At 40.4% G+C, this 119,738-nt stretch overlaps 4 protein-coding genes, 1 non-coding gene and 2 pseudogenes across 6 annotated transcripts; 4 read left to right on the top strand and 3 right to left on the bottom strand.

Annotated features, from left to right (window-relative positions):
• Window positions 1-19,007: 19,007 nt before the first annotated feature.
• LOC148092903 (small nucleolar RNA SNORD43) lies at window positions 19,008-19,071 on the top strand. The gene has a single exon (XR_015714753.1). It is a non-coding gene; the product is annotated as a small nucleolar RNA SNORD43 (small nucleolar RNA).
• Window positions 19,072-37,185: 18,114 nt separating this feature from the next.
• On the bottom strand, window positions 37,186-63,585 carry FBXO45 (F-box protein 45). Its single transcript, XM_016200124.2, has 3 exons — window positions 63,271-63,585; window positions 55,613-55,969; window positions 37,186-41,403 (listed from the first exon to the last, which is right to left on the bottom strand). The coding sequence occupies exons 1-3, from the start codon at window positions 63,583-63,585 to the stop codon at window positions 41,218-41,220; spliced, it is 858 nt and encodes a 285-aa protein (XP_016055610.2). The 3' UTR covers window positions 37,186-41,217.
• Window positions 63,586-64,068: 483 nt separating this feature from the next.
• Window positions 64,069-76,341, top strand: WDR53 (WD repeat domain 53). 2 transcript variants are annotated; one of them, XM_016200002.2, is made up of 3 exons: window positions 64,069-64,290; window positions 69,487-69,982; window positions 75,041-76,341. In XM_016200002.2, exons 2-3 carry the CDS (start codon window positions 69,503-69,505, stop codon window positions 75,632-75,634), a joined length of 1,074 nt encoding a protein of 357 aa, XP_016055488.1. In that variant the 5' UTR covers window positions 64,069-64,290; window positions 69,487-69,502; the 3' UTR covers window positions 75,635-76,341. The 2 variants fall into 2 exon arrangements, with proteins under 2 accessions (XP_016055488.1, XP_087674339.1); XM_087818213.1 differs by lacking the exon at window positions 64,069-64,290 and having other exon boundaries at window positions 69,896-70,948.
• Window positions 72,461-72,660, bottom strand: LOC148092902 (small nucleolar RNA U3; annotated as a pseudogene).
• An 11,230-nt stretch (window positions 76,342-87,571) lies between the features above and the next one.
• On the top strand, window positions 87,572-90,511 carry SMCO1 (single-pass membrane protein with coiled-coil domains 1). Its single transcript, XM_016200006.2, has 3 exons — window positions 87,572-87,576; window positions 88,882-89,085; window positions 89,526-90,511. The coding sequence occupies exons 1-3, from the start codon at window positions 87,572-87,574 to the stop codon at window positions 89,968-89,970; spliced, it is 654 nt and encodes a 217-aa protein (XP_016055492.2). The 3' UTR covers window positions 89,971-90,511.
• A 4,914-nt stretch (window positions 90,512-95,425) lies between these two features.
• RNF168 (ring finger protein 168) lies at window positions 95,426-119,117 on the top strand. The gene is made up of 7 exons (XM_016200001.2): window positions 95,426-95,681; window positions 96,063-96,372; window positions 101,700-101,776; window positions 104,894-105,073; window positions 107,197-107,318; window positions 114,239-114,320; window positions 116,753-119,117. Exons 1-7 carry the CDS (start codon window positions 95,565-95,567, stop codon window positions 117,704-117,706), a joined length of 1,842 nt encoding a protein of 613 aa, XP_016055487.2. The 5' UTR covers window positions 95,426-95,564; the 3' UTR covers window positions 117,707-119,117.
• Window positions 101,231-101,417, bottom strand: LOC148092901 (small ribosomal subunit protein eS28 pseudogene; annotated as a pseudogene).
• Window positions 119,118-119,738: the final 621 nt, after the last annotated feature.

Genomic DNA, 119,738 nt, shown 5'->3' with positions numbered 1-119,738 from the left:
TGGAGGCAGCAAGCGCCAGGCTTGGGGACAGCCCCCGCTGTGCGCCCCGGCCGCGCTGCCCGCCTCGGGCCGCCCCGGGAAGTACTCACGGCTCCCGCGGGCCCAGGCGGCTCCTCCGGGCGCATCCTCTCCCGGCTCCGGCCTCCTCGAGAGCGGGCGCGCAGGGCTGGGCCGCCTCCTCGCGGGAGCATCAGGCTATTTTAGCGCTTGCGGAAGGAACTGACGGAAACTGAAGTCACATGGAGAGCGAGCTGCGCTGCGACTCAGCACTCGCGGAGCGCGGGCTGCGGGGAAGGAACTGCCCCGGGGTGCGGGGGGAGGGGGCAGCGGCGGGGACCGTGCCCCAGGGTTACCCCTGGGCTAGTCACGAACCGGGCAGTGCGTTTAGGGCCCCAGCAGTGCTAACCAAGGCTCCCCGAGCGTTCTCGCCTTAGCGATTTCAAGGGGCAGTGAGCTGGGGGGCGGGGCGCTGCCTGTGAGCTCTGCTCACCTGAAAATCTCCTCCAAGGCTATGTCCGAGGGCCAAGCTGGGAGTGGGTGACTTTGGGAGTGGGTGAGAAACACGTTTTCCACTTGGCAGAAAGTCCACCTTCTGAAAGAGCCGTCCACTCAGCTAACCTTTATCGATAATCTCCTTTTATGTGCCCAGCACGTGAAAAAAGAAAAAGAAATGGAAATTGCTTTGTGGTGGACTGTCAGAGTGCCCTGAGCTTATTGTTCATGCCGCTTGGATAAATTTTTGTACCTAATGTGTTCAAAATTCCCTGCTAGCTCTTGCCAAGAATTCAAAATAATAATAATAATAATAATAATAATAATAATAATAATAGTAATCATCGAATTAATAATAGCCACCATCAAAGGTATGCCAGGCACTGTGCTAAGAGCTTTATGTGCATTATCTTAGGGCTCCTGCTCTCAAGGACCTTACCATCTAATGGAGAAGGTAAAATACGGACAGTCAGCTACATGCTGAATGAAGAATGCAGACAGCCCCACGGGGAGAGTCAGAGAAGGGATCTCCAGGTCCCCTCTTTCCCATCAGATCTGGAGAGTCAAAGTGTCCTGGAGGGTTGGCTCGAGTCTCTTGCTGCCTGTTGATCTGTGGCCCTGTATTGCAGTATTATCCTTGGCACGTCCATCCTAAGAAAATAGGAGTAAGTCGTTCCTGCTCCAAACATCCAGCAAATTGTCTACTCTATCCTTCCTTATCCCAAGTAATTCTACTTATATATGTTTTATACATTGAAGTTCTCTATGGAATTTCTTTTGAGAAAGGCAGCTGCTATCCTAAAAAAAAAACCCCACAACTTAGAAAACCAGTGGTCTTAATGGATGTGTGGGGACAAGCCAGTTTGTTGGCATAGCACCAACAGCTCCTCGGCTAGCAGCAAGCTGGCTCGGCAGGGAGGACCTAAGACTTAACAGCCAAAACCAAAACCAATGTTGATTTACAACTGAAAACAGGACATTTTTCATACCAACAAGGCTGTAACCCTGACCACACAGTTCAGGATTTTCCACCTTGGTTGGGTGCTGTGGTTCTTCTCCCAACCATGCTGCACGAGGCAACTTCCGCTGGAACACAACCCATGGTGTGTACAGGCCAAGCACATCCCTTCATGGGATAGTGAGAGTCTGGGGGACTGTGCGCCTCTCTTTTCGAACTTGCTCCAGGTATTGGGGAATTTGTACACATGCCCTGCTCATGCCAACTTTAGTGTCAGGCAGCACACCAGGATCTCTGAGATCTGAGGTGAGAGCAAGGAGCTGGGCAGTTCCCAGCTAGAGGAGAAAGTGCCTTATTCAGCCTGATCTCGCCTCCAGCCTCTTCGCATTTGGTTCACAAGTGGGTTTCTCCTAGTGTTATCTGCTCAAATGTCTAAACACAGAACAAGTGCTCCCCACTCTGTACTTCCTCTGTCAGAGGGTTCCCTTGCTTGGAATGGCCTCTTTTCTGCCTACCACAACCCTCCCCAGCTGAAGGCATGGCTTGGGCTCCTTTGCTTCTGTGAAGCCTTTACTTCGTTTTCTGAACACGTGTCTACAATATCCACTGGTTTCATGACATCTCCTGTATTGTGATTTAACTTTTAGGATTTCTGTCATGTTTCCCCAGCTACACTTAAAAACGTCTTGAGGGAAGGGGTCTTGTGTTACTCCAAAAAGTATACTGCCCAGTGCAAATAAAAGGGGCTCAGTAAACATTCCGTCGAAGAAGGAAGGAGGGAAGGGAAGAAAGGAAGGCAGTAACCTACCTTGTCTATGATTCTCTTGAGTATTACCTTCTGTGGTTGTTTTAGTTTTTTTTCTAAACTAAGCTTTACAATAATTTGTCACTGGTAGGAGGTCTCAGTCTCCCAAAGAGATAAAAGGAACTTGGACTTCTGTCTCCCCTCCCACTGCTTTTTCAGATGATAAGCAGACCTACTAATTGGAACTGAGGGGTGGGGACACCTACGGCAGAGACTGGGAAGGGAGACATTTATGGGGGTGGGGGGCAAAGTATGCAGAGACTCCAGAAGGAGAAATGAGTCCCGGTTACTTCCTCCAGACCGGTCTGTGAGAGAAGAGTACAATCCACTGTACCCAGTGTTGACGTAAGAATCGTCCAAAACTACAGAGAATTTTTATGAGTTTTTTAAACCAAACTGATGACAATTATTGGGAAGCAAAATCTCAATGGATTGAGAAAATGCTCCAGAGATTAACAGTTTTACATCTTATTTTATACATTAGAATTATTGGTGGCAGATTAAGGGGATAGGAGAAAGCAAATCAGGGAAATCTCTGAGGCTGGCTAAAGAGTAAACCAGAGACGTGCACTTTTTTTACATTGGTGGATATAGGATAGTTGACAATGAATACTTACAGCACATAAGATGATATTTGGGGAACAAGGTAACAATGAGGGGTTCTGTGGTCTCGTGCTCTAGTGTGAGGTTGTACCCTGAAGGGTCCAGAAAAAGGGGATTTCTTTGACATTTCAAAGGTATGTTATCTTAGATGCAAAAAGACAGTAGACAGTCTTACTTAAGGTAAAGATTAACCTTTGTCAAGGAAGCTACATGTCTAGGCTGGGACTACCTGTCATGACTCGTTTTCAGTTAGGAACTTTCATGTTCACACCATCCTATGTGGTTACTTTTGGTCTCTGAGTTCATAAAGCCCACCACGCAGGCCTCCCGAGCTTGTCAGGTTTAGTATGTGGCCCCTTTTTCTTCCACACTAGCAGCAGAGTGGCACAATCTACCTCTGGAACAGGCAGTTCACTCTAGGTCTAGGATCTTGTTCCTCTCGCTTTCACCTGTGATGTTCCCTACTCTGCCTTGGATTCTCCATTCCTGGCCACAGTCAGGACACTCCTTCCACCCTGGCCCTTCACCTTGGTGGCTGGGCTTGGCCAAGCAGTGAACTATTGCCTTGCTCATTTCTCTGGCCTCAGCACATGACAGGCAGGGGATTTCCTTTGGGGCCTTAACTGGGAATTGTTCGCTTGCCCCACGTCAGCTGGCTAATGGGGGAGAGTCTTTAGAGTCTTTAGTAGTTTCATTTCCCTCATTTGGGATGTAGTTTTTAAGAACCAAAAATCAAAAAACCGAAAGAGGAGAGGCTGCCGCCCACATTGATACCACTCAATCCCTCATGACGCCATTCCTGGAAAAGCTGAGGGGTAAATGCAAAGACTGAGTGCAAGTGAGGGTGGCTTGGCTAAAGATCCTTCCTGCCCTGTTTCCTCCTCTTCTTTAACCATCTGGGAGAAAGAGGTGTGCCTCAAATCCTGAGGGCAGCTCCTGTTGCTCCTTATTGCCCAGGCAGCTCACAAAGCTCACCCAGGATAAGCCCATGGTCTCCCTCAGCCGCTAGTTCCAGTGACTGACTCTGTGGAGACACTGGCTGTTCCTTTTCTGTAAACAATGACAGTAATCAACATGGGATCAAAGATTTCATGCTGTGAAAAGATAATAAGATGCTTACGGAAGTATCCTGTCAGTGCCAGGGCATGACTGACAGTGGGATATCCAGGGGAAGGGGCACATACAACTAACCATGGTTCAGTTCAGGGAAAAATGGAAGGGAATCATGGAAAAACAGGAAAGAGGTGCTGGGAGAGTCATGGGAAGAAGAGAGAACAACTGGTGGGACACTACAGGAAAGCTTTCTGGAAGAGGTGGCATCTGAACTGGATCTTCATGAGTTGGGACTGGATGTGAGGTTGAAGACTGAAGAAGAGATAAGAAAGATGATGAATTAAGATAAGAGCACATCAAAGGAGGAGAGGCTTAAGGAGAGATGATGGCATCTCTTTGTGTCCCCTTAGAACTTTGTTCATGGTTTTGCCCAGTGTCACCCAAAGGAGCAACATTGTTCACAGGTGACGTTCTGCCTTTCCTCAGGGGCAGTGAGTCTTGACAGGGACAGAATATGATTTGTTCACATTTGTATGTATACCCAGCAAATACCTAGTCTAGCACCTAGTGGGTGACCAGCAAAGGTTTCTTAAATGAATTAAAGCATCATTTGCTCTAGAGCAATTGAAGAGGTTAAGGACTTGGGAAAAGACAATGGTTGGCCATTGAGAAACCCTTTTTCATAACTGACAAATATAAACACAAATCCTTACCGTAGGCTCAAGGCCCTGCATGATCTGGCCCCCTCTCTGCCCCCTCTGATATCATGCCCTGTCACTTTTCTCCTCACTTATTCCATTCAAAGCATAAAGTCCTCATTTAAGCAGCAGCTCTTCATTTAAGTTAAGCAGGCTTTTGTCTCAGGGCTTTTGCCATTTGCTCTTTTCTAGGCCAAGAATGCTCTCCCATCTCCCAGATATCCAAACAGCTCACTCCCTAACTTCCTATAGGGAAAAGGATTTCTGAAACACTTCTGGCCCCAACATTTGAGGGTAAGGAATTTTGAGCATCTGCTCAGATGTTGCCTCCTCAAAGAGGCCTTCCCTGACCACACCATCTAAAATAGCGCCTCCCCCAGTACTTTCTTTTGACTTACTTGTCCTTCACAACACTTTTTATTCGTGTCACTGCTTGATATTCTGTTATATATTTACTTGCTAATTATCTGTCTCCCCAACTAGATTGTGTACCCTTATGGGAAAGAAATTGGGTTATTCACTGCTGTATCCCAGTGTCTAGAACAAAGCCTGACACATGCTGGGTGCTTATAAATTTATGTAGACGGTATGAATGAGTGAATGAATGATCTTACAAAGAGTAGTTTCAGGAGACAGGTTGCCAGGTGCTGGTTAATGGGTGACCTGGGATATAGAAATAAACACAGGAAGAGACAACTGCTCTTTCAAAAAATAAGGTCATGAGGTCATCAATATGTGATTATCTTTCATAAGATATGAAGTAGCATGTAAATATATCTATTTTCCTGGGCAGGGAGAGATGGGTAGAAATGGAATCAAGTGCACAAGCAGGGTTAGCCTTGACAAAGTGGCAAACTCTCTGTGTGTGGTGGAAGTCAAGGCAAGGTGATAGGGGGAGGGAAAGACAGATCCACGTGTAATACAGCAGTCCATGTGTCAGAGACTTGGTGTGCACTGTCGTGTAAGTCAGCAGGCAGCCAGGCCTGCTAGAGGAGAAAGCCCAAGTATATACATTATCCCTCAGCAACTCCATTAAGTAGGTACTAATAGTCTCAATTTACAGAAGAGAAAATCAGGCTCATATTGATTACGGGTTTTGCCCAGGGCCACACAGTAGAAAGTGCCAATACCAACTTGTTTTTAGTAACAACAGTTACTGGTTTAAAAAAATTTTTTTTTTCTCATTGTAAAAGTATTACATAGACACTGAAAGGGCTAAAAAGAAAATCAACGACAGACCCACAGTACAGAGACAACTCACTGTTAACATTATGGTGTATTGCCTTCCAACTTTTTCTATGCATATGTAATATATTTTTAAATAAAGTTGCGATTAGATTCCATATGCTCTTTTGTAAGTTTACAGAATTTATAACAATATTTGGAATTGTTTTTCTATGCCCTTAAATTTTCATGGACATGATTTTGATTAGTTTCCTATTATTCTGTCACTTGGATGTCTGTAGTTAATTATCCTGTCCTCTTTTGTGTGGCATTATAGTATAGGTCCAAAATTCCTTACCCTAAAATTTTAGGGCCAGAAGTGTTTCAAAAATCACAATTTTTCATGGTTTACAAAGGTAATATGGTACATATGCCACCACATGAATACATATGGTGTATCCATTACATAATTCCTCCAATGAAGTCTAAAACCAAGCCCCCAAATCAACACATAAATATTTTGGCAGCAAACATGGTTATTCACATTAAATGAACAAAAGAAAATGTGGACAAAACAGGCTTTTGTCAGTTCCGGTCAGGGTTTGCAACCAGTTGAGTTTGTTCCAAACTCACGGAAAAAAAACCTTTGTTTCTCAAAGCTTTTTGGATTTCAGAAATTTGGACTCCTATCAGGACTTGAAGCTGGCTCGGTCCACAGCCTGACCATGCTTCCCAACAGCTGGGACATTCTAGAATGGCAGCAGCGAGGCCCAGCCACGAGGCAAGGTCCTGGCTGCTCCGGGCGGTGAAAGCAGCAGCCAAGCGGTGGTGGGACTCTGAAGAGGGCAGGGCGCAGGCCCCGAGGTCAGCTGCAGCGCAAGGAGCGTTTCCTTAGACGTGAGGGGGCGCTGGGGGGAGGAAGCGCCGGTGCCTGAGCCCCCAGAGGCCTGGGCCGTGGGCCAAGCTGCAAGCTGCCACCAAGGAGAGGCTCCTGTGGTCATTTCACACCCACCTACCCCCAGGAGCTCCGCACGCCGAGGCTAAGGCCACCCGAGGGGCCCCTCCTGAGACCCCGGGAGGGAAGAAAGAAGGGTGGGCGACTCCGAAGCGGCCTGCAGAGCGAGAGGAGCGCGACCTTGTTGACTTAGCAGAGGCCCGGGCAGTGGGGCCCGTCCTCCTTCCTGTTCCTGTCGAGTGCGGTTTGCTGTCAAGTGGTAGCAGGTTCAGCCACAGTCAGGGGAGGGGGAGGGGCGAGGCCCCCAGAGAGCGAGGGGCCCCGCCGCGGGCGCCCTGAGGCTGGACGCTGATTCGCTGGCGCCGGTTTCAGCCGGGAGCTGGCTGAATGGCGGGGCGCGGGGCTTCCGGGCGGTGCAAGGCATGCTGGGAGCGCGGGCTTGATTGGCAGTTGGGCAGTTGAACCGCAGGCCGAGGGCAGGGTGGGGTCGGCGGGGGGGCTGGGGCGGTGGAAACGCGGTGGAGAGATCTCTCTCTGTTTCTTTAATCTTCTCATTCCAGGAAACCAAAAGAAGATTGACCTATCGGAACCGATTGTGAGCAGCCCAGCAGAGTCCCAAGGCTGAATTTGGACCGCTCACGGCTCCGAAGGAGACTTTCTCCGTTGCTCCTCCCCGTGGAACCCACGATGCGTTTCCCACGCGCGTCCTGCGAATTCCCTCCCACGCGAGCCTCCCGGCTGCCAGGCGATGGTCACTGGCCACCTGGGGATTTCAGTGGAAACTCACCTCCCCAAACCGCCCAGTTAATCCCATCCTGTTCTACTCCTTATCATTAGTTCTGTAAAATGCCGTCGAATCCTGTCAGAAATCAGACTCCCGGCAACTGTAATTTACCCTCAATGCCGCCGAAGCTGCCGCAAAGCCCGAGCACCTCGTTCGTGGGATAAGCTGAGTCACCTGCCTCTACCTAGGGTAATAAATGTTTAGAGCTGTGAGAACAGGAGTGAGAGCAGACAGAGTAAGAAAAAATATACATAAATATACGAGGATAGGGTCTTGCAACTGTTTTTGTTTCGTTTTGGTTTTTTTAAAGTTCTTCCTGACGGCACCGTGTTGTCTTTTAATGTAGGGCAGACAGCCCTGCGTGGGCCTGTAACCCATGAGCACTCCACTGCAGCACAGTGAGCCTCAGTCTCCCATGCTCAGAAGAAGCCGCCAGTCATCAAGAATTGACTAACATATAAAGAAGTCTTACAACTCAATAGTAAAAAGACAAATAACCCAATCAAAAATAGGCAGAGATGCTCAACATAATTTGTCATCAGGGAAATGCAAATCAAAACCACAGTGAGATACCGCTTCATACCCACAGAACGGCTACAATAAAAAAGACGTAACGTACTGATACACCACTGCAGGAATCTAAAACGGTGCAGAAACTTTGGGAAACAGTCTGGCGGTTTCTCAGAAGGTCATATGGAGGTATCATATGACCCAGACATTCTATTCCTAGGTACCCCAAAGAAATGAAAACATATAGCCACACAAAAACCTGTACGCAGATGTTCATAGCAGCATTATTCATGATAGCCAAAAGTGGAAACAACCCAAATACCCATTAAGCTCCAGGGGTGGGGATCGTCTGGCCTGTGAGGCGGTATACAGCTCTCGAAATCATGTGGTCTGGCCCTGCCAAGGAAACCACAGGCAGGACTCAAAATTCAATAAATCTAGGAGCTTTTCTCATAGCTAAATTTTAAGCTGATAATTTTGGATGGCCCTCGAATGATGTTATAAATATCCAAATGGCCCTTGGCAGGAAAAAGTTTCCCCATCCTGGCATTAAGGGATGAATGGATAAACAAAATACATATAATGGAATATTATTCAGCCATAAAAAGAATGAAGTACCAATACATGCTACAACACATAATTATTGAAAACATTATTCTAAGTGAAACCTTGAAAACATTATTCTACGTGAAAGAAGTCAGCTACAAAAGACCACACATGATTCTATTTATATGAAGAATCAGGCAAGTCAATAGAAACAAAAAGACTAGTGGTTACCTAGGTCTAGAGGTTTGGGGAAGGTTAGGGAAGTATTGCTAAGGGGTATGGAGTTTCCTTTTGAAGTGATGAAAAAGTTCTAAAATTGATCATGGTAATGGTTGCACAAGTCTGTGACTATACTTTTAAAAAGACATTGAATCATACACTTAATATGTGTTTGTAATGTGATTTATATCTCAACAAAGCTTCTATATAAAAATAAAATTAAACTAGAGAAAAAAAGAACAGGATCTGTAGACTCAGTTTTTTATATAAGAAAGGGAAGTATATAATTTGTGTAAGTATTTTTAAAAAGTCAAAATGAAAAAGTTGCTTAAATTGATACTCTCTGAAAAATACATTTATGTAAAACATCTCATTTCCTAACTGTTGCAGCCTAGAGCAGATAGAATATTAGAATAACTATCAAGGACTTAATGCTTGAAAACATTATACTAAGTGCCAGGATGACATAGCATTTTACCATTTTTACCATTGAATTTGTGCAGTTTCTCTTTGTAGCTGTTAACAGTTTCATGTATATATACTTAGCTTTTCGAAGTAAAAATATTTCACTGCTGTTGAATTTTTCACACCTATTTAAATTTTTTTTTAATGTTTTGAAGATTTTGAAGTTATAGGTTTCTTATTTAAAATATAATTATCCCTAATTCTATGTTGGAGATGGTTTCTAAGGAGATCATTAATATAAATTAAACTATATTCATATATTTTATTATCATGCAATATATTACTATGATAATATAAAGATAATAAATATTAATATAGTAAGTATAAATTTATATAATTTAAATTATAAATAAATTTATTCTATATCAATTAATTATATATTATTATATATCAGAAAACTTCAGGCAGCTGCTATTCCTTATTAAAGAGAAAAAGGTGCTCATGACTTTGAAAGCAGAAATTGGTCCCTTCATCTGTTTAGGGAAAAGAGGATTATGTACCTAGGGCTTGGATCTATAATAGTCAATATTTGCTGGGTTATTTTTGAAGGGTGCTCAGCATCCCAACCTCTCCTACTGTTCAGGGGAGTCTTTCCTTACATGGTTTTGGTAGGAAACAGAGCCTTATCCCTTGGAAATTAGGGTATGATTGCATGATCCAGCCTCAACCATCTGAATCTGTACAAAGAATCATGGGTCGGGAGCAAGTGATACAAAGAAGCTGACTGCTCCAGAGGTGGCAGCAGCAGCATCTGATGTCTGGGGCAGTGGTGGCAACAGTGCTAGGGACAGTGTTTAGCAGCCACAGTGACACAACCTTCCAACCAGGCTGTCCCCGTGGTGTGACCATGGCTGCGGTTATAGCTGCCCACCTCCCGATGGTTCTGCCCACTTATCTGGATCTCCAGCCTTCACACTGATATCTACTTACTATCCTTCCAAGAATTCCTTTCCTTTCCTGCTCAGGTGAGCCTGAAGCAGTTGCTGTTGCTTGCAGTCAAGAATTCTGACTCATTCTCCAAATGGGAAAAAGAAAAATACAAAAAAGCTCTTGAAGCTGAAAAGATGATGGGAGAAGGAGAGGCAGGGGAAGAAAGGAGGTATTGGGGTTTGGGAAGGTAAAATAAGTGTGTGCCCCCCCCCCCCCCGGAATTAGCAGGAAATAATGACAGCATGTCTTGTAAGACCCTGCAGCTATGAGCAAAGCTGCTAGACTCAGGGAAACCAGGATTGCAGTTCGACTGGCACAAGTCAAAAATTACAGTCCATCACCCTGGAGGGAACTGAGTCACAAGTGATAGAGTGAGAATTCTTTCAGAGACAGTAGTGTCTGATATTCTGAAGTGTTTCTTAGTGGAAATACTTAGGACAGGTTATGCCCGAAAACACTTAAAAGAACAGGAGTTAAATGATAGCCAAAGAACTTGGTAATAATGCAGGAAGAACTAAAATATTAGCCAAAAATATTAGGGGAAACATTAAATAAACTAAGTTTTTATAGGTTAAATAATCTCATATCATACTTAAAAATAATAATTGAGAGAATTCACTTATGATTATGTGATAGAAATACTTGCAGTTTGGGTTATAATTACTGTTAAAGCTATTCTGATATCACAATCCTATGTAATTAAAATAACAAATATTAGCCCTACCCGGTTGTTCAGTGGTTAGAGCATTGGTCTGAGGACTGAAGGGTCCCGGGGTTCAATTCCAGCCAAGGGCACATACCTCGGCTGTAGGCTGGATCCCCCGCCCCGATTGGGACACATGCAGGAAGCAACTAATCGATGTGTCTCACATCTCTCTCCCTCTCTGTCTCTCTTTTCCACTCTCTCTGAAAAGCAAGAAAAAAAATATCCTCAGGTGAGGATTAAATAAATAAATGAATAAATAAATAAAATAAAACAACAAATATTATAATTGGAATTATTGACAAGAAAATAATACTTTCTAAGTTTATAGTGGTTTATAGTTAAATTTGGTAATACTAATTTAAAATGATTTCAATGAAATGATACTTTCAATCTTAGGATCCCTTCACTCATATGGATTGTTCAATAATATTATAGCCCTGTCCGGGTAGCTCAGTTGGTTAGAGCATCATCCCAATACTCCAAGATTGTTAGTTCAATCCCGTGAGGGCACATACAAGAATCAACCAATAACTGCATAGATCAGTGTTTCTCTCTCTCTCTCTCTCTCTTTCTCTCTCCTCTCTCCTTCCTCTCTCTAAAATCAATCAATAAAAAAATATAGAAAGTTTGTAAAAGAAACAGATGCATATTTGTTCTTTTAAAAAATATATATATATCTTTTTATTTCAGAGAGAAGGAGAGGGAGAGAGAGAAACACTAATGATGAGAGTCATTGATTAGCTGCCTCCTGCATGCCCCCTACTGGAGATTGAGCACAAAACCTGGGAATCCAACTGTGATCTGCATCATAGGTCGATGCTCAACCACTGAGCCACACCAGCTGGGCTAGTATGTTCTATTTTAGGTGCAAACTAGATGATCATCAGCAGAAATGAGCTGTTCAGGAGTTGTGTGGCCTCTCTGTGCCTCAGTTTTCTCATTTGTAAAATGTTGATTATAATAGTACCTACTTCATAAAATTGTTCTGAGAAAATAAGTTAATAGTGTAAGCCCTTAAAATAGGGCCTGATGCACATTAAGAACCCAATTAAGTGTTGCTTTTATTGTAATGATTGGGCTATTTATCACTTGAGGTAAAGTCAGGTGTACTCCCAATGACTATGAAAAGGAAAGCAGGCTTGGGCAGCAATTGAACTTAAAACAAGTGAACTTAAAAAAAAAAGTGGCATTCCCAAAACTTATCTAACTTTAGGAGGAAAAAAGAGAGACAGAGCAGAACTGTTTAGAGGAGGATCTACAAGAAACAACCATTCTACCTGGGAACCCATCACTCACCTCAAACGGCCCCCAGAGGTGTGCCACGATTACCTTTCTGCCAGCCGTGTCTGAAATGAGAGCAGAACGGTCCACAGGCAGGAGGAAGCCAAGGTGCTAAAGAAAAGCTGCTTTCTGTGACTTGTCAGGGACGAAGACAGCCTGGGAGGTAACCACGGAAACCCTCTTAGGAGTGGAGAGGGTGTTGGGTTATAGGTCATGAGGATCGAAAGCTAAGGGTGGAAGGAGAGGAGAGATTCTGAAAGGATGTTGCAGCGGGGTAACCACAGCCCCCACAGTCAGATGCAGGAAATGCTCCACAGGCCGCCCATATCCCAAAAGCAGCCCAGAGGCTGGAGGCGCTGACGGAAGCTCTTGACATCCTCAGGCCTGCTAGAAGTCTATCCAGCTCAAACCACACTGTGCAACAAGATCCACTTTGTTATTTATTTATTTTTATTTTTTTTTAATTTTTAAAAAATATATATGTTTATTGATTTTAGAGAGAGGAAAGGAGAGGGGAGGAGAGAGAGAGAAACATCAATGATGAGAGAGTCATTGATCAAACCTGCAACCCGGCATGTGCCCTGACCGGAATCGAACCCCAATCGCCTGGATCCTAGGTTGACACTCAACCGCTGAGCCATGCCCGGCCGGGCAAGATCCACTTTTTAAAAACATTAAATGTATCAGGATAACATTGGTTAATAACATATAAGTTTCAGATGTACAGCTTTATAATACCACATCTGTGTGCTCACCACCGAAGCTTAGTCCCCTTCTGTCACCATATATTTGATGCCCTTTACCCTGTTTGTCCACTCCCCGCCCTTCTTCCCCTCTGGTAACCACCATTCTGTATGACAAGCTCTTTTTTTTCTTTTTTTTCTTTTTTAAATATATCTTTATTGATTTTAGAGAGAGGAAAGGAGAAGGAGAGAGAGAGATAGAAACATCAATGATGAGAGAGTCATTGATCGAGCCCACAACCCAGGCATGTGCCCTGACAGGGAATCGAACCCTGATCTCCTGGATCCTAGGTCGATGCTCAACCGCTGAGCCACGTCCGGCCGGGCTGTATGACAAGCTCTTTTAACGAGGGACAGAACTTGGCTCTGGAGTCAGGCTCTAGCTTTACTGTCTGTGCTCCGCAACCTTTCAGATGGCTGAACTTGAGCGAGATATTTAGCTTCTCTGGGCCTCAGCTTCCTCATAGGGAAGGTGCCTTTCGCACAACAGAACTCAATAGACCTTAGCTATTATTATTGCTTGCTGACAATTTCATCTTCCAGAGAGCAGAGGAAGTAATAAGGGGAACTGCCACTCTGAACCTAAATTTGGCCGAAAGGAGGAATTAGTTGGCAGAGTGGAAGTGGCAGAAACCTTGGGAGAAAGCAACTGTGTCTTCTTGAAGTTTATGATAGTGAGAGAAACAGTAGGGCACAGTCAGATGTAGTCCTTAGATTTTAACAATTAAAAGAATATTAATACCATGGCTTGAGACTTCAGAAAAATGCTCAAGAATTGAATAACTTCTTAAGAACATTCGCTTTACCTATAAAACCTTGTCACCGAAAAAGGGGAAGGACTTAAAAGATCATATAGTTACCTAAATGTTTATTTGATCATAAGAGAAAGTAAGCTAAGATGGACAGAGGAACACATAACCACTGATGACCATAAGAAGATGGAATAGATGCCTAATGTACTTTTGAGAAAGTGAAAGCCCCCAATGAACTGAGGCCCATAAAGGCATTCATAAAGTCATACTCAAAGCAAAAAAGGGATACAATCTTTGTGGTCAATGTTGTCATGGTGGTGGGTAACAAAGAGAAAGCAGAACTCCTCAATTTGTATTTTGCTTCTGTTTTCTCTGTCAAAGGGAATGTTCTTAGAACAGAAACACACATAGGAAACATTAACCCAAGATGGGAGAAAATATTACAAGAGACAACTCCAGGGTCTCTGTATGAATTCCAGGAATCTGACCTGAAAAAATTATTTTCCAGAGTGTGAGGATACTTGCAGATGAATTACCCTTAAGGCATTTAAATAATTTTTAAAACAGTGAGGAAATTCAATTCCATACACCACAGGCCATTGTATTTATTGTGAGTTCCAGGACCAAAATGGATTATTAATGAGATAGCTGGTGGGTGCCTCGAAGGGGCAGTAGTCACTAGGAATCAGTGTAGGAGGATAGGGAACATTTCCATCCCTGCCATTTTGTCCCCAAGCAGAGTTTCAGTACAAACATTTCAAGTAAATTACAGCAAGATCGATTCATTTTCATCAGGAATGTGTTTTCTGGAACAAACACCACTGAGTCAATTTAACTCCTTCATCGTCTTCCTATGACACAAACTTGAAACATTTCCATTTTTATCCATTTTAATTTTTTTAATGAAATATTTTTCACTAGGATCAATTATTTTTCATTTAAATGTTAAATTGAGTTTTATCTCACTGCTTGGTTTCTTTATCTGTATCAGATCGATATCAACTTTTACTAAAGTTTTTGCCACGTTAGGAGACACTGTGGTTGTCCCCCTCCCTCCAACAATATCCATTTCCTTACTCCTGGTGACTACCCCAACTTTCATCCAATAACCATATTTCCACCAGGCAATCCAGGGGCTTTAAGGAAAGCCAACTCCACCCCTGGCTAAAGCAGGGACCATGGCTCAGGCCTCGGCTCATCATAAAAAGCCCATCTGCAGTGAACTATTGCAGGGAGTAGGACATGACTTAATTCAGGCCAATGAGCTTGGAAAAGACTTTTGGAAAGGGCTTTTGGGAAAGCAGTTCCCTTCTCTCACTTGACTAGTGTGGTTTGAAGATGTGAAGCCTGGAAGCACTGCAACCATTTAGTTGCTATGAGGGAAGCTGAGCCACCACCCAGAGACCTAGAGGACTCCATGGAAACTGAACTGAAGCCCTGATCAAGCTACATCTGAAAGAGCTATTTACGGACTTTACAGTTATATGAGCCATTCAGTCCCCTCCCAGTCCTCTTTTTTTAAGCTAGTTTAGTTAAGCTTTCTGTTCCTTGCAACTGAAAATGCCTTAGTTGATACACCCACTGTGGACTTTTTTATGGTTATTATTCTTATCAAGTCCAAATTCTGATACATTTTTTCCAATTTTTAGCTAAAAACAATTCTTTAAAATGTTTCTGTATAAGCAGTTGTCAGTTTTGTTTTCTTTTGATTGTGTTTACCAGTGATATTCATTATGAATTAGATAAAAGATTAAAGACAGTTTATATTTATTTCTTGGCTAATCCATGAGGATATTGCAAGCAATGAGTCAGAAAGAAGGAGAGAGAGAAAGGAGAGAAGAGAAAGAAGAGGGGAGGAGGGGAGAGATTGCTGCAGGTATAATGTAAGAACCTCAATGTATGAAGGGAGGGTGAAGCTGGAGGTGCTCAAAATACCATGCTTTTTTCAGAAGGGGTTTGGACATAGTATTTGGGGTAGGGATAAACTAAGTAACTATTCAGAACTTCAGAACCCCCTCACCCTGAGACCGGGATTCTGCGAAGATTAAACTGCACAGTGGAATATCTGAAGAAGGATTCGTTACTAGGTAGGCAGCACCACCAGTGCTCTGGTCCAGGGCTTCTGCTGTGTCTTTGCGTGAGTTAGAAGAGATGCCCCTCCAGCCAGACACAGCCCACAGGTAAAACAGAGACTGGATTTCAGCCTCCACTCCTCTCTGCTCAGTGCTCTTTTGCAGTGATCCAGCCCAACTATATGGTGTGGTTCTCAGCTTGGCAGAGGCTTTGGCCCTTGGGCCACATGACTAGGAGCACTTTTGGATGAGGAATCCAAAGTCTCAGGATCATCGGTCTGGGTCATGAAGGGTTACACGCTGAGGACAAAGCAATGACTGGCCAAGTAGGCTGGCTCAGGGCTGTGCAGCTTTCAAAGATCAGGGCGAGGATGACAGGGTCCCAGCATTGGTGCAATGGTCTGAACGTGTGTCTAGTACTGCAGGATGAGATCAAGGAAGGAAGCCAAGGAGAGAGTCCTTGTTAGCAGCAGCCAAGGATTGGATGTGGCCGCTGCTGTTCTTCCAGGAAGGAAGATCGCTCCTGTCATCCCAGCGTCATCCTACCTAATCAGGCCCCTTATCTTCTGGTTCCCTACCAGTTTATGCCCCAACTCCATCTTCTATGCCCTCTACATCCAGGCCAAAGTGGAGAGGGTTGTCTGCCTCTCCAACGGAAGCGCCCTGGTAACCAGGATCCTTGCCAGAGTTGCGAAGCAAGATAATCCCCTCTCTGCTACATCCTGGGTAATCCAGGTGGCTGACTTGTGCCACAAGAACCTTAACTTCCTTATACTGTACCACATACTCCTCTGGTAGTCTGGAAAAACCTGTGGACTCCTCAGAGTCATGTATCTACATATAGAAAATAAAATGCATGGAATCATAAAGAAAATAAACCATATTGAAGTAGAATTTTATCCACAGGCCCCTTGGATCCATAGACCCCAGGTCAGGAAGTCCTGAAGGAGTAGTAGATAGTAGTTTGGAATTTTTTAAAAAAAGGTAAAAGTACTATGGACAGTATTTGTTTTCAGACGGATCAACTAAAGTAGAAAATAAAAAGCTAACACTAAGTTTTATTTATGTTCACATTTTATTTTATTATTAAGAACAAGAATTTCCTGGTCATTCTATTTCAGCCACCCCATTTCCCTCTCTCACATCTCAATATTAACCTCAAAATTCAAGTTTCCCTTAATGACTTAAAATTTCTTGATTTCTGTATTCAAACCACTTTTGCAATTGAATTTTACTCTCAAATTGTACCATCTCTTTGGGTAATGAATTTCATAAGTATACAATTCTCTGCATTTTATGTTTAAGGCATATCTCCAAGTTCAAGATGTGCCCTCAATACTACTATTTTATAATATAATCTATAAATTATTCACTTAAAGATTTTATCCTCATGCATCAGATTGTGATTTGTCCCAACGTGATTGTTCTCTCACTCCTACCCCTTCACTTCTGTTCCCCTCCTGTAGACTTTTCCTACTTTGCTTATATATTTTTTGAGGCTCAGCAATCACAACCAAATGTAATTCCCCATGTGCATGTTTTGTGTATCAAACAGGATCCCAGAAGCAAAGACTGGGTAGATGCAAATTAGGCAATTTCCGGAGGGTTTAATAAAGGGACTAGTACAAAGACATGGTCATGGTGCAGAAACCCAGGACTTGCCACAAAGGGCTGTTAATGTCCTTAGGCTTGAGGGGGGGCAATGATGATCAGAACCCAGAAGGTGACACAGAGAGGGCATTTGATATAGGGAAGCAGCCACTCCAAAGAAACCTTGAAAGAAGGGAGCCAGAAGAATAAATACCCCGACTGCTCTCTCCTCTGCCTCTAATCTCTAGAGATCCTACCTAGAAGCTAAAGGACAGAGGAACTGTTGATGTAGTCTAGTCAATACAGACAGGTCAGCTGCCTTGAGCAGAAAGCAGGGTGAGTGAGGGGAGAGAGGGGATCCAGAAAGTCAAATGGAATAAATCTGGCATTCTACACAGGGTGGAAGGAATCATGTTAACTATTAACTGGTGTGTTTTTTTCTATTATGCTTTTCCAATATATTGTGGCAACAGTAGCATCTTGGCAGTAGTCTTTTTTTGTCTTTTTTTTTAAAGTTCTTGGGGTGACAGTGATCAATAAAATTACATGGCTTTCAGTTGTACAATTCTATAATACATCATCTGTATATTGTATGGTGTGTTCACCACCCCACGTCAAGTCTCTTTCCATCACCATTTATCCCCCCCATACCCTCTTCTACCTCTCCCCACCTCTCTTGGCACAATAGTTCTCAAAGAGCCTTTAATGCCTCCATTTTTTTGCCTTGCAACTTGTTATACAATAAACAGAATTTATATTATTGTTTCCTATTTGTGTTACTGTAATAAAAAAACACAGGTTTGGCTACCTGCTACAACAAAAGCCATACTCATGAGGCAGGTGCTGGTGCAAAAGGAAAGAGGTTTCCTTCAGGCGGCCTGGGAGAATGGTGGACTCCCATCTCAAAGACCATCTCTCCTTCCTGCTCAAGCCTGAAATTCTTACAGGGGTAGAAAGGGGAGGGCTTTTTTTCTATCCAATTATCTTGCTAGCTTTTGGCTATGCTCTGTCCATTCATTTTTCTAGCTTTTGGTGAGCTCAGTGTAAGAAACTTGCCTTGCACCATCCTGGCCAGTGGGGGAGACTCCCCGGCACTGACTGACTGTAGCACTACAAGCCATTTGCTTATGCCAACACCTAAACTTAAGTCACTTTTCTTCTAACATAGCTTCACACAATTTCCCTACAGAATTATTCCCATCAGTTTAACTTTTTTTTTTTAATATGGTTTTATTAATTTTAGAGAGAGAGGAAGAGAGATAGAAACATTGACATCAACTTCAATCAACTGCCTCCTACACACACCTTGCTGGGGATCGAGCCCACAACCCGAGCATATGCCCTGACCAGGAATCAAACAGGATTTCCTGGTACATGGGTCAATGCTCAACCATTGAGCCACACCAGCCAGGTGAGTTTGATTTTTTATTCTCTAAGAGAATTCAATATTAGTCTCACTATTTGTCCATTATTTCCATACTCTCCTCCAGATCATTTACAAAAATATTTTAAAGTATAATCTGGAATAATCAGGATTCTTTTAATTATTAGTGATAGAAACCTGACTCAACCTGGCTTAAGCAAAAAGAGGAATTTATTGACTCATATACCTAAAAAGTCTGATTTAAGACAAGCCTGGACCCAGGTGCTCAAACAGTGCTTTCAAAAATCTGTCTCTCCACATAGATGATGAACTTACTGACGGGTAGACAGAGACTGTGCCCTGATTGTCATGTTCTGATTTGGAAAGGAAAAAAAAAATCTGTCTCTCCAGCTCTCAGCCCTGCCCACTTCTGTCTGGCTCCACCATCTGGCAGATTCTTTGCGGGTGGCATCTAGGATGGATACTGGCAGCTGCAGGCCAATATCCTACTAGTTTAGCAATTCCAGGGAAAGAGGGCCTCTTTTAAAATAGGCCAGCAAAAGTCTGTCTGTGTATGTTTATCTATGTATGTTGTAAATATATGTCACCTTGTTACTACCTGGGGTCAAATGCCTTTCCCTACACCAGTCACTGTGGCTGAGGATGGAAGGTACAGATGTTTGTCAACTGAGTCATATGCCTACCCCTGAAGTTCCATCCAGACTACATAAATTAAATGTGGAAGAGGAGTGGTACGCCAAAGAAAATGAGAGAGCTTTTATCAGAAGAGGGATGGAAGCTGGGCAGATAAAAAAGAATAGTCATCCTCTCTACAAGCTTAGTGCCGATTCCTTGCAAACCCTGTAAGTTGGACTTCATCCAGCCTACTGATCTCCACCCCTTACCCTGGTCCTAAGTCAGCTCCCAATCCACCCATCCCAGAATATGAGTAATTGTTTTTAGAATGTAAAAAGTTTTTTAAATATGTAAATATATTACATATAACAAACACATGCATATTTCCCCACAGTAAAGAGTCAATGGAAGAAAATTCCCTGTTAATAGATTGATTATATTTTCCTCTAATTTGTTATGTTTCCCGAGGAGTTCATTAAAATAATCAGTAAAGGAGCATTTGAGATCTTGCTCCCTAGCGTACAATATCAGTTCGGCACAAATAAACTCTTACAAAAACTCTCTATAGGTTTGGACATTTCTTATATCAACATTTACTTGGCGTCGTCAGCAGGATTTCAAAGAAGCCCACCCAGGATCATCCTGTGGACTCGGACCCGGTGCTAGGTACAAGCGAGGCCCACCTTGCTCTACCAGCTCCCAGCTTCATATCAGGTGAACTTGGGTGAGTTTCTCTTCGAATTCCGGGCCTCCTTGCTTTAAGTAGCAGGTCATGACTTTATTTGTGCTCTTCTTAAGAAATTCTAGGGGTGGATAAAAGTTGACAAAATCCACAAAAAGGAAGGAAAAAAAGGGATTGCTGCTTTAAAATTCGGCTTTTTAAAATTGGGCTGCTTACTGAGAGTCTGAACAAAATCTTTGCTGGTTAAATGAGAGACTGAACTCTCTATAGTTCTAAAAGAAAAAGGACACTTGCTTCCCCAACTCAAATAACCAATGGGGTGATGATAGCTGTTCAGAACCCCAAATCTGGAAGGGTAGAGATGGGCGCTTGGAGTCATGCAGTGTGGTAGCACAGCCTAATTTGGAGAAGCCCCTGGCAGAAGGGCAGGGTGCCCAGGAATGGGTTTGTTACCGGCCAGGGACCAGGCCTAGAGGAGGTCTGCCTCGGCCCCCTGGTAGTGTGTGGACACTTAACTTCATGTAGGAAAGATTTTGCAATATGAGTCCAGGTGATTTTGAGAGTATGTTTATTAAAGCTGGAGATAGTGAAACAAAGAAAGGGCTTAAGGTAGAAGCAGTAACAGGAAAGATCTAGGCAAGGCTGCTTTGGTTCTCTGAGAAATAAAAGTCACAGTGAAAGAAGTGAGCCAAGCCGGGGCTGCTGTTGGCTCACTGGAAAGTCAGAGAAAAGGGGGGCCTTGGAGACAGTTTCAGGGGGTAAGCTGGAGTCAGGCTGCCATGTCTCCCCATGTGAGGCAATGAAGTCCCAACATCACTGAGAATATATCCTTGCTAAAAATGTTTAACTTGAATTGAATCAAACCCTAAAATCTAACTTCCTATTTATAGAAAATAAAGGGCATAGAAGAACCAGTTGGAAGAACACTACCAGGAAGTAGTCAGAAAAATCCAGAAGATGGGACGCTCCCTTCCACTTATCAGCATCATAATTAAAAGAGCCTTAGGTACCATGAACACTAGATGTAATGAGTAGTCCTGGATTCGATCCTGGTTTGGACAAAATAGCAATGAAAGACATTTTGGGAACAATTGAGAAATTATCATTAATTTTGTTGAGTATTATATTTTGATTTCAACTCTGTAGAAAATATTCTTATGGTTTTAAAGATATATACTGAAGTACTTAGGAGTGGAATGTCGTTATTTCTTTAGATATACTTTTAAATATTTTAGCAAAAATTAATAAAGTGAAACAACTGGGGGAAAAACTCTCTTTGAAAGACACTGGGCACACAGGAGGGGAAAAGGCAGCATTCAAGGTCGTAGTAAACATCAGGGTGAACCACGTGCTTCTCCTTGGCAAGGAAAGGGCCCACTAACAGCCCTTTGTTCTTAGCATTTCCTTCCCGCTGAGGTTCCAGTCCTGACTTCCTTTGGGTTTGTGAGTTTCTGAGAAACTCATGCCTTTATCAGGACCTCCCGGAGATGGGGGAGTGGGAGGGTGGGGTTGGGGGGTGGGGGTTGTCAGCCTGGAGACTAAGGCACCTGAAGGGTTGTCCCACGGAGGAGGTAGCCCCCAGTAGGCCAGAGGGGATGGCTGGATAAAAGGCAAAACGGAGCTGACTTCTTGGGGAAGCAGGAAAATTCCCATCTCTGGAAGTATTAGGTGCTGGAAGACGTGGGAGTGCTGGTCTTGATGGCTTCTACTGTCCCTTTCAGCCTCACATGCCAGGACCAGGAAAAGGGTAGAGGCTGGAGGTGGTGAGAACAAGACCGAGCTGTAGGAAAGGAGGCCCAGAGGCAGGCGCTGACTGGGCTGGGCGCTGAGCTAATTCTCTAGTTTCCCTTCCTGGCCCCTGATTCTCAGTGCTGCTTCCTGTTTCTCTCAATCTGGAGAAGCCAATTTCCTTCAACGGCAGATTTCATCTGATAAAGAAAGTGAGGGAACCCAAGCCAAGCCATCACCGGGGGCCTGGCCTTGACCAGAAACAGGGAGCTCAGTCATTACAGCTCCTATCCCCATCCAGACGAGTCCCCAAAAAATGGAGAGTAAGGAGAGAAGCTGCAGGCCAAATTACTGCAAAGTTTGCTTTTGTTTGTTTCTTTCTTAATTCTCACCCGAGGATATTTTTTCCATTGCTTTTCAGAGAGAGTGGAGGGGCGGGGGGAGAGAGAGAAACATCGATATGAGGGAGACACATTGACTGGTTGCCTATGCACGAGCCCCGGCCAGGGTCAGGGATCAAGCCTGCAACCGAGGTATGTGCCCTTGGTGGAAATAGAACCCAGGACCCTTCAGTCCGAAGGCAGATGCTCTAACCACTGAGCAAACCCAGCCAGGGCTGCCGTTTGTTTTGAACTTTGCAAATACTGTACTTAAAACTGGCAAAGGCCCTGGCCAGTGTGGCTCAGTAGGAGTGTTGTCCTGTAAACCAAAAGGTCTCTGGTTCAATCCCTGGTCAGGGTATGTGCGGGAGGTGACCAGTTGATGTTTTTCTCACACGGATGTTTCTCTCTCACTCTCTCTCCCTTCCTCTCTCTTTGGAGTCAATGAACATATCCTCGGGTGGGATTTTTTAAAAAACTGGCAAAGAATAGTGACCAGCATATTTCCTAACTCTGGTGAGGACAGAACAGTATAGTTCAGGCCAACAAATGGGAACCCAGGGTCGCTTTGTCCTGGGCTTAGATGAGATACCAAGATGAATAGATGCTTTCCCTGATCTCAAAGCATTCCAAATCTCTGAATGCAGCCAAAAGGTGAAAAATTAAATATAAAGAAGAACTCATTGTAAAGGATACTTAGTTCTGAATTGTCAGGAGAAGATATGGAATTTCCCTGAAAACACTTAACAGACTATTCTTTTTTACCCATGTGGGGTAGTTTAGGTGCAGCCTTAAGTAAGAGGCAAGGAAATGGCCTAAGACCAATGACTCTTCAGTGGCCTTCTCCAGACCCAGAATTCTGGAGGTAGATTTCCGTATTAACCTCTTTCGGCCCTGGGGAAAGAAGGAAACCCCCTCCTCACACAGAGGGCTAGCAGCCAAGTCCCTAGAAACAGTCCCACTCTGTAATGTCTTGTGCTGCTTCTCAATAGCCCTGGAACCCTCAAGAACCCAGTTTGTCTCAATTCCTAATTCTGTGCCCATGAAACAGGAGCCATAAAGTACTCTTTAAAAAAGAACTAGTCATGAGAAATGATGTTTTGAAAACATTCTATTGTTTATAAAACCTTTTCATATCATTACCTTATTTGAATACCTTAATTCTGTGAAGTAGTTATGGAGGGCATTATTAATATCCATTTGAAGATGGAAAAACTGAGGCTCAAAAGCAAGTGATTAAAACCACACAGCAGTACAAAATCAGGCATACTGGTCTTGGCCGAGTCCCATTAGGCCTGGGGTGACAAACTGCCACCTGCCTTCTCCTACACCACACTGCCTCTAAGGGCACATGACAGAGTGGAGAGAGTGTAGAAGGGCACGGTAATAGCGGGTTTAGGGGGAAAGCAGTGAGAAGGCACTAGGGCCACATTCTTTTGGGATCCTTGCAAAATATTCCCACCACTGTGTCCTGATCCCCAACCGCACATGTTCTGTCCCCAGGATTACTTGCCCACATGGCACGCAGGGGCGGACCAAGTTAGAGCCAGCCTGCAGGTGAGTGCCAGTGTTCTCATATGGCCTGGGCAGAGGATCCAGAGAGCGGGAACGTGCAGATGCGTAAGAGGTCTCCAGAGGCTTTGATTAGAGGGGTGAGAGTCTGTAAGATGAATGCGATGCCTCTGGGGATGGAGGGGGGCAGCCAGCTTTGCCCCTCCCTCATGCTTCATCCCCTGTTCCCCAGTGACCGGGTGCCAATGAGGCGACTTCAGATTGGCCCACGACCACATCACAGTGGTGGGAAAATGGAGGAAATGGAAGAACAGGAAGAAGAAAGCTGGAGGAACTAGAACTTTCAAGGGTAAAAGCAGAGGATAAAGAATTAGAACCTGGCCTGTGTGGCCCAGGGGTTGAGCAGTGACCTAGGATCCAGGAGATCTAGGTTCGATTCCCGGTCAGGGCACATGCCCGGGTTGCGGGCTCGATCCCCAATGCCTCTCTCATCACTGATGTTTCTGTCTCTCTCTCCCTCTCCTTTCCTCTCTCTGAAATCAATAAAGATCTATTTTTTTTAAAAAAGGAATTAGAAAAAAGCAAAGAACACAAAGCCAGGTCCTCAAAAGTCATCCTCCTTCCTCCTCTCTTGTCAGCTTTACAGGAAACATGGTGTTTGTGGCTCAACTCACCACAGGGTGTGGGTTTGGCTCTGAAGTGGGACTGAGGAACTAGTTAACTTTCCACGCTACGGGTTTCCTCCTGCAAGCTCCTCCCCGGGGGCACCCCCGGCACCCCCCCCCAACACCTGAAGTGTGCCGCTGCTGCCCTCTGCCGCATGGGCCTGGGAGAGGGTGCCTGTCCACGCCAGGGCCAGGAGAGGAGGGCACTCTGAGGAAGAGGCAATAAAACGAAGTATTTTAAATAGAGTCTGACACAAAAATTAATCTTTGCAGGAAGTGTCTGAAGCATCTGGCTTATCGTCAGAACACAGGCCTATTAAAAGAGGTCAAGGCAGGCAGGGCGGAGCGCACCCCCTGAGGCAGGAGGCTGTTAAGGAGACCGGCTGGCCCTCTCCTCCCTGTGGCCTCTCTGAGGCCCCCCTGGGGCGGGGGGCGGGTGTAAAATCGTCTAAGGCCACATAGATAAAAGAGTAATATTCAACATCTTCAACTATCTTTTTCTCACCTCTTATTCCTAAATCCTCAGATTGATCCCAACCTCCCTTTTCAGCCTGGCCTTCTACTAGTCTTCCTATCACAGGCTGCGCTCCCATCAGACTGAACTGTTTACGTTCCCAAGCTCTCCCTTTCCTTCCCACTGTCATTTCAGTGTCAACGCTTCTCTCCCCCCGACCCTCACCCTTCTAGCTCTATGAATAATATACATTATACAGACACAAAATTATGAAACAAAAATTGACAAAACTGAAATAAGAGATAGGTATTTTTAAAAACCCAATAATCTCTTTTGAATGTTGTACAATGTGCCTATATTGCACATTAAAAAATAAGAAATTAATTAAATAATTTATTTCTTTTTTCTTTTTCTTTTTAATATTGTGTGGCTACAACTGTATTTTTAATGATTTGTATACTTTTTAAAAATTAAATTTATTGGGGTGACATTGGTTAATAAGATCATATAGGCTTCAAGTGTACAATTCTATGCCACATCATCTGTATATTGCATTGTGTGCCCACTGCCCAAAATCAAATCTTCTTGGTTTATTTCTTTTTTTTCTTTCTTTTTTTTTTTTTTAAATATATCTTTATTGATTTCAGAGAGAGGAAAGGAGAGGGAGAGAGAGAGAGAGAAACATCAATGATGAGAGAGTCATTGATCGAGCCCGCAACCTGGGCATGTGCCCTGACTGGGAATCGAACCCTGATCGCCTGGATCCCAGGTTGACGCTCAACCACTGAGCCACGCCCAGCCGGGCTGGTTTATTTCTTAATCAAAAGAAAATTGAGTTAGAAATCTTGGAAATATAATATTTATTCAATAATTTTAAAAACTCATCAGATAGAAGCACAAAAAGAAAATTTATGAATTAAAACATGACAGAGAAGTAAATACTATCAAAAATTTTTAAGTAAAAAATGTAAGAGCAGCCAAGTGACTTGAAGAATAGATTGAGTTGCTAATCTAATCTCATTTAAAAGTCTCGGAAGAAAACAATGGAGAGAATGGTAGAGAAAAGCTTTTTGAAAATTAATAGTTCATATGTGTATCTACATGCAAAAGAATGAAGTTGGACCCCTACCTCACGCAACAAACAAAAATTAACTCCAAATAACGATAGACCTAAATCTAAGAGCGAAAACTATAAAACCCTTAGAAGAAAACAAGACTGTGGACTAGGCAATTGTTTCTTAGATATGACACTAAATGTCCAACTGACAAAAGAAATAGAAAAATTGGATTTCATCAAATTAAAGTTTTTTTGTACTTCAAAGAACACCATCATTCTAGGGCATATTAAAAAAAACAACAACAAAAAAAACTCCTACAATTCAACAGTAAAAAGACCAATTTTCCACTTAAAAATGAATAGAGATTTTTCAAAAAACATATAAATGCCAATAAGGACATAAAAAGATGTTCAACATCATTTAAAACCACGAGATACCACTTCACATCCACTAGGATGGCTAGAATTAAAAATCAAACAAGTGTCGGTGAGGATATGGAGAAACTGGAACCCTCGGTACACTGCTGGTAGGAATGTAAAATAGTACAGATGCTGTAGAAAACAGCTCGGCCATGTTTGAGAAAAGAGCAAAGGGCCAAGAATAAACAAAATACCTTTTAAAAATCATAACATTGAGGGATTTGCTCTTTCACAAACGAAGGCTGATTATAAGTAAGGATAACTAAGAACGTATGGTGTAAGCCTATGTGCAGAGAAATAGACCAAAGGAATAGAACAGGGAGCCCAGAAACCGATCCATGTACATGCAAACTTCATAAGTGCCGGACGGACATGCAAATCAGTGGAGGAAAGCATAAACTATTCAATAAATAGGACTAGGATAACATGTTCATCATATTTTTTTAATAATAAAATTTCTACTTCATGACAAAAATACATTCTAAATAGATTAAAGACCAATATTTTAAAAAAAATTTAAACAGCCTTTCTCCCTTTGTATTATAGATATGGACAAGAAATTCCCAAATACCTTTTCTGTCCTTCATAGCCCACGAGGCAACTCACCACAGTGTTGTCAACGAATGCGGGCCCTGGGTGGGAAGGCCGATGCTTAACAATCCCCAGGGGCAGAGTGTAATGCAGAGAGAAGCCAGTTTGTCAATCGGATGACTGTTGTGAGCCGCTTCCAGGCAGCCTCCAAATGAGCTGGCTCTTCGGGGAGGGCTGCGAAGACTCTGGCCTATAAATTCGGTTAGTGGGCTGTTTCTAACACATCTCTCATGCTAGGAAGGCTGAAAGCTTACTCTCAAAGCCATCTTTCAATGATGCCGATTCCTCCAGCCTCCTCTATAACTGCGGGAGGCGACAGGAAGTTTGTCGTCCCTCTCCTGTGCGCGGTGCACGGTGTGCCCGGCTGTGCCAGGCCTCTGCACACTTCCCCCCAAAAAGACTAGAATCTGGGGCACCACATGCAACCCGCGTACCTGCAGGTTGGAACATGCCTGTACCATGTATTATCTGTGGGGTTTGCCCTTTACCTCTTGCTTGATAAACAGAAATATTGCTGGTAAGAGTAAATTGGTCCAAACATGTTGACAATCAGTTAGGAAATCCCTAACGAAGATGAGGATAACCTGTACACCAAGAATGCCATTTTTAATAATGTATTCCAGAGAGACTGCAGCAAATGTACAGAGTGCGTTCCAGCTTTGTTTGTAGTAACAAGAAATTGGAAATCACCTAAATGGCCATCAACAGAAGATCAGATAGATTGTTTATTTGTAAAATGGAATCCTGTACAGGAATTTAAAATGAATTAACAGCTCTTTGTTTAAGTATGGCTAAATCACAAGGACATAATGTAACAGAAGGACACAAATAGTATTATGGTATATATTATAGTCTTTAAGTATGCAAAACAGTGCCAAACCTGTTTTATGAATCGTGCATATGTAAAAAAAAAGTTAAAAACCAAGCATGGGAATGAGAAGTGTCATATCTGGAGAGAAAGAGAAAGTAAGGAATCAAATCACAGGTGAGGGTATAGAGAGGTTTCAACTATATCTGTAATATTTTGTTTCTGGGGGGGGGGGGGGATGATATGAAGCAGCCCTGGCCGGTCGCTCAGTGGTTAGAGCGTCAGCCCTCGGACTGAAGGGTCTCAGGTTCCATTCCTGGTCAAGGGCATGTACCTCGGTTGCAGGTTCACCACCCTGATCTGGGCACGTACAGGAGGCAAGCAATTGATGTGTCATGTCTCTCGCATCGATGTTTCTCTCTCTCTCTCTCTCCCCCTCCCTCCCTTCCACTCTCTCTAGAAATCAATGGAGAAAATGTTATCGGGTGAGGATTTTTAAAAAGTGATACGAAGCAAATATGGCAAAATGTTAAGATTTGTCAAAGCTGAACAGTGGGTGTTTGTTGTTACTCTCTTTACTTTCCTGCTTATTTCAAAAATGTCAAAATTACAAAGGAATAGTCACAAGACAGAGAAAGCTTCAAGCTTGTGTTTGCAGAAGGGGTACCTGTGGGAATCAAGCCAGTGGAGTCACAGAAGCCCATGGAGGCAGCAAGATGGATTTAAAATTGGGTGGAAGAGAGGAGTCAACCTTATAATATGTTTGACATTTGAGACATGAACATCACCTGAGATTTTTAAAAATAATAATAAACTGAATATTTGGAAGCCTTGGTAAAAAAAAAACCAAATTGCTATAAATTCTATAAATAGTTAAAAGAAACAAGGTTTTAGCAAGCTGGTCATTTGACAGATTGGTACAATTGCTATTAATGAATTGGTGTTCAACAATTATTATTTAGAAAATTGAGAGATGTTTAAATACTATTTATCTTTTGAGGGTCTATTCAAAAGACACTGTCCTCCTCCATGAAGTTGCTTTGAATGAACTCCTCCCTCACCCCAATATGCCCTCTTCCTCCTCTGAAGTCCCATCGCACCCTCTCTTCACATCCCTCGTGTGTTATCATTTTCTATCATATGTTACACTCTGTGTCAGGTCTTGATTCCTTGCTGGGCCATGAGATCCTTGAGGGCAAGGTTTAGGCATCTCTGCCTGCCTGATGGTGTGGTGCTCGAGGCCGATGCTCAGGAAGTGTCTGAACAGAGGAGAGGAGAAAGGACCAGGCACCCTGAGGAAGGGATCAGACAAAAACCTCTGCTTCTCCCAGCTGCAAAGTGAAGGATATTTATAACAGTCTGTGCTTTCAATTTAAACCACAGACTTTTGCTGTTTCAACATTTTCCCCTCTTGGGCCATTTCCTTTGAGATGCTGTTCTGCCAATTTCTACCTTCAGGTTCTGCTTACGGTGCCAGCCTACCAGTGTGGTGCCAGGGAGGTGCTCTCAGAGGAAGCAAAGCAAGAAAATATGATGAAAGCTTTTCTCTGCAGCAGCAGTAGCCCCAGCTCTCACGCTGGGCACATACAGCAGCAGATGAGGGGAGCTTAGGTGGGACCAGGAGCCCAGGAAACAGCTGCTATCAGGATGCTACATGGAAAAAAATAAAAAGCCGAGGGTTAAGAAGAGTAAGGCTAGACAAGAGGCCTCTGGGTAGGTTTAGAGTTGCCAGATTTAGCCAAAAAATTACAGGACACCCAATGAAATTTGAATTTCAGATAAACTCTAATTCTTTAGCATAAGTATATCTCATGCAACATTGGGGTATACTTATAACTAAAAGAAATGATTTATCTGAAATTCACATTTCATTGGATATTCTGTATTTTGTCTGGAAATCCAGATATAGGTCTGGGTTGTATAGTTATTGCCTATCATAAGTAATAGGCAGGCTAAGAGGGCACAGTTCACAGAGGTGAGAAGGGAGCAGAGAGGAGCTGGCCCAGGCCCTGAATGTGCCTTGAGGGTAGGGACAGGTGTTGTTCCCATTCTCTCCCTAGTCCTGATGAAAAAAACAGTTGGCAGTGTCCCCAGTAACTCTCCAGGCAAGTTAGCACCCACCACCACTCTTGTCTACCCCTTCAAGAGCACTTATCTTGTTACAGGATATCTATTGTTGACACATCTGTCTCCCCCTTGAGTGGAAAGTGACCAAGCTTTTGAGTTAGAGATCTAGGTTCAAATGCAGACTCTGAAACTAAAGCTGTGTGACTTTAGCAAGTAACTTATCCTCTGAGAGTCTGTTTTCTCTTCTACAGAACATGGACCATCAAGAGTTGTGCTAAGTAAATGAGATAGTTAGGTAATGCATGTAGTGGGTGCTCAGAAATACTAAGTACAACATTTATGAAGACCTGAGTGCAAGGACCTAACCCTAACACCGCACTGTGCATGCTATGCCAGGCTTAGTAGATGGAGGGGTAAATGAACAATAGAAGAGAGGAGTGTGAGCTCTATATTGATTCTCGGGACTAGAGGCTCTTAATATTTTATTCTTGCTGCTAGTCATGATTCTGATGGAAAAAGAGACAAGAAGGCCTCAATCATAATTTTCTACCAGCCACCTCTGATAAGGCTTTGAAAGAGAGATGCACAGAGGACAAGCCCTTGTAATACCCTTGTCCTTGACCACATCCTGTGCTTCCTCGTGGAAGGGATTCCTGCAGGGAAGAGCCTTTAACTCCTCGTGGAAGTCCCCAAGTCAGGGACAGGGGTGTGAGGGTGGCAGGCCACAACAGGCCATGAAATCAGGGGACACATACAGGCTTTGGCAGGGAGGTATGCTGAGAGCATAGTAGGTCCTCCTAAGCCCCTGTGGGCAGATGACTGGCTCCATCTTCCTTCAAGAGCTCCTTTTCTGCCTCAAAACCTGTAGGTCTAAGTTTCACTCTGTGAAAAGCAGGAAGCTTTTTATTTGGTTGAAGCAGTAGAAGATTTGAACATATAATTCCTTTGCTGTCTGTCATGGACTGAATGTTTGTGCCAACACAAAATTCATATTTAGAAACCCTACATACTCCTGGAAGTGATGGTATTAGAAGGTGAGCCTTTGGGAGGTAATTAGGGTTATATGAAGTCATAAGGGTAGAGCTCTCATGATTGGGGTTAGTGCCCTTAAAAGAATCATGAGAGCTTGCTTGCTCTGCTCTGTAAGGATGCAATGAAAAGTTGGAAGTCTGCAACCTGGAAGAGGGTTCTCACCAGCAACTGAACATGCTGACACCCTCACCTTGGACTTCCAGCCCCCAGAACTTTGAGAAATAAATTTCTGTTGTTTATAAGCCACCTGGTTTATGGTATTTTGTTACAGCAGCCTGAACTAAGACACTTTTTCCCTAAAATATTTCCTTAGTTCACCTCATCGCCAAACTCCCCTCCAGGCTGTGACCTTCTCAATTCACTCCAGTACCCCAAAAGCAAACATAACTAAACTCTGGGGTCTACAGGAAAGGAATCCAGTGAAATATGTAAGCATCATGCCCAGAGAGAGCGAGCAACTTATGAACAATGCAACTACCCTTGTTTCTATTTTGTTTTTTTAACTTTTTAAAAATTGATTGATTTCCTGGGGGGCAGGGGGAGGTCTATTAGTTGTTCCACTTGTTCATGCATTCACTGGTTGATTCCTGTATGTGCCCTGACTGGGGATCAAACCCACAACCTTGGCACATGGGGACAATGCTCTAACCAACTGAGCTACCCAGCCAGGGTGAAACTACCCGTGTTTTTAGTGCTCAAAATGAGCAGCCAGTGAGCAGCTGGGTGCCAACGATTCAAGATCAGCCAAACTAAAAGCAAATCACTGAGCTAGCTTTCCTTTGAATTTCGAACCTCACCATCCTTCAGTCTCTTAAACACAGGGACAAGAAACTTGAGGCAAGAAGCATTCTTTATTTTTTTAAGATCCCAAAACCCTGAGATTCTTATTCTTGCCTTTTAATTTAGCAAACGACCCTCCCTCCAGGTAGTGTCCGTTGCCTCCCAGAGCTGAGTCTGGCACTGACACAGGTCCTGTCCCTTGGGTGCTGTCCTGCTGTGAGCCTCCCTTCCTCCATGGCGTTGCCTGGCTCTCCCCTCTGCATCTTTTCCTCCTCACTTTGAGCCTCTTTGTCTTTCTTCCCTCAGATTCCCTAAAAGTACTGCTCTTGGTATGGCCACGCTTTGAAATAAAAACACATTTGTTAGTGTCTTTGTGCAGCATCCTGCCTTTCTTCTGACTGCCTCCCACCTATCCCACGCCCCAGCCAAAGAGTCACAGAGCTGGAACCCTGGTGACTTCAGAGGTACTCGTGGACCCAGTCCTCACCCCGTGACATGGCCACAGCTGGTAAGACCGGTAGGGGACGTGTGGTCCCTATCTCTGAAATTTGGTACTGGGATTAAAGTCCAGTGTCATCCTGGCTTGACCTCTTGAAAGGAGAGGTGTGGGCAGCCTGCAGCGGGACTGTGTAGAAGACAATGTCTAGGGAAAGAGGGAAGACGCATGCCAGGGACAAGACGTGCTCCTCCCAGGCTCCTGATGACTTCCCGTTGCTTTGTCCAAGTCCCCCACGAAATCCAACTGCATTCTTGCATTGACGTCTGTGAGACACCCCTGTACCTCCACAATCAACTCCTTTTGCTTAAACTACCTCAAGTTTCCATTGTTTCATGTATTTTTTTCCCTTTAATCCTCAACTGAGGACCTGTTTTTCATCCATTCTAGAGAGAGAGGAAGGGAGAGAAGCATGAATTGGTTGCCTCCTGCACATACCCCGACTGGGGATCAAACCTGCACCCCGGGTATGTGCCCTGACTAGGAATCGAACCAGTGACCCTTCGGTGCACTGGACAGTGCTCCAACTGAGCCACACCGGCCAGGGCTGTTTCGAATATTTTTTTAAATGTTTCCTACTCTGAATTTTAGGACCAAGCGACTTAAATTGTATCTCTCACACACAAAAGAACTCCCCCTGCCCCTAAAACACAATGCTTTCCTCTCACGGTTGGTTCCTAATGATACTTACTTATTGCAGAGCAGTTCAGTAGTAACAATGAGAAATGCGCTGAATGCTTACTATGTTCCTGGCACTGTTCTAAGGAGCTCAACGTGCTTTTTATTTAATCTTCGCAACACCCTTTATGGTAGATAGCACTATTCACCCATTTTACAGACAAAGGAACCAAGGCACATAGAAACCACTTTCCCAAAGTTACAGAGTTAATAAGTGGTAGAGCTAGGGTTTGAATCCAGGCAGTTTTGACTTCAGAATCCATACCGTTATGCACTATACTATGTACTTCACAAACACTGGGTTACAAATACAACCTGACAAAAGACCTTCCATCAAGTTTGTGACACCCTGAAATGGTTTCTGGCCTTACCCCTGTTCCAGTGAACAACTAAGCACAGTGTTGAAGTTGCCTTCAGAGAGAAAGAGGAGAATTTGTAGAAAGAAAACTTACCAGGTGTATTAGTTTCCCACGGCTGCCATAGCAAAATACCACACACTGGGAGATTTAACAAAACTTGATTGTCTCACTGTTCTGGAGGCCAGAAGTCAGAGACCAAAGAGTTGCATCCTTCTGGGAGCTGTGAGGAAGGAATTTGACCCATGCCCCTTTCCCAGCATCTGGTTTGCTGGCACTCTTTGGCAGGAAGGGGTTTGGGGGTAGGGGATACAATTCAACCCATAACACCAGATTTTCTTTCCTGCAGCAATTTTCAATGATTATGTCCCCTCCCCCCCAAAGACATAAAAGATTTGATTCTAAAATGTGGCAAACCACAGATGCATCTTCCCAGCTTTGGCTTAGCACTCAAATTTCATTGCCTTCCTGATCCAGGAAGGATTTCAAATCCATTGCTAAGGACACTGCTAAGGATATCAAGTCCTGATAAGGACACTTCTCTCTTTTAAATGACTGCAGAAATTTAGCTCACCTAATAGGAGATATGAGGTGTTGCAGGTTCTAGCTCTGGTTCTGTCATTGACTTGTTCTTGGTCTAGTGCTAGAGGTTTTTTTCTATATATATTCTCCTGGTCATAAAAAAGAGACTTTGCCTCCACTCTCAGGCTCCTCAAAAGTCAATTCTGATCTCCTACTTCAGGGGAGAATTACCTGGGAACTTTAAAAAAATTAACTGATATGTACTGATGCCTGAGTCCATTCCCCTATCCTATTGAATTTGTATGGGCATCTTATCTTTTAAAAGCTTCCCATGTAACCCGGCCAGTGTGGTTCAGCAGTTGAGCATCGACCTATGATCCAGGAGGTGGAGGTTCGATTCCAGTCAGGGCACATGCCCGGGTTGCAGACTCAGTCCCCAGTAGGGGGCGTACAGGAGGCAGTCAATCAATGACTCTCTCATCACTGATGTTTCTCTCTCTCTTCCTTCCTCTCTCTGAAATCAATAAAAATATATTAAAAAAATAAAAGCTTCCCATGTATATATTGTCTTGATTGTGATAGATGTAGATGTATATCAAAACATATAAAATTGTACACTTTAAATATGTGTAGCTTATTGTATGTAATTTATATCTCAAGCTGTTGAAAAAATTAAAAACTTCTCAGGTGATTCTAGTGGGCATCTCAAAATGAGAACCATTAAGCTGGGTCAACCTCCTTATTTAAGCAAATAAGGCAACAGCCCTAGAAGGGAAGAAATCTGCTGAGGAATCGTTTCATGCTAGCAACACTGCTAGGATTTAGAACCTGTGACTCCTGAACTACTACTCTACTGTTCTTGCCTTCACTTAGACACAGAATGATAGGAAATTACTGCGTTCCCCCAGAAATTTTCAAGGAGGCGCTTGAAAATCTTGAGGTGTTAGGATTGTTACTCAGAGGTAGGGCATGAGAACTGAAACAAAAAACAAAAGCCCCACAAGTCACCATGTAGAGGGGCAGTCACTGTCCTTTCAGTGTACTCCAGGCACCCCCTCCCTCCACCCCCTGGGTTGTAGTCTAGTGGAGGGGGCAGAGCAAGTGAGGCAAGCAACACGCCAGCAGCTCTCACTCGCTGTTCCGTGGCCTGTTGGCTAAATCCTTCCTTAACCCCTTAGTTCCAACACTTTTGAGTGTTTCCACCTGATTCAACACGGACAAAACTGAACTCATCACCTCCTACTCCAGTTCACTCCTCCTTTTCAATTCCCTATACTAGAGCACCACTACTCTCCCAAATGTCCACACCAAAAAAAGGGCCCCATCTTCTACATACACACGGCGCCCATTTATCTTCCTGAGTATCTCACAGACATCCTCTACATCCTTACGGTGACCTCAGTTTCAGTCCTTGTCATTTCCTGCCTAGACCCCCTGACTCATCCTCCATCTTTCTGTTACTGTCCTGTGCAGCTGGAGTAATCATTGAAAAATACCATTGATCACGTGGTACCCTCACTAAAATCCTTTGGCTTCCCCATGAAAAATAGATAGGATGAAACCCAAATTCCTTAGTGTGACAATTATAATCTAGCCCCAATCCCCTTGCTCCATATCCTCTCCCGTCACTCTCCAGGGTGCCCCGTTTCCATACATACTGGATATACTTACGCCTCTGTGTCACTGTACATACTATTCTATCTGCCTAGATGGTGGCTCTATCCTAACTCCTATTCATCTTCTAAGGCTCAAGGTTAAATCTCACTCCAGATCAAGTTAAATACTTCCTCTGTCTATGCCACACTGGACCTGACATCACTCCATTAAAGCAATTATTCCACTGTTTCATGGTAGTCTATTTCCACATTTGCTCTCTCACCAGCTTGTGAACAAGTTTAGAATAGACTATCTTGTTTTCTCTCATCTCTACATCCCTAGCACCTGTCAAAAGCCTGGTAGATATAGGTGAATAAAAATAGTGAGCCCAGCTGGCGTGGCTCAGCAGTTGAGCATCGACCTAGGATCCAGGAGATATTGGTTCGATTGCAGGTCAGGGCACATGCCCGGGTTGTGGGCTCAATTCCCAGCAGGCGGCATGTGGGAGGCAGCCAATCAATGACTCTCACCATTTTTCTCTCTCTCTCTTCCTCTCTCTGAAATCAATAAAAAAAAATGTTTAATGTTTAAAAAAATATTTAGTGAATTATGAATTATCTTGTCTGCTTTTTCATTCTTTTTAAACTACTAAGTGGGTGACTAGCAGCTGGGTGGGTAGGGAGATCCTCACAATTTCAGACACTATGGCTCAGCTATGGCCACCTAAAATCCAGAGTGCTGTAGGAAGTCACTATCCATTCCATGTGGCTCCATCCATAGGGGCTTACGTTCACTATTCCCATAGATTGTGCTTGGAAAAGTGGATGCATTTGGCTGCTCCCCAAAACTAAATGTAGCCAGTGTCCCTTAACAATGTGCCTTTCAGCAAGTAACCATCCATCCATGCTCTTTACTACTCTGAGAGATTTGGTCATGAGTTCTATTGCTCTTTGGCTTGCTGAAGCAGGGAGAGAAATCATTGACTTGTCTCATTCCAACCTTAAGCATTCTTTCCTTCAAAGGTAAAGGTGATCAATAAAAGGGCATAGATGAATAAAAGACCTTTTAAACATTGGTTGGGGAATGTGACAAGTTACTTACATCAAAATAAACAAAGATATTGGACCTATTCCCATCACAATATGCCTCTAATTAATCTAACTTTGGAAATTAGCATTTTAATAAATTATTTCAGAAGGACTTTCTCAAGGGAGATGGAACCTCAATGTCATCCCTCATTTTATTTGTGGAGGAAAAGAGGGAGCAGAAATACAACATGACTCACTAAATATCATACAATAGGATAGGCAGGACTTCTCTTTTTTCTTAAGTATTTTCTTGTTTAAAAAGAAACAAATTAAGGACTATCCTTAAGGATGACCTAAGGAAAACTCCCTAAGTGATTCTTACTCTTGAGCCTCTCATTATGAAATTCATACAAACTGAATAATGAAAACCTTAAATCCTGAGGGGCTGCTTCTATTAACAATTTTAAAGAGTAGAGAACACATTGCTCTCAACAATATTTTAATGAATACATTAAATAAAAAGCAAACTGTTCGGGGGAGGATCCAAAAAAGAAATTAGGACAACAGACTGGTAAAGCTGTCCCTGAATAAAAAGATAAATACAGAAATTTATACCTACTGTTCTTGTAGAAAATTAAAACCCTTTGCATAAATTTTAACATATTAACACATCAACTTTTAGCAACATGATCAACTGATTCTCTCTTAAGGTTTTGGACCATAGGAGCCGTTTGTTCAGCCATGCCACCTCTTATTACACTTGGCAAACTACCACATTATCAAACAACTGTTAGCTGGGGTGGAGACAACAGGGAACAGGATCCCAGTGAATTACTATTTCCTGTCTACGATCCACTTTAAACATGGGAAATGTAGATTCCAGTATTAAAAGCCATGGAATTTGTAGAATTTACCTACAAATTAGGTTTGGCTACTAAGGTACCCGTTTTTCTTTTTGACCAATGTATAAAGAAGTTCTTCGTTTTAAATGTAAGCACTCACAGGTGGTTAATGTTTTTAACTTTTTATTATGAAACCAAAGCAAAAGAACAGAATTTCAAAACTTAAAATACAGAATTCTAATTTTAATTCTAAACAAATAAGAAATCTACACCAAGAACTAAAAATCAGAGTTTACCAATATTTAAGAATAAAAGGAAACGGCTAAAATGCATTCACAGTCACTTCCTAGCCTCGGGTGTGCGGGTGTGCGTCCCTTTCCTTTGTGCTTCACTCGGACAGGATTCAGAGAGGATTTCTTTCTCATCTACCTTCCGCTACTGCAGCCTGTAACTTCAGAGAAGCGCTTGTTTTCCTACATGGTTCTTTATCTGTTCCTTCAGCAAACATGTGAGCACCTGCCTATGGGGCTGAGATGATGTGGACATAAAGATGAGCCCACCAAAGACCTGTCCTAAGATGTTCAGGGGAGATAAGACACCAACAAATAATAAATATAAATAAATTTATACGAGGTATAAAGTAATAAAGCATGAGTAAAGTATAGATAAAATATAAAAATAGGGGAATTTCAAGGAAGGAGAGATAACATTCAGCCACAGCAACTGAGGAATGCTTTGTGAGGACAGTATTTGGGTGCGGTATGGACTGGTCCTTCAAAGGCGGCTTCAAACTGGTCCCAAATGTGGGGTGGCCTTGATTTCTGGAGAGTAATCTTCTCAATGCTAATCTTTAAAACTCCTTAAGTTCCCATATCTTCAAACTGTTCATTTTTAAAAATGATCAAAAAATATTAATATTGCAGTCTATATAAACAGCAGTTTGGGGACTTTAAAAGTTAATTGTAATACCTACTATATGGGCTCTGTTACTTTCTAAACTCTTTCCCAGGTAAAATCATATCTGAATTGCAGAGGATGCCTAATCATTGAGCCATGACTTTTAAGTATTCAATTGGGCAAAACCTACTTGCTTTAGGTGCTTTCTCAAGTCTAAACCTAAACTTACATGAATAAAAATTAAGGAGATGAAACAAATGGCTTAACATTCAAAAATCAGATGATGAAAAAAATGGCAACTGTGAAATGATATATATTAGCCACAGATTTCTTTGTATGAAATGTTTTAATGAATTATGAGCCATTCACCATTACAGACTTTAAACCCTAATATTTCTTCTTTCCTATGTAAAATCAGATAATGAAAATTGTCTGTCTCGAGTATGAATACCAATGAGAGTACTAGTAATGTCTGCTTACACATCTGCATGCTTCACTAAAGTTAAGAACTAGAAAATGCTCCTGGTTTCTTGTCAACAAAGCGAATTCAGTTATACATTTTTCCTGCTTATAGTTTCAGTTGAAATACAACAAATACTACTTTGCCTTTCAATAGCACTTTTGCATTATTTTATTTTCTCTACCCTCAATATTCTTGTAAGGTAGTGAAGGGAGGGAGCAAGGATTTTTTTGGGGGGGGGCAAATGAGAAAACTTAAGGTGAATTTTGAACTCAACCTTGGCAACATACTGGAAAATCATCTAGGAAGTTTTCTTTAAAAATCCTTATGGTCATGTCATATCCCAGACCAACATCAAAATCATAGAGTATGGGACCCAAGTATCAATATTTTTCAAAATACACATGACTTCAAAGTACAGCTGAGGTTGAGAGCTACTGATTTAGATAATTTATATTCAATCTTCAGTGCAACTGTATTCTACCTAAATGCTCTCTCAGCACCAATGAAAAAGCGATTCCATTCCCTTAAACACTGTAGTAGTTTGCTTTACTATTCTGTACAGCTACTATTGGTCTCCAGTAACAAATTCATTTATGTTATAAAAGAAGGCTCTTCATTCCCCCAATGCTTGTGCTAAATATGAATCTCCATTTTATAAAATTTGCAAACGGGATATTAGTGAATTGAAATCTTTGAGATAAGAATAGCTTGTTGTTAAATATTTAGGCAATTATTTGATTCTAGGTTCAATATGCAATAACCATGTGTTTCTGTTTTCCATTCAGCACCTTCAAAACTTTGTTACAAAATGAATGTTTACTAAAATGACAAAACAGAAGTTATAAACAAAACTCTCGGCAAAAGCTCTTGGAATTGGCTGTACCACAATCTGAAAAAGAAACAAGTACTTAAAGGACTTTTTAATTTTCTAACTAGTTCAACCTTCATCCTGACCAGTTCTCTTCTTTAAAAAATTTTAAACTTTGCCAAATTGAATCATTCCACAGCAAGAAAAATCAATTTCTGTAGCAGCTATATTCTCTAATATATGTTAACATATAATTTCACTCAGTACTATTAAATATGGTTTCCAAGTTTCTTCTTGAAATGGATATCTAGAAGAATCTTTAACAGATTTCACCTTTAAGCAACATACCAAACACACAACAAATATTTGGAAGTCTGTCACGTGACAAAAATAAATCTTTGTTCATGACTGAAATCTCCTGCTTCATAGGAATATTGGTAACCTTAACTCTCAAGCAGCAACCTAAGAACCCCAGCCAGCTGTTTGCTGTCCCTAATTTTATTTAAGACAAAATATACATATAACCATAACCTTCAAAAATACAAAGATTCCACTTGCCTTAGTCAGTTCTTATCACAAAGATGTACCTGAAATCATACAATTTATACTTTCATACAGAAAGATGACGTTTCTCTTCTAACAAAAGAAAATCTCAACTCATGTATGTTAGATTATTAATTCGAAAGAGTATTAGTGAAATCAGATTAGTCAAAAATTCAGAATGGGAATTAATGTTAAGTTCTTCTACAAGAAAACCTTCAAAATATTGCCAACCTGAAGTTTTCAGCACAAGGTGTTTTATTTCAAGTCCCATGGGGGCAATTATCTATAATAAGATTAAGAACATTCTTAACCTGGGTTCAGGTTGGCACTGTTCCAGGTGGGTGAGTAAACATTTTCTTGATAACCCAATAAAGAGTTTGAGGCTTGGATTGTTGCATGTTGTAAACAATATGAAATTTAAAAAAAAAAAAAAAAAAAGATAATATCTACAGCATTATAAAGTTACAAAATAAAAGGACCATTAATCAATTCTTTTTCTAAGGTCTGTGACTAAGAGCTTTCATATTTGAGGCCTGTAAGAGCAAATGGCAATATTCTGTGTTTTTATGAGACACTTTCTCAGAAGGTCAAAAAATAAAACCAGACACTTTAAGATGCACCATTATTATTATTACATGTGTGATTAGAAAGAAATTTGCCTTCACTCAATCTTTATCCAGTATATTAGAGGATTTTTATAATAATTTTGATCATTAAAACCAAAAGACTATAATAGCTATGGAAACTGTAAACCAAATCTAATACAAAATGAGCCAATACAACACATCTCCTCTTACAATCCTCTTCTTTGTAGTTACCTAATCATCCCTAAATGTTATTTTAATTTTGTACCATGTAGTGGTTTTTAAGAAATTGAACTAGAACAAAGCAACCCCTTTGTCCTGTTTTGTTTTTACACACATATTGTATATACAACTTTTAAAATAGCTGCACAATTTTACATCTTACTGTTAGAGAAGTGCAGTCCAAGCAGACCATGCTTCTCAATATATTAAAAATATTAAATAAAATCCAACCAGTTTCATACTTTTCTAATAGTCAAGCTGGCTGGGGGCAAAAAAGGATCTGAAGAAAAAACAGGCAGTTGTAAAACAGGATGTCTTTCTTCAAAAACACACTACTTTAAAATCTTGCTATTTCCTTATCTTATCCCTTTTATAGCATCTCTAAGATCTCACCTTAAAAGCTGGAAATAACACATTGCTAGCTTAGAGACAAAAATCTGTTGCAACATGCATATGTCAACTGCCCACTCAACCAACTGCAACCCTGAGGATTTTTCTGGCCCAGTAGAAAGAGGAAACACTAAGATAATCTTTGCTGTAGAGTTGCTTCTCCAGTTAACAATTTTGTGTGTTTTTCAGGATGTTTCTTGGACATGCATGTATGACACTGTCACTTCATGATTCTACTTTCCACAAGCAGATATCTCCTCTACTCTGTCTTTCATCCCAAGAAAGCCACTGTCATCCATCCAAAGGTTTTCCAAGGTAAACCAAAGTCACTTCTGTGTTGCCATACACAGCAGAAACTGCTGGATATAAGCAGGCCTTTGGAAGTCCTCTAAAGGCAACCCCCAGGAACTCATATCCACGTTCAAAAGCTAAAGTCTTATCTTCCATGTCCAAGATGACTCGAATTCTTTCTCCTATCTGCAAACAGATATCAAAAGAAAGTTAGAGGAAAACCCACCAAGGGCATAGCTAGAAGAAACATGACACAAGTGAGCAGGTTGAAAATATTATTAAGAATATATACTCCTGCCCAGCCGGGCGTGGCTCAGCGGTTGAGCATCGACCTAGGATCCAGGAGATCAGGGTTCGATTCCCGGTCAGGGCACATGCCTGGGTTGCAGGCTAGGCAGCCGATCAATGACTCATCATTGATGTTTCTATCTCTCTCTCTCACCCTCCTTTCCTCTCTCTGAAATCAATAAAGATATGTTTTGGGGGGGAAAAAAAAAAGAAAAGAATATATACCCTAAAAGTTTCTAGAAAAATCAAAACAGAAAATTTCTGGTCAGGGAGAAACACCTATAAGAAAGAACATATATTAATTTCATAGTAACTGCTTGATTTGTTTTCAGTTTAAGACTTGCATGGGATCTATATTTAACACTGAAAATTTAAATGTTCTCCTGAACAGTCCTCAGATCTTATTTACTCCTTGTTTCAAGGCTTTTCTTAAGAAGGATATCATTAAAATCTATAACTTGGTACCATATTTTACCAAAAAAAGGGATAAGTAACCATTTCAAATTACAATAGCATGCACATGCATGCATGAGCACACACACACACAGGAATATTATTCACCCATAAAAAGAAAGGCACTTTTGCTATATGCTACATGGACACACCTGGAAAACATTATGCTAAGTGAAATAAGCCAGACACAAAAAGACAAATATTGTATGACTCCACTTATAACAGGTACCCAGAATGTTCATACTCATAGTCAGAAAATAGAACAGAGGTTACCAGAGGCTGGGGGGTGGGAGGCACAAAATGGGCATCATGTTTTAATGAGTAGAGTTTATGTTGGAGATGATGAAAAAGTTTTGGGTAAAGATAATGGATGGTTATACAACACTGTGAATGTATTTAATGCCACTGCATTACACACACTTACAAATGGTTAAAATTATAAATACTGTTGTATTTATTTTACCACAATAAAAATTACAGATATACTATAATAAAATACTTACATAGCCTTTAAAGTTAAAGCAGTTCTATATACAATGTAGAACTTACATAGTCATGAATAGCCAAATCTGACTACTGATTCTAAAGATGAGAATAGGCTTTTTAATAGTCACTTTGTGGGCCACTGCTCTGAAACACTTGTTCATTATAAAAACAGCAGCACTGCCTGGCCAGTGTGGCTCAGCGGTTGAGCATCGACCTATGATCCAGGAGATCGCGGTTTGACTGCTGGTTGGGGCACGTGCCTGGGTTTCGGGCTCGATCCCCAGTGGGGGGCATGCGAGAGGCAGCCAATCAATGATTCTCTCACCATTGATGTTTCTCTCTCTCCCCCTCTCCTTTCCTCTCTCTGAAATCAATAAAAACATATTATAAAAAAAAGAACACAGACACAAAAAAACCCTAGCAGCACTGATTATTAAACTGAACTGGAAGCACAATATATTCAGCTATTTTCCCATTTGGAAAAGTAAGCAAAGAAATGAGGATGTTTTTGTCTTTATAATTTGCATCTATTAAAGGTTGTTGCATCTGTATGGTTGGAGGCAGAAAGTCCTAGCATTTCCAATGAAAAATAGTAATTTAATACTTCCTAATTATGATAACTCCTGCTATTGTTGTTGTTACTTTCCTTCATTTTATTTCCTATCACAAATAACTACCAACATCTGCTTTTTTCCTCCTTTTGCCCATCACACAGATTAACCCACACTCCATTTATGGAACTAAGAACATCCTAATTATCATCACCACTACTTCCACCAACAAAACATGAATAACAACAGAGAAATGAAAAGTTAATATTTGTTGGGTATTCGTTGTGTGCTTTATTTGCACTATCTCCTTTGATCCTCGTATCAATCCTAGATGTTATCCCTATATTACAGAAGATGAAACTAAAAAGACAGTATCGCTCCTGGTGAAATTTGCAACTTTGCTTCACCTTTGAGCATACAGTATGCACACAGCAAGGGGAGCAGAAAGCAGAAGTCCTACTAGCTTCAGGTGTCAGAGAGCAAAACTTGGAGATAGAATAACTGGAAACAGAGTAGGAGCTCTAGAAGCAACAGAACCACAAAAAGAATGAGCTCCACAATCTGGAAATAAACTGCACAATTCTTGTGTGATCACTCCAATTACACAGACACAGAGGAAACCTCTAAGGAACCAGGCTGAAAGGAGTGGCTAGAAGCCAAAAGAGTAAAATAAAATTGAACAAAGACATTAACTGCTGCACACCATGGAGAGTTTACAATTTGAGTCGAGACAAGTTAACTGCCTGCTAGAACAAGAAAACCTACACTCTTCAGGAAAACAAAGCAATTTCTAGGAGAACAAAGAATTCCAGATAACTCCTGCTATTGTTGTTACTTTCCTTCATTTTATTTCCTATCACAAATAACTACCAACACAAATAACCAGATAACTGGTTATACTGCATATAACCTAAAATGTCCAGTTTTCAATTTAAAAATTACTGGATATGAAAAGAAACAGTAAAGTGTAACTTGCACTCGGGGGGGGGGGGGGGGGGGGGAGCAGTTAATAGAAGAAACTAACTCCAAGCAGGCCTTGATGCTGGATTGGCAGACAAAAACTTCAAAGCAATTATTATAAGTATGTGCAAAGAATTAAAAGAAAAAACCCCCTAGTATTAATAAATGCACAGGTAGAGAATCTCAACAGAAAAATAGAAACTGTAAAAAAAGAACCAAGTAAAAATTCTAAAGCTGAAGAGCACAATAACTAAAATTCACTAGCCTGGCTTAATAGCAGAGTTGAAACGACAAAAAGAAAGAAACTATGAACTTGAAGATAGAGTAAGAGAAAGTATCCAATCCAAAAAAATAAAAAAGATTTCTTTAAAAAAGAACATAACTTCAGAGGCAGAGACAAGGACAATATCAAGCAACGCAACAATCACACTTAATGTAAATGAATTAAATATTCAAATCAAAAGATAGAGATTATGAGATTAGGTTTGATATAAAGCAAGACCCAATTATATGCTGTCTAGTACAAAGACAAATTTAAAGTAAAAGGATGGGATACAGGAGGGAGAAGATAGCAGCCGAATAGGCAGGCCTTTCTTGCACCTCCTCCCAGGGCCAGAGTGGAAATAAAACTAAATTGGACAACGTTCAACCAGATTTACCAACTGAGGTCCAGTTTAGGAGGAGTCATATCAAAGAAAGACAGAAAACACCTGGAGACTGGTAGGAAGGGCAAGGTTGTGAGAGGGGCTGACCTAGCTTTCACGGGCAGCAGGCAAAGAGTGAAGAGGGATCTCTCAGCTACGGGAGGATCTTTTCCTGAGAAGCTCAAGGCCCAGGATGGGCTCCACAGCCCGGAGCAACAGAACCGAGAACAGTGGGCCACGTAACATACAGCCATGAAAGGCAGCAAGGCTGCTGGCTGCCAGAGGGCCCAGACCCGGTAGAAAAGAGCCGGTCAGAGATAGATTTTTTAAACCCAGAGCACAGTCTTTTCATTTTCAGCTACTCACCCAAGGCTTCGGTGTGGATTTGAGGTGCCTAAGAAGCTGGGGTAGGAGGCACTTGGTGGAAAAGCAGCAGCCAGAGACATGCATGTGGTTGTACTACCCCAAACTGAAATGGCCATTTCTCCTGAGGCACTGGCCCCTCCCAGAAGCCACAGCTCAGGGAAGGGAAAAACCCTGCCCTCGGTGATACAGCCTGACCCACCCTCAGGAGCTCTGTCTGCCACAACCTGTGTCTTGACCTTTGCAGAGGAGACAGCAGCAAGGGCCAAGCCTACGCATTTGAACAGTCTTGACTGGGGGTGGGCTATCCACCCCACTATCCTGACTGGTGCTTCCCCTGCATGAGACAGCAGACAGAAACTCCCAGTATCCAGCTGATCCCACTGGTCTGCACACGAGGATCTCCATCTAGCTGAGGGCAGAGTAATATTCTGGGACACTCTCAGGAGAAGCTCTGGGACAGGGAAACACACCTACCACTTTCCCTAATATCTGAACAGCACCTCTTCTTTGCAGGAGACTCAGAGGTCTATACTCCTAAAGCCCTTTCAGAAATAGACTTTTGAATAAGTTTGACAGATGGCTGGCAGGTGAAGGTGGGCTGAGGAGGTGCCTGGGGAACCTGGGGAAGTTTGCTGACCCATCCCTGGGCCCCTTGCTGCTAACAAACCGGCTTTAGAGTGCAGTTGGCACCTCCCACATGCAACCAAGTCCTATGGAGACTGATACACACACAGTGGATCACTTGGAACTTCAAACAGGTTGCTGAAAGCCAAAGGATGACAGTTTCTGACAGTGGTTAGCACCTAAGTACCTCCCAGGAAACTCAGAATTGGAAGACAAAACAGTCAGCCAATAACCAGAAGAGCAGGATCCAAAGGGAGCTCCCAGGAGGCACTAAACTCGGCTGAGATGAACATCACTTCACTTTTTTCCCCCTCTTTTCTTTATCTTCTTTATCTTTCTGCTTTATTGATTTACTATTTATTTTAGTCTCTATTTTCTCTTTCATATATCTAATTTTTCTCTTTCCTTTTCTTATTCTGCTTTTTTCCCCTTCTTTCTCCACTTTCTCATCTTTTTTTCCTTTTCTTATTTTTGGTCTATTTGCTTTCTCTTCTATTTTCCTTTTCAAATTTTTTCTTCCTATTTTCCTTTATACCATTTTCTTCCCCCTATTCTTTATTCTGATTTTATTTCATTTCTGCCCTTTCATGTTCCCTTTTCTTACTCCCTTTTCTCCTCATATTTGTTTTTCTTTTCATCTATCATTCTTGCTCTTTTTTTTTTTTTTTAAACATATCTTTATTGATTTCAGAGAAAGGAAAGGAGGGGGGGAGAGAGAGAGAGAGAGAAACATCAATGATGAGATCAGCTGCCTAGCCCACAACCCAGGCATGTGCCCTGACCGGAAATCAAACCCTGATCTCCTGGATCCTAGGTCAATACTCAACCGCCGAGCCATGCCCGGCCAGGCTCTCTTTCTTAATTCTCTCTTCTTTTGTGGTTGCTTTTGTTGTTGTAGCAGTCTTGTGTATGTTTTTGTTTTGTTTCTTTTGTTTCCTGTTTTCTTAATCTATCAGCACCACCACAATAGCTTGCACGACATGGTCCGGGGTAAGCCTCACAGTCAGTCAGCCTGAGAGCAGATTCCATCCATGAACAGGACAACAACATTCAAGACCCAATTACAAAAGGAGAACCAAAATAACTCAAACAAGGGGCATTCCTAGAGCACCCAGCTCAGGAGATCTAAGAGATTATACCACTGGGTTGCACAAAACACTTGCTACATAAGACCACACCACAAAGACTGGGAGCACAGCAGTTTGATCTAATACACAGAAACAAATACAAAGGGACAGAAAAAATGGGGAGACAAACAACACCCAAATGAAAGAAAAGGAGGAATTGCCAGGAAAGGAACTAAATGAAATGGAGAAAAGCAGTTTTTCAGAAAAAGAATTCAAAGTAATGGTTATAAAGGTGCTCAAGTGACTCAGTGAGAACTACAAGCAACTTAATGAGAACTATACGGAACTTTTCTTTTTTCATTTTTTTTAAAATATATATTTATTGATTTCAGAGAGAAGAAGGGAGAGAGAGATAGAAACATCAACGATGAGAGAGTGATTGATCGGCTGCTTCCTGCAAGCTCCTGACGGGGGATCAAACTTGCAACCCCGGGCATGTGCCCTGACTAGGAATCGAACCGCGATCTCCTGGATCCTAGGTTGATGCTCAACCGCTGAGCCACGCCCAGCTGGGCTATATGGAACTTAATGAGAACTACATTAGCATGAAAAAACAGATAGAAACCATGAATAAAAATCAATTAGAAATGAAGAATGACAGCTGAAATAAATAATACTCTGGAAGGAATCAACAGTAGACTAAAAGAAGGAGAGGACCAAATCAGCGCATTAGAAGACAGAGCCCTAGCCAGTTTGGCTCAGTGGTTAAAGCATCGGCCTGGAGACTGAAGGGTTCTGGGTTCAATTCCGGCCAAGGGCATGTACCTTGGCTGCAGACAAGATCCCTAGCCTTCATTGAGGTGTGTGCAGGAGGCAACCAATTGATGTGTCTCTTTCACATTGATGTTACTCTCTCTCTTTCGCCCTCCCACTCTCTCTGAAAAAGGAATGGAAAAGATATCCTCGGGTGGGGATAAAGGAAAATAAAAAGAAGACAAGGCAGAAAAAAACAACCATTTAGAGCAGCAATTGGGAAAAAAAATTAAAAAGCAGGAGAGTTTAAGGGAGCTTTTGTACAACATGAAATGTAACAACATCTGCATCATAGGGATACCACAAGGAGAAGAATCTGAGCAAGGAATAGAGAATCTGTTTGAAGAAATAGAGAAAATTTCCCTAACCTGGTGAAGGAAAAAGTCACTCAAATTCAGGTAACACAGAGTGTCCCAATCAAGATGAACCCCAAAAGACCTGCACCTAGACATATCATAATTAAAATGGCAAACGTTAAAGACAAGGAAAGAATCTTAAAGGCTGCAGGAAAGAGATAGAAAGTTATCTACAAGGGAGCTCCCATTAGACTGTCAGCTGATTTCTAAATAGAAACACTTCAGGCCAGAAGGAAGTAGCATGAAGTATAGAAAGTAATGAAAAGCAAGGGACTGGATCCAAGACTATTCTACCCAGTAAGGCTATCATTCAAAATTGAAGGTGAAATAAAGAGCTTTGCAGACCAAAAAAGGCTAAAAGAGTTTATTACCACCAAACCAGCATTGCAAGAAATACTAAAGGGACTGTTGTAAGAAGAAATAGAGAGAGAGGGGAACACAGGCATAAAGAATAAAAATGGCAACAAGTAAGTACCTATCAATAATAACATTAAATGTAAATGGCTTAAATGCTCAAATCAAAAGACATAGGGTAGCTGAATGGATAAGAAAACATTACCTATATATAGTCTGTCTACAAGAGGCCCACCTCACAACAAAAGACTCACACAGGATATAAGTGAAGGGATGGGGAAAAATTTCCCATGGAAATGAAAAACAAAAAACAAAAAAAAAACAAGCTGGGGCAGCAATACTCATATCTGACAAAACAGACTTCAAAATGAAGGCTACAACAAGAGACAATGAAGGCCACGTCATAATACTAAAGGGATCAATAGAACTAGAGGATATAACCCTGGTAAAGATATATGCACCCAATATAAGGATCACCCAAATTTATAAAAAATCTTCTAGAAGACTTTAAGGGAGAGTGACAGCAATACAATCATAGTAGGGAACTTCAACACCCCACTGACATCACTGGACAGATCTTCTGGACAAAAAATCAACAAGGAAACAGCGACCCTAAATGATACACTAGATAAAATGGATTTAACTAAAATTTACAGAACATTTCACCTCAAAGTTGCAGAATACACATTCTTCTCAAGTACACATGGGACATTCTCAAAGATAAACAACACGTTAGGACACAAACTACATCTCTATAAATTCAAGGAGTCTGAAATCATAACAAGCATCTTCTCAGATCAAAATGGCATGAAACTAGAAATTAACTACAATAAAAACACCCCAAAACATGCAAGCACATGGAGGCTAAATAGCATATTACCAAACAAAGAATGAGTTACCAATGAGATCAAGGAAGAAGTCAAAAATTTCCTGTAAACAAATGAAAATGAACACACAACCCAAAATCTAGGGGACACAGTGAAAGCAGTCCTGGGAGGGAAGTGCATAGCACCACAGGCCTACTTCAAGAAACAAGGAAAATTTCTAAAAAACTATCAAATCTACAACTTAAAGAATTAAAAAGAGAACAAGAAAATCCCAGAGTAAGCAGGAGGAAGGCAATAATAAAGCTCAGAGTGGAACTAAATGACATAGAGACTAAAAAAATAATAATAATACAAAAGATTAATGAAGAGCTGGTTCTTTGAAAAGATAAACAAGACTGATGAACCTTTAGTCAGACTCACCAAGAAACAAAGAGAGAACTCTAATTCAATTAATTGTCTTCAAAGTTTTATTTTCCACCTACAAATTCAACTGAATCTTGAATTTATCTAGTTTTCTTAAATATTTGGTTACGACCCTCCAAGCTAATGTTTCAATTTTCTTCCATCCTTTGACTTGGAATTTTTAAGAACTAAAAACGTTTTTTTCCTTCCACTGGACCATTTGTCATAATTTCTGCAGTTCTAACTTCTGCCCCAATAATACTAAAATTTATAACACAGTCTCTCTCCACCAGGTTTTATAAGCACTACTTGCACTCAAGGAATACCACCTCTAGACATCATCACGACCTCCTTCTCTGCCCAGGCCTCATCATGCCTCTGACAGAGAGCAAGGATCTCTTGGCTCTGAAGGAAAACACAGCCCCCTTTCAGCAGGAAGTAGTTACAGAAGAAACCCTATGCCCCTTTTCTATAGAAGAATTCAGAGCCAAGATTCTTGAGGGGGGGATGTGGTAGGCCAGTTAGACAGACATGAGCGGAGCAAGGATGATGGGCCAGGTACAGAAGGTTACCAGGGTGGAAAGTCCCAGGTGCCTAGCAATGGCCAACTATAGGGTGGGACCTCACCCCCAGGGTGGCCTTTCCTCCCCTAGCATGTCACTGGTCATGCGGTTTGGGCCCCCTGACCTTTCCTCCCTGGAGATAAACCTACGCCTCAGTTGTGTTTCAGCTCCAGGCCCAGAAAAGCAGCAAAACCAGACAAGCAACATCAGGGCTGACCTCAGGACCAGGTGCATTGGACAATGACCCCCCCTGACCTGGCACAGACCAATCAATGGAAATCACAACCCTGAAAGGACGCACCTGGAATACTGCTGAATATTATTTTCCTCTGGGACCTCCCCTAAAATCTCCACCCTTAAAACCTTTAGGATAGATGATCCAGCGCACTCTCCCACCTGAGAGCAGGCCTGTGGCTTTCCCTTTCCCTTCCCTGTGTTCCTCCCACTCCTCCCAGACACATTACCATTAGCTTCCTCACTCCCATGCTCCAAGGGACCTTCCTTTGCCTCTATAACTTGTTTCCTAAGCCTGTTTGTCCCATGAATTACTTCTTCCACCTCTGTAAGTTTATAAATAAATGTTCTCTTATAGTTGGGAAAAAAGAAAAGAAAGAGGACCCAAATAAACAGAATCAGAAATGAAAGAGGTGAAGTAACAACTGACACCACAGATAAACAAACGATTGTAAGATACTATTACCAACAACTCTATGCCAACAAGCTAGACAACCTGAAAGAAATAGACAAATTCCTAGAAAAATACAGTCTTCCAAAACTCAATCAGGAAGAAGCAGAAAACCTGAACAGGCCGATAAAAACTGAGGAAATTGAAGCATAATAAAAAAATTCCCCTCAAACAAAAGCCCTGGTCCAGATGGCTTCACAGGAGAGTTTTACCAAATATTCAAAGAAGAGCTATCAACTATTCTCCTCAAACTATTCCAAAAAAATCCAAGAGAAAGGAATACTTTCATACTCTTTCCATGAGGCCAGCATTATCCTAATTCCAAAACCATATAAAGACACTACAAAGAAAGAGAATTACAGGTCAATATCCCTGATGAACGTAGGTGCTAAAATCCTCAACAAAATATTAGCAAATCACATCTAGCAATACATTAAAATGATCGTACACCATGACCAAGTGGGATTTATTCCAGGGATGCAAGGCTGGTATAATGTTTACAAATCAATAAATCACATAAACAAAACAAAACAAAATGAAGATCTAAAATCATATGATCATATCTATAGACGTGGAAAAAGCATCTGACAAATTCCAGCACCCATTTTTGATAAAAACCTCTCAGCAAAGTGGGAATAGAGGGATCATACCTCAACATAACAAAGGCCATATGTGACAAACCTACAGCCAACATCATACTCAATGGGCAAAAGCTGACAGCATTTCCCTTAAGAACAGGAACAAGATAGGGTTGTCCGCTTTCACCAATCTTATTCAACATAGTACTGGAAGTCCTAGCCACAGCCATCAGACAAGAAATAAAAGTAAAAGGCATCCAAATTGGAAAGGAGGATGTAAAATTTATTATTCACAGACGACATGATATTGTACAAGAAAACCCTAAAGACTCCACCAAAAAAACTACTAGCTTTAATAAATAAATTCAGCAATGTAGCAGGATACAAAATTAACACCCAGGAATCAATGGCATTTTTTATACACCAATAATGAACTCTCAGAAAGAGAAACTAAAAAAAAAATCCCATTTACTACTGTAACAAAAAAAATTAAGATATTTAGGAATAAATTTAACCAAGGAGGTAGTAAAAGACCTGAACTCAGAAAACTACAGAATGTTGAAAAAAGAAATAGAAGAAGAAATAAGTGGAAGAATATTACTGTGTTCATGGATTGGAAGAATTAACATCAAAATGTCCATACTAACCAAAGCAATCTATAGATTCAGTGCAATCCCTATTAAAATACCAACAGCAAATTTCACAGATTTAGAACAAATACTCCAAAAATTTATATAGAACCAAAAAAGACCCCAAATAGCTGCAGCAATCTTTAGAAAGAGGAACAAAGTGGAGGGATCACCATACCGGATATCAAGCTATACTACAAAGCCACTGCAATTACAACAGCCTGGTACTGCCACAAGAACAGGCATATAGATTACTGGAACAGAACAGAGACCCCAGAAATCAACCCAAGTCATTATGCTCAATTAATATTTGACAAAGGAGGCAAGAGCATGCAATGGAGTAAAGACAGTCTCTTCAATAAATGGTGTTGGGATAACTGTATAGGTACATGCAAAAAAATGAAACTAGACCACGACTTATACCATATACAAGAATAAACTCAAAATGGATAAAAGACTTAAATGTAAGTCATGAAACCATAAAAATCCTAGAAGAAAATGTAGGTAGAAAAATATCAGACATCTCACGCAGCAGAATTTTCAGCAGATACAAGGCCTAGAGCAAGAGAAACAAAGGAAAAAATAAACAAATGGGACTACATCAAAATAAAAAGCTTCTGTACAGCGAAAGAAACCAGCATCAAAATGAAAAGGGAACGCACTGTAGGGGAGAATATCTGATAAGGGGTTAATGTCCAAAATATATAAAGTACTCATACAACTCAACAAAAGGAAGATAAGCAATCCAATTAAAAAATGGGCAGAGGACCTAAATAGGCACATCTCCAAAGAGGACATACAGCCCCAACCTGTCTGGCTCAGTGGTTGGAGCGTTGGCCCAAAGACTGAAAGGTCCCGGATTTGAGTCTGGCCAAGGGCACGTACCTTGGTTGCAGACTCGATCCCCAGCCCAGGTCAGGGCGTGTATGGGAGGCAACCAATCCAAGAGTCTCTCTCACATTGATGTCTTTCTCCCTCTCTCCCTTTCCCTTCCACTCTCTGAAAAGCAATGGAAAAAATATCAAGTGAGCATCAAAAAAAACCACACACACACAAACCGCCCCCAAAACAAAGAGAACATACAAATGGCCAAGAGACACGTAAAAAATGCTCAACATTACTAATCATCAAAGAGATGCAAATTAAAAGGAAAATGAGATACCACCTCACACCTGCCAGAATGGCTACCATCAATAAATCAACAAACAACAAGTGCTGACGAGGAAGTGGAAAAAAAGGAACCCTAGTACACTGCTAGTGGGAATGCAGACTGGTACAACCACTATAGACAACAGTGTGGAGTTTCCTCAAAAAATTAAAACTGGAACTACCATTTGACTCAGTGATCTGACTTCTAGGAATATATCCTAAGGAGCCTGAAACATCTATCCAAAAGAAAATATGCACCTCTATGTTACAGCAGCGTTATTTACAATAGCTAAGATCTGGAAACAGCCTAAGTGCCCATAACTACATGAGTGGATAAAAAAGCTGTGGTACATTTACACCATGGAATACTATGCAGTTGTAAAAAAAAGAAGGATCTCTTATTCTGAGACAACATAGAGGGATCTGGAGAGTATTATGCTAAGCAAAATAAGCCAGTCAGAGAAAGACAAATATTGCATGATCTCACTTATAAATGTAATCTAACAAATAAAAGAAACTGACAAACAAAAGAGATCCAGAGACGTGGAAGCATGCAACAGACTGACAATTCTCAGAGGGAAGGGAGGAGGGGAAGACTTGGGGAGAGATTAACCAAAGAACTCATATGATATATGGATCACCCAGGCCAGGGACACAGACAATAGTGCAGTGAAAGCCTGGGGAGGGGGCAGGAATGAGGAGAAGGGAGTCAATGGGGGGGAAAGAGGGGGTATCTGTAATATTTTCAACAATAAAGATATATTTTTAAAAAAAAGTAAAAGGATAGAGGGAAAGAGGTACCTTGCATAAGAAAGTAAGCATTGTAAGTGTAAGAAAGTTGGCTATATTAATATCAGACAAGGTAGACTTAAAGACAAGGAATATTACTATTACTAGAGTCAAAGAAGGTCATTTCATAATGATAATAGTTAATCAGCCTGGGAGATATAACACACACACACACACACACACACACACATATATATATCTAATAACAAGAACTCTAAAACACACAAAGCAAAAACTGACAGAACTGAAAAAAGAAATAGATAAATTAGCAAGTATAGTGGAAATTTCAATACTCTTCTCAATAAATGATAGAACAGGTAGAAAGAAAAATCAGTAAGGATATAGAAGACTTGAACACTATCAATTAATTTGACCTAAATGTCATTTATGGATATTCCATCCAACAACAGAATATATGTTCTTTTCAAGTACACATGGAACACTTATCAAGATAGATTTGCTGGTACTAAAGCAAATCTCAATAAATTTAAAAGAACTGCAATCATACAGAGTATGTTCTCTTAAAGACAAAGACTGAAGGACTTTCACTACAAAATCACCACAAGGCAAGCCACAGACTTTATCCTCAATGATTAAATCCAGATACCCTTCTCCTTAGGGTATTTGCAGAGCCTGAAAAGAGAGTGAAGAAAGGATTCTATGAAAGAAAATTCTTCCAGGGTCTTCTACCTCAGGAAATTGAATATACTTTTTAGTTCTACTTTACTATCCCTGACTTGACATCATTACTGAGGCTAGAGCTTTCAAGCCATGTTTTTCTGAAATATGCAATCTATAATTCCTTAAGATTTCTAATTTCTTATCAGATTACTATGTTTTAGACCTATGGTAATCATATAGCTTTTACAAATAGAAACTATAATTTTGACCCTAAAATAACATAAGTATGGTATAAGGCTAAGATGAAAAGATTTTAAAATGCACAAGTTTGCCTGAACTTGCCTGTCTTTATAAAAATCACTGACACCTCCAGAGGCTTTGAATTCAAAGATTACTAAGTAGCAGAGGGTATCCGTGTGCATTCACACAGGGGCACCCTTGGGGGTGAGATGTCCAGAAAAAGTAGGTTTGGATGTGCCATGATAAAAGAAAGATAACAGTCTAGAGCACAAGTTGGCAAACTACGGCCCCTGGGTCAAATCTAACCTACAGCCTATAAATAAGATTTTCTTGGAACACAGCTATGCTAGTTCATTTACATATTATCTACGGCTGCTTTTGTGTTGTAATAACAGAGTTGAATAGTTGTGACAGAGACCACATGAACCACAAAGCCTAAAATATTTACTATCTGGCCCTATAGAGAAAAAGTTTGCCAATTGCTGATTTAGAGCAAAGGTGAGTTGCTCAAGGGTGAATATGTATTAGGAAACAAATACAGTGGTACCTCGGTTTTCAAATGTAATCCATTCCGGAAGACCATTCGGGTTCTGAAACACTAAAAAACCAAGGATCAACAGCCAACAGCTAGGCCTCAGGATCTTGCACTCAGTGGGAGTCATGTGGCACGTTCGACTTCCGAAGCATGTTTGAAAACCGAAGCATTTACTTCCGGATTTATGGCATTCATAAACTGAAGTGTTCGTCAACGGAGACGTTCGAAAACCAAGATACCACTGTACTGAGATACTAAAAACTTATCAGAGTAGCAAAGAAAGGCCACTTATACTATTTAATAAAAAATTACCAAAAAGACAGACAAAGCTACTATGTAAAATTTTGTAAATTTAAAATAAATTAAGGCATGATTTGACAAAGGCCCACATTTAAGAAAATACCTAGATTCTCACCTGATATTTTGGTGCATTATTGCATTGTGGAAAACTGCCATTGACTTCTCCATTATGTAGTAGATTATTGTCCACCAGATTCCAGCCCCAGCTCTGGTCATCACTGCCCAGCAATGCCACATAACCTTGGCACTGCATAGGGGCCCGTTTTGTGGCAATTCCAATCACTGCCACAGTGCCCAGAGGGCCCTCCCACCACACTTCCCATGCATGGCGGCCCTCACTGAAACCAATCTTGGTCCTTGCACCATCAGTGCTCTGAGCAATGGGGTTTCGATGTAAAGTAAAGCCATTCTTCTTAATGTAGACATTCCTGGAGCAGTCATTAGTGCTGAAGGCATGTTGGAAAGCACGTACCTGAAAAGATGAAAAACACACCAAAGAAAAAGAAGTTTGATTTTTCTTAAATATTAAAAAGTACCCAGCCCTGGCCCATGTGGCTCAGTTGGTTGGAGTGTCATCCCGTATACTGAAAGGTTGAGGGTCGGAGTCCCAGTCAGGGCACAGACCTAGGTTATGGGTTTGATCCCTGGTCGTGGCACATACAGTAGGGAACCGATCGATATTTCTCTCTCACATTGATGTCTCTCTCTCTCTCTCTCTCTCTCTCTCAAATCAATGCATGTCCTTGGGTGAGAATTAAAAAAATAAAAATAAAAAAATAAAGAGTACCTAAACCTTAGGCTATGTGTTTTTAAACAATAGTTACATATTTTTAAATAATATAATAAACATTTCCAAAAAATGGCTAAAGTTTCGGGATGGGATATAACATTTAAAATAACTGCCAACTGTTTCATTTCTGACCAAAATTCTAAACCATAGAATTTCTTCAAATAGACTTCTTAAAATATCCAAAGATATATACAAAAATCCATATATTTTAGAGATGATACTGAAATGTTTATGGATGACATGATACCTGGGAATTGCTTTGAAATATCCAAGGCTGGAATAGGAGAGTGGGTATGGTAAAAATGAAAGTAGATTACCTATGAATTAATCATTGGTAAAGCTTGGTAACACATATAGGGAGGTTCATTAAACTCTTTTCTCTACTCTAGTTTATATTCAATGTTTTTATATCAAAAGGTTAAGAGATGCACAGTTTTCATGTTGGCAACCCTGTCAACAAAAAGAATATTTTAAGTAAAATAGAGAACTTAGTCATAGCAGCTCTGAAGTTTATGAAAAATTGTAATAACCACAAACAATCTTAGATCCTCAGCCTCCTTGGTATTACTCATACACTGAGATAGCACCACTCTCATTATACCAAATCAAATATCCCCTAGATAGCATCTAAATTCAACCACTAGAATTTATAAAGAAACAGCCATTAAGAACAGCCACCACTGATAGGAAAGGTTAGTTGACCTTCAGTAATTACCAGTTTTTTTAAGCTTCCAAAATAGAGCATAAAAATTGCTACTCTGTACAAATAATAACAATTTCTCATGTTTTAATAATTTAAAGCTTTTTGGGGTTTTTTTGTTGTTGTTTTTTTCCCCTTTTAATCTCTTACTCTATTCAAACTACCCAAAAGCAACCAGAGGCTGGGACCTATTGCTTTAGTTAACCTGAGAAATCAACTCGAGAATCACAGAATTTCAGCACTACGAAGGACCTTAAAGGCCACCTAGTCCAGCTCAGGGATGAGGACACAGAACTAAAAGTCAATAGCTAACTAGACACCCCGGCCAGTGTGGCTCAGCTGGTTGGAATGTCAACTGGAAGGGTCTCGGGTTTGATTCCCCCTTGGGGCACATACTCAGGTTGCCGGTTCAATCTCTGGTTGGGGTGCGTTCGGGTGGCCACCAATTGATGTTTCTTTCTTTCTTTCTTTCTCTCCCTCCCTTTCTCTCTCTCTAAAATTAATGGAGGTGTATCCTTGGGTGAGGGTTAAAAATAAATAAATAAAATATAAAAAATAATTAAATAAATAAAAGTCAATAGTTAATTAGAGAAAGCCCCAAAGAAAAGCCAGGTATTCAGGCCCCTCGTTCACAGTTCACTTACTATTAGCAGCCCGTACTTCATGGTTTTACTGTTGTACTCTAGAGCAGAGAGATTTAATAAAAAACAAACAGACCTACTTTTTCCATAGAGGTTGTAAAACTGAAGTAATACTAATTTTTTCCCTATCTGTTCCTATTTATAACTCTTTTAAGCACCTAAAAGATCAGAACAGGATTAAAGGAGTAAAACATCCCCAAAATATTAAGTATTGCTCAAATAACTCAAAAGATTACTATAAAGACAATTAACTAATTATAAAACATTCAATTCTCACCTATGTCTATCCCTAATTCTTATAAATACCAATTGCTTTTTCTCTATCCTTATTCTCTTCGACACACTGACACTGTTGACAACCCCTTCCTCAAAATTCTGACATTTTTCTACTACCCAGGACTGATCCTTCACTGTAACATTTTTGGTGACCATCATACCCCTCCCAATCTCTCTAGCCTCAGTCCTTAACCCTCTACCCGAATTCTTTCCAGACCTGTCTTTCTAAAATAGCACCTTTATTACATCACATCCTAGTTCAATAACCTTTGATAGTTCCATATTGACGATGATAATCAACTATAAATTCTGTCTGGCTTTCAAAGCCCTCCAGATCTGGTTCCTTCTATTTCCCTTTCTAATTTTGTGTTAATTGTCCTTGTCTGTAGTATTATGCTTGCTTTCCTCCTCCCATATATCCTCTAAGACCAGCTCCAATCTTACCACCTTCATAAAGCTATTCTTAACAGGGTTCACCCAATCTCCCTAATTCCTCTCTCTCAAACTCCTACCCACCATAGTCTGCATCATACAACACAATTCTGAACACACCCCAACCACTTGATTCCAGTGAAAAATATCTTGCAAAAAGTGTAATCTAACCTAAACTGATCAAACCTCTATAGGAAATATAGAGGGCAGAAGACCATGTTAAGCAACACCACGGACATAAAATCTGAAAAATTCAGACTACGGGAAACTACAAGGCAAATGACCTGATCAAAAAAAAAAAGTTTTTATTGATTTTAGAGAGAGAGGAAGAGAGATGGAGAGAAAGATCCATCAGCTGCCTCCTGTGTGTCCCTACTGGGGATCGAGTCTGCAACCTGGGCACGTGCCCTGACCAGGAATCAAACCAGCGATTTCTTGGTGAATGGAGCTACACCTGCCAGGGCCCGACAACGTTGCTTGTTTGTTTTTGTTGTTGTTCTCACCTGAGAATATTTTTCCATTGTTTTTTTTTTTGTTTTTTTTAGGGGGGAGAAAGAAACATCTGTGTGAGACATACTGATTAGTTGCCTCCCACAGGCGCCCCAACCAGGGCCGATTTAACCTGCAACCCAGGTCTCTGGCCTTGAGCAGGAATCAAATCCGAGACCCTAGCAGATGCTTTAACCACTGAGCACACCAGCCAGGAAATGACCAGATTTCTTCAAAAAATAAGTTGCAGGGGTGGGAGGTGGGGAGATGGAAAGTTAATCTGTAGACTAGGTAGCCTTAAGAGACATGTCAACTGTTTGCCACTGGAACATTATATAAATCTTAATTAAATAAACTGAAAATTAAAAATAAACATTTGACATTTATGAGACAATTAGAAATTTGAACACTGCATTTTTTTAATATTAAGGAATTACTGTTAATTTCTTTACACTTTAGAGATGTAATGATATTGTATGTTAAGTGTCCTCATCTTTTAGAGATGGATACTAAAAAATTCAGATGAAATAAAAAAATAAATACACAAATTAATAAATAAAAACAATCTATAGATTCTTGTCCCATAGTCTTATGTGCAACCTGGATTGTACATTATGGCTAACAGCTTTAAGACCTAGTTTAGGATCTAAGTCTGAAATTTAAAGAATTATAGTTAGGGTCCTGGCTGGTGTGGCTAAGTGTGACTAGAGTGTCGGCCTGCACATGGAAGGATCGCGGGTTTGATTCCCAGTCAAGGGCACATACCTGGGTTACAGGTTAGCTCCCCGCCCCTGGTCAGGGGTCATGCAGAAGGCAACCAGTCAATGTGTCTCTCTCACATCAATGTCTCACTCTTTGAAAAGCAATGGAAAAAATATCCTCAGGTGAGGATTAACAACAAAGGAAAAAAGAATTATAGTTAGATGCTAAGTATGACTGGAATAATTGATACTATTAGGTAACATGGAAAATATGAACTTGGAAAAGAAGACAAATCCTAAATAGACTGACAACTCCAAATACTTTCCAGTTTTATGCTATCCCAAGCCTGTTCCCATCCTTCTCTCAGTTACCCAGGCTCCCTGGAAATCCTATCTCACTCTTCCTTCTTCCTCATCTCACTCAGCCAGTCAGCTAGCTGTCCACCTATGTGGCTTTGTTCTCTGCAATAGCTCTCCTAACCAGCCCCTTCTCTCCTCTATACAATTGCTCATACATTAGTTCTATACACTTGTCTTAAGTACCTCTGATATAGGCACTAACCCCTGCCCTCTCCAATTCATCTTATGGTAAAGTTTTTCTAAAGCACAGCTCTTATTTTTAACTTTTCCATTCAAATGTCTGTGGTTTCCAACTGTAGAACAAAGCCCAACTATAGACTGAAGGCTGCATTTCAAGGACTTCCATGATATATCTAGTTTTAGCTTACCTTTACAATCATATTTCCCATTACTTTAATTCAATCTAATTAAACTTTTATATTTAGTCTCTCCTCTAAGCTCCAAACTACAACAACTGCCTATCTGAAATCTCTTGGATATCTCAAAAACATTGTCAATTCTATTCTACCCAAATTGAACTCATTGTTAGTCCTGTAAATCCAGCCCAGGTGATCCCTATATTATGTAAGCCAGATACCTAGGAGTCATCCTTAGCACCTCCCTCTTCCTCACCCCTAATTCACATCTACTGCCAAGTCCTGCAGATTTTACTTCCCAAATCTCTCCTAAACTTCTCATCTGCTCCACTACCTACCTACTTCCTAATTGATCTACCCATATTTCTAAGGTTCCCCTCCAACCTGTGCTCCATACTGAAATTAGAAATACCCTTTTAAAAAATGCAACTAATCATACCACCAATCCCCACACGCCTAACACCCTCTTGCTTACAGTTCAAAATGGCTGCCCTATCATTTGGCCCCACCTCTTCCATCTTATTTCAAACCTGTCTAACTTTTGCTCTCTATGCTCCAGCCACACTGATGTATTTTCTGCCCCTCATACTCAGAAGGTTCCCTCCTGGAAGGCTCTTCTCTCACTCCTTGTGGACTACTTATCCTCATCCTTCAGGTCTCAGTTTATCATTATTTCTTTAGAGGACTTCCCTGACCTCCCTACCTAGGTCAAATTCTCCAATACTGGCACTCAGAGCACCAGTATCTCTATCCTTCATAGTACTTACCACAGATGCAATTTTACAACTGTGTGATTATTTGATTACTACCCATTTCCTCCCACTAGATTGTAAAGCAAGGCATCCATAAGAGTTTGTGTCTGTTTTTATTCACCATTCCATCTACAAAACTGAGCATAGTGCCTAGCACTCATATTTTTAAAAATAAAAATACAGTATATGCTATACAAAGCCTTTGCTTTCCCCTTGCCCTGCTTTTGTTCAGGGCATTTCCTCTTAGTAAAACGTTCAAATCCTTCCCATCTTTAAAATTCAGCTCAGACACAGTCCTCCACTCAATTTGTAAACTCTCCTTTCACTGAACTTCTAGTATATGTGTTTTATATATATATATATATATATATATATATATATATATATAACATAAGCAATTTCTACTATTTGTTAGTTATTTCTATACATTTCCCCCCCTCTACTAGACTGAGGGCTTCCTTACTAGACTGACTTCTTTTAATTAATCTTTTTATCCTTAAGATATTTAAGAAAAGTCCTCCAACATCTGAATGAACATGTTATTAGTACAATTCTACAATACTTATAAAGTGCACCTAGTACAAAGACATACAAAGTATTAAAAATGTTAAGAAATCTAAACTATCTAGGGAAGGATACAATAGGTAACACAGGTTGCCTCCAAGAAAGGAAACTGGGTGGCTAGGGGAAAAGGGCTAAAGACATTTTGGGCCTGGTCAGTATGGTTCAGTTGGCTGCAGTGTGGTCCTGTACACCAAAAGGTGGCGGGTTCGATTCCTAGTCAGAGCACATATTCAGGTTGCAGGTTCGATCCCCGTGCAGAAGGCAACTAATCTGTTTCTCTCTCTCTCTCCCCCCCTCCTTTCCTCTCTCTAAAATAATAAAAAAACAAAGGAAAACATTTTGCTTCTTTTGAATGTTGACTCACATGAACACATTATCGTTATATGAATCTCGAACCATGTGACCATATCTATTACAGATGTCATAATTTAACATAAGTAGAAACAATAAACTTTGGAGAAAAATAAAACTTATGAAGCCTACACATTTATCAGGTGAAGTAGGGCAAAAATTGCAATCTTCCTCACTCTATTATATAAATTACAACTAGTATCCAGTGTACATTTATACCATGTACAAATATAGTTGTAGTAAATTAACATTATTTCACTTAGTAGGAAAACAACTTGATATTCAACAGCAATATTCCTTCACCTTATTAAACTAAAACGTGCTTTATTACAGAATTTACATCTATTTTTACACGGGGAAAAACGTTTATTTCTTATTCTGACACCCAGTGGCAGTCTACCATTAAAAAGGGATGCTCCTCCCCTCCAAAAAAAGGGATGTTTTACCTTTTTAGTAATTAAAGTGTGTGTGTGTTTTTATGTTTACCACATTCTAAGTCAAACTTTATCTTCTCTGATATATGCTCTGGGTAAATGCTATATTGAATAGCTGTTATCCATCCAACTGAACTCAAGCTCAAGGCCTTTGTTTATACTACCTGAAGAATCCTCCCAGTCATAGTACACCTGTTACTTGACATTTTTATTTGCATATGAAGGCAGGAATATGCACAGGAAGCTGGGGGAAGGGGGGAGGAAACAAAACCAGAATTTTACGACAAATAGAACAAGAGAGACACCGTCAAGGTGGAACTGGGAAAAAGTTGGCAAGGAAGTAGCCAATAATAGTGCGACAAGGCAGTATTATAATGGTTAAGCGATGGCGATTGCTCTCCTGAAAGTTAGCAGGATGCCTAGGACCACACTCACTTATAAGTCTGAAACATAGTGGAAAGAATTAAAGAGAACCTGGGTGAAAACAAAGAAAAAAATTATTATAAATAAAAGCTTGGAAAAGGTTAGGTGAATGTGGGGGTGAAAACCGATGTAAGGCAGCAGGAAGATCTAATAAAGCCTATTTGAAGGGCACGGAGAAATGTAAGATTAGAGTATTGAAGGAACAACAATAGGGGTGGTCTGTCTTCAAAGGGAAAGACTGTGGAAAGTAGAATGAGTGATGGGAACGAATCCATCTGGTCCTTTAAAAAGTGTATCACGGAAGTGGGGTAGGTTAAGGAGCAGAACTTCAAACCAAAGAGAAGATGTTTATGGAGGGGAGAGGTGAGGTAAGGTATTGACTGGTGCACTGGAAAGGCGGGATGGTGAAGCGAGGCGCCTGACTCAGAAGCTGAGATGAGAAGCACTGAGAGCGGTGCGCAGGAGCGCGGCTGGGGGTAGCGGCGTGGCCCTGGGCTCCCTCACCTTGGCCTTGTAGCTGGGCAGGTTGCAGAGGATGTCCGTGCGCAGAGCCTCTTCTGCCAGGCTTCGGGCGCACAGGCTCCGCCACACCTCGCTGTTCTCATCGCCGTGCAGGCAGCGGTACCAGTGCTTGCACACCAGGGCGCAGCTCCGCAGCTCGGACAGCTCCAGGTAGGAGAACACCAACTCCAGCACCCGGCTGGGCAGCCGGCCCCCGGCCCCCGCGGACCCAGAGCCCGAGCCGGCGCCCGCGCCGCCGCCGCCACTACAGCCAGCGCCGCCCGAGGCTGCCCCAGCCCCCGGGGCCGGCGCCGCCATCACCTCACCAGCCGGCCCGAGGGCCGCCGCCACCGCCGTCGCTTCCCCCCGTCTCTGCTGGGGAGGCCAAGCCTCGCCTAGAACCCGAAGCAGAGCTCACCGCCCCTTTCACAGCCAACCGGCCGGCCTCTCCGCCACTCCCGCCCCTGCCCGGGGGCGTCCGCCGCGCGCCCCGCCTCACTAAGGGCAGACGCACCCGCCGCGCAGGCGTCCCCCGCCCCTCCCCCGCAGTTCAGCGCGGGCGCTGGAACCGCCCGACTCGCTCGGCCTCCCGGGGGCGCGCCCGTGGCTCCGCCATGCGGGTTGAGGGCACGAAGCAAGGGCGCACGCCCAGATCGCTCGCGGTTCCTCTCGGCCCCGGATGTGACTGTTTGGCGGAGGCGACTCGCGCCGTACACTGCACGGGATTGGGCGCCCGCGGGTGAGGTCATCGCGAGGCGCGGAGGAGGGGAGCGGGAAGAGCAGGTAGGAGCCTGGCGCCGGTGGGTCGTGGCTGGCCTACTCTTTTGGGCTTAGTGGTCCCACGGTGGCTTTCCTGGGCCTCTCTTCCTGTTAGGGTTTCCCGTGTCAGGTAGGTCCCGGCTTCGGACTCCACCCTAACGCGGGAAATTGCCCTCTCCGTGCCAGCCAATCCCTAGCTCCGCCGCCTTCGGCTGAGTTGGAGCTCCTTTCTTTACCTGCGGCAGCTGAAGTGGTCTTTTCCCGGTTAGTCCTCGTTTTCCCAGAGTAACGGTGCTTATGAGAACGTGCGTCCCAGCTTGAGTGTTCGGGAAGTAAGGTCGCTACCTTTGAACTCCTCCCCGCCCCCCACGTTTGGATAACCTTATTAAGTGCTATATTCTTTTGGTCAAAATAAAGCCTTTCCCGGGCCTCCCTACAAACTCACCCATTGATTAGTAGGCGGATTAAGGCAGTGTGTTTTTACTTAATTGGATTTTCCAAAGGGGAAAAAGACGTGGAGACGTCATTATAGATGGCTTCTTGGAAGGAAAAGAGCTTAAATATTATTTGGTCATACTGTGTTTTTTTAGTTGAAAATTTTTCTGACAGCCTTTAAAGATTACTGGGTAAGAGAAAAGAATAACTATCCTGTGAGCCAGGCATTCTACTAGGGTCCTTTACGCGGGTTTTTATAATTCTGAAATAACTATGAGGTAATTATTATTATTATAGGGTTCATAGATTCCTTTAGTAGTCAACTCCACTGTCTTGCCTTTATGTAGGAAGAAATCTTTCCAGAAACTCCCTTGCTGTGTATAATCCATTTCTCGTTTGCCAGTAAAAATAAAAGAACAGCAACTACTTCTGTTCTTCCCAGGTTTTTTTTCTCTCCCCAACAAGCTTAGTAACCCCAGATTCTTTTGATTCTTGCTAGTGCCAGTGGCACAGCCTTTTGGTCATTTTGGTTGCTATCCGGCTTCTCCACATCAAGACCAACTTTTGGAAAACCCAGACATATGAAGAAAAGTTGACCTACACTTATTACAGTGATAATGACTATGTGGTAGTGTAACCTCAGTCTATGGAGTTTTATTTATTTTTCAGCTTTCAACCATAGGACATCCAAGGAAGGAAGACCAACATTTGTCTGGGGAAGATGCTTAACTTTCTTGTTGTTGTTAATCCTCACCCAAAGATACCTTTTCCATTGATTTTTTAGAGAGAGTGGAAGGGAGGGGGAGAGGGAGAGAGAGAGCAACACCCATTGGCTGCCTCCCACAGATAGGGATTTAACCTGCAACCCAGATACATGCCCTTAACTGGGAATCGAACCCGAGACCCTTTGGTGTGCAGGGCGGATGCTCTAACCACTCAGAACACCAGACAGGGCCACTTAACTTTCTTTTAAATCTTCAAGGATAAGTAGAGTTGATGCATCTGAGAGGGGGCAAAGAACCAGACAGCTTTAAAGGCACAGACACTTTAAAAGGACAAGTGGGTATATGGAGATATGACTGGAGCTGAGTGTTTAGAGTAGAGTTCACTCAGTTATTAAAGATGTTGGCCTTTATCCTGTCTTTCACAGTGTAGGTGAAGTAGAGCCTTTTAAGGATCCAATCAGACCATTCTGGTGCTAATCTAGTCCAGTCAATGAGGTGACTTTTTGTGACAGAGTACCCACCCCCCACAAGTGGCCCAGGTAGAATTTCAGAGTAGGAAAATATTTTCTTTATCATACCTCCTTTCCTTTATACAAATCTTTCACCCGCTCATCACCCTCCTCACCATGCCCCATCCCTCATGTTCAATGTCATCCTCTCTGGCTGTTCAGAACTACCAGCTGTTGCACTCCACCCTTTCTGAAAATGCTCTCAAATACCCCACCTTTCCCCACCCACTCCATGATCTCATTAGATGTTGGAAGGAATCTATTATCTAATTAAAGTAATTCACAATAGGATATGATTAATTGTTGTGCTTGATCCTTTAGGCATCTGTATATGAGAAGTTTGTTGACTTGAAACCTGAATGTGGGGATGGTGGCACTTAACCTATTTCTGGTGGGCTTTTCAGTTCCCATAAGAGAAAAACAAGAAACAGTGGCTTGACAACTTATTTTTGAAAGATTATTTTTATTTAACACAGATGTAATTACATTTTTTATTACAGCTGTTTGTTTAACATTTTTTGATGATGGTCTTTGAGTGTGTTTCAAATAATAAGTTTTAATCTTACAGACTAAATAAAGTGATTTTGGGGACTTTTGGTTGAATCATGGGTCAGTACTCTGCATGATAAATGTTGATTGACTAAAATCAGAAGCCTGAAGGTATGGATTTCTGTGGCTTTCCCAACTCTTTTTAACATTCCCTGCATTGTTTTTGTTTTTCTAACTAGTTAGGTAATTAGTAAATATCCATGTAATATAGAGATTAGAAGTTTAATTTTTTTTCTTCCTCTGGTGAATAGAGGTTAAGGTATAGCTGACTTTGGTCTTATGAGGTTAATAGACTCAGAGTTACTATTGGTTTTGTTATGGAAAAATTTACAGGAACTATGTTGTTGCCTGCAATAGTTCCTTTAATACAAAATCCATTTATTGCATTGCCTGACCTCACACTTTGGCATGGAGCTTTAACCAAATGTATTTTAAAAATTGAATTAATCTTTTCCAGAAAAGAATTGTATTAGGAAGAAAACCTACTAAAACTTTTGTCTCCCGGTTAGCTTTTATGTAGGTCCCCTGTGAAAAACCCTGCCTCATTCTTGGAGAAAAACCTAAAATCCCAGCAGGGATTCAAAAGCTATATACACACAAAATCCTAAAACTGTAGAGGGTAGACTTCCAGACTTTAACGTTAATACACCATAGAAAAGTTAAAACTCTAACTTAGGAAATAAATGACCAATACTCTAAAGATTCATTACAGAATTTTAAATAAAATTCTTTGTAATGTAAATGGCCTTTTCAACGGCTAACTCAAATTTCATACTTTAAAGGTAGGATATTATCTTTATTATATTAAGTATAAGTTAATACTTATCACAGACAACAGTTCCTAAGCCTAGATAATATTAATATCTTTCATTTTTCTGGTTTATCAGGAACATTTGACAAGAGCCTTTGTTATGGTAGAACATTATTTAATTACTATTTCAATACTTGTCAGCAAAAATCAAACAACCCAAAGTTCCCTAGCTTTACCTCCCTCTGAGTCACTTCCCGTCTAAACCTCACTTATTTGCTTCAGTTTCTGTTTAATTAGTTTCATCTGTATATTAATTGCTTCCTCTGAGATTTAAAACAAAAAGTGCCTTTTTCCCATTTTGTCATCTTTATGAAAATTGCTTCATCTGATTTTGTGATGTCTCTGTTAACTTTGATTACTAACAGAATAGTGACTTTTTGCAGTCTAGTTAGTGATTTGTGTGTGTATGACTAAAAATAGGACAGACAAGCTTTGTGTTGGGAATAGAAACTTTAGGCAGATTGACAGATTATTTTAAATGATTTTTCAAAACAATATTAGGAAATTTATCTCTGTACCATTGGACAAATTCAGGTGTCAAGTCTGAAAATAGTAAAGCAACTATGGCAGTATGGCAGTTTTTTACTAAGTAAATTCTCCCTTGGCTTGTGAAATGAAAAATTAAATTTGTCCAGATTTGTTTGCCTCCTCTTGTCTGACCATTAGAGTTGTATAAATTGCCCTGATTTCCTTTTTTGCTTTGCCCATAAGCAGTAACAGCAGGGAAGTATGTGGTAATTCCAGTTTGTAGGTCTGGGCTGCCTAGCATATCAGAATCTAAATTTTGTATGTAAGTACTACTATTGTATAAGTGCAAGTAGGTGATAATGTGATTAAAAGTTTGTGAATATATTTATTTATTTTTTAAATATATCTTTATTGATTTCAGAGAGAGGAAGGGAGAGGGAGAGAGAGAGATAGAAACATCAGTGATGAGAGAGTCATTGATCGGCTGCAGCCCGCAACCCGGGCATGTGCCCTGACCGGGAATTGAACCCTGATCACCTGGATCCTAGATCGATGCTTACCCATTGAGCCATGCCCAGCCGGGCTGTGAATATATTTAAAAGCAGTAATGAATTATTAGTAGTTTTTAGTCATTTTCTCTACTTTAAAGAATACTAACAAGTAAAACTGTTGTCAAGTGGAATTGTTAGGAAAAGCTCTTCTATTTTTAATTAAGTTTTTAAAATAAATTTTTTAAATGTTTATTATTATTTTTTCTTTAGAGAGAGAGAGAAACATCAAATTGTTTTTCCACTTAGTTATGCATTCATTGGTTGATTCTTCTGTGTGCCTTGACCAGGGATCAAACTCTCGCAGCCTTGGCATCTGGGGACAACACTCTAACAAACTACCTAGCCAGGGCCTGGTCTTCATTATTTAAGAGTTTGGTATCCCTGCCCTAGCCAATTTGGCTCAGTGGTTAGAGCTTCGGCCCGTGGACTGTAGGGTCCTGGGTTTGGTTACAGTCAAGGGCATGTCAATCAGAAGAGTTGTTTTCAGAATAAAGTAGATAACCTGCTGGTTTAGTCTCTGGTGGTAAGACCTAAGGGCCTGCCTTTCTAATCAGCTTCTCAAATGATTATTGGTGTAGTACAGGTTCTCAAATTCTAGCATGCATCAGAATCATCTGAGGGGGCTTGTTAAAACACATTGCTGGGCCCAACTCCAGTTTGTGATTCAGTGAGTCTAACTCTAGATCTGACAATTTGTATTCTCAACAAGTTCCTAGGTAATGCTAATGCTGCTAGCCTGGAGGCCATACTTTGAGGACCATTGGTGTAATATATATGATGCCGCTTTGACTAGCTTAATAAAAATGAGAAAAGGGGTAATGGTAATATTTGTTGAACATTTGTTATGTACCAGGCACTATTATATGTGCTTTACATATATTACATCATTTAATTCTCTCTGATTCTATGGAATTAATGTTGTTATCATTATCCCCATTTTAGAGAGAGAGAGAGGGAGTCACAGAGACGACCTTCAGTAACTTGCCCGAAGTCATTTGGCTAATAGGTAGTAGAACTATTCAAACCCAGAGACTCTAGTTCCAGGGCTTACTCTCTAAAACTTTATTCTGATAAAAGATATAACCTGATGATTGAGCAGCCCTCTCTTAAAAACAATTTTTCCTAATTTAAATGTATTTAGTATTCTTATGTGCACCTCACATCAAAGGCTGGAGAAGCAGGTTTATCTGGGTCTCTGAGTGCAAGGGAAGCCCAGTTCAACATGTTCCAGCCTGGTGTGCCACAACCTTGTGTTCAACTAGGCTTTTGTAGACTTGATCTTCAAATATCTTTTTGTTGTTGTTGAGTTTTTTAGATGTCTTTTTAAAATATTTAAATGAAATATTGTATTTGTCTCCTACCATCAAGTTCTTAAGTAAAACATGACATTACAGGTTTTTCCTCCTTCACAGAGTCTTCTGGGCCATTATGGCTGTCAAATGGACTAGTGGACATTGTTCTCCTATTCTCTGCCTAAATGCAAGTTCAGAAGGGCTAGTGGCTTCTGGAGCAGAGGGTGGAGATCTTATAGCTTGGGGTGAAGATGGGACTCCAGTGGGACACACACGCTTTCAAGGGTCCGACGACGTTACCAGCGTCTTGTTTTCTCCCTCCTGCCCCACCAAGCTCTATGCCTCCCATGGAGAAACCATTAGCATACTGGATGTCAGATCCCTCAAAGGTTCCTTGGACTATTTTCATGTGAATGAAGAAGAAATCAATTGCCTTTCATTGAATGAAACTGAAAACCTTCTGGCTTCTGCTGATGACTCTGGGGCAATCAAAATCCTAGACTTGGAAAATAAGAAAGTCAGCAGATCACTGAAGAGACATTCCAATATCTGTTCTTCTGTAGCTTTTCGGCCTCAAAGACCTCAGAGCCTGGTGTCATGTGGACTGGATATGCAGGTGATGCTTTGCAAAGAGTACTTGGGTAATTTCTAAATGGGATTTGCTAACAGAATCAAGTTATTAATTGGACTAAATATATCTTTGAATTTTTTCTCTACTAACATATCATCTGTGAACCATAAGCTTTACTTCTTTCTAATGCATATTTCATGCTAACTTGACAAGGCCTGTTAGATTTTATTCGCAAAGTAATCCTTAATCCTTTAGTCTTCCTTTCTCTATGCTTTAATACGTTCCTAAAACCTGAGAATTCAAATATTTGATTCTAAACATTTGTTTAAACGAAGGGGCATGCTTAAGGCAGAGTTCATAGCCCGCTTTCTACAAACTCTGTATTGTTTAAAAAGAAAAAGTTGGAGGGACTAGATCTGTTGATTTTACTTTAAAATTATTGGTGTGTTAATTGAGATACTGTGCATTGGTGACCAGGATCAGAGCATTATCTCCATGCTAAGTTTTGAAAGGAACATCACAAATTAGCTCAAATTCAGAGGAAGGCCATCAGGAGAGTAGGTATATCTAGAAACCCCATTATGTGGGGAACTGGAGGTGTTTAAATTTTGGTTTTCATAGGTGGGAAAGTGAAATATGCTGGTCTAAAAAGAAGTCATAGGAAGGAGATTTTGGTTAATAGAAGAAAGCTTTCAAATAGCTTGAACTTTCGCCCAGCAGATGTGCTTCCTCTTGAGAGTGAATCTCGGATCACTGGAGTGAGAATAATCATGTGGCTGCTCTTTGGTGAGCGCTTAATACTTTCCAATGCTTTACATACATTAGTTTGTGGGGGTTTTTTGTTTGTTTGTTTTGTTAATCCTCACCTGAGAATATTTTTTCCATTAATTTTTAGAGCGAGTGAAGGGGATGAGGGAAGAGAAAGAGAAACATCGACGTGAGAGAGACACATAGATTGGTTGTCTCCCACATACGCCCCGACTGGGGCCAGGGATTGAACCTGCAACCCAGGTACATGCCCTTGACCGGGAATCAAACCCGCAACCCTTCGGTGCTCACACCAACGCTCTAACCACTAGCCACACTGGCCAAGGCTATATATATTAGTTTTTATTCTAATTATACCCTGCTAGACAGTTATTCTTTACTAGACATGAGGAAACTGAGATTCAAATTTAGTGTTCACACAGCTGCCTGAATTGAGATTCAAACCCCAATCTCTCTGGCTCTAAAGCCTATATTTTTTCTGCATGATATTTCAAGCAGAATATTATGAATAATGTAGTAGAAAAGGTTCTTGATTTGGGAACAGGTAACTTCCAGAAAAAGAACCATTGTTTATTTAATCACCTAATGTGCCCAACACTATTCTAGGCATTTCATCTACTTTCTCATCTATATACAGTGTCTTTCTTCTTAGACTCTGTGATTCTGTTAATAGCATCAAAGGTTTTGTCTTTCCACCTTCTTGGCCAGTGATCTTTGCCACTCCCTCCTCTACCCTCCCCACCCCTTCAAAATTTAGAAATAGATGAAGCTGGGTTTTGTTGTCAGTATGACTGCCATTCCCCCTCTCTCAGGCTACTGGCATTTAGTAGGCAGAATCAGTGGATGTCCTGCAGTGCTGGGACAGTCCCTAAACAACGAAGGATTGTCCTACCAAAAATGTATATTTAGAATTACTCTAGACTTAGCAGGCACAGTAACCCTATAACCTCTAAACTCCTTTTCCACTTCTAGGTCTTGATCAAGCCCTTTAAGACCTACAATTTTCTACCCTAGCGGTGATAATTTGCCTACTTGGTTGTGCAGAAAGACCTACACAGCCAGGTGGATATCTGTTTTAAGTAGGCAGATTGTACAGAGTCTGACTAGTCATTTCATCCTTAAGCTATATCAGTTTTCAATCACTGGTTCATCATTAACTACTAGGAACAGCAATAATGCAAAATGACTTGTATTCCTCAGACTAGATAAGAAGTGGGCATCCAGAATTTACCATTTTGCATCCAGTTCTAGGCAGGAAGCTTTAGTGGCAGGCAACTGCTAGAGATCAGTATAAGAAATAAATACTTTGTGAAAAGGAGGCTTAGGTAATTGCTTGACTGCTAAGAATTGCTGAAAGTTCACTGTAGATTACCATCTGCACTGGGTTGTGATACAACAATAGCAGCTAAGACAACACAGCCATGCTTTTAAGAAATTATTTCCTTACCGAAGGTGAAACTATAATTTCTTCCACAATTTACCTTTCAAACCCTGATTATCCAGTATTATTCTAAACTTTAAGAATATTCAGCCTATGGGAGAGTCCAAGAATGTAGTTGTAATAGTGGAAGGGAGTTCTTATCAGGTTAATTTTGAGTTATTGCTCTCTGAGCAAATGCATTTTATTTTAAGGCAGAAATTGCATTACTGCCACACACACCTATTCTTGTTAATATGGGAATTATATCTTTTGATTTAGATAGGTTTAAGTAATTAGGTAAAGCATACTCAAAGAGTCAAGAAATTTTTTTTTTTACCACTCAGACTGTTCTCTCCCAAAGGAAGAGAAGAATGATCATCAATGGCCAATAGCAGTTACAAAAGCAACACCAAAAGCCGACTTCACGCTCAGGAGAGAACACTGTACCTCCTCCTCATGGTTTTGGGTGCTCTACATTTTCAGAGAAATTTCTCTAGTAACAAACTATAGAAATGATCCCCAAAAGTATAGTCTTGAGAGTCAGGGCTCTTGAGAACAAATTGTGATTTATTAAGATACTTGAGACTGCTTAGTTATATATTAAATAGGTACAAATAATATAATATACATGAAGGTATAGAAAATAACATTAAATAAATACCTGTGTATGCACCACCTTTTTCTTGTAAAAACCTTTGGAAATTTGAAACCATCATATATTTCTACAGCATACATGATCTTCCCCCACCCCAATATCCACGCCTGAAAATAAATGGCTCAAAGGTTTGTTCTTATTTCTGGAGTTTGAAAGATCATTAGTACCAACACTTAAGGATCAAGATGATGGAGGAGACCTTTTTTCTTGAAATGAATCTTTTATGTGGATATGTGGAAAGAAATGCTTTTGTAGGGTGAGAAGAGTGTGCATGTGTATGCGTGCAAGTGTGTGCGTGCGTGTGCGTGCATTGCAGGGGGAGAAATTTTTTAGCAGGGTCACTTTGATATGATTGTATTCACTTCTAAACATTGGCCAGTTGTCCACTTTCTCTCCCTTTTAATGTTTTATAGGTCCACAACCCCCAAACTCTTTGACTCTCTTCATTGTCTCTAGCTCTCCTGCTTAGGGTGATACCACTTGAACAGGTGGTTAAGAAATTGTGAAATACCTTGGAATCTTTGGCAGTTAGGAAGAATAAAGAAGTATAAAGGAAATGTCCAGGCAGGAACAATTTAGGAATCTTGAATACTTGGAAAAGATTCTTGAATTGGTGGAAACTGGGATGATTATTAACACATGTAGATAATTTAATTAATACAGAAATGTTTAAGCTGCTATGCTGAAAACACTTTGGGTATAGTTCATGTTTGGATGTCTTAGGACAACAGTAAATATAATCCAGGTATTATGTGGGCTGTGTGAGAAAGAACTTAGGGTACCTGCCAATACAGTTAAGCTAGCAGATTCTGGAATATTCATTTTCCTGTGTTCAGGGTGGTGTTATTTTTTAAGAGAGATTATTTCCACGTCAAGTTTTAGTACTCATTTATTTTCATTATATTTTCTGATACTTCTTTATTTTACTTAAATTTATTTTAATTTGTTAGTAGTCTGTTGGCTTCACCCCAGTAGTGATTGTTGGCCACTTAGTATGATGTTATAAATCCAATCCAAAAGGATTTTCAGTTCTTTCCCTAGTAGAAGCAGAATATAAATGTTACTATACTTCACTTATTTTGAAAGTAGACTGAGTTGATGGAAATTAACCTTGAATAGAAAACCAAATTCTTAATATCATCAGTAGTCTTTTTTTTAATCCTCACCCAAGGAGTGAGGATATTTTTTCCATTGATTTTTTTTTTTTTTAGACAGAGTGGGGGGAGGGAGAGGAGAGAGAAACATTGATGTAACAGAGACACATCAATTGGTTGCCTCCCACATGCTCCCCAACGGGGGTGGGATTGGACCTGCAGCCCAGGTATGTGCCCTTGACGGGAATCAAACCCGCAACCCTCCCGTACACAGGCTGACAATCTAACCACTGAGCAACGCCTGCCAGGGCAACAGTAGCAGACTTGTCGATTCAGAGCTATGCTTTTGAATATCTAAACAAGGTCTTGCTTATCCTAGTGCCCATTTTAAATTGAAAGTCATAATTCAGGGATAATACTAGATAGTAAAATAAAGCTGTGTATTCACCCTAAGAGTATTAAAAATATTTTCCTTTTCAAATTGGTTACTGTAGGAAAAAAATAAATCACTATAGAGTAAAATCAGTTCATAGAGCTTATTTCATTTTGATTAGCACTTCATTTAAGAAATTTAGTAGGTCAGAGATCATGGTAGGGAACAACAACAAAAAGCCAAATATACCAAGATGTCAAATAAATCAACAGACATGTTTGGCATTTCTCCTATTTTTTAGGCATTATACTAGGCATTATCAAAGATGAATTAAATCTCAAGAAACTAACAAGAAAAGAAATTATTTCAGTGATTTCAGATAGAAATTATTTCAGTGATATTCCAGATTAGGTTTATTTTGTTGATAGGCATTTTTACTTGTAACCAGCATAGACTAAAAGTAATAAATTTCATAATCTTTCATTTTACTTGCAGAGATGAAGGTAGAATGACCTAAAGAAAACTGGCAACTGCTTAAAAATTTGGATTACACTTTATTCAGGATCATCTTTTCTAAATTCTACCTTACTGCCCATTAGCATTCTAGTTTTGGCACCAGGGTAGCATTCCACTGTCATGTGGTAGTGCCCTCTAAACTTTTTCTTAATATTGCTGGAACTGTATCCTACTAATCAATCTTTGATTACTTTGATGATTTTGATAGAAACAGACTAAGCATGGTAATTGAGCAAGATGGCTGGAACTTTGACTCTGTAACTTCTTTTGTTTAAAGGTGATGCTGTGGAACCTTCAGAAAGCCCGGCCACTCTGGATTACAAATTTACAGGAGGATGAAACAGAAGAAGTGGAGAGCCCACAGTCACCTGGTCAGCTTTTAAACCCTGCGTTAGCCTATTCTCTGTCTGTGGCATCCTGTGGCAATATTTTTAGTTGTGGTGCAGAAGATGGTAAGGTTCGAATCTTTAGGGTGATGGGAGTCAAATGTGAACAGGAACTGGGATTTAAGGGCCACACTTTGGGGGTATCCCAGGTCTACTTTCTGCCAGAATCTTATTTGCTGCTTACTGGAGGGAATGATGGAAAGATAATGTTGTGGGATATAAGCAGTGAAGTTGGGAAAAAACAGAAGAGTCCTACAAAACATACTCACAGGAAGAACACTAAAAGAGCAGCTTATACCAAGCAGAGTGGAAACACTAGTGCTTCAGTAACTGATGAAGAACAGGGCAAAATTTTACCAAAGCTAAGTATTGAACATGGAGAAAAAGTGAACTGGCTCTTGAGTACAAAAATAAAGGGTTACCAAAATATATTAGTAGCTGATCAAACTAGTTGTATATCTGTATATCCCTTAAATGAATTTTAAATTCAATAAAAACATTTGAAAAACTGCAGCAAACTTTTTAGATTAAAAAAATCTTGTTTCTTTGTTTAAACTGTTTGTCATATATAGAATAATACTGTTCCATTGTATAAATTTTAAGACATTTGAGCAAAAGAGGATAATTGGGTAATACTTCATATAGTAAATTATATTAAAATTTAGGGGAAGGGAACTAATATTCATGGAGTACTAAACATGTACCAGTGATTTTATGTATATTTCATTTTTTATTACAAATCTGATTTCCCCCATTTTATTGCCACAGGAATTGAGACTCAAGAGATGTTAAGTAACTTGAGAACCCAGGAAATTTGCAGGTACAATTACTTGCCTGCAAAAGATCTCATTGTCTTGTCAAGCCTCCTGCCTTAGGGAAGCCCACATCCTGACCCAAATGTGGTCACTACATTAGTTACAACATGAGTTATTTCGGATCCTAGGATGCTATGAGGGGCCTTACCAGCTTGGAAGAGGAAACCTGTTCTTGTTTGTTCTGTGTAAAGCCCAGAAGGCTTTACTGACAGTTTACCTTTTGCTGTTTCTAAGAAGAGGGTTTTAGAGTCAAATCAGTTTAGGAAATTATACAGCAATACTGGCCATAATGCTGGTAGGACCAAGAATAAGCTGAAGTCACAAATAAGCTCAAGATAGCCTGGCCAGACGGGGCTCAGCGGTTGAGCATCGACCTAGGATCCAGGAGATCTTGGTTCAATTCCTGGTCAGGGCACATGCCTGGGTTGCGGGCTCGATCCCCCGTGGGGGCGTGCAGGAGGCAGCCGATCAATGACAACTCATCATTGATGTTTTAACACTTTCCTCTCCCTCTCTCTGAAATCAATAAAGATATATTTTTAAAAAACCAAGCTTAAGATACAAGATAGAAAAGAGACAGAAGAGGTAGAAAATAGAGGCCAAGATAGTATATCAAGAGTAAGTTTCTGCCCTAGCCCGTTTGGCTCTGTGGTTAGTGCCTCTGCCTGAGAACTGAAGGGTCTTGGTTCAATTCTGGTCAAGGGCTTGAACCTCAGTTGCAGGCTCAGTTCCTGGCCCTACTTGGGCCATGTGTAGGAGGCAACCGATGGATATGTCTCTCACATCTCTCCCTCTCTCTCTCTCTCTTCCACTCTCTCTGAAAAGCAATGGAAAAAATATCCTCAGAGGAGGATTAAAAAATAAAAATAGTAAGTTTCTTTTCATCATGACCTGGATTGCTATCTTCCTTGCAAGTTCTTTCAGCTTCTGCTTATACTTCCTACTCTTGTATTCAAAGCTTTGAAGAGAGAACCTGATTGTTTGCCATTATCCTTGTTTGAGGAGAACTCTTTTTGATAAACTTAATTTTAGTCAGAATACTTGTTGCAAGTGACAGAAATCAAATTCGAATTAGCTTAAGGGAATAAAAAGCAATTTATTGATTCACATGTAGACAGTACTCATTAAATGAATCAAAGGAGATCCAGAGAGTGAAAATGTTAAGAGATGAATAGAAAAATAATAATAAAGGTAAACTTGAAGGAAGCTGGTGGTAGGGTTTCCTGGTAACCGGACTAAACCCTTCTCTTGATTTCAGAGAGGAAGGGAGAAAGAGACAGAAACAATGATGAAAGTCATTGATTGGCTGACCCCTACACCCCCCTTACTGAGGATGGAGCATGCAACCCTGGCATGTGCCATGACCCAGAATTGAACCATGACCTCCTGGTTCATAGGTCAATGCTCAACTACTGGCCGCACCAGCCAGGCTGCTTCAAGTTATTTAACACCAGCTGTCAGGGTTACACATAGCTGTCCTAACCAGTGTTCAATTTACATACACCGAGACGTGCTCATTTCACATTTGATGTTCCCCCCAAGTTAAAATTATTTTGTGGTCCAGCATGGATAATTCTGAGGCTGATGCAGTGCTGCCCAGTTGTTTCTCCCTGCCAAGAGCAGAAATACCTTCAAGATTAATTTATCACCCTTTGTCAGAATTATTTATAATCCTGGTGCCTTAACCTACGAACAGCTTTCCCTTGACCTCAGTTTTCCTATTTACAAGCAGAGAATTAGAGAAAAACAGTAATACATGCACATATGCTTTGTGTGTGTGTATGTATTTTGCTGTCTGAATATATTTGAAAGGGAAATAGCAAGAAAAAGGGACATCTGTAATATTTTTTAAAATTTTTTTTAAAAAGTGAAATACCATGACACTTGATCTCAAAATGCATCAGCATGCATCTCCTAAAAATACTTTCCAGTATAACCATAATACTGATATCACATCTAAGAAACTTAATAATTCACATTCTTGCTCTTCGCCAGCCAGTTGTGACTTAATGCCACCCTTACTACACTAGTCTGGTGTTAGGAGCTGGAACTGCAGAAGACAGGCCCTGAAGCCATGAGCAAGCCTATGGAGGCGAAAGTCTGGCCAAGCAGGACCTTGTGGCCCAGTCTGGGATCTGAGCAGAGGTGGATCTCCTTTGTAGCCAACCCTCTTCCTGTAGGGTATTCCCAGTAGGGAAGATAGTCCCCTCCACTGGGCTAAGGTTAATTCTAAAGTAAGTTGCCAGCCTAGCTGGTGTGGCACAGCAGTTGAGCATGGACCTATGATCCAGGAGATCACTGTTTGATCTCCAATCAGGGTGCATCCTCCAGTTGCAGGCTCAATCCCCAGCAGGGGGCATGCAGAAGGCAGCTGATCAATGACTCATCATTGATGTTTCTTTTTTTTAATTTAATTTTTGTTTAAAATATTACAGATGTCCCTTTTTCTCCCCAATGACCTGTTCCACCCAGTCCCATCCCCCTCCCCAGTCCCTCTCCCCACCATTGTCCCTGTCCTTGGATTGTGCATATATGCATATAAATTCTTTGGTTACTCTCTTCCCCTCCACCCACCCGCCCTCCTCTATCCCTCTGACATTTGTCAGTCTGATATATGCTTCCATGTCATTGAATCTATTCTCTGCCTGGCTTATTTCACTTAGCATAATTTTCTCCAGGCCCATCCATACTGTCCCAAAGGGTATGAGATTCATTCTTCTTTACAGCTGTGTAGTATTCCATGGTGTAAATGTCCCACAGCTTTTTTATCCACTCATCTACTGATGGGCACTTGGGCTGTTTCCAGATCTTAGCTATTGTAAACTGTGCTGCTGTGACCATAGGGGTACATATATTCTTTCTGATTAGTGTTTCAGGATTCTTAGGATACATTCCTAGGAGTGGAGTCACTGGGTCAAAAGGCAGCTCCATTTTTAATTTTTTGAGGAACCTCCACACTGTTTTCCATAGTGGCTGCACCAGTCTGCATTCCCACCAGCAGTGTACTAGGGTTCCCCTTTCTCCACATCCTCACCAGCAGGAGTTGTTTGTTAATTTGTTGATGGTAGCCATTCTTACAGGTGTGAAGTGATAGCTCATTGTGGTTTTAATTTGCATCTCTCTTCATCATTGATGTTTCTATCTTCATCTCCCTCTCTCTGAAATCAATAAAAATATATTTAAAAAAAAATAAAGTTGCCAGACCAGAGGGATATTGTGGGAGAGTAAACAAGGTACCCTGCTGTCACCACCACCACATGGGCCATATTCCAACCAGAGGAGCAGAATTTTTAAAAATATTTTTATTGATTTTTAGAGAGGAGAAGGGAGAAAGATCAGCTGCCTCCTGCACACCCCCTACTTTAAAGCCTCTGCACAGCCAAAGAAACAATTTTCAACAAAATGAAAAGGCAGGCACAGAATGGGAGAGAAGTTTTGCAAACCATGTATTGGATAAGGGGTTAATATCCCAAATTTATAAATAACTCATACACCTTAAAACAAAAAAATCTGATTTTTAAATTGGACATTTTTTAAGCTAAAACAAAACAAAACATTTTTCCAAAGAAGGCATCCAAAGGGCCACCGGAGACATAAAAAGGTGCTGAGCATCACTAATCATCAGGCAAATACAAATCAAAACCAAGACCAATTATTGCCTAACACCTATAAGAATGAGTCCCATCAAGAAAACAGGAGCTCAGCTGGGTGTGGCTCAACAGTTGAGCATTGACCTAGGATCCAGGAGATCAGGGTTCAATTGCCGGTCAGGGCACATGCCAAGGTTGCAGGCTCGATCCCCAGCTGGGGGCATGCAGGAGGTAGCCAATCAAGGATTCTCTCATCATTTATGTTTCTCTCTCTCTCCCTCTCCCTCTCTCTGAAGTCAATAAAGGTATATTTTTTAAAAAAACAGCACTGAAGCTTGAGTACATGGGCTTGTAGATAGTGTCCTGGAAATCCTCTTGACTGGCCTTTAGCATCTCCTAGTAAGACTAGAACTAGGTCAGTGGTATTGCTGGGGAGTGTAGGGAAACGCCAAGGTTGGAACACATAGCTTGCTTTGAAAGAGGATATTCTGGAGAAGCACAGAGGACTTTTCAGTATAAATTCTAAAGTAGCTAGGGAGGGAAACTAGTCAGATTATCAATAGGAGGTTTTGGAGTTAAGGATTAAGTCCAGCTTTCTGCTTTCAGCGACTGGGTGGATCCGGATGCCTTGCATCTTGGTAGCAAGCACAAGAGGGTGAGCAGGTTTGACTACTTAGACCTACCTTATCTGCCCTGACTGGCTCTGACTAGCCATTTGATGTCATTACCACCAGTCCTCCAGAGTGGCACACAGCTGCTGTGTGGACTCTGTTTGCACATGACAGAATTCCACTGGAGAGGTAGGAATGGTTTGGAGTCTGTTATTGGAGTAAGCCAGAGGGGGGATTAGGCAGACACTTCTCTTTTTGTTTTTCTTAAACCTCTTTACTCTTAGACTTGCTCCTTTTTTAATACCATACTCTAATTTTCTAATTGATATTACTGCTCTTCATGAGGCATTAAAGTTTTAGTTCTTGAAATTTTTAATATTTTCCGTTTCCACATTGCTCTGTAGAGGTTCAGCTCCCCCTAGAGACACAATCTACAACTTTCCTGGGTTGTTAGAAACTTTGATGTCTTCAGATTAGTCAGTTAACTTGATTAGCCACTACCTGAACTTTTTCTGTTTTCTTCTCTTTGGGCAATTAGACATCTCCTTATCAACTAACTTATTTTCTTGCTTTCTTTTTAATTTTCTTTAAAATAATTCTTCGTGGCTCTAAGTAACCATTTGTTATGTAATATTCAAATTTAAAGTCATTTTTTGGTCTAAGTAGATCTTTTTTAAATTAATCTATTTTGAATTTTCAAAAGTTTAAAATGTCCAAAAAACATTATTTTCCAGGTTCATAGAACCCTTGTTTTTATATATATATAATATATCTTTATTGATTTCAGAGAGAGGAAAGGAGAGGGAGAGAGAGATAGAAACATCAATGATGAGAGAGTCATTGGTCGGCTGCCTAGCCCACAACCCAGGCTTGTGCCCTGACTGGGAATCGAACCCCGATTGCCTGGATGCTAGGTTGACGCTCAGCTGCTGAGCCACGCCTGGCCAGGCCTTGTTTATATTTCTGAATTGTCATTCAGCTCTACTATCCTACCACATACTTTCATTTTTTTATGACATTTTCATCCTTGGATATGGCTATTTCTTCAAAGGATAACTTTTTCTTCAAAGCTTGTGTCCTCTGAAATCAAGGTGTTTTCATTATCTTGGCTGCAAATCAAATTCACCCATGAAGATTTTTAAAATATCTAGATGCCTGGCCCTGGCAAGTGTGGCTCAGCTGGTTGGAGCATCGCCCCATACACCAACATGTTGCAGGTTCAATTCCTAGTCAGGGCACATACCTAGGTTTTGGGTTTGATCCCCAGTCAGGCTGCATATGGGAAGGCAATCAATGTTTCTCTCCCTCTCTACTTTCCCTTCTCTCTAAAATTAAGCCTGTCCTCAGGTGAGGATTAAAAATATGTATATGTACATGTATATATATAGATGACTGGGCCCTATCCCTCAGAAACCTGAATCAGTATGGGTTATAGAAGTTTAATATTTGCAGATCAACCCACCCTTCAAAAATACTAAAAAATCTGGATCATATATTTTTTAATTGATCTGTATATCTTTCATAATGGCTACTAATATAAAAAAAAATAGTGACACCACCAAATGCTAATAAGGATTAGCGAGAACTAGACCTATCATTTATTGTTGGTAGGGATGTAAAACGGTACAGCCACTCTGGAGAACAGGTTAGCAGTTTCTTACAAAACTAAGCATACCACTACTGTATGCCCCGGAAATTGCACTCTTGGGCATTTACCCCAAATAAAAACATATGTTCACATAAAAACCTGTACATGGATGTTTATAGCAGCTTTATTTGTGATAGTCCCAAACTGGAATCAGCCCAGATTCCTTAAACAGGTTAATGGTTAAACAAATTGTGATATATGCACGCAATGGAATGCTTCTAATAAAAAGGAAGAAATTGTTGGTACATGCAGCAGCTTGGATGTTCATATAGATTTTCAAATTTATTGTCATGAATTTATTTATAATATCCTCTTAGCTTTAGCCCTGACTAGTGTGGCTCAGTTGGGTGAGCATCTTTCTGTTCACCGAAAGTTCGCAGGTTTGATTTCCCGGTCAGGGCATATACCCAGGTTGCCAATTCAATCACTAGTCAGGCTGGTGCGGGTGGCAACCCATCAGTGTTTCTCATCACATTGATGTTTTTCTCTCACATCGATGTTTCTCTCTCCGCCTCTCCCTTCCTCTCTAAAAAAATCAATAAAAAGTGACTTTATTTAAAAATATATATCCTCTTAGCTTTTTAATACTTGTTTGCATGTATAGTGATAACCTCTTCTTCAGTCCCCTTATAGCTTATCTGGTTTCTTTCTTTTAGTAGTCTTACCAGGAACATTTCAATAATAACAGCCTTTTCAAAGAACCAGTGTTTCCTTTGATAATTCTATTCAATTGTTTTCTGTTTCTCCTTCATTCTACTATTTTTAGGTTTAATTTGTACTTTTTTTAGCATCTTAAGATGAACACTTAGCTCACTTATTTTTCAGCCTTTTTGCATATGTGCATTTATATCAAATTTACAGAATAGACAAGTCTATAGAAACAGAAAGTAGGTTAATGGTTGCTAGTGCTGGTAACAGCGGAAAGAGGGATTAGGAAGGAATGAGGAGTGATTGTGGTGATGGTGAATATGCTAAAACTTCTTGAATTTTACATTTAAAATGAGTCAGTTGTATGATACATGAAATATATTTCAATAAAGCTGTTAAAAACACATACTGCTTGATTCCATTTACAGAAAGTTCAAAAACACAAATACTATATAATGAGACATAGTGGTTATCTTTTGGGAAGATAAAGAGAGCAGTAATTGGGAGGAGTCACAGGGATCATGCCAATTCTGGTAAGTTGACAATATTCTATTTCTTGACTTTGGTTAGGGTTACATGAGTGTATTCACTTTGTAATAAGTCATTAAAGGGAAACACATCATTTCCTCTCTACACTCAGTACTTCTGACACCAGATATGTGGGTTTTTTCACATCAAGCAGTTCTGCAGTTCTCGGCAGACACTGGCTTGGTGTCCTACAGTTTAACCCAATTTTAAACTAACTGACCAGAGTTAGCTTAGACCCCACAGGTTAATGGGATCAGTTCCACAAGACTGCTCCTACTTCAGATGCCAATCAAAAATCCCAAGTCCACACCCGTACTTCTGACTGATCTGTTGTAAATCAGGGATTCCCATGACCCCAAGTTTGATAATTTGTTCAGTGGCTCACAGAACCCAAGGAAACAGTTTACTTACTATTACTGGTTTATTACAAAAAACATATTAAAGAATACAAATGAGTAACCAGATAAAAAGATGCATAGGGTGAGTTCTGGAAGGACCTCAAGCATAGGAGCTCTGTCCCTGTGGAGTTTGGGTACCCTGCCCTCTCGGTATGTGGATGTGTTCTTGGTCACCAACCTTGAAGTTCTCCAAACCCCTTTGGTATGGTTTTTTAAAAATATTTTTTTATTGATTTCAGAGAGAGGAAGGCAGAGGGAGAGAGAGAAACATCAAAGATGAGAGTCAATGATGGGGATCGAGCCCAAAACCCGGGCATGTGCCCTGACAGGGAATTGAACCATGACCTCCTGCCTGGTTCATAGGTCGATGCTCAACCACTGAGCCACGCCAGCCAGGCACACCCATGTAGTCTTAATTTGATATATACCAGAAGCAAGACCTGAGGGGAGAATTACACGTATTTTGTGAGGTGATTCTGTTGATGATGAATGGCACCAGATGTTAGACTTTGGTCCTTGAGTTCAGCTAAGAAAAGAATTCAGAGCCAAAGAACTCAAATACAAGCAAAAGTTTATTTAGAAAGTCACACTGGTAGCCCTGGCCAGGTAGCTCAGTTGGTTAGAACATCCTCCTCATACACCAGTCAGGGCACATACTAGAACCAATGAATGCATAAATAAATGGAAAACAAATATCGATGTTCCCCCCCTCTCTTTCTCTCAGCTGCGTGTGTTACCAGGAAGATGATGAGGAGACCTCTGTTCTTGTCTTGAGGGAAAGATTTCAGTCGAGACAAAGTGTAGAAAAGAAAGCAAGAATTTATTGGCTACAGCAAAAATATACTTAGGACAATGAAACAAGGAAGGGCATAGAAGAAACAAGAGCCCAGGCTGGGCTGCTTTGGCTCCCTGAGAAGGCAGAGGGAGAGAAGGGGGCCTTGGAGACAGGCTCAGGGACCTAGGAGACAGGTTCAGGGGGGTAAACCTGAGACGAGCTGCCACTGCCCATTGCTCCCCTGGTTGCAAGTCTTGGGTTGAACTGGAAATCTTGATCTGTACCATCCCTGGAAATCAAACTGGGGACCTTTCAGTGCAAGGGAGGGTGCTCAATCAACTGAGCCACCCCGGCCAGGGCCACATTTTCTTTTTAAGTAAGGTCCTCCTATCTCCCCAATTAAAGTTTGAATCCCTTAAATTCAGGAATCCTGTTTTATGTCTGTTTTTATTTCCAATACCTAATCTAATACTAGAAGCTCTCCATAAATATTCGTTTCTAAGGATGGTTAGATTTTTAGCATTGATCTACATCATAAATGGTCTGAGGCTTTCTTTTAACCCAATTTAGATGATAATTGAACCAATTAAGTTGTTAAAATTTTGAGAGTAATATCTTCATCAAATTTAATCCTAATATATGTCTACATTTGTATATCCATATATACACTTACCAGAATATACTTAGAACCCAGTTACATCTACTTGTTGTGCTATGTTGATGTATCACAGCTCGTTTTTCAAAGGCAAACATTATAGTGCATTCCAGGACACCTGTGTTCACACGATCAGTTCTTTGAAACTATATTTGGATGTACAAGCTATTAAAAGCTTCTTGTACTGGGTGACCTTTCAGGCAGAATTTAGATCAAATACTCAAGCTGGTGCTGCCTGTTGCCGAGTGGAGGACAGCAGAAAACCCTGGATTCAAACCTCTATTGGGTTTTTGTTTTTGTTTGGTTTCTTTTCATTTTGCCTTAAGAAGATGAACAATGAAACCGAAGCCCTGATATCCTTGAAGGACGCGATGAAAAGGTTGCTAAGGGATACAGGGAGGGAGCAAGCATAGGTCTTCTTTTCCGGGAAGAAGACCTTTTCTGGGTTAGAGAAGTATGAGGAATAAGAATAGGCAAAGAACTACAGACATGCCAATTAGACTTCTATCTCTGTTAAAGTGGTTTAAGCCTTCCAGGTTAAAAAATATGTAAATTAATAATAAAGAAAAATTTACTCCCAGGTGCAATAATTCCATTCAATTAATGCATGTGCTATATAGCAGGTATTCAAAAATAAGTAAAATGTGGGTTGTGCCCAGAAGGAACTCACAGCCTGTAGGGATAACAAAAGTATTCAAAAATACTTAAAACAACATGATTGACCATCTAATGGTCATGTTCCTAAAGGGCTATGAGAACATGGAGAGGATCAATTAATTTTGCCTTTGATGCTAGGGAAAAGGAACTCTTCAGAGAGGGACATTTAAGCTGGATCTTAAAGTATGAGTAGGAGTTTATAAGTAAAATATGGAAAGGAACTCTAGGCTGGGGAAACAGTACATGGAAGCCATGGAAGCTTGAAATCGCATACTATATACTCATTGAGCACTAGATGTGTCAAGTGATTGGTGAGAGGAGTGGCAGAAAATGGGAGCATAGGGTGAAGGATTTTATATTTCATGCTGAGGAGATACAACTTGGCTCTAATGATATAACTGGGCAAGTCAGGGTGGCATACAAAGTATATAATCAGTCGCCCTGGCCGATGTAGAGTGTCGGCCTGCACACCAAAGGGTCTCAGGCTCGATTCCAATCAAAGGCACCTACCTGGGTTGCAGGTTCCTTCCCTGGTGTGTGCAGAAGGCAACCAATTGATGTGTCTGTCTCTCTCACATTGGTGTTTCTCTCTCTGTCTCTCTCTCCCCCACCCCCACCCCCAATCGCTCCCTCCCTTCCACTCTCTCTGAGAAGCAATGGAAAAAATATCCTCATGTGAGGATTAATAAAACACACACAGAAACAAAAGTATATAATCAGTTGAAGGGCATGATCAGAAGTGTGTTTCAGGAGCATATTTCTGGAGGATGGATTGGAGGTTACAGAAATTGAAAGCAAGGACCCAGCTAGGCTACTGTAATCCTAGGTCCAGGTGAAAGATGGTGATTAACTGGTTTAGTGGAGATGGAGAGAAGGGGATAGATTAGAGACCTTAGTGGGGAGGAAAATAAAAGTAAGAATTCTGAGATTTCTAGTTCAAGCAATTGAATGGATGGTAATGTCATTAACTGAGCTAGGGAATTGTAGTAGAAAACAGACTCAGATTTGCAGACATGTTCTTTATTTGGAATGATCTGGGACTGGCTTTTGATGAGAGGACTTCAGAGAACTGCTACAATCGTAAACTTTTATACTAATTGACAAGCTAGAGTTCCTCTTTACAGTTCAAGCTAGAGATAACCTATGGTCTAAGTTAATACAAACAGTATGCCAGATAACGTAGTTTTGATGTGTAGACAGGGATTGCCAGCATATTAAGTCATGCACTACTACAAAATGCACATTTCACACAGAGCCTTATTTATATATAAATAGAATTCAAAGCAGTGAGAAAATTCCACCATAATAATTTTGGAAGATGGGGGTGGGGGGTTGTTAGTAGGTTCAGTTTAGGACAGTTTAGTTTTGATATCCTGTTCAGGTGGAGATGTACAGAACATAGTTAAGATACAGGTCTAGACTTAGGAAAGAGGTGGTATTTAAAGCTGAACTAGCCTGGGGAGAAAGGTCAAGACCAGGACCTGGGCAACCATGCCAGTATTCAGGTCACTGTGGACATAGAAGCTCAGGGAAGTGGCATGTGTGTTAATGTATCACTTCCTTCATGAAAAACAATGTGGGTGGCTTCGGGCAAGTAACTTGTGTTCTTTGTGGTTTAATTAGACATAATTCTGGTGCTGCAGCACCCTCCGATGATTAGGGCTGTTCAGAACTACTCAAATCCCCTTGGATTATACAGCTCAACGTCTCATTCATATTTCAGATTTCAATCACACAAGACATATTTTATTACTTCTGTGTAAGGCCTCTGCTAGGTGTTGGGAGACAGGTGTAACGATGTCCATGAAGCCCTGGCTCGATAGCTCAGTTCGTTAGAGCATCATCCCGATATGCCAAGGTTTCAGGTTCAATCCCGGGTCAGGGCACATACAAGAATCAACCAATGAATGCATAAATAAGTGAAACAACAAATCAATGTTTCTCTCTCCCTGAATTCAATTTTTTAAAAAAAGGTGTCCAAGAAATAGTCTCTGAACCCCTCCCTCCAAGAGCTTACAATTTTGTTCATAAAAAGCTAACTCTAAAAATAAAATAGGGGGTGGGAAGTGACAAGTGATAGAGGTAGTCCTTGTGAGAATGAAGTAAGTAGGGAGGAGATCTTCAGGTAGAAAAGCAGGGAGATTCAAGCAGGCAGTGGAATTTGAGCTTATCTTTAAAGGAAAGATAGGATTCAAACAGTCAGAATATGGTAGAGAAAGCTACATTATTATTATCATTATTATTTTAAATATATCTTTATTGATTTCAGAGAGAGGAAAGGAGGGGGGGAGAGAGAGATAGAAACATCAATGATGAGAGAGTCATTGATCAGCTGCCTCCTGCACCCCCCCGACTGGGGATCAAGCCCACAACCCAGGCATGTGCCCTGACCAAAAATCAAGCCATGATCTCCTGGATCCTAGGTCGATGCTCAACCTCTGAGCCACACCTGGCCAAGCAAACCACCTTTTTAAATATTGGTTCCAGCACTAGCTAGTTATATGATATTAGGTTTCAATCTTTTGAATACTCAATTTTTTTTTCTTCTTAAAGATAGGCTGGAAAGCTATTTCTTTCTTTCTTTCTTTCTTTCTTTCTTTCTTTCTTTCTTTCTTTCTTTCTTTCTTTCTTTCTTTCTTTCTTTCTTTCTTTCTTTCTTTCTTTCTTTCTTTCTTTCTTTCTATTTATTTATTATTTATCCTCATCTGAGGATATTTTTTCCATTGCTTTTCAGAGAGAGTGGAAGGGGGAGAGAGAAACATCGATGTGAGAGAGACACAAAGATTGGTTGCCTCCTGCACTAGCCCTGACTGGGGTGGGAGATTGAGCCAGCAACCGAGGCACGTGCCCCTGGCCACAATCGAACTCAGGACCCTTCAGTCCGTGGGCCGACACTCTAACCACTGAACCAAGCTGGCTAGGGCGATACTCAATTTCTTTATCTGTAAAATAGTAAAAATGACTCTTCACTTCTTATGGTGCTTGTGAGACTCAAAGTAATGCTTATATAAAATACTTTTTTTTCTTTTAAAAATTGTTTTTATTGATTTTAGAGAGAGAGGAAGAGAGAGGGGGAGAGAGAGAAACATCTATTGGCTGCCCCCCAGCATCCCCCACCAGGGATTAAGCCCACAACCCAGGCATGTGCCCTGACCAGGAATTGAACCTACGACCCCATGGTGCATGGGATGAGGCTCAACCAACTGAGCCACACCAGCCAGGGCTGTATAAAATATTTTTTAAAGTATAAAGTACAATATAAGTATAAAACATGGCAAATGAATTCAAGTAGACAATCCAAACATTTGGCAATATAAGGAATGCAAGAACTAGGATAATGGATAGAGAGAATGGCAAATAGCTGCCCAGACTTGGTAGTGGTTGTAAGTAATATAGACTCATCTTAGGCAACTCTTTTTGTCCCCTGACTTAAACCAGCCCTTGATTCTTTTATCCTATAGAGTAGACCATAAACTCCAAGCTTTAGAAGCACAGTTTAAAGAACTGGACTTCACCAAGGATAATCTCACACAGAAATTTGAACATCATAGCAAGATGTTGGCAAGCCAGGCAGCCCAAGATGAGCTGTGGACAGCAGTTTTGTCACTCAAGTGAGTATCCAATGAGAAATCAGGGGAATTTTGTGGCATTGTGAGAGCTGGCAATGGTCATTCTAAAATTGAATTTCTTAATATGGATTGTGAAGAAATCACATATTCTTGATTCATTTATTCAAAAAATGATTAATTTGAGTACCTGTTTATATGCCAGGTACTGCGGTGCTCTTCTTATCACAGTCTCTTGCTTGCCCAAGTCTTAATAACACAAAGATGGATAAAATAGCTCCTCTGCCATTGAGAAACTTATAGGGTGGGTGGCCAGAGAACTAAGGTATCCAGTTTAGCACAGGCCTTATTTCCAAAATATTTTCTAAAATACAACAGCTGGCTCTCCTAGTGGGTTTGTACTTCTTTGAGTTATCCTGATAGAATTCATTTTATATTTGAACATAAAGTATTCTGTTGCTTTAGAAGCTCTTCCTTTTTTGTAGGTTCACTTCAATAGAATTAAATATTATATACAGCTACGTCATTGAAGTTCTCATCTGCTTGCACACTCGTGTGCTTGAGAAGCTGCCAGACTTGGTGAGAGGTCTTCCCACCTTAGCCTCTGTCCTTAGAAGAAAAGTCAAGAGCAAGCACATTAGAGTTGTGTGGGAATCTGTCCTGGAGGAGTGTGGGCTGCAAGAAGGAGATGTCACAGCGCTTTGTACCTTCTTTATTGCTCATGGTAACAAGGCAGAACACTACAGTGCCAAAGTAAGACAGTTGTACATCAGGGATGTCCCTTTCATGATCACAAACATGGTAAAGAACCAGGCTCTGCAGAATGGTTTGCTGAGGGCTGTTCAGCTCATAGAGAAAGGGAAAGCAGTGACAGCTCCTGAAGAGCAAAAGACATCTCTAAGAGAGTTGATGCCAAGAGTCAAAAACTAACCTGTTACCTTATGACCTAGCGATTTCACTTCCAGTAATTTATCTTGCAAATGGGAAGATAAATCTTCCCATTATCTTATAAAATGTATAGATAATTTGTTATGGACTTATTTTTATAGCAAAAGTTGGGGGAGTATTAGAGAAACTATGATAAATTGGTACAATGGATATTTCTGTGAAGCCATATAAAAGAATGAATAAGCTCTTTGTGTTATTGTATAATGATATGGAGTTATCACCAAGATGTGATGTTTTAAAATATTTATTTCCAATATGTATTGTTAAGTGGAAAAAGGGACAAACACAAATACATATATATACACATATATAAGCTAATATATCCATAAACTTTATAAACTTCTTCTGAAGAGATACATAAGAACGTGAGAACATTGGTTGTCTTAGGGAAGAAAACCAAGAGTCTAGGAGGTCAAAGGTAGGAGGAAGTCTTTTTACTATTAATCCATATGTACATTTTGAATTTTGAACCATGTGAAAGTATTTCTATTAAAAGACAAAACAATAAAAAATGCCTAACATATATTGTATGTTGAATTACATTTTCTCTCTCATACAGTACCACAGTTATTTATACTAGAAAGGGAACTCACACACACCGACCATCGATTTATGATATTTATTGAACACTAAATGTTATGTGCTAGGTGCTACAACAGAAACATTTCAAAATGTGGACCCTTTCCTGCAGGTAAAGATTAAATGCTGATGCTTTATTTGGGAGGTACAAATTCAGGACAGCGAGAATGAGGTAACATTCTGGAAAGATGTTAGGTAGGGAAGGATAAGAGGTAATACAAGGTGATGTTTGTCTTGCTGGTTCCTCTTTGAAAATGAGCCATAGGAGACACAGCAGGTTGCTTGGCAGGTACATCCACTCAATCTGGTCCTTCTCCAGACACACTGAAGAAACCATGCCTTGGAAAAAAGGAAGGGAATTTCTATGTTGTGCTTGCTCAGTTCACTGTTTTCAATTGGCCAAAGTTTGTTCCATGGGGAATGACACCCCATACTTCCAAGATGCACCATCTAAGTCCTTCCAGCAGCCACAGGAAAGTCAGAGCCTGCATTGTTCAGTGAAGTGTTCCACAGGAGTCCTAAAGTGGCAGGAGGAGACAGAGATTTCAGGGATGCGACTGATCAGCCCCAGGCAGACCAAGGGATAAGACCAAGGAAATATGGGGAAGTATATAAAATATAGCCTTTACAGAAGATTTCTAAAAATAGAAATCAAAATGTAAGAATTAAAATTTTTATTTTTTTCTGTTTTAAATATGTCTTTATTGATTTCAGAGAGAGGAAGGGAGAGGGAGAGAGAGAGAGAAACATCAATGATGAGTCATTGATTGGCTGCCTCCTGCACGCCCCCTACTGGAGATCAAGCCTGAAACCCAGGCATGTGTCCTGACAGGCAACTGAACCCCTATCTCCTGGATCATAGGTTGATGCTCAGCTGCTGAGCTACTCCAGCCAGGAAAGAATTAAAATTTTATTTTAAATTTATTTTTATTTATTTCAGAGAGAGGAAGGGAGAAAGAGAGAGAGAAACATCAATGATGAGAGTCACTAATTGGCTGCCTCCTACGCACCCCCTGTTGGGGGTCAAGCCTGCAATCTGCACTTGTGCCCTGGACCGGGATTCAAACTGCAGTCTCCTGGATCATAGGTCAATGCTCAACTGCTGAAACTCACCAGCCGGGCAAGAATTAAAATTTTTAAAAATTTATTGATTTTTAGAGACAGAGAATAAGGAAGAGAGAAACATCAATCTGTTGTTCCACTTAATTTATGCATTCATTGGTTGATTCTTGTATGTGCTCTGAACAGGGATCAAACTCACAACTTTGGGATATCAGGTTGATGCTCTAACCAACTGAGCTACTCAGCCAGAGCTCAAAATGTTAGAATTAAATAAGACTATGATAAAACCCACTATCACTAGAGGATATAGTGGTGAGTTCAGAGGAAGGGTATCACTGTGTGATGGAGAAATACTTCCTGGACAAGTACACTGAGTTGATCCTTGAAGTAGGCAAGCCACAAACCAACTCATTTAGGATGAACTGAGAAAGCAAAAGACCTGAAAGCACAAGATGACAGCAAACAGAATGTAGTTGAATGCTTCAAAGAATTCTGTAAGATTCCATGGAATAAGCAGATTGGAACCATATTAGGGAGCTGGAATTCTGGATTAATGGACTGATACTATGGACAACTGGAAGACAACAAACGTTTCTGAAGCCATATTAAAACAAGCTCTCTACCAAGGATCTACACCTCCTTGTTTTGGCTCCATCTGGAAACCACTCATCTCCTCAACCTAAATGACTTCAGCAAGCCCAAAATAACCTTAAAAGATTTTTTTCTTCTTAAATATGTTTTTAATGATTTTTAAAGAGGGAGGGAGAAAATCAATATGAAAGAGAAATATCTATCGGTTGCCTCCTGCGTGCACCCTGACTAGGGGTCAAATCCACAACCTGAGCACATGCCTGACCTGGAATCAAACCTGAGACTTTTTGGTGCATAGGATGACACTCAACCAAGCTATACCGGCCAGGGCAAGGCTATTTTCATGCACAGTGATTTTCTTTTCTCTTCCTCTATAGTTGATTTTCTCAAGAAACAAACACACACTCAGGCCTGGTTCTTACCGACCCACTCCCCTCCCCCCCAAATTTTTTTTATTGTGGTAAAATACACATAAAATTTACCATCCTAACTATTTTCAAGTAATCAGCTCAGTAGTATTAAATACATTCATGCCCTGGCCAGTGCGGCTAAGTGGTTAGAGCATTGGCACTCTCACCCGAGGGTAGAGGTTTATATTCCCTGTCAAGTACCTGGGTTGCAGATTTGATTCCCCCCCACCCCCCACCTGCCCCTGGCCCAGGTGTGGGGGGTGACTGAAGGAGGCTACCAATCCATGTGTCTCTCTCACATTGATCTTTCTCTCTCTCCCCCCCTCCCTCCCTCCCTTCCATTCTGAAAATCAGTGGAAAAAATATCCTCCGGTGAGGATTAACAAAAAAATACATTCATAATGTTGTGCAACCATCACCACCATCTATCTCTAGAACTTATAAAACTGCAACTCCATATTCATTAAACAATAACTATCCCAGCCCCTGGCAAACACCATTCTATTCTACTCCTACTCTAGGAGGTGTTGATATATGAACATTCAAGCCTGTAGAGAATTTTTAGAAGAGTTTATTTGAGCCAACTCAACGACATATGCCAAGGAGCAAGATCACAAATGCTGAGAATAAAAATTTTGCAGCTGCTTTTATGCATTTCAAATTAAGGAAGGAACAGTAAGGAAGACTGCATGAAAGTGGGAGAAAGCAAGGCAGGGATTGGATTACAGGCTAGTTAACAACAAGATTATGTGCTCTCTTGAGTTTAGTTACTGCTATTTCAAAGGTGTGTTAACTTAGATGCACAGAAACAATGGATGTTACTTGCTTAAGGCAAAAATAAACATTTTGGTAAAAAGATATATGCCTCTGGCGAGACTACCCACCAAGACCTGCTTTAAGAATTTATGATCAGATCACCCTGGGATGTCCATAGAACCCTTTCCTGTTCAGAGGCTTGGTTCTAAAGTACTAAGGATCACAGTCATATTTAATCCACCATTTTCCAGTGGAAATATTTTTAAAATTTATCTTTATTGTTAAAAGTATTACAAATGTCCCAGTTTTCCCCCATTGATCCCCTCCACTCTGCACCTCCTCCCCCCACCAGGCCTTCACCACACTTGTCTGTGTACATGGGTTATGCATATATGCATATAAGTTCTTAGGTTATTCTCTGCCCCCACCCCTGCCTTCCCTCTGAGATTCCTCAGTCTGTTCCATGCTTCTATATCTCTGGATCTATTTTTTTCATCAGTTTATTTGCTTCATTAGATTCCACATATGAGTAAGATCATGTGATACTTGCCTTTCTCTGACTGCAAAATATATTTTCTTATAGCACTAAATTCAATAGGATTGTTGGCGGCAGTGGGAACACCAGGTGTTAGACTGGTGGGGTCAGACTGGACCTGGGTTCAGCAACCTCGGTACTTGAGTTCTGGCTAGGAAAGAATTCAGAGCCAAGACTCAAACATAAGAAAACATTTATTTGGAAAATCACAGGGTAGAAGAACTAATTCGTAGAAGAGATGGGCTTAGGAACAAGTTATAGAGGCAAAGGAAGGGCCCTTGGAGCTTAGAAGTGAGGAAAGTAAAGGCGATGAGTCTGGGGAGAGGGGAAAGGGAAGTTGGGGGGAGAGGGAAAGGTACAGGCTACACTTGGGAGGGTCCTCCACCTAAGGGTTTTAAGGGAGGAAATCTTAGGGGAGGTCCCAGGGGAGGATTTCAATCGAATATGCATCGTCTTTCCAGGTGTGTTCTTTCAGGAGGTCATTATCCAATGCAGCTGGTCTTGATGGCATGGCTTATGTGGTGGTGCTGCTTTTCTGGGCCTGGAGCTGAAATACAATTGAGGCCTAGATGTTCTATCTAGGGAGGAAAGGTCAGGGGGTCTAAACCAAATGATCAGTGATATGAAAGGTCAGGGGGTCTGAACTACATAACCAGTGAGATATGCTAGGGTGGAAAGGTCACCCTGGGGATGAAGTCCCACCCTACAATTGTGTGTTGCTAGGCACCCAGGTGACCTTCTGTACCTGGCCCACCTATTTGCTCTGCTGACCTCTGCCTACAACAGGATCAGTTAGTACAAGAACTTAATACCAAGTGGAAAAACGTATTTCAAAATGCATAAAATATTAAACTATTCTGTTTTTGGCCTCCTTGTAATTTTGATTGTTCTAGATTGATTTAGTAATAAAATACTACATTATATATGATGCACACGACTGCTGAGCTTCAGGACAGAGGCAGCCCTGGTTTGTTTCCCAAGCCCTTAGGAAGGAAGGAAATCCTAAAACTACCTATCTTTGAGCAGCCGACTTAAGAAGGGGTGGGCTATGGAAGAACGTGCTTCTATAAATTGTACATGTTTGCAGATTCTCTGATTACCTCTTCTCCGAGATCAGCCTCGGAGATGCTTTTCTAAGAGCTCCGGATAGCAATCTAAGAGGCGTAACTACAAATTAAAAGAAAAAGAAAGGTAGTTTCAGTAGTGCTAGGGGAAGAATTTTTAAAATTTGTTTGGACGTTTCCCTTTTTTGACCACAGACGACAATCCCAGGTTTCCCGCAGCCTCCGGGAACAGAAAAACGCACTGGACACTCAGAGGCCGTCCAATCTGAAGCAGGGACGACTGCGGCACAGGACCACGCCCCTCTGCCCCAGGCCCTGCGCGGGAGGGCGCGCTCAAGCCCCGGAAGTCCCGCCCGCCGCAGCGTTCTTGGTCTCTGCCATTGGACGGCTCTCTGGGGGGCGGGGGCGGGGCCCCTTTCGGCGGGCAGTTGTGACGTCTCTAGGCCCCGTTGGGTTGCTACCGTACCCGCGGAAAGGATGAAACTTTTAGGCTCGCTCTAGGGAAGAGAAGGGTGGCCTCAGAACGCCTTAGACGGCGGAAAGCTGGGGCGCGGGGCGTCGTGCGCTGCCCCCACAGCAATGGTAAAACGGAAGTCCTGCTCTGGCGGGGCTGGGAGTCCCGGCGGAAGCAGTGTCCTTGCCGGTGCCCGGGCTCGGAGGCTGCCGCTTCAGCCGCAGAGGGAGCATCCTCGCCAGGTAAGAGGGAGGAGGGGAACTTGTTTACTTCGCCTCGCGCCAGAGAGCGGGAGCCCGCCAGCTGCGCTGAGGAAGCAGTTATATTAATACCTGTGGAGCAGTCAAGTTCTCAGGACGGAAACGTTCATTTATTTTCTTACCAGATGTTTGTCTCAACACGGACAGATACGCGTCTTTCAGGGTAGTACTGTTTACCTGGCCCGCAGAGCGCGTTTTGCTTCAATACGTGTTTGATGCTAACAACCTATGAATTCTGATACGCTGCTGGGCATAGTATTTAAACACAAAGCTGTTCATTTGGTTTCTCCTTGGTTGGGCCGGAATTACCCTGCTTTGTCCTTCTTTGTCTTTCGGGTGTTGATGTTGAATATGTCTTTTTAGCATATTAAAATGGCTGTACCAAAAGATGCCGTCCCTTCCTTGTCGGAATGCCAGTGTGGGATCTGCATGGATATCTTGATTGAGCCGGTAACACTGCCTTGTAATCACACGCTCTGTAATGCATGCTTCCAATCGACTGTCGAAAAGGCGAATTTATGCTGTCCCTTCTGTCGCCGCCGGGTCTCGTCGTGGACCCGGTACCACACCCGAAGAAATTCTCTCATCAATAAGGAACTGTGGGAAATAATTCAGAAACATTACCCAAAGGAATGCAAGCTTAGAGCCTCTGGGCAAGAATCAGAAGAAATCGGTGAGTAAAACCCAGAGTGTGTGTTGGCTAAAAAACCAAAATCCTTTTAATAATAACAAAAAAATCATTGCTAATCCATTTTTAATATATATTTTTATTGATTTCAGAGAGAGAGAGAGTGAGGGACAGAGAGAGAAGCATCAGTGATAGAGAAACATGGATTGGTTGTCTCCTGTACTCCCCCTACTGGGAATATAACCCTGACCCAGCATCCAGCATGTGCCTTCACTGGGAGTCAAACTTGGGGCCTCTTGGTTCAGGGGACCACGATCATCCAACCAACTGAGCCACACTGGCCAGGGTGAAAAATTATTTTTGAAAAGAGGGAGGGAAGGAGGAAAAAAAAGTACAATGCAGTGGTTTTAATATTCTACATTATTTTTTCAAAATTGTGGTAAAGTATAACATAAAATTTGCTATTTTAACCATTTTTAAGTATATAATTCAGTGATATTCCATTCACAGTGTTGTGCAATCTTTACCACCAGCTGTTTCCAAAATATTTTTTATCATCCCAAATTTTTAATCTATTAAGCAGTGACTCCCATTCTTTCCCCACCTTTTTTTTTTTTTTTTAAATATATCTTTATTGATTTCAGAGAGAGGAAAGGAGAGGGAGAGAGAGAGAGAAACATCAATGATGAGAGATTCACCGATCCGCTGCCTCCTGCACGCCCCCGACTGGGGCTTGAGCCCGCAACCCCGGCATGTGCCCTGACCAGGAATCGAACCCGATCGCCTGGATCCTAGGTCAATGCTCAACCGCTGAGCCATGCCCAGCCAGGCAACTCTCCCCACCTTTTTGATCTTTCTGTCTCTATGAAGTTGCTTATTCCATGTATTTCATGTAAGTGTGTTCATATACAGTATGTGATCTATTGTGTTTGGCTTCTTTCATGTAGCATAATGTTTTTGATGTTTATGGATGTTGTAGCATGTATCAGTACTTTATTCCTTTTTAGGGCTAAGTAATATTTTATGGATATATTTCATCTCTCCATCCACTGATGGACATTTAGGTTGTTTCCATCTTTTGGCTATTTGAATAGTGCTGATACGAACATTCCATGCACAAGTATATGAATATATTTTCAGTTCTGACTAGCTGGGTCATATAGTAATTCTATGTGTAGCTTTTTGAGGAACTGCTAGACTTCCACAGGGCTGCACCATTTTACATTCTCACCAGCAATGTATAATGATTCCACTTTCTCCACTTGTTATTTTCCATTTTCTTTTTAGTAGGTGGGAAGTGGTATCTTAGTGTGTTTTTGTAATTGTAGTAAAGTATACATAACAAATTTATCATTTTAACTTTTTTTTATCCTCACTCAAGGATATGTTTTTATTGATTTTAGAGAGAGAGGAAGGAAGGGAAAGAGTGAGAAAGAAACATTGACCTGTTGCCTCACATACGCACCCCAACTGGGGATCGAACTGAAAGCTAGGTCTGTGCCCTTACCAGGAATTCAACCTGCAACCTTTTGGTGTATAGGACAACACTCCCACCAACTGAGCTACCTGGCTAGGGCCATTTTAACCATTTTTAAGTATAGTTCAGCGACTTTAAGTACATTCACATTGGTGTGCAGCCATCACCACCATCTATCTCCAGAATATGTCATGTTCCCAAAGTGAAACTCCGTCCCATTAAACAATAACAATTGCCCCAGCCTGTTTGAGTCAGTGGTTAGAGTGTCTGCCTGCGGACTGAAGGGTCCCAGGTTTGATTCTGGCCGAGGGCCGGGACCTCAGTTGCAGGCTCAATCCCTAGCCGGGGTGCATGCAGGAGGCAACCAATCAATGTCTCTCACATCGATGTTTCTCTCTCTATCTCTTTCCCTCCCTCCCTCCCTTCCTCCCTCTCTCTCCCTCCCTCTCTCTACCCCTTCCATTCTCTCTGAAAAGCAATGGAAAAAATATCCTCCGGTGAGGATTAAGTAATAATAAACAATAGCAATTAACATTTTACTTTACTTGCTGTGTCACATAACTTTTCATCTATTCATCAATCATAATTGTTTTATTTATTTCACTTCTCAGTAAATATATAAGTATACATATTATTAGAGATCATTATTAGATTATAACTCAATGTAAGATTCACATGTAATGAACAAATCTTAATTGTACCTTCACTTAATGTTCACATATATATAAGCCCTTGTAATATAAATCCCTATAATACAGAACATTACCATCACCCCTGAAAATTCCTTCATACCCCTTCCTGTTAATCCCTACTCCCACACCCCAAAAATCAACCACTATTTCCCCCCCCCCCCCACTATAGATAGTTATGCCTGTCCTAGAACTTCATATGAATGGAATTCGATGAGTTTCTTGGGCTTCCCATAACACAGTACCACAAACTAGGTAGCTTAACGCAAAATTATTTTCTCATAATTTTGGAGTCTAAATTCCAAAATCAGGGTGTCAACAGGGACACATTCTCTTTCATTTTCCCCCCCAATTACAGTTTACATTCAATATTATATTAGTTTCAGGTGTACAGCATAGTGTTTAGACAGTCATATACTTTACGAAGTGTTTCTCTGATATTTCCAGTACCCACCTGGCATCCTAGATAGTTATTACACTATTATTGACTGTATTTTCTATCCCATACTTTACATACCCAGGGCTGTTTCGTAATTACCAATCTGTACTTCTCAATTTCTTCACCTTTTTTACCCAGTCCCCTAACCCCACTCCCCTCTGGCAACCATTAGTCTGTTCTCTGTATCTATGAGTTTCTGTTTTGTTTGTTTATATTGTCCACATGTAAGTGAAATCATATAGTATTTGTCTTTCTCTGACTTATTTCACTTAAATGCATGCTATTGCAAATGGTAAGATTTTGTTATTTTTTTATGGCTGAGTAATATTTCATTGTGTATATGTACCAAGTCTGTTTATCCACTCATCTACTCATGGACGCTTGAGTTGCTTACATATCTTGGCTATTGGAAATAATGCTGCAGTGAACATAGGGGTGCATATATTCTTTCGAGTTAGTATTTTGGGTTTCTTCAGAAATATATTAGAAGTGGAATCACTGGGTCATTCCTTCCCCCCCCCCCCCCCCTTTAATTTTAGAAACATGAATTTGAGAGCAGAACACCCATTGGCTGCCTCCTGCACACTCCCTACTGGGGATAGAGCTAGCAGCCTCAGGCATGTGCCCTGACTGGCAACCTTTCTGTGCACAAGATGACACCCAACCAACTGAGGCACACTGACCAGGGCAAGGCCGTTCCATTTTTAATTTTTTTTTAAATATGTCTTTATTGATTTCAGAGAGAGGAAGGGTGAAGAAGAGAGAGAGATAGAAACATCAATGATGAGAGAGTCATTGATCGGCTGCCTCCTGCACGTCCCCTACTGGGATTTGAGCCTGCAATCTGGCCATGTGCCCTGACCGGGAATCGAACTAGTGATCTCCTGGATCCTAGGTTGATGCTCAACTACTGAGCAACACTGGTCAGGCAATTTTTCCATAGTGGCTGCAACAATCTGCATTCCCACTAACAGTGCATGAGGCTTCCCCTTTCTCCACATCTTTGCCAGCACTTGTTGTTTATTGATTTGTTGGTGCTAGCCATTCTGACAGGTGTGAGGTGATATCTCATTGTGATTTTAATTTGCATTTCTCTGATGATTAGTGACATTGAGCATCTTTTCATGTATCTATTGGCCATCTGTATGAGGCACTTCTTCTCTTGAAGACTAGGGGAGAATCTGTTCAGACCTTTCTCTTAGCTTCTGGGTGTTGCTTACAGTCCATGGTGTTCCTTGGCTTGCAGTTAGTTGTATAACTCCAGTTTCTGCCTCCAAGTCACATGGCCTTTTCCCAGTGTGTCTCTGTCTTTACATAGCCATCTCCTTTCTGTGTCTCTTTCCTTTCTTATGAGGACACCAGTGATACTGGATTAAGGGCCCACCCTACTCCAATATGAACTCAATTACATGTACAACAACCCTGTTTCCAAATAAGGTCACATTCTTAGGTGCAGGGGGTTAGGACTTCCACATTCAACTCATAACAGTAATAATGCCGTGTATTCTTTTGTGCAAGGCTCTTTTACTCAGTATAAAGTTCAAGAGTCATCCTATGTTATGGGTATTGTTATTTTATTTCTTTTTATTTTTAAGTATCATTCTATTGTTGACTATATTATATACTTGGTTAGCTGTTCTCCAGTTGATGGCACCTCAGCTGTTTCTAGCTTTTAGTTATTATGAATAAAGTTGCTATGGAGATTCTTGTACAAGTTTTTCTGTGGTCATGTTTTCATTTATTCTTGTGTAAGTGATTAATGGAATTCTCAGGCAGGTAGAGTGGGTCTATGTTTGGTTGTATAAGAAGCTACCAGATCCTTTTCCAGAGGGGTTGTATTTTCTAATCCCAACAAGAATGTACAGTTGACCTTTGAATAACGGGTTTGAACTGTCTGGGTCCACTTATACTGGGCTTTTTTTTCAATAATACCTGAGCTGTTTTAGACCACAGTTGGAAGTCATCCGATGAGGAGGCCCAACTGTATGCATTGCTCTACACTATTTTATATAGGGATATGAGCCTCCTTGGATTTTGACATCTGTGGGCTATCCTGGAACCAAGGGATGGAAGAATAATTTTCTACAAACTTGTTAAAGTTTTTTTTGTTTATTGAGACCCTTCCCCTAATCTCTCTGCTGTGTAGGATTCGTTTTATTCCTTTACTGTTTTTTTATTTTATTTTTTTCCGGATTTACACAAACACTTTATTCACAGCAGAACATGTTCCCCATGGGCCATGTGGTCCACCTAGACAGGCAAGACCCAGACACAAATTCAGTGCCTCCTCCGAGCCTCTCACTCTGATTCCAATAGCGTGAGCACGTCGCCCTCGCATGCAGGGCCTTTCTTTCACATTGCAGATGATGGAACGGGTCCTGTCGTCCATGAGTTCTACGTGCACCTGTGTGCACTGTCCCTGGGAACCGGTGCTGCCCAGCACCTTGGTGACCCTGGCTAGCTTGGTGGGCTGCACGTGACTCATGTCAATGATGGCTGCAACTGTTGGGCGGAAAGGGGTCCTTTACTGTTATTTTAATGGAGTTTAGAGAAAGAGTTAAAGTATACATATTCGTGTGTCATTTTGAACCTCTGGTTTCTCTTTTAAAATGGAACCACAGAAAGAAGATATTGCTGTAGCTGTTAATAATTCTACATTTTTTTTTAATTTTGCATTTTTATATTAATATAGTTTTAATGGTAGACAAAGCTAGCCATAATATTCTGTGTTGCCTCTTACATTATTTTCTTTCTCAATCTGAAACAGTTGATGACTATCAGCCAGTTCATTTGTTGAGTAAACCTGGGGAATTGAGAAGAGAATATGAAGAGGAGATAAGCAAGGTAGGAACTAAATAGTTACTCCTTTTTGGAAAAATTGTCTGCTGTGTTTTCAGTTTCACGTTTTACATACAGTTTTGTGTGCTTATATAAATAGTATATATTGAAATGTAAACAATTTTAGTGTACTTTATAAAGGCTCCATTTCTTTTACATGTGTTCACAGTAGTTACAAACTAGCTTTGATTTACTTATACATAATTAGGTCTCTTAACTGATAGTTATTCCTAAGCATTTTCATTTCCCTGAAGCTTTGAGCTTAAAGAATAGAAATACTGTGGTAGGTTATGGGTGGTATAACAAAAAATACCATAGATTAGCAGCCTTAAACAACAAACATTTCTCACAATTCTGGAGTCTGGGACGTCCAAGATCCAAAGTATTGGCACATCTGTTGAGGGGGAGGAGAGAGGGAGAGAGAAAAAGGGGGGGAGAGAGGACAGGAGAGACAGACAGACAGAGAGGAGAGACAGAGGGAGATGGAAGTACAGAGAAAGATCATCTTGTGTCTCATCATATCAGGGTTCTAATCCCATTGTCCTATTCCTGAGGACTTGACCCATTTAATTCCCAAAGGCCCCACCTCCAAATACCATCACATTGCAGATTAGAGCTTCAACATGAATTTTTGAAAGACAACAATGAGTTTAGATGAGAGTATAAAATAGGGCTCATTGTGAATTACGTGAATAGGAAAAGAGGGAGTAGTGTTTACAGTGAAGCCTTTGAACTTCACTAGTACTAGGAGAGCCCTATTATCTCACTACCCTCCTGCTTGAGCACTGTTGTTCAATAGAAAGACAGTGTGAACTTACATCCAATTTAAATTTTTCTGGTAGCCACATTTAAAATTTTTTTCTAAACAACAGATGAAATTAATTTTTTTAAAAAAATGTTTTTATTGAATTTTTTTTAGAGAGAGGAAGGGAGAGGGATAGAGAGGTAGAAACATCAGTGAGAGAGAAACATCCTGCATGCCCCTACTGGGGATTGAGCCCGCAACCCAGGCGTGTGCCCTGACCAGGTATTGAACTGATGACTTCTTGGTTCATGGGTTGATGCTCAACCACTGAGCAACACCAGCTGGGCCAGATGAAATTAATTTTAATTAGTATTTATTTAACCCGTTATATCTAAAATGTTTTGTTATCAATATAAAAAATACTATATAAAATTGTAATTATATGTTAACTATATAATCATATCACATGATTGGGCATTAATTATATAAAGTTATACAAGAATTAATCATAAGATTTTAAATTACTTTTGCTTACTTAGTTTTCAGTATCTTTTTTGCTTATAGTACATGTTGTTTTCATCTAGTCACATTTCAAGTGGTCATTAATGTAGCTAGTGGCTACTATATTGGATGATGCAAGTCTAGAAGAACCAATAAATAATAAATAATTATGATAGTTAACTTGATTGTCAGCATATTGTCTAACCAGTGTTCTTAAGTAAGGGTTTTTTGTTTGTATCGTCTTTACCTGAGGATATGTTTTTAATTGATTTTGAGAGAGAGAGGACACATCGATGTGAGAAATAAACATCGATCAGTTGCCTCCTGACTGTCCCCTGACCAGTGATCGAACCCACAACCTAGGTATGTGTCCTGACTGGGATTGAACCTGCAACCTTTTTGGTGTATGGGATGATGTTTCAGCCAACCAAGCCACCTTGCCAGGACTTAAGTAAGGGTTTTAAAGGAATAATTTAATCATTATGATAAAAGGTAGTGAGAACAGGCTCTATTTTGGCTGCAAATAAAAGAAAACCCAACTTCAGCTACCTTAAAACAATAAGAAAATGGTAATTATTGGAAGTCCAGAAGTAGGGCCTTCAGGGTGGTTTCATCCTGAGCTTTAGCTCCAGATCTTTGCTAACTTCTGTCAGCTGGCTTTATCTCAGGCTAATAGCAAGATGGCTGTACCATTCTGAACCTGTTTCTTCATGGGATTGGATCAAGGACTTATTCTTGAGTCAAATCCCTTGGAATTCTAAATGGTTCTTGTTTGTTTTTTTGTTTCTTTTGTGTATCCCCCCCACCCCACCCCGAGATGTATAGTTTGCTTGCTTGTTTATTTTTAGAAGTATAGTTTAAATGACCATAAGCATGATCTTAGACCCTAGAATCGGAGTCTCTACTCTGCCCCTTACTGTTTTAAGAAAGTTACTTGCTTTTCTACATCTGTTTCTTCTTTTGTAAATCATGCAATAACCACTGTGGTTGTTTCTTCAGCAACCACTCCCACTGGGTTTAGGGATTCTTCTAAACATCAGGGGTGGTCCTGTTAGTCTAAGTCAGTTTTTATCATTACATTCCTTTTGCTAGGGTTTGGTTCAAGGACCTAGGCCTGAGTTATTCAGCACATGGTGTTTGTTAACTGAGGAAAACTATTACCTAGAAACATGTCCACAAATGTGTGACAGTGTAGTAGAAACTGGGATTAAATACTGAGAGGGGGATGAGGATTTGATTAAGGTTTCATTGGGCTGGTTGGGAAGGCTTCATGAAGAGACTTCTTGAATTGTTCTGTGGGAATTTGCTTCTCTGAGTTTGTACTTCATTTTAGATATTTTAATTCCTGCTCATTTGTTCATTTTTAAAAAACGTTTACTCTGTGTGTGTGTGTTTCAGAGAGACAACAATGGGGAGAGAGAGCTAGAAACAATCAATGATGAGAGTCATTGATCAGCTGCCTCCTGCACGCTCCCTACTGGGTATCAAGCCCGAGACCCAGGCATGTGCTCTGATGGGAATCAGACCATGACTTCCTGGTTCATAGGTCCGCATTCAACCACTGAGCCGTGCCAGCAGTCTACTCTTCTTTTTCCTTTTTTTAAAAAAAAAATTTTTTATATTGATTCAGAGAGAGGAAGGGAGAGAGAGAGAGAGAGAAACATCAATGATGAGAGAGTCATTGATCGCTCCCTACTGGGGATTGAGCCTGAAACCTGTGCATGTGCCCTGACTGGGAATCAAACTGTGACCTCCTGGTTCATAGGTTGACTCTCAACCACTGAGCAGTGCCAGCCGGGCACTACTGTTCTTATTAAGAAATATTGCAAGTATGCTAAAAAGTTCAGAGAAGGATTGTTCTGTTAATCATGTTTAAGGTGGAGGCAGAGCGACGGGCCACTGAGGAAGAAGAAAACAAAGCCAGTGAAGAGTACATACAGAAATTATTGGCAGAGGAGGAGGAAGAAGAGAAGAGACAGGCAGAAAAAAGGAGAAGAGAGATGGAAGAACAGCTAAAAAGTGATGAAGAACTGGCAAGAAAGCTCAGCATTAATATTGTAAGTTTTAGGAGAGAACTTTGAAGTATTAACATTCCTATTGCTTTGACTGTGATTTTCAAAGATTCAAAGAAGTGTTCACCGTAAGGACAGACTACTTCTGACATATTTGCTCTACTGAAAACTTCTTTCAGTTTTCACATATTGTTACATATTTGCTCTACTCCAGGTATACTTTAAAAAGCTTTTTTATTTGTTATTAGTAAATTCAAATTATGCAGGAAAGCAATTCAATGAAAAAACAAAAGCTTCCTTTCCCCCTTCCCACCTCTTTTCATTCCCATTCTGTTCCATTACATCGGTCTCTTTCCCCAAAGATTAGCACTATTAACCGTTTCTTATATCTGTTTTTCTTATTCACCTAAAAAGGATTTATCAATCATAGTTTTTTCCTTCACTTTTTTCACTTGATATACCTTATAGAGAATTTTTTTTTGTATTGCTACATATAGTCTGTCTAATTCTTTTTAAGAGTGACATATTATTCCATTGTATGGATATAGATCATTTTTAGAAAGTGATGCACATTAAATTCTTAATATATTAAACCTGAATTTTAATATCTTGCTGTAGTTAAATTACTGCGTAGGGGAAAATGAATGAAAGAAAGGATGATAAAAACGCATACTTTAAAGAATACAATGGGACCCAGTGATTTGAAAGAACCTGGCAGAATCACCCTAGGATTCTTTTGAATTATGAACTCCCATACCTGTTCTAAATCTACTGAATCTGAATCTCTGGGGATAGGACTTAGGGCATACCATTCCCAGAGGCATCTAGGGAAGTCTGATATGTATTCAGGATCGAGAGCCTCTAAAAACAATTCCTCTGCTTTCAAACAAATATGTTAAAATACACTTACTAAAATGAAGTATATCCAGAATTGGGATTTTTTTTTTTTTTTTCATTTTTGAGAGGTGTACCATTCATAATAATATATTCAACTTTTAGATTGTATACCCTTTTTAATATACTTTCTTCTTTAAATTTAAGTAGAATAGCTTTATAAAGGTACACAATAGGAAATTAAGTAAAAGACATTGATTGATAGAATAATAAATGGGATAAGAAAGAACATACAGGGGTGGGCAAAATAGGTTTATGTAATACAAATAAATAATACAATAGTTAATAAATAATACAGCCTGGCTGGGCATGGCTCATCAGTTGACCATCGACCTAGGATCTGGGAGATCACAGTTCGAATTCCGGTCAGGGCACATGCCTGGGTTGTGAGCTCGATCCCTAGTCGGGGGCATGCAGGAAGCAGCCAATCAGTGACGACTCTCTCATCATCGATGTTTCTGTCCTCTCTCCTCTCCCTCTCTCTGAAATCAATAAAGATATATTAAATAAATAAATAAATAAATAAATAATACAGCCCTAGCCTCATAGCTCAGTTGGTTAGAGAGTCTAAAGATAAATGCTATGTTTTCTGTGCTCACAAATGTAAACCTACTCTTGCCCACCCTGTATATCAAAGAGGAGAATCTTTACCTGTCTTTCAAGAGTCTATTATTCTAATCCTTGTTTTCACATGGGATTATAAGAGTAGACTTATTGATATTTTAGAAGAATAATTATTCTAAAATATCAATATGGTTTACTTGTGAAAGTTTGGTGGTCCAAGCCCAAATGTATACCACCACCAGTTATAATCATTTTTCAATAGTGTGGTAAGAAATTATGAGACTACAGCAAGTAAACATTCATGGTTTGTGTTGGTATGCCCTTAAGTCCCCAAATTAAATTACTTTTACATAAAACTGACTTTTATTCCAGGTATATCTACAGCTCTTTGAATTTAACCCTATAGATTAAGGTAATAATGTGAAATTATTTATTACAAAAATTAACAGAAATTATTAGCTAGTAAGAGTAGTATCATCATGCCTTTTGTGCTCTATCACGTAGAGTAAATGCAATTAATTTAGACCAATTTAGATGGACTTAATCTTGTTTATACTAATTTTTACATAATATTCAAAGGGTGTGTAGAATTTAAATGTAAGCATAATTCCTGAAAAATTCTGTTGTGGATTCTGAGGTAGTCAAATCAATAACTTACTTTATTATAAAATTATTTTAATAATTTTTTAATGCTTTTTCTGTTGTTAAAGAACAGTTTCTGTGAGGAAAAAGTCATGGCTTCTCCTGTGAATTCCAGAAAATCTGATCCCGTCACAAGCAAGTTGCAAAAGAAAAGTAAAAACAAACAAACAAATACTGGAGATATTCAGAAGTAAGTGAACATGACTGTTTATCAGTTATTTATTGACCACCTACTGTTTGTTTTTTTGTTCATATAGTCCACTGACTATCAAAATTTGGTCCATGCACTCTTCATGAAAACCCTCCAGATGGTCTGAGATTGATGTAAAGTGAAAATAGGAGAGTTACTCACATAGCTTAGATTTCTGGCTAGCATAAAGAGACATGTGATGTCTTTTTTATGTCTTTTTTTATCTTGATTGCTCAGGGTTTCCATGATGTTCCCATTTTCTCAAAATTAACCAGTTGGATTTTGTTTTCCCCTTGGTTTAGCGTCAGGTGAAAAAAACTGGTCACATACAAGGTCATCCTCATTGAAGGAGTTTAATTTGGCATCTAGGTCATTCACCTAATTCCCCCCAGTTTATGCATTACATTTTTTCTCTGCTATACAAAAAGCTTGAGTCAGGAGTAATGATTTAGCTTCCCCACAGCACCCCTCCAGCAGCAGGTAGAATTGATGACTTTATGAGAATATAAGCTTTCCTGTTGTAATTCATAATTGGAAAAGTTTAAGAACCACAGTCTAGGCATGTAAGGGCTTTTGGTTTAACTGGGTAAATATGTGCAGGTAATTTGCCTCTGCAGAATTCTTAGAAATTTGGATTTGCGGTGGTGGTGATTTAGGATGGGGACAATTAGATTTAGGGTGGGGGCAGAGTTAAATGAAGTGGTTGCTATTAAAAGAAAAAACAGATATGGCAATATCAATATTGTTAGTGCTGATATTATGCAAAGTAGAAATCAAGAGAAAAACCATTAAAAGGAGAAAAGAGAGACTGCATAATTATATAATACTCTGCTTAAAACATATAACATGAATCTTCAGGCATCTATATATTTGAAATATAAAAAAAATTAAAAATTACTAGAAATACAATGGACCTAATAAACTGATAAGTTTTAATGAACTGGCAAAAAAAAATTTTTAATTTTTTGTTGATGTTTAGAGAGAAGAAGGAGGGAGGAGAGAGAGAGAGAAACATCAATGTGAGAGTGGAACATCTATCAGCTGCCTCCTGCATGCCCCCTACTGGGGATCTAGCCCACAACCTAGGCACGTGCCCTGACTGGGAATTGAACCAGCAACCTTTTGGTGCATTGGAGGACGCCTAGCTAACTGAGCCACACTGGCCAGGGCTAAACTGGTGAATTTAAAATCAGAAATTGAGAAGCTGGTGGATTAAAGTTAAAATAAAGTTAAAAACATGCCTGTCCAGCTCAGTGGCTCAGTGTCAACCCACGAATGAAGAGGTCACTGGTTCGATTCCTGGTCAGGGCACATGCCCAGGTTTTGGGCTCAATTCCCCAGTGGGAAGTGTGCAGGAGGTAGCTGGTCGATGTTTCTCTCTCATCGAGGTTTCTTTCTCTCTATCCCTCTCCCTTCCTCTCTCTCTAAAAGTCAATAAAATCATATTTTTTAAACAAAACAAAAAGCAGATAAGGTCTAGTTTCTACTTATATAATTCAATAACAAAAGACAAATAATGGACAAAGGACTTGAATGGATATTTCTCCAAAGATGTATAAATGGCCAATAAGAACATAAAAAGATGTTCAACAGCATTAGTCATTAGGGAAGTGTAAAAACCAGAATGAGATACCATTTCACACCCACTAGGATGTTTATAATCCAAAAAACCCCCCCAAAAACAGGAAAAAACAAATGTTGGCACAGATGTAGAAAAACTGGAATCTTGTGCATTGCTGGCGGGAATGTAAAATGGTGCAGCCAATGTGGAAAACAGTTTGGCAGCTTCTTAGAAAGTTTAACAGACTTACCATATGACTCAGTGTTCCACTCCTAGGTATTTACCCAAAAGAATTAGAAACAGGTATTTTAACAAATATTTGTACACAAATGTTTGTGTCAGCACTTCAAATAGCTAAAAGGTGGAAACTGCCCAAGTGTTCATTGAGGGATAAATAATATCTATACAGTGGAATATTATTCGGCCCTAAAAGGAATAACACACTGATACATGCTGTAATGTGCATGAACTTCAGAAACATGCTAAGTGAAAAAAGCCAGACACCTACATATGTGTAACACAGGGTTACATACATATGATTCCATTTATATGAAATAGCTAGAGTAGGTCAATCTTTAGAGATAGAAAGCAGACTCGTAGTTGCCAGTGACTGGGGGAGAGGTGGGAATGGGGAGTAACTGCTTAATATGCACAGAGTCTCCTTTGGGGATAATGAAAATGTTTTGGAACTCAATAATGTGATGGTTGCACAACTTAGAATGGATGAAATGCCACTGAATGCTTAATTTTATGCTATGAATTTTACTTCAAATTTAAAATGATTAACAATGATTACTAAAATGTTTGAAAATTAAGACAGACTACTAAGTAACACATTGGTTAAACAGTCTTTTTAAAAAAATGTATTTATGCCCTGGCCAGTGTGGTGTAGTTGGTTGGGCATCATCCTATGCACTGAAAGGTCGCTGATTCAATCCCAGTCAGGGCACGTGCCCAGGTTTCGGGTTCAGTTCCCCGTCGGAGAGAAACAATCCATGTTTCTCTCTCTCCCCTTCTCCTTCTCTCTCCCCCCCAAAACAAACAAACAAACAAACAAACAAGAAACAGTTCGCCCATTTCTGTCACACATCCCACACCCTCTACTCCCACCTCTGACAATCGCCAATCTGTTCTCTGTATTTGTGAGTATGAGCTGGGTTCCCCCGCCCCCCCAGGTTCCACATATGAGAAGAGATCATATGGTGTTTTGTCTGTCTTTCTCTCTTAGCATAACGCTCTCGAGGTTCATCCATATTATTGCAAATGGCAAGATTTCATTCTTTTTAATGCCTTCAAATTTATAATGAGTAAAAGTGGCATTTACGCAGGGATAGAAAGACAGAATAATTGAGGTACATAATAGATAGCTTAGAAACACACCACAGCTTATGGAGACTTTATGCTAGCTTTGGCATTTTTAAAATATGTCCACAAATTCTTTGATATTCCTCCCTTCAAAAGATGGGGTCTAATTTCCCTCTTCTTGAATGTGGCTGGACTTAAGTATACAAATAGAGTTACAGAAGGGACATTGTACACTTCAGAGACTAAGTTCTAAAAGGCACTGTGACTTTAGTTTTATGGAAATTAAAATTATAGTGAGGTCATTTTTCATTATATACAAGTAATCATGTTGCATACCTGAAACAAATTACTATGTTGTATGTCAATTATACCTCAATGAAAACAACAAAAGTATATTGAACTAACATTTCATACTTGCCCTACTGGAAAAATTAAGCTTTCTCATAACAGTGAAAAACCAGAAGCACCCGTATTCCAACAGTAGAACAGAATATTATCCAGCAGTGAAAATGAATTCTAGCTAAGGAAAACATACATGAATCAGGAAATTGCTGGTGAAAAAAACAAGTTGTAGAAGAATACATTTAGTGTGATTCTATATACATAAGGTTCAAAATCATGCAGTACTAAGCAATAAGGTGTTTAGGGATACAGGTGTATGGGAAAACTTTTTAAAAGTAAGAGATAAGCCGTAGCCGGTTTGGCTTAGTGGTTAGAGCATCGGCCCTCAGACTGAAGGGTCCTGAGTTCGATTTTGGTCAAGGGCATGTACCTCAGTTGCAGACTTGATCCCTGAGTACAGGAGTAACCAGTCGATGTGTCTCTCTCACATTGATGTTCCTCTCTCCCTCCCTTCCCCTCTCTCTCCCCTTCCTCTCTCTCCTTCCCTTTCTTTCTTTCTACTCTCTCTGCAAAGCAATGGAAAAATATCCTTGGGTGAGAATTAAAAAAAAAACAAGCAAGAGATAAATAACTCAGGATAATCATCTCTGAAGTGAGGGGTAAAGGGGAGAACCCATAAGGATTTAAAAATCAATTATTTTCCCCCCTCAAACTGGGTGGTGAGTATAAGGGTTTTTGTGATGTAAATTTTTTCAACTATTTTTTAAGTATAGCGTACATATATGAAAGTGCACTAATCTTGAGTGTACTTTTGGTGAATTTTTACATTTGTATAAACCATCCTCCAGGTTTAAGATACAGAATATTTCTGAAAAGTTCACTCATGTCCTTACCCAGTGAGTATTCCCTCTCTGTAACCAGGATACTTAGGGTGGGCCAAAGTAGGTTTACAGTTGTAAGTGACATTCTTTTGGGTTAATAAAGCTATTGTAATATAGCCTGCATGTCTTTTTCCATATGAACAACTGTATTTTTGCCCACCTCCATATTATGATTCTTACATATATTTTGTAATTATTCTCTCATAAATTGTTTGTTCTCATGAGGTAGACTGATATATACTCTCTTAGAAAGATCTAAGACAGTGAAAAAAGCCCGGCCAGGCTTGCTCAGCGGTTGAGCATCGACCTGGGATCCAGATGATCGGGGTTTGATTCCCCATCAGGGCACATGCCTGGTTGCAGGCTCGATCAATGACTCTCTCATCATTGATGTTTCTATCTCTCTCTCTCCCTCTCCTTTCCTCTCTCTGAAATCAATAAAGATATATTAAAAAAAAAAAAAAGACATAGTGAAAAGAAGAAAATCTCAGCCCTGGCCAGGTGCTCGGTTAATTGGAGCATCGTCCTGTGCACCAAAAAGGTTGCAGGTTTGATTCTTACTTGGGGCACATACCTAAGTTTCAGGTTCTATCCTTGGTTGGGGAGTGTATGGGAGGCAACTAGACAATGTTTCTCCCTTTCTCTCCCTCCCCCTCCGCCCTTCCTCTCTCTCTCTCAGCATATCCTTGGGTGAAGATTAAAAAAAAAAGTAAATCTCAGAAAAATATGATTTCTCTAAAAAAGAGATAGTGTGTACTATATAGAAATACACATTTTTAAAAAATTGGTTACAGCCCTGGCTGGTGTGGTTCAGTGGTTAGAGCATCTGCCCGCCAAAGGGTTGCAGGTTCAATTCCTAGTCAAGGGCACATACCTGGGTGCAGATTCAATCCCCAGCATGGTTGGGGTGCGTGCAGGAGGCAACCAGTTGATGTGTGTCTCTCACATTGATGTTTTCCTCTCTCCCCCCTCCCTCCTTCCCTTCCACTCTCTAAAAATCAGTGGGGGAAAAACCCTTGGGTGAGGATTAACAACAAAAAAAAAATTGGTTACAGAGGAGGCAGCAAATAGAAATGGAAAGGGATGACGACATACTTCCTACATGTCCATTTAGTTTTTGGTTATTATAAGTAAAGAATATCCAGGAGAGTTCACTGATCAAATTGGATAAGTATCTGATCACATACTGTTTTGTTCTTTGCTTATGGATTTCAAAACAACTATTATGCTGTAATAATTCTTTCTTGGAACTAACATACTTGATGACTAATATCCAACTTTGGCAGAAGGGATTCTTCAGTTTTGGAAAGCAATTAAAATGCAGCTAAACCTGGACTCCTATTCTTCTCTTATCAACTAAAAAGGTGATTCTTGTTCTCATAAGTTCTTAGAGTACTTAGGTTGATGTAACTAAATATGTGGGTTAGACACACTAGTTTATCTATAAAGGATATTTATTTGTTCTTTATAGGAGATTTTGTCTAGGTTTTATTTTATTCTATATGGTGCTTTGGACGCAATGGAATTTATGGTTGTACATACTGTTTGCAATCAAACTTTTTTTATTCATTGTTTTCTTTAATTATAAAAATGAAAGCTAGCTGCACTTTGAAAAATCACCCAAAGTTACCATCACTTAAAGGCATTCAACATTTTGGGAGATTTCTGCCATTTTTAAGCATAGTTGTATATGTGTTTGGATTTTTTACAATATACCTACCATCTCATTCCCTGTCCTTTTATTCCCATTTCTTTTACAACATTTTCCATTATATTACAAACTTTTTTTCAGTAGTAAACAGCCTATTAAAGATGCCTAGAAATTTAGAGATACGATCTTATGCTGATCTTATATATGTTTGTCTCTAAGCAGATAGTTGATATAAAATGTATATATAGCACGGCCGGGCTTGGCTCAGCAGTTGAGCATCCACCTAGGATCCAGGCGATTGGGGTTCAATTCCCGGTCAGGGCACATGCCCGGGTTGCGGGCTCAATCCCCAGTCGAGGGTGTGCAGTAGGCAGTCAATCAGTGACTCTCTTATCATTGATGTTTCTATCTCTCTCTCCTTCTCCTTTCCTCTCTAAAATCAATAAAGATATTTAAAAAAAAAAAAAAAAAAAGTATATATAACAAAAATCTCTAAACCAAAATGGTAAAGAATCTTAATTATGGACTTTTCCACAATAAAAAATATAGAATTTCTGGCATTAAAAAAAACCAAAAAACAAAACTGACCATATTCTTTCTCTAGATTTAAAATGTTATTTCCAACCCGATCCAGTTTGGCTCAGTGGTCAGAGCGTCGGCCCTCAGACTGAAGGGTCCCTGGTTCGATTCCGGACACCTTGGTTGCAGGCTCGATCCCCGGCCCCAGTGAGGGTGTGTGCGGGAGGCAGCCAGTTGTTGTGTCTCTCTCACATCGATGTTTCTCCCCCCACCCCCACTCTCTCTGAAAAGCAATGGCAAAAATATCCTCTGGTGAGGTTTAAAAAAAAGTTATTTCCAGTACTTTTGGTAAGACTATACAGTCTTGGTTGTTTTGATGCTATCTACCTTTGTAAATTTTTTTGAGAGTCAAGAAATGTTTAGATTGTACTTTTACTTCCTTTTCTGCTATTTTTCCCTAAGATAGCAATACTCAGCTTTTTAAGTTTTGCTCTGGAGTTAGACTAAAATACCTGAGACAAGAGGATAGACTATGCTCTTTCTGATAAATCAGCCAAGCAACCAGATAGTCTTCAGCATAAATAGCTAGTGGCTTTATTGTTTTGGGTACATATCACTTCTCTTTCAAAGCATTCAAACTTTGGTAAACTTTTTTTAAAAGGTATTTGTCACCTAAATCTCAGTTTCGGTCAGCATCACAGTCTGAAGTGGTACAAGAAGACAAGAAAAACTCCATGTATAAGGTAGGTGCATGCTAAAGATGTTCTTAGTTTGGCACATTTACTAATGCTATATGGATTGCTAATACTTGTAGGTTCCTAACTTTATTTTTCTTAAGTCACTGTGGTAAATAGGACACCATTTCTTAGTCATCTTAGGCTTACCTAGACTAGGAGTCAGCAAGCAAACCTTTTCTGTAAAGCCAGATAGTAAATATTTTAAGCTTTGCGGCCCATATTGTCTCAGTCATAATTCAGTTATGCTGTTGCTTGCAAAAGCATTCATAGACAGTATGTAAACAAATGAGCTTGTCTTTGTTCCAATAAAACTATTTACAAAAATAGTAGGCTGAATTTGGTTCATGGGCCATAGTTTGTGGATCCCCGGTCTAGATAATCAGAGTCACAAAACTGAATAGGCTATCCCTGGTACCAACTTCACTTAAAAGATTACAGAATGGGAAACAAAGCATGCTAGTAGGACAGCATCAGGCATATAATTCAGTAAGAGTCCTCATTGCAGAGCTCTTAAGTGATGGCCTGGAAATGATACCAGGCATATGACTGTGGTAACCACCCTAGCTAAGAAGCCTTATGCCCCATGAGAGTCAGTTATTTATTGTAACAATCCATGGGTGTAACTTCCAGGGGTCCTCGTAAGAAACATACCCAAAGGAGTTATAAGTCACTTACAGAAGCCCCAAGCTTTCACTTCCTGCTGGGTGTTTGTAGATCACTTATAGTTCTCTTAGTACAAATGCAGTTCACCAGTAACGGTCATTTTTACCATAAGCTGTGTGGCCTAGTAACACAGGTGACATTCCACCTTTATCAGGTTTCTACTTAGAACTAGGAAAGGTGAGCTGACACCAATGTCTGTTTCTTACATTAAAAGGTTTGTTAACCCTTTACTTACAGGTACCTTTTATTTTATTGTTTTCAATTCAGATAGGTGGTTTTTATGAACATTTACTATGTGCCAGATAATGTATGTGTTTTCTTTAAATCTTCATCACAGCCTCCAATTCTGTAATGTAGGTATCCTTCTTGTGCCCATTTTATAGTTTAAAAAACTGAGGCACACAAAGATTAAGAGACTTAAAGCAGAAGTAATGGAGGATTCAAGTCCAAATAGTCTGGTTGGTACTGGAACTGAGGATTGATGAAAAAGGCATTGTAGGGCTGGGATATTTCTTCTACCCTGTTGTTCATATTCACAGCAAAACTAGGTAAGCAACCTAGAATTTTTCCAATCCAAACCACATAGGTTTGTAAGAAATGCTGTCAGGAATGATAGATGCAAAGGAAATAAGATATAAGAACAGAATGTCTCCAACAAGGAGTAATTTTTGTTCTGAGGCAAATTCTCATTGAAGACTTTCTTCTTAGCGCTTTCCCATTGTCAAAACTAATTCTAAGTCTTGGCTTACCTAAGACCTATAAATGAGAAGAATTATACTGGCTTAAGCAAGGGTTCTCAACCTCAGGTCTGTGGTTAGAATCCAGAAAGTACATATGAACTTAAATGGAAGAAAAAGTTTACTTTCGTCCAACCTCTCATTTTAGTGTTTCCTTTAATTATAGACAGCAAACTATAATACTCTTAATAGTACCTGTGACTGTCATCAATAGTCAGGATGGGTTTTTATCATATTATATTTGTTGCAATCTCTTGAATTAACATTTATACACATCCCTACTTCAGTATTACAAGTTATTAGACTTGCCACTGGATATTATTTATAGATACACATGCATCATAATTTTCAACGTTTTAATAATTGTGTTGCAATATAAAGTATTTTCTTTGTGATCCTATATATTTACATTTTAAAATACTATTCTAAGAAGAGGTCTGTGTCACCAAAATGCCTAAAAGAGGAGAGTTTGTGGTACAAAAGGGGGTTTAAAATCCCTGGGCTACTGGAAGTTTATAAGGTGAAAGAGAGGTCAGGTAATGGTGCCAGCTATTGGCTATATAGAGAATCTAGTTTGTGGGTTTTAACCGGTAGATTTTCATGGGAATGAAAATGAGGGAATGCCTTAATTTCAATTGGCATACAGAATAAAAATACTATTAAAAGTCAATGAACCACCCGGGCAGCATGGCTCAGTGGTTGAGCGTGGACCCATGAACCAGAAGATTGTGGTTCGATTCCCAGTGAGGGCACATGCCTGGGTTACAGGCTCAGTCCCCAGTAGGGAGTGCAGGAGGCAGCTGACCAATGACTAGCTGTCATCATTGATGTTTCTGTCTCTCTCCCTCACCCTTCCTTTCTCTGAAATCTAAAAACATTAAAAGAATAAATAAAATAGGTTTCCAATTTAAAAAAAATTAATGTATTAGTAGTAATAACTGCCTAATAGTGACAACTCAACTATCGCATCAGTGTAAGATATATGTGTCCAACTTGATGTATACTGCTGGTTCACTCAGTCTTTTTCTGTTTCTATAGGAAACTAACAGTAACGATGTAAAGAGTCCTCCGTGGCAAGACACAGAAACTGAGGAAGATATGCCAACACTTTCTCCACAAATATGCCTTGAAATCCAAGAACAAAGTTCAGAATCTTCAATAGAGTCACCTATGCCGCAGTTATGTGCCAGTGGTACAGAATGGTGCCTTGGAGAAGTCAAAATGAGACCAAGCAATCATGATAAAGAATTATGTGTCATAAATCATGAGAGACATGAAGTCAGAGTTCCCTACTCCAGAGAAGCTGCAGTTGAGCCTTGTAGCAAAACAGAGAGTGGGTGCACTGTATCAGATATGATACAGATGATTGGAAATAACACGGTTGAGACAGAAAATGAATTGTCTCACCTACTGATCAGTGAAGAAGGCATTTCCAAAAGAAAAAAACAGGAGCCTTTGTTTGAAACAGTCAGGGATCCATGCTTTTCTGCAAAAAGAAGGAAAATGTCCTCTGAATCTTCCTCGGCCCAAGAAGAAACAGAAATCAACTTTACTGAAAAACTGTTAGATTTGGAACGCCTACTTTTTGAGAGACATAAACAAGAAGAACAGGACAGGTTGTTAGCATTACAGATTCAAAAAGAGGTAGATAAAGAGCAAATGAAGCCAAACCCTCAGAAAGGATCCCCAGGTAGATATCAGTTACGTGCTACGCCCTCACCTCCAGACAAATTGCTAAATGGGCAGAGGAAGAATTCCAAAAATAGGAACTTAAAAGGACAGGCTGATAAAGAGCATTCAAAACCTCGCCGAGGCCCAAAACCTGAAAATAGCCAACCTTCTTTTAAGATCCAGTTGAGACATTCAGTTAATGGAAGAAAGATGCCAAATTCTGCTAGAGATCATTGTAATGAATCTAAAAGTGTTCATTCCCTACAGCCTAGTAAGTCACAGAAAAATATTTTTCAGATGTTTCGGAGATACACAAAGTAATGCATGGGTAAAGGCAGGAGTGTTTTAGAATCTGGTAAAGCTGGGTTCTCTTTTTTATGGAATGTTCATAAAACTTTTATTCTGCTCTGTGGGCACACTCATTGCCTATAGTTGAAGGACTGCAATTACGAGGGAGGAATGTACAAGTGCCAAAGTCAGTGATAAGCAAGAGTCTCGATTCTTGATGAATAACTGATGTGCTGTTCGACAATCCTTATAGATATAAAAATGCCTGGGCCAACTCTCAAGAAATATTTAAGTGCCATTCTCTTTACAAACAAATGCATGTTTTATGTATGGTCTTTGCTCACCTTTTTCTGACTAGTAATCAAAGCAAGATTATACTATATACCAAGTAGTTAAGGGATCAGGTTAAAATCTAAGTGTTTTGCTGCTTCGCCATGTATTTGTAGGTCACTTGAAAGGTATCTCCTATAACATTTTTAATCTAATCTTTATATTTTTAATTATTTTAAGCATTATATCATTTTCTTTTCTTTAAAATGAGTTAGAATCATGTGAAATCAGAGTTTTCTGGAAAATTAGGATTAATTGACAGAAAGGAAAGTCATCTCTTGATGCTAAAGGAATTAAGAGTTGGGGTGAGGCTGAGTAGAGTGAACTGATAATTTGAAAGCATTGAAACTGAGTGATCAGAAGCTGGGCCCAGGATGGAGCAGCAGAGCATTTCCCCTCATCCTTTCTTTGTTAAATGACACAGAAAACATTTGGGTTTTACTGCCTGTTACAACATAGTAAGCAGTGCTAAAATAATTAGTTACTAAATTACCTGAAATTTTGGAAATTCACATTTCTATTAACCTGCTCTTCTAGAAAATGAGAATTTACTGTAGGAGTGTTAAATCACAATATACTGTGTTGTGGAACTTGAGTCATAAATAACCATGTGTTTATTTTCTTATCATTTGTATTGGTAGTGATTTTTGTGTTTATGGACAGAAATAGCATGGTACTTGGGTTTTTCCCCTATATTGGTGAGATTTAACTTAGAGACTGTCGATATTTGTTTCATTAACATGAACAACTTTGAGCAAACAACAGTTTTAACAGCATTTCTGCTTATGTCTAGTTATTCATCCTTTTAAGGTAAAAATGCAATAAAATGTCCTAGAACTAAGTCTAGCTGCAATTTGTCAATATTTTTATACATTTTTGAGATTTTCTTCCTCCAGATTTTGCAACTGAAATTGTGTTAATCTTTGAGTAGTTGATTGCATCTACTTCAGTATTTATTGGGTATGTAATTAGAGGTAGAATTCTGGTGCTAATTTAAAATTTACTTTGCCCTTTCTTAAAAAAAAAGGTGATAATGGTTGTGCTGAAATGAAGTGTAGTCAGAAATTAACAAAATTTGTCTAAAATACACTAAAATTTATCTATCAAACTGTTATTTTCTTTTTGTGTTTTTTTTTTTAATTTATTTTTATTGTTAACAGTATTATAGATATCCCCCCCCTTTGCACCCCAATCCTGGCCCCAAAACTAATTTTCTAAGAGCAATTTCACTTTATGTTTTAGGAAAGATATTGAATCTCTTCAAATTAAAAGTTATGTAATTAAATTTTCCATGACCAAAAAAGGGGGGAAAATACTGCAATGTACTTAGGATTTATATATTTAACCACTTATTTGTGAAGAAGTCTTCCTGACTAAAGTTGGTTTTAAGATAAATTTAAATTTCTCTATTAGTCTCTTTCTGATAGTCCTATGTACGCCTTTTTGTTAGAAACAAATATTTTGTGTCAGTCATTAAAATGTATTGCTACTTTTCCCTCTTTTGTGGAAGGGATATGAGAGCCTTTAATTCCTCAGGGAGTACTAATACTGCAGAGGTTGAGAATCAGAAAATAAAAATATTAAAAATAAAAATGTACTATTATGTATATTTTACAAAACCTATCATAAGGGAAAATTGGAAGAAATGTCAGACTGGGGAAAAATCAGATGCACTTTATTACAAAGAGCTAATTTCTTTTATATAAAGTGTCAGTACATTAGGAAAAAGACTAAT

The sequence above is a fragment of the Miniopterus natalensis genome, chromosome 6 (genome assembly GCF_054644295.1).
Source record: "Miniopterus natalensis isolate mMinNat1 chromosome 6, mMinNat1.hap1, whole genome shotgun sequence".
Lineage (NCBI taxonomy): Eukaryota > Metazoa > Chordata > Mammalia > Chiroptera > Miniopteridae > Miniopterus > Miniopterus natalensis.
This window is presented reverse-complemented; position numbering and strand designations above follow the sequence as displayed.

Excerpts from the sequence above, each read along its gene's own strand:
- FBXO45 (XM_016200124.2), bottom strand. The coding sequence starts at position 63,585 with ATGGCGGCGCCGGCCCCGGGGGCTGGGGCAGCCTCGGGCGGCGCTGGC. Across the intron at positions 55,970-63,270 it reads TGCCCAGCTACAAGGCCAAG|GTACGTGCTTTCCAACATGC; the intron begins GTGAGGGAGCCC and ends TCATCTTTTCAG. Across the intron at positions 41,404-55,612 it reads ATAATGCACCAAAATATCAG|ATAGGAGAAAGAATTCGAGT; the intron begins GTGAGAATCTAG and ends ATCTGTTTGCAG.
- WDR53 (XM_016200002.2), top strand. The coding sequence starts at position 69,503 with ATGGCTGTCAAATGGACTAGTGGACATTGTTCTCCTATTCTCTGCCTA. Across the intron at positions 69,983-75,040 it reads CATGTGGACTGGATATGCAG|GTGATGCTGTGGAACCTTCA; the intron begins GTGATGCTTTGC and ends TTTTGTTTAAAG.
- SMCO1 (XM_016200006.2), top strand. Across the intron at positions 89,086-89,525 it reads ACAGCAGTTTTGTCACTCAA|GTTCACTTCAATAGAATTAA; the intron begins GTGAGTATCCAA and ends CCTTTTTTGTAG.
- RNF168 (XM_016200001.2), top strand. The coding sequence starts at position 95,565 with ATGGTAAAACGGAAGTCCTGCTCTGGCGGGGCTGGGAGTCCCGGCGGA. Across the intron at positions 101,777-104,893 it reads ATGAAGAGGAGATAAGCAAG|GTGGAGGCAGAGCGACGGGC; the intron begins GTAGGAACTAAA and ends ATCATGTTTAAG. Across the intron at positions 105,074-107,196 it reads GAAAGCTCAGCATTAATATT|AACAGTTTCTGTGAGGAAAA; the intron begins GTAAGTTTTAGG and ends CTGTTGTTAAAG.